The sequence below is a fragment of the Delphinus delphis genome, chromosome 1 (assembly GCF_949987515.2).
Source record: "Delphinus delphis chromosome 1, mDelDel1.2, whole genome shotgun sequence".
NCBI lineage: Eukaryota > Metazoa > Chordata > Mammalia > Artiodactyla > Delphinidae > Delphinus > Delphinus delphis.
Window position 1 is genome coordinate 84,156,195 of NC_082683.1, and position 144,179 is coordinate 84,300,373.

General features: G+C 36.9%; 1 pseudogene; it reads left to right on the forward strand.

The window, feature by feature from the left end:
* Positions 1-141,506: 141,506 nt before the first annotated feature.
* LOC132421410 (bifunctional 3'-phosphoadenosine 5'-phosphosulfate synthase 1-like) lies at positions 141,507-142,104 on the forward strand (annotated as a pseudogene).
* The last annotated feature ends 2,075 nt before the right edge of the window (positions 142,105-144,179 follow it).

A 144,179-nucleotide genomic window follows, 5' to 3' on the forward strand; every position in this document is an offset into this window, starting at 1 on the left:
TGGAGCCTCAATTGAACTGTAGCACAAAAATGTGTATTTTAATGCTTCAGTCTGGCCAAGACCATTTGAAGAGCTTGGAGAAATAATGAGGAACACATCACATACTTGTAAAAGGGTAAATCCACGTAGCTCACTGGAGTCATTAAAGTAAAAGTCAGATAATAATTGTTTTTACTCATTTTCATTTCTTTTCTTTTGTTTTGTATAGTCTTTTTTTTTCAAGGTAACAGTAGTGGTTTCTTTTAATCACACACGTCTATAAACCTAATAAATAGGTTTTCTCTATTTTTTTTTATATACAGCAGGTTCTTATTAGTCTCTGTTGGAAGATTTTTAATCACAGCTTCAATTTCATTACTTGTGATTAGTCTTTTCGTATTTTCTATTTCTTCCTGGTTCAGTCTTGTAAGGCTATACCTTTCTAAGAGTTTGTCCATTTCTTCCAGGTTGTCCATTTTATTGGCATAAAGTTGCTTGTAGTAGCCTCTTAGGATACTTTTTATTTCTGCAGTGTCCATTGTAACTTCTCCTTTTTCATTTCTAATTTTATTGATTTGAGTCCTCTGCCTCTTTTTCTTGATGAGTCTGGCTAACGATTTATCAATATTGTTTATCTTCCCAAAGAAACAGCTTTTAGTTTTATTGTCCTTTGTTATTGTTTTCTTTGTTTCTATCTCATTTATTTCTGCTCTGAGCTTTATGATTTATTTCCTTCTGCTAACTTTGGGTTTTGTTTGTTCTTCTTTCTCTAGTTCCTTTAGGTGTAAGGTTAGATAATTTATTTGAGATTTTTCTTCTTTCTTGAGATAGGCTTGTATAGCTATAAACTTCCCTCTTAGAACTGCTTTTGCTGCATCCCATGGGTTTTGAATCATCGTGTTTTCATTGTCATTTGTATCTAGGTATTTTTTTATTTCCTCTTTGATTTCTTCAGTGATCTCTTGGTTATTTAGTAACATAGTGTTTAGCCTCCATGGGTTTGTGTTTTTTACATTTTTTCCCCTGTAATTCATTTCTAATCTCATAGTGTTTTGGTTAGAAAAGATGCTTGATATGATATCAATTTTCTTAAATTTACTGAGGCTTGATTTGTGACCCAAGACATGATCTATCCTGGAGAATGTTCCATGCACACTTTAGAAGAAAGTGTAATCTCTGGTTTTGGATGGAATGTCCTATAAATATCAATTAAATCTATGTAGTCTATTGTGTTATTTAAAGCTTCTCATTCCTTATTTATTTTCATTTTCGATGATCTGTCCATTGGTGTAAGTGAGGTGTTAATGTCCCCCACTATTATTTTGTTACTGTCAATTTCCTCTTTTACAGCTGCTAGCAGTTGCCTTATATATTGAAGTGCTCCTATGTTGGGTTCATATATAATTATAATTGTTATATCTTCTTCTTGGATTGATCCCTTGATCTTTATGTAGTGTCCTTCCTTGTCTCTTTTAATATTCTTTATTTTAAAGTCTATTTTATCTGATATGAGTATTGCTCCTCCAGCTTTCTTTTGATTTCCATTTGCATGGAATATCTTTTTTCATCCCCTCACTTTCAGTCTGTATGTGTCCCTAGGTTGGAAGTGGGTTTCCTGTAGAGAGCACATATATGGGTCTTGTTTGTGTATCCATTCAGCAAGCCTGTGCCTTTTGGTTGGAGCATTTAATCCATCCATGTTTAAAGTAATTATCGATATGTATGTTCCTATGACCATTTTCTTAATTGTTTTGGGTTTGTTTTGTGAGTCTTTTTCTTCTCTTGTGTTTCCCACTTAGACAAATTCCTTAGCATTTGTTGTAGAGCTGGCTTGGTGGTGCTGAAATCTCTTAGCTTTTGTTTGTCTGTAAAGCTTTTGATTTCTCCATCGAATCTGAATGAGATTATTGCTGGGTAGAGTAATCTTAGTTGTAGGTTCTTCCCTTTCAGCACTTTAAGTATGTCATTCCACTCCCTTCTGGCATGTAGAGTTTCTGCCGAGAAATCAGCTGTTAACCTTATGGGAGTTACCTTGTATGTTATTTGTCATTTTTCCCTTGCTGCTTTCAATAATTTTTCTTTGTCTTTAATTTTTGCCAGTTTGATTACTATGTGTCTCAGCATCTTTCTCCTTTTTATCCTGTATGGAACTCGCTGTGCTTCCTGGACTTGGGTGGCTATTTCCTTTCCATGTTAGGGAAGTTTTCAACTATAATGTCTTCAAATATTTTTTTCAGGTGCTTTCTCTCTCTCTTCTCCTTCTGGGACCCCTATAATGTGAATGTTGTTGCGTTTAGTGTTGTCCCAGAGGTCTCTTAGGCTGTCTTCATTTCTTTTCATTCTTTTTTCTTTATTCTGTTCCACAGCAGTGAATTCCACCTTTCTGACTTCCAGGTCACTTATCCGTTCTTCTGCCTCAGTTATTCTGCTATTGATTCCTTCTAGTGTAGTTTTCATTTCAGTTATTGCATTGTTCATCTCTGTTTGTTTGTTCTTTAATTCTTCTAGATCTTTGTTAAACATTTATTGCATCTTCTCAATCTTTGCCTCCATTCTTTTTCCAACGTCCTGGACCATCTTCACTATCATTATTCTGAATTCTTTTTCAGGAAGGTTGCCTATCTCCACTTCATTTAGTTGTTTTTCTGGGGTCTTACTTTGTTCCTTCATCTGGTACATAGCCCTCTGCCTTTTCATCTTGTCTATCTTTCTGTGAATGTGCTTTTTGTTCCATAGGCTGCAGGATTGTAGTTCTTCTTGTTTCTGCTGTCTGCCCTCTGGTGGATGAGGCTATCTAAGAGACTTGTCTCATTTTCTTTTTGATAGACAGCATTAAACATTTTAGGGATAGATATTTGTGTCCAATTATATAGGACCTATATTACAATGCTATTGAGATTAAATATAACTGAACTACGTTAGTTTTGCATGAATAACTTTTCCACTACAACAATCCAAGGATTCCTTCTTTCTCTTTAAACCCTGAACCTCTCCTGTCAGTGACTGATACGGTAATATACTAGGTATGTAGAAGCATTCTGACTTTTGGAATAAAACTAACATTTAAAGGGTCCTCAGGTAAACTGTGGTTTCCTGAGAAAGATAATCCAGGCCTTGATTAGGCTTTTCTGAGAGAAGGTGGAGAGAGAGAAAGAGAGGGAGAAAAGGAGGGATGAAAAAGAGAGAGAGCAAAAGGGATGCAGGAAGAGAGAGATAGAAAAAGAGGGAAGGATAGAGAAAGGGGAAAAAAAGTAGAAATAATTAAAAAGATAATAGAATGGTAATAAAATCTAAAAGAAATAACTTACCAGGATATAATATTATAAAGGACTACATAAATAACTTTTAACTTTCTGTTTTTTTCCAAGAAAATTCTAATGCTCTTTTTTACAAAATTCTGTGATTTACAATGCCCTGAGTTTAGGCACATGCCTCTTTGACATTAGCTGTTACAAAATTTTATCTAGAGATTTGTTTGCTTCCAGAATTATCTTTTAAATTTACTCTAGTGTCTATTGCCTAATATGTTTTTTATTTCTCAGGCTTTTTACTCTTTCCTTATATTAAATAAATATGGCATCACTGAACATCATGCTAAAAGTTTTGATGTTTTACGAGCTTCTAGAGCTCTCCACTGAATTAGGTTTAAAACATTTACAACAGTTTGTCCACACTACTCAACAGAGCCATAATATTCACATTTCATTGATTTAGGGACTGATTATATGTGTGGTGCAACCTTTATCTCCCAGTCGGTCTTGAGACCAGTGAGCTGACCAATAATAAATGGGTCATTTTGACATGAATAACCCATATTTAGCTTGTTTGATCCAGTTCCCACCTGATATTAGAAGGCCCTCAAGCATCATAAACATTTTCCCCACCACTTAAGAATTTCTGGAATTCCCCCAGAGCTTCTAACATGTGTCCAGAAATAAGATTGTCAAGCACAACATGACTTCTGACAGACACAGCTGACATTCCCTGAGTTCCACTTTCAGGAATACTATCCCATCCTCTACTGTCCAAGCCAGTACAGCATGGATGATTAACCAGGCTTTCTTACTTCATCTTCTGGTACCATTGCCACCTCTTTTGCTGAGGCTGCATATGCATCGGAATGTTTATGGAGCTGAAGCACCAATGAGTCTGTGGCAAAATAGAGAGGAATGCTTCTTCCTTCCCTCCCTCCTTCCTCCTCCCTTTGTCTCTTTTTCCTTCCTTCTTCCTTCGTTCCTTCATTCCTTCATTCCTTCCTTCCTCCCTCCCTCCCTCTCTCTCTCTTTCTTTCTTTCTTTCTTTCTTTCTTTCTTTCTTTCTTTCTTCTTTCTTTCTTTCTTTCTTTCTTTCTTTCTTTCTTTCTTTCTTCTTTCTTTCTTTCTTAACTAAATCACTAGTTTATTATAAAATAATATAACTCAGGAACAGCGAAATGGATGAGAGGCAGAGGGCAAGGGATGGGGAAGGGATACAGAACTTCCAAGCCCTTTTCCAGTGTCCTGCTCTCCCAGCACTTCTACATGTTCACCAACTCAGAAGCCTTCCAAATCCCATCCTTTTGGGGTTTTATGGAGGCTTTGTTTATACAAGCATGATTGATTAACTCATTGACCATTGGTGACTGATTCAACCTCTAGCCCTTCTCCCCTTCCTGGAAATCGGTGGGTAGGATTGATAATTCCAACCCTCTAATCAGGGTTGGTTCCCCTGATGACCAGCCTCCATCCTTACGTGCTTTCCAAAAGTCACCTCATTAACATAAACCCAGTTGTGGTGAACAGGGGCTTGTTATGAACAACAGGACATCCATTTCATCTTTAGGGCTCTGAAGGGGCTTCAGGAACTGAGGACAGGAGAACAAATATTATAACAAAAGATACTCGCATTGTTCTTTTCACTCAGGAAATTCCAAGAGTTTAAGAGATATGTGCCAGAAAACATGGAGGAAGACCATATCTTTATAAGTAAATTTTAGTCATCTGAATGACCAAATATATATATATATATATATATATATATATATATATATATTTAATTTTTTTTATCGAAGTACAGTTGATTCTCCCTTTCTTCTCTTTCTCTTTCTTCCTTTCTTTCTTTTTGAAATAGGCACCCAAGTTGTCATGTTTTCTCCTTAATTTATAACACAGTTTCTAGTGAACATAGATCTTTCACTTTTCATTCAGAACCTTTCTTCCCTCTAGGCCACAGGTATGAAACTAAATGAATGATGGATACTCTGTTATAGTTAGAATCCCCCCAACAACTTATATGATGGTAATTGGGGAAATCTAGCCTACCTGACTCCCTCTTCCATAAGGAGGTATTGGTTCCTATCAGTCTCCTTAGCCCCTGAAATCAAAAGACTCTTGGTTTGTCTGACCTAGAAAGGTCAGGAGACATACCCACACAACCTTTCTACCAGTGGCAGGCATTATTTGGGCAGAAACTAGCAGCATCACCCCACAAGATAATCCAGGTTTTCATCCTCTTGCTTCCTGTCTTTTGACCACTTCACTATTTTATGTTTCTACTACTTCACAATTTTAGTTTTTCTACTTCCTGCTAATCATACAGATGATAATTCTCCAATGCAGTAATTTCACCACTTAGTTAATTCTAAGAAAGATTATGTTGAAAGAGAGAAAAGTTATTTGAAGAATATCTATACATATCAATAACCCATGCTACTCATTTCTTCCATTTCAAAGTTAATGGATAATTGACTTATTTGGCAATTAAATCTGAATTATACGACTTGTTTACTATTGAACAATACTTTGTTTTGACTAGTCAATGTGTTTCCACAATGAAACTGCATCCTATTATACCCAATCAGCTTTATTATTTTCATACTTAAAAATAAATCATGACCAGGAGAAACTCAGCTAAAAATGTGTTCATTTGCCAATCTTTTCCTCTGATGAATCCCCACAGTCTACCAGGGTGCCTAGAACATGTGCTAAACAAGTTGGATGACTGAGTGAATAAATGAATGCTTCAGTCAATCGTTCAATCAAGGTTTCCCAGAATACAGTATGGTCTTGTCAATTCAGTCTCCATCCGTCCCCATGATTTATTCAGATCTCTGCTCAGTTAACTACATTCTACAAAAGGACTTCCCCAGTGTCTCTATCCATTATTTTAATTTAGTATGTAGAGACTGGCCTCCCCTCTCAGGTGCTCCATTCTGTGTGCCTGGAGCTGTTCATAAGGAAGAGTTAGTTCCCTGACACCTTTCAGCCGTGTTTCATTCCACCTTCCCCTTTGCTCACTTTTAATACTGAAAACTCAGTCTCTGTACCCCAGTGCTGGATCGAATTGCAGAGACAGAGCTTTGGATGAAGTAGAAAAGAATAGCTTTATTGCTTTGCCAGGCAAAGGTGGACACAACGGGCTCATGTCCACAAAAACTGTGTGTCCCCATGTAGGGGGTATTTGGTGAGGAGTTTTATAGCAATGGTTCAAGGGCAGAGTTGCTGATAAGGATCAGGGTGTGTGCAGGACTGGCATTCCTTTAGTCTGACCTCAGGTGGTCCCCTGATGAGCCTTTATGGTTCTCGAGGTTATCAAACTATGACCTTCTCTCTGGAATGAAGAATGCTTCATCAAGCAGTTCATCTTCCATTTGTTGTGGGTTTTAGTTCTGCAGAAGAACTCAAAGATATTGTTATGTGTATCGCTTGAGGTGGAACCAAGATTCTGCCCCAAGGCTGCACTATTGTTTCTTGGCTGCCTCTCCCTTGTCTCTGTGTCCTCTCCCTTCCCTGATAAGCAACTATTTGAATCTGCCCTTTGGAACTCAGGGAAGGTCATGGAAGCTGGAGCCTATTCCTTACAAATAAGAAATGGGGAACACAGAAAGCTTCCCTGCCCAGGATCCCCACAGTGTCCTACTGGATTTCACTTTCTCTTCAACAGCCATCACTCTCCACTTCCTTCTTTGCCTCATATATACAGTACTCATGGCCATTTATGACTCTGGGCACTAAGCCCTAACTCCGTTCTTTTGAATTTTCAGTATAAATTCTCTCTTTCTGATGGAATTCTTCCTCAGACACATCTATACAAACCAGGTAAGTCTGAGCTTGCCTTTCCTTATCCACTACCCTGACTGGCCAGCCTTAGTCTCAGAGGCAGAGACAGATGCTATGGAGCACTGTTTCTCATCAGGAGACCCATGAAACTCCTGACTCAGAATCACCCACAGTGATTTAAAAATGAAGATTCCCACTCCCGTGTTCCCAAGAAACATGTAACTGGTAAAATTGAAGATGACATCTAAATGCATGAGAACACAGCCTTGTTGTTTATTTAAACTATGTTTTGGTCTGATTGATATGAATATAAAAAATACCCCTAAATTCCTTCAGATCCAGTACTAATAGGGTTAATTTCAATTTAATAATTTCAACTTGCATGTAAGAAAGCACTCAAGCTGAAATAATTGGCTTATTTTGTAAAGCCCATCTCCACATTTGTGAACAAAATGTGAGAATTCTCTGCATGTGTATCTTTTGGTTATGGGTTACAGTTATGTGTATAAACCATTCTTAAGCTATGAAAGTGCTCTGTGGGTCAGAATTTGCTGTTAGGTTTATAAAAGATTCTCCCCTAAATAATTTGAGGCAGCTTTTTGCTCACACATTCTGGATTCACAGATTTAAATCCTGATGTCATTGTATGTCTTAAATCAAGTTTTCCTAGATATCCCTGAGAATGGCATTTTCCAGCCCCAAACCCCATAGCATTGCATTTATCTGTCTCTTATGACACTTATCATGTTTTATCTTGAATTACATTTGTTTTCATTTATTTTATCTTGATGGCATTTCAGGGCAAACCAGTACCACCTGTCAGCAAACTGTGAGGGTAATGAAGCTGAAATCAGGGGAGAGTCAGGAATTGGATACTGAAGAGTTATTATCAAAATGCAAAACTACACCCATGTTCCTTTCATGGAAGCAGAGTTGAAGGTGTGGCTAATGGAACAAGACACATTAAATCCATATAGGCCATATGTGAAAATCAAAGTCCAGGGGGAAACATAAGGTCACAATGGGAGGAAGCTAATAAAAAGGCACACATGGGAAGTAATGGTGGTATTCACTTATTCTATGCAGATTTATTGTCGTGGATGGAACCCCATTACCATTTTCAGTTCTCTTTCTGATATCCAGGGCCTCTCATACTTTTGTCAGTTTTAATGAAGTAGTCTGCTCTATATGACGAGTAAAGAAAGCTATTTCTCATGCTGCTCTAACATCACTGGTTGTTCCTATTTTTTCTCTCTGTAGTCTTTAACACTTACACATAGGAAGTAATAAAATTTGAATGAATAAACAAATAAATGAATAAATGAAGTGTACATGCTTTTTTCACTTTGAAGCATTAACTGTTTAAAAGTTTTTGAACAGACACTGGTATTTGGTTGTGCATACTCATATAATTTTCTGTCATTGAGGTAGCAAGTTCTCCAATTTTACTTTCTGTTGCCTCATTAGTCCCCACCTATTAGCAAGTAAGTTTTCCTTAATTGGGTATTTAGAATCATTTTAGTGATGGTCATTTATTTAAAAAGGCAAGACTACAGTAAACTTCTACACTGAGCTCTAATGTGTTGTTTAATTTTACTTCATCTGCAAATGTTTCTTTATTTTCTTTTATTAACTGTATTAGAAGAGGCTAATTTGTACAGTGTTTACATGATATTTTCCCCAGTGAGGTGTCTGCTGTCATGCTTCTATGGCTCTATTATACCAGAAAATGATGCTGCATTGCTTTCAATTGCTTTAACATAAAAATCAATAAAAAGAATTGTACAGGGGGAAATCCCTTACAACTGAAAATATGTGATAAACAGGAATGAAGGGAAATTTTTTAAAAATCTTGAATATATTTGGTCAAACTCTTTTTTCTTTTACTTTTCTTCTTAAAAATAAAAGCAGTCATTTCCATATGTCTCAGAGGCACAGCTGAGTTACTCACGTGTCACTGCTGAGTCATCTGTGGCAGTCACTATGTGCCAGTTAATTTTGCACAGTGTAGGGTAGGAAAAGGACCCATCAGAGAGTCTACAGCATAATTAAGAAACACTCTTCTCATTTCTCTGCTCTCCCTTATCTTTTCTTCTCACCTTGTCATGCATTTTTCTTCTTTATGAAATGACAGTAGTTTTCCAGTCTTGGTGAGAAAATAACAATTCAGCTAACCTCAAACGATAGGAAAACTTGTCCACTGAGTCATAGGTAAGTGGTCCAAGTGAGCAATCTAAGCTAGTCATTTTCAGGCCAAATATGAGGTAGATAAAACAAAACTAGAAAAATGACAGAAGTAAGAAATTGTTAAAGAAAGGCTGAATTTGTTAAAGGAATTGGATGCTGTTGATTAACTGGAGGGTTTTTATTCTGAGTTTTTTTTTTTTTTTCACTGTCATTGGAGATTTTGTCTTCATAAACCAAGCATTTTTGGTAAAGCATTTCTGGTAGAGCTTTTTTTCTTTTTTTTTTTTTCGGTAATATCCACACCAAACACTCATGACCTGATTGATGTGAAATGAGGATAGACACCACTTTGCTTCAAAGTTCCTAGACTGGCAATCAGTCACATTACCAACATTGAACAAATATTTCGTCTCTCTCTAGATAGATAGATTGATATATGGTACATATGTATATACCATATATATACACACACACAGAGTACAACATGTTTGAAAATCTGCTTCATGGATATGGCTTCACATTGCAGAGATATCTTATATTGGACTCCCTAAACATGCACACACCACCAAAACATTTTTCTGTCTGTATTCTCATTTCAGTATGTAAAATGAATCTGGCAATATAATCCCCAAAGTGTTATAGTATATGCTTATTTTGTGTATGTATATATGGACGTATAATCAGAAAGATTTTCAAGGCTGATGTGACTTGACTAATAAAGCAAGGATCATTAAAGAACATCAAGTATAAAAAAAACTATAATGTATATAAAATATAGAGCATTGATAACATTTTTTGCTTGCAACAGAGCATATGCTTGTGGTGTTTTCTTCCCTTACTTTCTGTGTGTCAACTTGGACTCTTTTTTTGGTCTTCATGACCCATAATGCATAAAATCATTTTAAAAATAGATCTGAGAGAAGACAGCAGAAAGATTTTGTCATACTCTAAATAAATAGAAAATTTACATTTATCTAAAAAAAATCAGGACGACTCAAAAATGTGGGGGGCGGGAGCTTACGTTAAGGTCACTTGGGAGCCATTCATGTGGTGGTGGCCACTTACTTTTCAATAAAACATGACTACTTTCCATAGCAACCACAATAGAGGACAGTACATGTGCTGTCTCCGAGATACAGCGTTTTAATAAAGAAATAATTGCAGTGAAGAATGAACAAACACAAAAGCACACTTTTATAATCTCATAGTAGAGAACAATATCTTTTGCAAAAACATTTATATTTTCCCAATTTTTAATACCCAGCTGCTGTGGAATAATCAATACAATCTGCTCTAAGCCATTTGTCTTTCTTTGTGACTGGCTTGCCTTTGAAAGTGATGATTTTTATTTGAGTGCTTGTTTCAACAGGATGAATGTTGCATTTCAGAAGACACCAAGCTGCAGTGGGAAGGTGGCCTTTTCTTTTCTAGAGAGGGGTGTACAGAGTGACTGAAGTCTCTGCTAGGGGACACACATGTTCGTGTTATTCTCTAAGATCTGGTAGAGATATGACTCACATAGTATTTCCTAATTTCCTTCAAGTTTCATGCAGGAAGGAGGGGCATGAGAGGTTTTAATGAACAATGAGCTAGGTTGCAGTGCTGAGGAGGCTGCTCATTTCTTTCAGCTACAAATTAGATCCCCATGTTTTTTTCTAAGCTCATTTATATCCTTTGGCTGCAAGTTTAGAGTTTACTGCACCTTAAGCTTTACATCTGAAAGAGTCTTGAATTATCTTGTTATGATACTAGTCCCTGTGAGTTGTTTCAAATTTTTACAATAATGTTTATTTTGCATGTGTGGGGTTATTCATGTATAATGACTACTGGCAGGCATAGTCCATATGTTATAAAAGTTAAATTTTTACTTGGAAATCATAGCCAAGGAGCACTTTTTTTTTTCCAATGAAAGTAATTTAAATTGAAGTAAGACCCTCTAATACCACCATCTGTACAAGTAAATTACTTTCAGAGTAATTAAATATGCATATCTGATCCATGTACTGTACAGATGAACCAAGTTTTATTGAAGCAATATGCTTATAAATCCCCTAGGTATTAAAGATGAAGAACCAATAGCATTTTATATTCATGCAGATACAAATAAACACAAAGAAAGATATTTGAGCAGTTTCATCTTTTCTAGAAATACATTTTATCAATTTTTCTTAGTTAAAATATTTTTCACCAAATAGTGTGACCAACATTTTTATTGGTCTAACATCTGCATTGATTTAAAGCTTCACTGGCTATTTTCATGTTGCATGTATGTCTGGATTTATGATAGGTGTCCACTCACTTATCTTCTGCAGGTTCCCAGGGAGCAGAGCAATGCAGTGAAACCAAGATCATTTTGTTGTCTGAATTCATTACAGCTGGACTTGCCCCTCCATGAAATAACAATGCACAACCAATTGGAATTCACGGCCCCAGCGCTTTATTGCAACATCATGGTTTATAGTCCATAACAAATACAAATACAAAAAGAAACCGTAACAATAGGATACATCAGACCTGCAAGCCTACCTTCTAGTGCTTTGCCTGATGAACTTGCACTTTCACTGCATGGGGCAGAAGCATAGGTAACAACATGCTGTGTTGTTACCTTTTCTAAGGTCGGACCTTGGGTCCCTAGTCCACACCTTTACCATGTCATTACCACCAACTATCATCACAGCCAATCTAAGTTGGGAAAAGCAGTCATTCATGTAAGGTCTTCCAGAAACAAGGCTTGGTGAGAGTTTATGGATGAGACTTTAAAGGTGGCTTCTCACTGTGGTGAGACACCCCAGTTGCTTGTATATTGCATTGCTGTCTCCCTTACAGGAGCTGACAAGTGAGCTGGGCCCAAAACATAGATAAATTGAGGGCTATCAAAGGAAGGCTCTGTCAGGGACTTTTTCATCCCAGATCCATAGAAAAGGAATGTCTTTTTCTCATATTGTTCTTAATCCTTGGGAATTTGGTAATCAATTTTTATTTCCTTCACATCAATAATTCCCATTAAAGTAAAATTAAATGTTTATTGGAAAGCATTGGAGCTTTTTCTTCTCTTTAGCATCCTCTCATCTCTGTAACTGTACTCAAAGTGGGTAAAATCTGCAAGCGATATGGAACATTTCCTTTTATTATTCATACTTAGCTGTCCTTTAACAAACAACCCAAGTAAATGAACAAATCAAATACTTTCTTTTTTTTTTTAAACATCTTTATTGGAGTATAATTGTTTTACAATGTTGTGTTAGTTTCTGCTGTATAACAAAGTGAATCAGTTATATGTATGCATATATCCCCATATCCCCTCCCTCTTGCATCTCCCTCCCACCCGCCCTATCACATCCCTCTAAGTGGTCACAAAGCACCGAATACTTTCTTAAACAAAGGAAATTCCAAATTGCTTTTGGAATAGAAGCTCCACGAAACGCTCTACATATCTTTTTATTTTTTTGCTTTGGGGCATTTTATTTTTTTTTGTTTGTTCATAATAAGTTGAAAGAGCATAAAATGTAATACCTAAAGAGTCAGATTAATGTCCATATATTATTACTGAAAACACATTTAATCTATGGTATTAGAAACATGGAATTGTCCTCTAAATGCAGTCTAGACTCTTCCTCTGTCTTTGGGCTGAAACTCATGTTAAACCAGCTGATTCAGTGCATCTTAATTTGGAAAGCCACCTTTGAAGACTGGCTTTCCTTTACTGGTTCACGAGTAGCCCTGGTCTCAAGTTTTTACCATTCTGCTACTAAAAGGAAAAAGATAGAAACAATGTAGTAAGATTTGCATAAAGATGAATTTATGAAAATTATGAAAAGTGTCCTTCATTCAGACTGTATCATTGTCAAGCTATAAATTAAGGGCAAGTTAAGTAATCTCTCTGTGTCTCAATGTCCACATCCTTAAAATGGGGATATAAAATTACCCACCTCATAGAATTGCTGTGGGGATCAGATGACATTATACATGCACATGCTCTGAACAGTGAGTGCCTCACCTCAACCAAACTATAAGATCATGAGGAAGGAGACTCACCATTATATCCCCAGATTTTAGCTTAGTGCTTGATCATGAACAGACTTTCAGTAAGTATTTTCTGAATAACTAGATTTTGCTTTTATTTAACATACTTATTTAGAAAAAAACAAAGAATTGGAGACTCTATATTAGTCCCCATATTTTCAAAATATTTATTAGTGTATGAAGTCTTAATTGTTTTGGACCCATCATCTTGTCAGAAGCTTCCACCATACTCTTAAAAAGCTCAATTTACTCTTCAGTCACAAAGGTTTTCCTTCTAATTTAAATCCCTCTGCTGTAGAAGAAGTCCACTGCTGTTAATGTAAAGAGGAGGGAAGCTGCCCACCATACTCTATAGCAATTTTCTATCAGAGGCTTAAATAGGGTCATTATTTTCTCTTTGCTAATGAATGTGTTATTCGTAACTGACTACTGATTCCAAAGTCAATGGTAATAATGAAAGAGAGTCCAATATAACTTAGAGAATTTTTTAAAAAATATTTATTTATTTTTGGCCGTGTTGGGTCTTTGTCTCTGTGTGAGGGCCTTCTCTAGCTGCGGCAAGCGGGGGCCACTCTTCATCGCGGTGCGCGAGTCTCTCACTATCGCGGCCTCTCCTGCTGCAGAGCACAGGCTCCAGACACACAGGCTTAGTAGTTGTGGCTCACGGGCCTAGTTGCTCCACAGCATGTGAGATCTTCCCAGACCAGGGCTCGAACCCGTGTTCCTGCATTGACAGGCGGACTCTCAACCACTGCGCCACCAGGGAAGCCCCTAGCTTAGAGAATTTTAACCATGGAATCTTATAAAATTTATATTCTATGGTTTGTCTACCCTCATCTAGTCTGGATAAATATGCTTTTCTCTCAATATGCATTTAAGGCTCCAGAAACTGTTTGCAGGGGTACAGTTCTGGTTTTAATTGGGGAATGTTGATGAGGTTCCAGATTCAACTCCTCTGAAGTTTGTCACATCTGCTACACGATACTACATGCAGAGATTTCCTAAAACCTAAAAAAGTCAATTATAAAGATAAATGGAGAGTCTGTATACCATCATGCTTTAATTGGAGAAAGTTAGGTTAGATGAGACAGCAAGAGTTAACTCTGAATTTCCATATTCTCTTCATTTTTCTTTCAATGATTATATATTACCTTTCTCAGGTGAAATAATGCATAATTTTGACCTTGGCTTTAGGCTGAATCTCTGTGTTACAAACTCAAAGGTACACTGTAATACAGGTGACTAACCCATCCTGATCCTCCAATGAGTGTAATATAATTGCAGTGGCAATCATTTTAATTACACAGTGAAAGGGGGCTCACACAGAGTTGGGTTTTTTTGAGCTGCCTACTGGTCTGCGACTGGGAGGCATAGGGACTGGTAAGAGTATGGGAATGGAGTATCTGTTGGAAGAAATTAAAAGCCAAACTACTGTAGGAGGGTCAAGCTAGTTGAAATAAGCAGCAGATAAGCAGCTCTCTTAAAAAATGTTTGCCTTCTCAAGGCATTTCAACCAAATATGAAAGCAGCTCATACTACCTTTAGTCTCTGAATATAGAGGAGCGAGAGAATGAACATATCTCTAGTTTGCACATTTTCTGCCATCAAATTTCAAAATACCTCTCAGTGAAAATCTCAGTAGTAGAAACTTTACCTGAAAACTTTGTCCCTTCGGAAAGTACGTACTTTCTTATCACGGATTTCAAATACATGGTTTTAAATGCCCTTTGAAGTAATCTTCAAATTCTTTATGTTACTTTAAATTAAGGACTATCCATCACAATGCACTTTTCTATATTCACATGTATAAACCTATGCTGCTTCTGAGCACTCCTCTCACTCCCATCATCACCCAAAATCATAGACCAAGCCAAAAACTCATTAGTAATCAACATTATTATGGAACTAAAAAAAATTACTATAGGGGTCAAAAGAATTTTACAATTTAGTGTAGAAAATTATTTCAGATGTCTTGGCTGCTTACTTAGTGTTATTTTTTTTTGGTTTTTCTTGTGTGTATGTTTTAGTTATTATTTGTGTTTGTGGGGTTATTGTTCCTTCTTTTTCCCTTTTCCTTCCCCCCTTCCCTCCCCTTTCTCTTCTCCCTCTTCTTTTTCTTCTTCTTTTACTGAGATCTTACTAGACTATGGCTTTTGTTCCCTAAGGGATTTGAGAGAGTGGATCCAAATGATCCCTCTTAAGAAAAATGGTCTTTTGCTACTAAGTGCAAAATCATCTGCCCCATCCTTCAACACAAATAAGGTTTCACCTCTTCATTTTTGAACACAATTAATTTAACTTGAATATTTTCTATTTTGTTCTACTTCAGGAAATGAGAGCTACTTGAAATTTTTAGATGTACATTAGTTTTCTACCTTAGAGGAGGATTGTGTCATATGGAGAAGATTGTAACTAAACATGACTGAAAGCTTTTCTTTTACTAAAATGGGTATATTTATACTTGCACAGTACAAAAAAGGAGGGATATATAAAGAGCTTCAGAAATCTGCTCAGAGTTGTCTTGAGTATTTAATGAATGCTAATTTTCACATACCTACGTAGAAAGTCTATGAAGTCAAGCAAGAAAAAAACTTTTAGAAAAATAATAATTACAAATATACAAAACAAATAATTCCTAGAGCTCACACAAAGCAAGAAATCATTCAAATCTCCAAAAACCAGACTGGGGAGACCTCATTGACTATATGGGCAATTCATTTGAGAGCTCAGAGGGTAACAACTTATTAGTAGGGCTAAACTTGGCCAAGAATAAATCCTATTCTAGGCCTACCCTAAAATAAAAACAGGACTCAAAAGGATCAAACTAATCTCAGGTAACTTGCCTGTTCTTAAAAGAAATACAATATCCAGCACTCAAACATGTGAGAGTCACAATGTTTGACTTGCAACCAAACATTACTAGACATAAGGAGTAACAGGAAAAATGGACTCATAACCAGGAAAGACATCAATTGATAAAAGCATAATCAGAAATGACAAGAGATAATGGAAGTAGCCCAAAAGATATTGATCAATATGCTCAAAGAATTAAAGAAAAGCATAATCATAATGTGGAAAAAAATAGATTTTACAAAGACTCAAATGAAGCTACTAGAGATGGAATATAAAATAGCTAAAATTAGAATTTCACTAAATAGAGTTAATAGCACAATAGATACTTCAGAAGAAAAATATCAGGGAACTTGAAAAAATAGCAATAGAAACTTTTCAAATGAAACTCAAAATTAAAAAATATTTGAACAACAATGACAAACTCAGAACCTCAACAACTTATGAGACAATATGCTCTAATATATGTATAATTTAAGTTGTCACAAAAAGGAGAATGTGATGACAGAAAAATATTTGAAGTAGTGGCTAAAATTTTTTCAAGTTTAATAACAAGGTAAACTTACAGATTCATTGGACTTGGAGGGTTTTATGCTAAGTGAAATATGTCAGACAGAGAAAGGCAAATACTGTATGATATCATTTATATGTAGCATCTAAAAAATAAAACACACTAATGAATATAACAAAAAAGAAACAGACTCACACATATAGAGAACAAACTAGTGGTTACCAGTAGGGAGAGGGAAGGAGAGAGGAGCATTATAGGAGTAGGGGATTAAGAGGTACAAACTAATATGTATAAAATAAATAAGCTACAAAGACATATTGTATAATATGAAATATAGATAATATTTTATAATAACTATAAAAGGACTATAACCTTTAAAAATTATGAATCACTAATTGTACACCTGAAACATATATTATTGTACATCAACTATACCTCAATAAAAAAAAAACCTTACAGATGCAAGAAGCGTATTGAGCTCTAAGAAGGATGAACACAAACAAAAACACGCTAAGCCACACATAATCAAATTCCTGAAAACCATTGATAAGGAGAAACTCTTAAAATCACCAATAAAGGGGCTTCCCTGGTGGCACAGTGGTTGAGAGTCCACCTGCTGATTCAGGGAACATGGGTTCGTGCCCCAGTCCAGGAAGATCCCACATGCCATGGAGCAGCTGGGCCCGTGAGCCATGGCTGCTCAGCCTGCGCATCTGGAGCCTGTGCTCCGCAACGGGAGAGGCCACAACAGTGGGAGGCCCATGTACTGCAAAAAAAAAAAAAAAAAAAAAACACCAATTAAAAAAGATACATTATACACAGAGGAAAAAAATAAAAATGATAAAATATTTCTTAGCATCTCAGCAATCCAGAAAACAATGGAATGGCATCTTTAAATTGCTAAATAAAAAAAATAATGTATGAATATAATATTGAATAACAATTTTTAAATATTTGAAAAGTAAAAATGAAATAAATAATTTTTGAGATAAACAAAAGCTAACAGAATTTATTGTCAGCAGGTCTTCATTTCAAAAAAAATATTACAGAAGTTTCTTGAAACAGAAAGCAAATATTACCGGATGGAAAATTGGAGCTGCACAGTGGAATAAAGAGAGCCAGAAATAGTAAATATGTGGGCAAACATAGAAGACTCTTATTTCCTCATTTAAAAAATTTCTCCAAAAGATAATTGATTGATTAAAGCAAAATATAATACCAATGTTTTGTAACATTTAAAAAAATAAGACAAATTTGCAACATTTAAAAAACAAGACAACAGTAGCATAAAGGGATACGAGGGGGAAATAATAGTAAACTGTTGTAAGATTTCTACGTTCCATGTAATGAGGTATCATATTTGAAGGTAGACTGTAACAAATTAAACATACACCTTTTAAATCCTAGAGTAACCACTGAAAGTATAAAACAAAGAGCTATAGCTGATGAGTCAATAGTGGAAATAAGAGATTTATAAAAATACTCAAACTAAAACAAAAGATAGAAAAAAAATGTAAATAGAGCAAATGGAAAAGAAATAACAAGATTGCAGATTTAAATCTAGCCATGCCAGTCATATTTTCACTAAATAGAAAAGGAAAAAAACATTGCAATTGAAAGGAAGAGGTTGTTAGGTTAAAAAGAAAGCACAACCCATCTATATGCTGAGTATAGAACCTGATTTTAGGTATAGATACACATATAGATAGATACAGATATAGATATAGATATAGCTGTGAATAGACATATTGAATACTATGCAAACACTCATCATAAGAATGCTAGAGTGGCTTTATTAAATCACTCAATGTATACTTCAGAATGAAAAATGTTATCACAGTTGAATATTGTACTGAAAATCCTAGTTAATGCAACAAAATAAAAATAAATACTACATGTGCATTAGTCTTCTAATTGTCATTATTTAGAAATCATTTGATTGCAAGTAGATAATCTTAGATAAATTAAATTAACCATTAGACTAATATGAAAATTCATCAAGATTCCTGTTTATAGTGTCAACATACAAAATTCAAAAGCATTTCTATGCATAGTCATGACCAATGATAATATTTAATGGAAATAAAGAATTTTATTCCAAAAGCAAAAAGAAGAAATCCATTTTTTTCAAGTCAACTTCCTAAAAAGAAGTCATATAGAATTTGACAATCTGATGTTAAAATTTATGTGTGTGAGAAAAGGACCAAGAACAGCTAAGATAATTCTGAAGAACAAAGTTTTGGTACTTGCTCACTATAAACAAACTTATTACACTTCATTAATAATTAAGACAATATACTATTGATGCAGTGATGAAAAACAAACAACCTGAATAGGAAAGAAAGCCCAGAAACAGACCCATGTATATACAAAAATTGATATATATCTGTGATGACATTACAAGTAAGTAACAAAAGGGTAGCCTGTTAAATATATAATACAGGGAAAATTTGTCAAATATGCAAAAAGTAATAAGTTGGATCACTGTCCAACATTATACACAAAAATTCAAGCAAGCTGAAATTAATAATTTCCTTATTTGTGTTTGAATTTACAAAATATTACATATTTAGAAGAAGACAAGACTGGGTAGAATTTCTTAAACATGACATAAGATAATACAAACCATGAAAGAAAATATTAACAAATATGATCACATTAATATTTTTCAAATATTTACAATAAAAATCCTCAAGTAAAGTAAAAAAGAGAGTCAGCAAAAGTTGCAACAATTTGAGCAATAAAATAAAGTAGCATTGAATTACAATCTAAAGTATAAAATTAACACCCATAAGTCCATTTGATATAAAAATAACTGAATAAATAAATACATGGGGAAGAATAGACAAATCTCTCACACAAAAGAATTTCAAATAATTTATGTATAAATTCTGTCCTTAAGGAGGTGGAATATAACTTCCCACCATTTAAGTGTGGACTGCCTATAGTGACTTCCTTCCAAAGAGTAGAGAACATGGAAAGGGAGAAAAAATGAGTTACTTGACAATGGAGAACCCTGACAAACACTACCTTAGTCATGTGATTTGGGTTGATATTAAGAATAATAGGTTCTATTGACAGCATATAACTTTATTTTTTTTAGCATCCTTATTGGAGTATAATTGCTTTACAATATTGTGTTAATTTCTGCTGTATAACAAAGTGAATCAGCGACACATATACATATATCCCCTTATCTCCTCCCTCTTGTGTCTCCCTTCCACCTTCCTGATCCCACACTTCTAGGTGGTCACAAAGCACCGAGCTGATCTCCCTGTGCTGTGTGGCTGCTTCCAACTAGCAATCTATTTTACATTTGGTAGTATATATAAGTCCATGCCACTGTCTCACTTCATCCCAGCTTACCCTTCCCCCTCCCCATGTCCTCAAGTCCATTCCATTCTCTGTGTCTGTGCCTTTATACTTGTCCTGCTCCTAGGTTCTTCAGAACCAGTTTTTTTTTTTTTTTTTTTTTTTTAGGTTCCATATATACGTGTTAGCATACAGTATTTATTCTTCTCTTTCTCACTTCACTCTTTATGACAGTCTCTAGGTTCACCCACCTCACTACAAAAAATTCAATTTCGTTTCTTTTTATGGCTGAGTAATATTCCATTGTATATATGTGCCACATCTTCTTTATCCATTCATCTGTCGAAGGACACTTAGGTTACTTCCATGTCCTGGCTATTGTAAATAAAGCTGCAATGAACATTGTGGTATATGACTCTTTTTGAATTATGGTTTTCTCAGGGTATATGCCCAGTAGTGGGATTACTGGGTCGTATGGTATTTCTATTTTTAGTTTTTTAAGGAACCTCCATACTGTTCTCCATAGTGGCTATATCAATTTACATTCCCACCAGCAGTGCAAGAGTGTTCCCTTTTCTCCACACCCTCTCCAGCATTTATTGTTTATAGAGTTTTTGATGACGTCCATTCTGACTGGTGTGAGGTGAAACCTCATTGTAGTTTTGATTTGCATTTCTCTAATGATTAGTGATGTTGAGCATCCTTTCATGTGTTTGTTAGCAATCTGTATATCTTCTTTGGAGAAATGTCTATGTAGGACTTCTGCCCATTTTTGGATTGGGTTGTTTGTTTTTTTGATATTGAGCTGTATGAGCTGCTTGTAAATTTTAGAGATTAATTCTTGGTCAGTAACTGCATTTTGCAACTATTTTCTCCCATTCTGAGGGTTGTAGTTTCATCTTGTTTATGGTTTCCTTTGTGTGCAAAAGCTTTTAAGTTTCATTAGGTCCCATTTGTTTATTTTTGTTTTTATTTCCATTTCTCTAGGAAGTGGTCAAAAAGGATGTTGCTGTGATTTATGTCATAGAGTACTGTGCCTGTGTTTTCCTCTAAGAGTTTTATAGTAATTGGCCTTACATTTAGGTCTTTAATCCATTTTGAGTTTATTTTTGTTTATGGTGTTAGGGAGTGTTCTAATTTCATTTTTTTTACATGTAGCTGTCCAGTTTTCCCAGCACCACTTATTGAAGAGGCTGTCTTTTCTCCATTGTATATTCTTGCTTCCTTTATCAAAAATAAGGTGACCATATGTGCATAGGTTTATCTCTGGGCTTTCTATCTTGTTCCATTTATCTATATTTCTGTTTCTGTGCAAGTACCGTACTGTCTTGATTACTGTAGCATTGTAGTATAGTCTGAAGTCTGGGAGCCTGATTCCTCCAACTCCCATTTTTCTTTCTCAAGATTGCATTGGATATTCGCGGTCTTTTTTGTTTCCATACAAAGTGTGAAATGTTTTGTTCTAGTTCTCTGAAAAACGCCATGGGGATTTTGATAGGGATTGCATTGAATCTGTAGATTGCTTTGGGGAGTATAGTCATTTTCACAATGTTGATTCTCCCAGTCCAAGCACATGGTATACCTCTCCATCTGTTTGTATCATCTTTAATTTCTTTCATCAGTGTCTTATACTTTTCTACATACAGGTCTTTTGTCTCCTTAAGTAGGTTTATTCCTAGATATTTTATTCTTTTTCTTTGCAATGTTAAATGGGAGTGTTTCCTTAATTTCTCTTTCAGTGTTTTCCTCATTTGTGTAGAGGAATGCAAGAGATCACTGCGCATTAATTTTGTATCCTGCAACTTTACCAAATTCATTGATTAGCTCTAGTAGTTTTCTGGTAGCACCTTTAGGATTCTCTATGCATAGTATCATGTCATCTGCAAACAATGACAGCTTTACTTCTGCTTTTCTGATTTGGATTCCATTTATTTCTTTTTCTTCTTTGATTGCTGTGGCTAAAACTTCCAAAACTATGTTTAATAATATTGGTAGGAGTGGGCAACCTTGTCTTGTTCCTGATCTTAGAGGAAATGTTTTCAATTTTTCACCATTGAGAATGATGTTGGCTGTGGGTTTGTCATATATGGCCTTTATTATGTTGAGGTAAGTTTCCTCTATGCCTACTTTCTGGAGTGTTTTTATCATAAATGGGTGTTGAATTTTGTTGAAAGCTTTTTCTGCATCTATTGAGATGATCATATGTTTTTTGTCCTGTAATTTGTTAATATGGTGTATCACATTGATTGATTTGCATATATTGAAGAATACTTGCATCCCTGAGATAAACCCCACTTGATCATGGTGATTGATCCTTTTAATATGCTGTTGGATTCAGTTTGCTTGTATTTTGTTGAGGATTTTTGCATCTATGTTCATCAGTGATATTGGCCTGTAGCTTTCTTTCTTTGTGACCTCTTTGCCTGGTTTTGGTATCAGGGTGATGGTGGCCTCGTAGAATGAGTTTGGGAGTGTTCTTCCCTCTGCTGTGTTTTGGAAGAGTTTGAGAAGGATATGTGTTAGCTCTTCTTAAAGTGTTTGATAGAATTCGCCTGTGAAGCATCTGCTCCTGGGCTTTTGTTTGTTGAAAGATTTTTAACCACAGTCTCAATTTCAGTGCTTGTGGTTTGTCGGTTTATATTTTCTATTTCTTCCTGGTTCAGTCTCAGAAGGTTGTGCCTTTCTAAGAATTTGTCCATATCTTCTAGGTTGTCTATTTTATTTGCATATAGTTGCTTTTAGTAATCTCTCATGACCCTTTGTATTTCTGCAGTGTCAGTTATTACTTCTCCTTTTTCATTTCTAATTGTATTGATTTGAGTCTTCTCCCTTTTTTTCTGATGGGTCTGGTTAATGGTTTATCAATTTTGCTTATCTTCTCAAAGAACCAGCTTTTAGTTTTATTGATCTTTGTATTGTTTCCACATTTCTTTTTCATTTATTTCTGATTGATCTTTATGATTCCTTTCCTTCTGCTAACTTTGTGATTTTCTTGTTCTTATTTCTCTAATTACTTTCGGTGCGAGTTTAGGTTTTTTATTTGAGATTTTTCTTGTTTCTTGAGGTAGGATTGTATTGCTATAAACTTCTCTCTTAGAACTGCTTTTTCTGCATCCCATATATTTTGGGTCATCATGTTTTCATTGTCATTTGTTTCTAGGTATTTTTTGATTTCTTCTTTGATTTCTTCAGTGTTCTCTTGGTTATTAAGTAGTGTATTGTTTAGCCTCCATATGTTTGTATTTTTTACAGATTTTTTCCTGTAATTGCTATCTAGTCTCATAGCATTGTGGTTGAAAAGATTCTTGATACAATTTCAATTTTCTTAAATTTACCGAGGATTGATTTGTGACCCAAGATATGATCTACCCTGGAGAATGTTCCATGAACACTTGAGAAGAAAGTGTATTTTGTTTTTTTGGATAGAATATCCTATAAATATCAATTAAGTTCTTCTTGTTTAATGTATCATTTAAAGCTTGTGTTTCTTTATTTATTTTCACTTTGGGTGATCTGTCCATTGGTGAAAGCTGGGTGTTAGAGCCCCCTAATATGATTGTGTTACTGTCGTTTTCCACTTTTATGGCTGTTAGCATTTGCCTTCTGTATTGAGGTGCTCCTATGTAGGGTGCATAAATGTTTACAATTGTTATATCTTCTTCTTGGATTGATCCCTTGATCTTTATGTAGTGTCCTTCTTTGTCTCTTCTAATTGTCTTTATTTTAAAGTCTATTTTGTCTGATATGAGAATTGCTACTCCAGCTTTCTTTTGATTTCCATTTGCATGGAATATCTTTTGCCATCCCCTCACTTTCAGTCTGTATGTGTCCCTAGGTCTGAAGTGGGTCTCTTGTAGACAGCACATATATGGGCCTTGTGTTTGTATCCATTCAGACAGTCTATGTCTTTTGGTGGAAGCATTTAATCCATTTACATTTAAGGTAGTTATTGATATATATGCTCCTATTACCATTTTCTTAATTGTTTTGGGTTTGTTATTGTAGGTCTTTTCCTTCTCTTGTGTTTCCTGCCTAGAGAAGTTCCTTTACCATTTGCTGTGAAGCTCGTTTTGTGGCGCTGAATTCTAACTTTTGCTTGTCTGTAAAGGTTTTAATTTCTCCAGTGACTCTGAATGAGATCCTTGCTGGGTAGAGTAATCTTGGTTGTAGGTTTTTCCCTTTCATCACTTTAAATATGTCCTGCCACTCCCTTCTGGTTTGTAGAGTTTCTGCTGAAAGATCAGCTGTTAACCTTATGGGGATTCCCTTGTATGTTATTTGTTGTTTTTCCCTTCCTGTTTTTAATATTTTTTCTTTGTATTTAATTTTTGATAGTTTGATTAATATATGCCTTTGTGTGTTTCTCCTTGGATTCATCCTGTATGGGACTCTCTGTGCTCCCTGGAGTTGCTTGACTATTTCGTTTCCCATATTAGGGATGTTTGCAACTATAATCTTTTCAAATATTTTCTCAGTCCCTTTCTTTTCCTCTTCTTTTTCTGTGACCCTTATAATTTGAATCTTGGTGCATTTAATGTTTTCCCAGTGGTCTCTAAGACTGTCCTCACTTCTTTTCATTCTTTATTCTGCTCTGCAGTAGTTATTTCCACTATTTTATCTTCCCAGTCACTTATCTGTTCTTCTGCCTCAGTTATTCTGCTATTGATTCCTTCTAGAGATGTTTAATTTCATTTATTGTGCTGTTCATCATTGATTGTTTGTTCTTTAGTTCTTCTAGGTCCTTGTTAAACGTTTTTTGTATTTTCTCCATTCTTATTTCCAAGATTTTGGATCACCTTTACTATCATTTCTCTGAATTCTTTTTCAGGTAGACTGCCTAGTTCCTCTTCATTTGTTTGATCTGGTGGGTTTTTACCTTGTTCCTTCATCTGCTGTGTGTTTCTCTGTCTCCTCATTTTGCTTAACTTACACTGTTTGGGGTTTCTGTTTTGCTGGCTGCAGGTTCATAGTTCCCATTGCTTTCAGTGTCTGCCCCCAGTGACTAAGGTTGGTTCAGTGGGTTGTGTAGGCTTCCTGGTGGAGGGGACTGGTGTCTGTGTTCTAGTTAATGAGGCTCGATCTTGTCCTTCTGGTGTGCAGGACTGCATCCGTTGGTGTGTTTTGGGGTGTCTGTGACCTTATTATGATTTTAGGCAGCCTCTCTGCTAATGGGTGGGGTTGTGTTCCCGTCTTGCTAGTTGTTTGGCATAGGGTGTCCAGCACTGTAGCTTGCTGGTTGTTGAGTGGAGCTGGGTCTTAGCTTTGAGATGGAGATGTCTGGGAGAGCTCTGGCCATTTGATATTACATGGATCAGGGAGGTCTCTGGTGGACAAATGTCCTGAACTTCGCTCTCCCACCTCAGACGCACAGGTCTGACACCCGGCCAGAGGAACAAGACAGTGTCAGCCATACTGCTCAGAAGAAAGGGGTGAAAGAAAGAAAGAAAGAAAGAAAGAAAGAAAGAAAGAAAGAAAGAAAGAAAGAAAGAAAGTTATAAACATACAAAATTTTTTTAATTAAAAATAATAAAAATTAAAAAGTGATAAAAAAAGAAAAAGACAGAAAGAAAGAAGAGAGCAACCAAACCAAAAAAACAAATCCACAAATGATAACAGATGCTAAGAACTATAGTTAAAAAAGAAAAAAAAACAGAAAGAAAAAAGAAAACAGACAGAACCCTAGGACAAATGGTAAAAGCAGAGCTATACAGAAAAAACCACACAAAGAAGCATACACGTACACACTCACAAAAAGAGAAAAAAGAAAAAAATATATCTATATATAAAAAAAAGGAAGAGAGCAACAAAATCAATGAACAAATCTACCAATGATAATAAACTCTAAATACAAAACAAATATAAACATAAAACCAGAAACCAGTCAGTCGCATACAGCAAACCCCAAGTCTACAGTTGCTCCCAATGTCCACTGCCTCAATTTGGGATGATTTGTTATCTATTCAGGTATTCCACAGATGCAGTGTGCATCAAGTTGATTGTGGAGATTTAATCCGCTACTCCTGAGGCAGCTGGGAGAGATTTCCCTTTCTCTTCTTTGTTCGCACAGCTCCTGGGGTTCAGCTTTGGATTTGGCCTCACCTCTGTGTGTAGGTCACCTGAGGGCGTCTGTTACTGCCCAAACAGTATGGGGTTAAAGGAGCAGCTGATTTGGGGACTCTGGCTCACTCAGGCCAATGGGAGGGAGGGGGACGGAATGTGAGCCAGTGGCAGCAGAGGCTGGCATGACATTACACCGGCCTGAGGCATGCTGTGTGTTCTCCCAGGGAAGTTGTCCCTGGATCACGGGACCCTGGCAGTGGAGGGCTACACAGCCTCCTAGGAGTGGAGGTGTGTATAGTGACTTGTGCTTGAACACAGGCTTCGTGGTGGCTGCAGCAGCATCCTTAGTGTCTCATGCCCATCTCTGGTGTCTGTGCTGATAGCTGTGGCTCCCACCTGTGTCTGGAGGTTGTTTAGGCGGTGCTCTGAATCCCCTCTCCTCTCACACCCCGAAACAATGGTCTCTTGCCTCTTAGGCAGTTCCAGACTTTTTCCTGGACTCCCTTCCGACTAGCTGTGGTGCACTAGCCTCCTTCAGGCTGTATTCTCGCAGCCAACCCCAGTCCTCTCCCTGGGATCTGACCTCCAAAGCCCGAGCCTCAGCTCCCAGCCCTGCCCACCCTGGCGGGTGAGCAGACAAGCCTCTCGGGCTGGTGAGTGCTGGCTGGCACCAATCCTCTGTGTGGGAATCTCTCCATTTTGCCCTCTGCACCCCTGTTGCTGCTCTCTCCTCCATGGCTCTGAAGGTTCCCCCTTGCCAACCCCCGTCTCCGCCATTGAATGGACTTCCTAGTGTGTGGAAACTTTTCCTCCTTCACAGCTCCCTTCCGGAGGTGCAGGTCTCATCCCTATTCTTTTGTCTCTCTTTTTTTTTTTGCCCTACCCAGATACGTGGGGAGTTTCTTGCCTTTTGGGAAGTCTGAGGTTTTCTGCCAGTGTTCAGTAAGAGTTCTGTAGGATTTTTTCCACATGTAGATGTATTTCTGATGTATTTGTGGGGAGGAAGGTGATCTCCACGTCTTACTCCTTCACTATCTAGAAGATCTCCTCGACAGTATGTACCTTTCATATGATGTGATGAGAATGGCTCTTTTCACCTGTGATTTTCCTCCCTAAAACCCTTATCCCCCTTATAACCACTTTGAAAACATCATGTGAATTCCAACTGAGGAATTCTTGATTAGTACTCCTCAAAATTATTAAGGTCATCAGAAACAAGAAAAAACTGAGGAACAGTCACAGCCAAGAGGATCCTGAAAAGACACAATGGCTAAGTTAATATACTGTATGGGATCCTGGAACAGAAAAAAAAGACATTAGTAAGAAAATTTGAATAAAGTATAAAATTTACTTAATAATAACATAGTATTAGTTCATTAATTGTGACAAGTGTACCGCACTAATATAAGTAATAAGAGATACTGGGTGTGGGTTATACAGGAATTTTCTGTACAATTATTGAAACTTTTCTGTGAGCCTAAAACTGTTCAAACATAGAAGTTTTCCTTAAAAAAATAGCTATTGTCTGGGAGAAAATTCTTGCAACATGTGTAATAGGTAAAGATTAATATTGAAACTTTGTAAAACATGCAATAAATCAATAAGTAAAAAACATATAATCCAAAAACAAACTTGGCAAAGAATATAAACCATCAATTCACAGAACAGGTAAAACTAATGGCCATAAACTTGAAAAAAACACCCTCAACCTCGTAATTCACAAGGGAAATACAAATTTAAACTACAATGTGATAAAATTGTACATGCACCATATAATTTAAAATATGAAAATCTGACGGTGTAGAAAAGGAGGTGGAATGATGGTGATTCTCATGTTCTAATTATAGAGTGAAAATTGTGTCAGACATTCCGGAAACCTACTTAAAAATATTTAATAGTGTTGAAGATACATCATACTTTCAACCCAAATATTTACCTTAAAGTATATATGGTAGAGCAGTTTTCTTCTCAGTGATGTATTCATATGGCTAGGGGTATATAATGACATTCTAAGGAATATGCAGGTATAGATAGTTTTATGGGATCCATCATTAAGATCCTCAATTTCCATGATACCTTTTTTAGAAATGGGAGTCCTTAGAAGAGAGATCTGCCTATTCTCTTTAATTATGCCTAGGCTCCTTCATAATCATCCTTTTCAAAAAGAAAGAATATCTTTCTCCTTTTTGAACCTTACAATGGTGGACTGCCCAAAGAGACCTTTCAAGAATGCATGGCTCATAAAGGAGAGTCCTGGGACCTGAAGTAGTTAGCTTGGTTAAAAAACTCTGAAGGGGGCAATGCCTTATTTTATCCTAGTGACAACACAAGGCAAAGCCCTGTGTCTTTATCTTATTGTCTATTCTTTTTTCTTTCCATCTATCTTAGAAATAGAATTCAAAAGTGAACTGGTTGTCATGGAGATGAGTATAAATCACTTTTATTTGAATTGAAAAATCTAATAACATATTGAAAAGTCATATATTTCTGACAGAAAATAAGTCTGATAACTGTTTGTTTTGACAACAAAGACTGGTTTGCCTTTTTAGTTAAATGATAAACAATTCCCATAAATCAGATTAGCCAAATCTGCTCCAAAGTTTTGACCAAAATATTTTTAAAGCACAAATAAAACATAGAACATGCTGAAATATGTATCCTTTGCAATTCTTAACTTTAAATTTAAAAAAAATAGATGTTAAAAATGTGCTGAGGGCTTCCCTGGTGGTGCAGTGGTTGAGAGTCCATCTGCCGATGCAGGGGACACGGGTTCATGCCCCAGTCCAGGAAGATCCCACATGCTGCGGAGCGGCTGGGCCTGTGAGCCATGGCCGCTGAGCCTGCGTGTCCGGAGCCTGTGCTCCGCAACAGGAGAGGCCACAACAGTTAGGGGCCTGCGTACCGCAAAAAAAAAAAAAAAAAAAAAAAAAAAATGTGCTGACTAATATATAGTTTTCAAACAAACTAAATGTCTATCAAAAGGAAACCAGATCAATGAATTCTGGTATATTCATACACTGTAATAATAAACATCATCAGGTAAAATGAATGAATAGATTTACACGTATCTTCAGCTACTTCAAAAATGTGACATTGAAAAAGTAAATCAAGCTACAGAATACATTCTTTGAATATCCTGTCAATTAGTATTTATTGAGAAGTTATTGTACTGCAGGTATCATTTTGAGTACTTGGGATATAGTATCAATAAAACAAAAACTTCTGCTCTTAATAAGACTCACATTCTCTTGGAGGAGGAAGACAAATAACCAATTAGCAAACAAACAAAATATCAACAAATACACATGATTCTAGAACTGTCAAAAGATGGGAAGGATGGGAAGTAGGATAGGGAGTGCTAGCATAGACACAGTGGGGTGAGGCACCAGGGAAGTAAATAAGCTGGCCAAAAACAGCCTCACTTCTCAGTCAAGACCTGGAATACCTGAGCGAGTGAGTCATGTGGTCATCTGAGGGACACTAGTTATAGGCAAAAGGAATAGGAACTAGAAAAGTCCAATATGGAGGGTTTGAGGAATATTAAAGGGGCCATGTGACTCATGCAGAGTGATCAAAGAGGAGGGTAATCAAGGGGGTGGTAGAGTAAGAGGCTGTAAATGAGATTGGAAGGAGTGTCTGGAGGGTTGGGAAATTATCAAATTCCAATTATAAATGCATCACAAAGCTTCTAAATTAAAAAAAAAAATGCTGTAGAGGTAGGGGCAAAACTAGAAGGGTGACCAGTTAAGACACTGTTGCAATACTGCAGATGAAATATGATTGCAGTCTGGACCAGTGTGGTGGCAGTGGAAAGTGGAAGTGGTCCTATGTTATCAGATAAAGGTTATGCTTTATAATAAAATTGGGAGGAAAAATAAAGTCGTCTTAATAGAATAATATGCATAGCATAATACCATTTATATAAAGTTTGAAATTATGAAAACCAACACTCTATATTGTCTTTTTATACATGCAAATATAATTAACATATGAAAATATGCATGTGAAAGATGAAGACCAAATTCATAATTGTAGTAATCAATGAGTAGACAGATAGGTGTCTTCGACTGTATGTATATTTTAATTTAAACAAAAGATGTAATATTGCTTCTACTCTCAAGAAACTTTCAATCCAGTCATGAAAAAGATTGGTATACATTAGAAAGTAAAGATTAACTTAAGACAGAGAATGTACTGAATTATGTGGTATTAATTAAAAATACCAAGGAATCCAAAGAGTGCAGTTCTATGTCTTGACTATGTCTAGCGTGCAAAGTTGGACAAATTCCTTCTTATGCCCAAGACTTATGTGCATTCATTGATTTACACTAGGCTACAGAAACAAACGTAGGGTGATATCGAGGAGATGGAAGTAACATGTCAACCATAACAACATTGAAGTTCATAATCATACCAGATTGACTATGTGTGTGTGTTTGTGTGTACTCAGGGCTGGGGGCAAGAGAATCAGATTTAAAAATAAAAAAATAATTAAAAAATACACAGTCTTATACAAACTCTTTCAGAAAACAGAAAATACTTCACAGATTATTTTATGAAACCAGATAACATTGATAGTAAAATCTGACAATGACAGTACAAGAAAGAAAAATTCAGACCAATCTCTCTAATAACATACTTTCAAAAGATTCTTAAGCAAATTATCAGCTAATTGAATCTAGCAATATATAAAAAAGATCATTTACTCAGAGATATGAGTGTGATTTATTATTAAAACCTCGTAAATATAACTCACCTTATTAAGAGAAAAAAAGAACAATCATGAACATCTTAATAGATGTAGAAAATGCATTTGATAGAAGCAAATATCTATTTATGGTTTAGAAAAGTTATAAACTGATGGCCAAGAGGCACATGAAAAGATACTCAGCATCACTGATCATCAGAGAAATGCAAATCAAAACTACCATGAGGTATCATCTCACACTGGTCAGAATGGCCATCATCAAAAAATCTACAAACAATAAATATTGAAGAGGGTATGGGGAAAAGGGAACCCTCCTACACTGTTGGTGGGAATGTAAATGGATACAGCTGCTCTGGAGAACAGTATGGAGCTTCCTTAAAAAACTAAAAGTAGAGCTACCATATAATCCAGCAATCTCACCCCTGGGCACGTATCCAGAGAAAACCATAGTTTGAAAAGATACAATTACCCCGAAGTTCATTGCAGCACTATTTACAATAGTCAGGACATGGAAGCAACCTAAATGTCCATCAACAGAGGAATGGATAAAGAAGATGTGGTAATATACATACAATGGAATATTACTCTGGCATAAAAGAGAACAAACTAATGCCATTTGCAGCAACATGGGTGGACCTAGAGATTGTCAAACTGAGTGAAGTAAGTCAGACAGAGAAAGACAAATATATGATATCGCTTATATGTGGAATCTAAAAAAATGGTACAAATGAACCTATTTACAAAATAGAAGTAGAGTGACAGATGTAGAAAACAAAATTATGGTTACCAAGGGGGAAAAAGGGGGCAGGAGGGATAAAATGGGAGATTGGAATTGACATATACACATTACTATATATAAAATAGATAACTAATAAGAACCCACTATATAGCACAGGGAACTCTACTCGATACTCTGTAATGACCTATATAGGAATAGAATCTAAAAAAGAGTGGATATATGTAGATGTATAACTGATTCACTCTACTGTACAGCAGAAACTAACACAACACTGTAAATCAATAATACTCTAGTAAAAATTAATAAAAAAGCAAGTTAAAAAAAAGGTACAAATTAGATGTAGAATGGTCCTTTCTGAATCTAATACGTACTATCTACCAAAAAACCTACAGGCAACATCATACTTAATGATGAATTATTGAAAAACTTTCCCCTGAGAACACTCATAAGACAAGGATGCTGAATATCACCTTATCAATTCAATATCACACTGGAGGCCCTAGTCAGTGAAATAAGTCAAGAAAATAAAATAAAAGATACTAGATTTGGAAAAGAAGAAATAAAATTTCATTACTCCCAGAGAACAAGACTATGTATGAATAAGATCCAAAAGAATATACAAACTATAAAAAGTGAATTTATCGGGCTTCCCTGGTGGCGCAGTGGTTGAGAGTCCGCCTGCTGATGCAGGGGACGCGGGTTCGTGCCCCGGTCCGGGAAGATCCCACATGCCGCGGAGCGGCTAGGCCCGTGAGCCATGGCCGCTGAGCCTGAGCGTCCGGAGCCTGTGCTCCGCAACAGGAGAGGCCACAACAGTGAGAGGCCCGCGTACCGCAAAAAAAAAAAAAAAAAAAAAGTGAATTTATCAAGGGTACTGTATACCAACTTATAAACAAAAATTGTGTATATATACACTAGCAACAAACTATCAGAAAATAAAATTTTTAAATGCAATTTTTAGAAGCATAGGAAGTCAGAAGTGTATGAATCAATCTAGTAATTGATGTGCCACACCACTATATAGAAAACCATAAAATACTACAGAGAAAGAGTAAAGAAGCTAAATTGATGAAAGATAAATCATATTCATGAGTCAGATAGCTAAATATTTTAAAGACAGCAATTCTCTATTTGATTGATAGATTCTCTGCAAACCAAAATAAAATTCCAGGATGTTATATTGTAGAAGTTGACAAGATAATTCTAATATTTTTATGGACATACAAAGGTGTAAAAATTGCCAAAGCATCTTGAAGAAAAGGAATGAAAATGTAGAACTTACACTAGCGGATGTCAAAACTATGAAGTTTTGACATTGAAAAGGAAAACAAACAAAAAGAATGGAATAAAGGGTCCAGAAAAATCTCTACATTCAATTATAACAAAGGTGAAAAAAAAATAATGCTGCAGTGAGGCAGGGATAGGATTTATCTTTTCAATATATGATCCTGGGTCAAGTGGAGCTCCATTTGGAATAAAATGAAAATGGACCTGTTTCGCACATCATACACAAAATAAAATCCACAATGATTATGGATTTCAATATGAAAGTAAAATGAAGTCAAAATGAATAAATAAACAAGTAATAAATTTTAGAAGAAAAACTAGAAGAGTATCTTAATGAGTTGGAGTGAGAAAAGTTTTCTTATGCAGGATACAAACAGAAAGAAGAATGGGTAAAATGGACAACATTAGGATTGAGAACTTCAAATTACCAGAAGACACCATTAAAGAAGATAAAGACAGCCCACAAAGCATCAGTAGTTATTTTCAATACAGATATCCAACAATAGACTCCTATTCACAATATATAAACATCTCCTGCAAATCAATAAAATAAAGGTAGACAATTTTTAAAATGGGGAAAAACTTGAACAGGTATGTCCTGAAATAAAATGACAAGCATACAAAAATGTACTCAACTTGATTAGTTATCAGGGAAATGCAAATTAAAACCACAAGTAACACTGTACAACACCAAAATGGCTAAAAAAAAAAAAGTGTCAAAACCAAGTTTGGGCAGGATTTGGATCAATTTAGAACTCACATGCAATGCTAGTGTAAATATGAAACACTTTAGAAAACTTTTTAGCAGTATCAACTAAAACAGAATATATACCTAATGACCCAGAAATTTTCATAGCAGCACTCACTATTCATAATAGCCATAAACTGAAAACCATCCCAAAGTTTATCAGCAGTAGAATGGATGAATTAATTATATTTATAAAATGGAATACTATACTCTAATGAGATAAATAAATTGCAGCCAAATGTAGTATCATGCAAATTTCACCAGCATAATCTTGATTCAAGAAATCTGCACATTGGAGTACATATTCTGTAATTCCATTTATATTAAGTACAAAACTAGACAAATCTAATCTATGGTATTACAAATCAGATAATGGTTACTCTTGGGAAAAGAGATAATGACTGGAAGAGGTCTCAAACACACTTCTGAGGTCCTGATTGTGTTCTGTTTCTGAATGTGGATACCTGTTATTTAGGTGTGTAAACTTCGTTAAAATTTACAAGCTATACACTTGTGATCTCTGCATTTTTCTGTAGGTGTGTAACCAAAACAAACACACAAAAAAAACACGTACTTGAGGAAACTGGGGGAAAAGGCTTAAAGATGAAACTTTAATAATGAAAACAAAAATTTAACAAATTAAAAAAAAAATAACAACAGATTCCCCAAGCATAAAATTCACTAGGAAGAAAGAATTCTGGTGAGAAAAGCCAGAGCAGATATAAATCCTGACTGTAAGCAAAGAGTAATGCCCAGTGTGATGAGTATAAAGCAGCATGTTCTAAAGTAACTCCCTGGGTGTGATATAACCCCTGTGTTAATTTGGTAGGGCTGTCATAACAAAGTACCACAGACTAGGTGGCTTAAACAACAGAAAGTTATTTTCTCACCATTCAGGAGGCTAGAAGTTCAAGATCAAGGTGTTAGCACCTTTCATTTCTTTGAGCCCTCTCTCCTTGGTTTGCAGAGGACCCCCTTCTCCCTGTATTCTCACATGATTTTTTTCTGTGTGTGCCTGCCCCTGGTGTCTCTCTCCCTTTTTTAGCTTTTTTAAACTAAATTTTATTTTTAGAACAGTTTCATATATACCAAAAAAATTAGCAGACCCCCACACATGCGTAATTTCTTCCATTATCAACATCCCCTACTAAAGTGGTACATTTGTTACAATTGATGATAATTGTACTGACATATAATTATCACCCAGAATTCATAATTTACCTTAGGATTCACTCTTGTGGTTGTACATTACATGGGTTTGGAAAAATGTGTAAGGACATGTGTCCATTATTATGGATACACAGTATTTTTACTACCTAAATATCATCTGTGCTCTACCAATTCATACCTCCTCACCTCTAACCCCTGGCATCCACTGATCTTTTTAATATCTATAATTTGGCCTTTTCTAGAATGTCAAATAACTGGAATAATATAGTATGTAGCCTTTTCAAATTGACTTTTTTCACTTAGTAACATCCGTTTAAGACCACCCCATGTCTTTTCATGGCTTGATAACTCATTTCTTTTTAGTGCTGAATAATATTCCACTGTCTGGATATGCCACAGTTTATTTATCCATTCACCTACTGAAAGACATCTGTTTGCTTCCAAGTTTTGGAAATTATGAATAAAGCTATTATAGACATCCATGAGTAGGTTTATCTGTGGACATAAATATTCAGCTCCTTAGGGTAAATATCAAAGAGCATGATGGCTGGATCACCTGGTAAGAGTGTATTCAGTTTTGCAAGAAATGTCAAACTGTCTTCCAAAATAGCTGTACCATTTTGCATTCCCACCAGAAATAACTGAGAGTTCATACTGTTTCACATCTTTACCAGCATTTGGTGTTGTCAGTGTTCTGGATTTTGGTCATTCTAATAGGTAATATCACATTGTTGCTTTAATTTGCATTTCCTTGATGATATATGATGTGGGATATCTTTTCATATGCAAACTTGCCTTATGCATATTTTGGGGGAGAGGCGTCTGTAAGGTCTTTGACCTATTTTTTATTTTTATTTATTTTTATTTTTTTTGCGGTACGCAGGCTTCTCACTGTTGTGGCCTCTCCCGTTGCAGAGCACAGGCTCCGGACGCACAGGCTCAGCGGCCATGGATCACGGGCCCAGCTGCTCCGCGGCACGTGGGATCTTCCTGGACCGGGGCACGAACCCGTGTCTCCTGAATCGGCAGGCGGACTCTCAACCACTGCGCCACCAGGGAAGCCCTGACCTATTTTTTAATTGGGTTGTTTGTGTTCTCATTCTTGAGTGTTAAGAGTTCTTTGTACATTTTGGATAACATTCTTTTATCAGATATGTCTTTTGCAAATATTTTCTCCAAATCTGTGGGTTGTCTTTTCATTCTCTTTACAGTGTCTTTGGCAAAGCAGAAATTTTTAATTTTAATTAAATCTAGCCTATCAATTCTTTCTTTCATGGATCATGCCTTTAGTGATACATCTAAAAAGTCATCATCAAATTCAAGGTCATAAAGCTTTCCTCTCACATTACCTTCTTAGATTTTTATAGTTTGTGTTTTACATTTTGTGATCCATTTTGAGTTGATTCCAGTGAGAGTGTAAGGTCTGCCTTTATGTTTATTTCTTTGCATGACCAGTTGTTCCAGCACCATTTTTTGAAAAGACTGTCTTTTCTCCACTGTGTTATCTTTGCTTCTTTGTCAAAGATCAGTTGACTATATTTATGAGGGTCTATTTGTGGGCTTTTTATTCTGTATCACTGATCTATTGACCTATTCTTTCACCAATACCACTCTGTATTGATCACTTGATTACATCTTGATATAGACTAACTACAACTGTAACTACATCTTGATGTAGACTAACTACACCTGTAACTACATCTTGATGTAAGATAATGTCAGTTCTCTAACTTTGTTTTTCTCCTTCAGTATTGAATGGGCATTGGATTTCGTCAAATGCTTTTTCTGCATCTATTGATAAAATCGTGAGTTTTTTCTTCTTTAGCCTATTGACTTGATGAATTACATTAATTGATTTTTGAATATTGAACCAGCATTGCGTACCTTGGATAAATCTCACTTATTTACGGTATATAATTGTTTTTATATATATGGTTGGATTCAATTTGCTAATATTTTGTTGAGAACTTTTGTTTAAGAAAGATACTGGTTTGTAGTTTGCTTTTCTTGTAATGTCTCTCTGGTTTTGATATTAGTGTAATGCTGCCCTCATAGAATCAGTCTGAAAGATTTCCCTCTGTTTCTATCTTCTGAAAGAAATTGTAAAATTTGGTACAATTTCTTCGTTAAATGTTTGGTAGAATTCACCAGTGAACATACTGGGGCCTGTTGCTTTCTGTTTTGGAAGGTTATTAATTATTGATCCAATCTCTTTAATGGATATGGACCTATTCAGATTATTTTTTCTTATGTGAGGTTTGACAGGTTATATCTTTCAAGAAATTGGTCATTTCATATAGTTATCAAATTTGTGGCATACAGTTCTTCATAGTATTCCTTTATTATTCTTTTAGTGTCCATGGGATATGTAGTAATGTTCTCGCTTTCATTTCTGATATTAATAAACGTTGTCCTCTCTATTTTTGTCATACTTAGGCAGACTAGAGGTTTCTTGATTTTACTGATCTTTTCAAGGAATCAGCTTTTGGTTTTGTTGACTTTTTTTCTATTGATTTCCTATTTTCAGTTTCATTGATTTCTGCTCTAATTTTCCTTATTTCTTTCTTCTACTTACTTTGGATTTAATTATATTCTATATTAATTTGGGCTCCATGTATATCATGCTGTGGGACTCCCCTCTGAGCATAATACAGAGAGTGGGAGCATTCCCCTTTCCCTCTTTAAAGTGACTTTGGCACTATAGTGTTGCTGTGATAATTGAAAGTATCAAAGATCAGCAGTGATAATTGTAACATGACTTCATTCAAAATGACATCCTGGTCTGAGAGGTTCTGATCACAAGTTTTGAAGGAAAAAAAAAGTTCTAATGGAAAAATTTCCCTGGAGAACACGAATCTCGAATGGTGGATGGAAAGATAGGAGGAAGTCGGATCAGTCAAAGACAGAAGGAAGAATAATAAAGGATACAGGTGAAACTAGAGTGGTGAGGAGAGGAGGAGAAGGAGAAAAAGTAGTGGGTGTCTTTAATGTGATATTCTGGATAATTATATTAAAAATACTAATGGAGGGCTTCCCTGGTGGCGCAGTGGTTGAGAGTCCGCCTGCTGATGCAGCGGACACGGGTTCGTGCCCTGGTCCGGGATGATCCCACATGCCGCGGAGCGGCTGGGCCCATGAGCCATGGCTGCTGAGCCTGCGCGTCCGGAACCTGTGCTCCGCAACGGGAGAGACTGCAACAGTGAGAGGCCCACGTACTGCAGAAAAAAAAAAAAAAATGCTAATGGAGCTTATTGATTATCCTACAAATATCTTATATAATATTTTTAACTAGTACTCACTCACCATATATTTGCTAAATAAGTTAACTGACCAATGAACATGCTGGTAATTATAATCTCTTACAGTTATCAAAAATATATCTTATAATTTTTACTGTTATTTTACTTTCTTGGAAATAATTTAAGAAGAGCATATTTGGCTATCCCAATTGAAGAGCTATAAATAGGGCTTGACCAGCTCTTTAGCACCTAAGAACAAGTTAATAAACAGTTGTGACTACTACCAGAAAATACAATGTAAGAGATGAGAAGGATTTGACCGGATCAGTTCACTTCAGACTAGAAATTGCCCTAAGAGCTACAATACATTTTTCACTGTTCCACTCCCTTTTTCCATGTCCAAATCTTTTCCCTTCTATTTCTTCTTCTTTCCTATCTGTACCTACCAATTACTTCTTCTTCTTCTTATGTCTTTTGATGAGTATTCCCATTACTCCGGGTATATTTCTTCCCTTACTGTTTTTCCTCCTTCCCTTTCTGTCTCTCTTGCTTTCTTTTCTGTTTCTCTGCTGTCCCTTTCTACTTTATCTTTTTTCACAATCTACACCTTTCCCCATTTAAATCAGTCATTATGTAGAAATCAAGTGGATGTTTTTAAATGATGCTATATTTGTTAAGTAGAGTTTATGTTACTTCTGGATTTTAAGAGCAGTCCAAATATTTTATACGACTTTAAGGGAAACTGTAAATTAGTTGTATTCTAAGAGCCAGAGGAATGGCCTCCTCAAAATCAGGGTCAACTCAACTTCTTCAGGAAACTCCTTGACCTCTAGATGGATTTAACATCCTATTCTTACCTAGCATATACTATGAAACAATAAAATTCAGTTATTATTTTCATTATTATTTTCTTTGCATTTAATGACTTTTTTTCTGCTAGAGTGTAAATTCTGTGATATAAGTGATTATATTGTTTTTTATACCCTATGAGCCCTAGTACCTAGCAGAGTGCCTGGAGAATAGAAGGCAGTTAAACAATGCTTGTTAAATGAATGAATAAAGTAATGAATAAAAGATTTCAGCCCACCCCCATTTTCATCTCTTCAAAAATAGCTTTCCTTTCTCAATCTTCGTAACTCACTTAAAACTTTTCTACTCATTCCATGGCTCCCTAAATATGTGAAGACCAGAAGTGAACTGTGGCAAGTGTGATAATGAAGCCATTCTTATGGGCAGTGAGTTCTGAAATAAATTCTATAAATTTTAAAAGTTTCTTGCTGTGATCTCATTTTTAACCTATAATTTGCTACACATTTCTCTATTTTTCCCTCACCACTTTTTTTTTTTTTTTGCGGTACGCGGTCCTCTCACTGTTGTGGCCTCTTCCGTTGTGGAGCACAGGCTCTGGACGCGCAGGCTCAGCGGCCATGGCTCACGGGCTCAGCCGCTCTGCGGCACGTGGGATCTTCCCGAACCGGGGCACGAACCTGTGTCCCCTGCATCGGCAGGCGGACTCTCAACCACTACGCCACCAGGGAAGCCCTTCCCTCACCTCTTGATGCTCCAGAAATACCTTCTCTATCATTGCTTTACACACCACAGTCCCCTAGACTTTCTACCTATTAACCACAATGGGCCTCTGTGACTTACAGTTTAGTGCCTAGTGTTTCTCATTCACATCCTGCGATGTGTATTTTCTTTTTTTTTTCTGAAAGGGTAAAACACTGATAAATGAAGATAAGCTGTTGGCTTTGTTCCAAAAACAAGCTTGTTGTTTTAGGACCCCAAACGGTCTGAAACCTCATTAAGAAGCTGCAGGCCACCCAAGGTTGTGCATCAATTAGCAATTAGGTCACACGTTGGGTGGTTGAAGGCACTCAGCCTTTGGCCTTGTTCCTCACAGCATACCCAAGCAGGGCACCGCTATCCAAACAATGCCCACCCTGCTGTCTCTTGTTCCTTAATTGGGATGACTTAGAGATGCTAATGTGCACAGGCAGACCCTGTTGCCCCAATTAGGCCTCATTAGTGGCTCTGCCAGTGGTGACCACTGCAAAGTGATATTTGCTCTTGGGAAGGCTTTGTGAGGTGCTCCCAGTTGCTGCAGAGAAGGAGCAAGGACATGCTGCTTTACATTCTTTCCAGCAGCAAACTCCTTCCCTCGATTTTCTACAGCCACTATCAGTTTGGCTAGTGTTAACTCTCTGAGATGCAGCTGTTACACCGTGACTACAGAGCCTAGGGTGGTAGGTGGAAATTCTTACAGACACTCATTGGGTTATGAGAGGACTGGTTTATGTCTCCTCCTTTTCCCCCACCCCTGCCCCACAGATGTTTCCATGAAATACAGAAAATGTGTTCAGAGACAGGCTTCTGGAACCCAAAGACGCTGACTAAAATGTGAAAAATAGAAAACAACAATCTTGAAAAATGCATAGGGAATGAAGAATGCAATTGTTTTTTATTTTTGAAGTCAGGCATATTTCAAAAGGACAAGGTCTGAGAATGCTGCCATTAACTCTTCACAATGGAAAACTGCTTGCTGGTCTAACCAAACTGTGGAGAGAGGCACACACCCACACTAACAGAGGACTTTCTGTAGGGTTTTTTTTTTTTTTTTTTTTAAGAGGTAATGAGACACAAGCTTTTTTAAAAAAAATATTTATTTATTTATTTGGCTTCATCAGGTCTTAGTTGCGGCAGGCAGGCTCCCTAGTAGTGGCAGGCAGACTCTGAGTTGCGGCATGCATGTGGGATCCAGTTTCCGGACCAGGGATCGAGCCCGGGTCCTCTGCATTGGGAGCATGGAGTCTTAACTACTGCAGCACCAGGAAAGTCCCTCTATAGGTATTTTAGTCCTTACACATTTAGTTTTAAAAGAGGCACAAAGGGATGATTCTTTAGGGTTGCTGGCACAAATCCATTTGGGTTATACCATGGCTAGAGTTTACCCCACAATCCGTGTAGACAAGAACTCTGTAAAGGCAAGGTGAGCAAGGCAATAACCCCCTCCATTGGGATGGGGTAGGATTGAGTGGGAGTATGATTAGAGCCTCTTGCTGCCATCCCCTCAGTTCACCCAAAGGTCATTAGAGTGATTGTTTTAGTATTTTCATTTTTTTTTTCCTTAAGAATTGGAGGGAGTGGGCTTCCCTGGTGGCGCAGTGGTTGAGAGTCCGCCTGCCGATGCAGGGAAAACGGGTTCGTGCCCCGGTCCGGGAAGATCCCACGTGCCGCGGAGCGGCTGGGCCCGTGAGCCATGGCCGCTGAGCCTGCGCGTCCGGAGCCTGTGCTCCGCAACGGGAGAAGCCACAACAGTGATAGGCCCGCGTACCGCAAAAACAAAAACAAACAAACAAAAATAATAGGGGACATTAAAAATTTTTAGATCTGAATGTCACTTGCTTGCAATTAGTTCTTTAAAAAAAATCATTTTTCTATTTTTTGTTTTTGACCATTCCAACAGCTGCCTAAACTCCTGGCATTGCTATATGTAACAAGACATTTGCCATCTAAAGAGCCTTTAGGAGAATAATAAGAGTAGAGCTTTCCTAGTGCCCATTTCCATCATGTGATTTTTCCCCCTGGTTCCTTGCATCCTTCTTCCTGCCCCTTGACTTGTGTGAGCAGTTGCTGCAGAGATGGCAGGATGTCAATGCCCCCAAAATTGAACCTGTGATTTGTTTTCCTTTGATTTATGTTCTTGTAGTCAATAAACTTTATAAAGGAAAGTATCAGACTGAACAATCAATCAAATATAAACAGATTCCTGTCCTTTAAAAGCATTTTAGCCCAGTAGGTGCATGCCTCATTCATCTTTTGCAGGCATGCTTTCGGCCTTTCCACTGAGACCCAGCTGACTGCTCACTACAGGCAGTTTTCCACCAAATGGCTGTGGCAGTGGAGCTGAGATTTATCAATTTCATGGCACCAGTGGTCCTGATATGGTATCATTTTCAGGATCTAAGTGGTTAAGCATGCTGTTTGCATGCCGAGACCTGGGCTTTCCAATCTACCAGAAAGGGGAGAAGGACGAGGAGTTTTAAACACTTTGGGTTCACACTGGATAGTTCTATAAAAATTCATATGGTGCACTTTTTTTTTATTCTAGAAAAGCCAAATCCTTTCCTTGCAAAAGAGAATTCCCTCTTCGTTCTATTAGTGGTTTCTGAATCTTCCTTCGAATAAAGCAAATGTCATCCTGCATTTTTTTGCTTCTCTGCAGCACAGATGGTGTGCATATGCAGATTGGTGATTTTCTAATCAATATAGTGGCACTTGGGAATATCTGTAAGTATTGTAATAATGCATTAGTCAGGAGCGATGTTGTAACACACTGAGATCATACACATAAATCTAAGACACCATGTCTAGACACTCCAGGGAAGATGGCATGGCATGGATTAGAGCAGGCATTAAGGGAGGGCAGTATTTCAAATATGATGGGAAAATAATGCAATTTGCAGACTTTAATAAAACCATTGGGGAATTAATTTCAGTAGGGGTACATTCTCTCCCCAAACATTCGCGTTCTTATGTTTGCTTCCTGGACACTTGTAATGAGATACTTTTCACCTGTTATCTCAGGCATAGACAGAATGGGATCTGTGAATTGAACTAGATTTTTAATGTGCTGCATATGAAAATAATCCCTTTACAGGTAGTGCTTTAGCTGTACAAAAGTGCATTATGCAAACAACACAGAGACAGAACAAACCTTGGAGATTCAGAGTTAGAACAGCTTATGAATTAATCTCCTAAGCACACGTTGAGCCTGCTCAGAGAGTCCACTCACACACAAAACTTGACCAACCGAACCTGCAAAGTTTTAATAGGGACGGGCTCGATGATGAAACATGAAAACGATATTAAATGCATGCCCATTTTAACACCACCCAAAAGTTACAGGCTGGTTTTACTCTCTGCTGCCGCCAATGCCATCTGCTTTTGAACCCTTTATTTTAATAAATCAGACTCTGTTGAAATTGTGCAGGCTGATGATAGCGGTCCTGTCTTCAGGTATTCACCCTGACGGAAAAGCTGTGATAAAAATCTTAAATTGAAAGTAGCCAGAAATGAAACCTGTAAGTATTCTCAAACAAAAAAAAAAACGAGGTACAGAACACACAAACCCACTCCTGCCCCCACCCTCATGCTGGTCAGTTTCTAGCAGCCACGCCACAGGCTCCTGGTCCCACACACACTGCTCAGCCTGCCTTTCGGTTGTCATTTTGGTCCATTGCTGCCTAAGTGAAGTCTCCTCAAGTCTCAGGCCAGCTCTGTGCTTCTAACACTCTGGAGGATTTTCAATTAAAATGCGAGAGAAGCAGAGGGCTAGATGGAATCAACCCAATTATCTCTGTAGCCATAGAAATGCACACGATAAGTGAACTCCAACCTTTTCCTTTCTGATGACAACTTGGGCTCTGAATAGAGGTGTGATTTTTTTTTTTTTTTTTTTTTTGTGAGTGTGAGGAAGAATGTGCCTTTCTTTAATATAGAATGAAACGCCACTTCCTTGGCAAAATATCTCAAGGCATAATGCGTCCAGCACCTATACAGTTTGGTTCCGTGAAGGCTTAGGCTTAGAGAAAAAATTTTTTTCTCAGACTGCTGTCCAGAGGAAAACTACACTGCAGCATCTCATTCCAGAAGTCTTTTCTTGTAACTTTAGTGATTCCTTTCCTTATTATGTTAATTTTTAAATTTGTGTTCTAAATAGTTTTCTCTCTTTCTTTCAAATATTGCTTTTGAAGGAGGAATAAGTATACACACAGAATGCATTAAATCTCTTTCATTTCCTAAACCCCTGACCTACTTTCCTCTCGGTGAAAGGCCATTTTACCAACGTTACTAATACTGGACACACATGTTGTAAGAAAGGCTGGAAAGAGCTAACAAAAGCAGAGGGCACTCCACAGTTTTTCACATTTCTCCAGCAAGAGCACCTTAGTAAGTAGTGCCCACGCAAAACACAGGAGATAGTTGCCCTTTCTTTCAACTTGTGGAAATACGGAAAATTCTGGCTTATATTTCTTCTATCGCTCTTCTTCTAACTCCACTGTTTTCTTTTTAACTTTAGCAATCTTTCTGCCAAATGCAAAGTACGTGAGTCCGTGTGTCCTTTTTATTTTGTTAGTCTGCCCACAGTTTACAATATTGCTGGAGTATATCCTGTTTGAATTCTCAGTCTTACAATAATCAAAACGTAAACCATCCTTTTGCTATTTGGTCTTATTCTTAGGGCCATTTGAAATCCCTAATTAGAAATTTAAACATTTTATGACAGTGATCACCAAAATATGTGTTTAAAGATATGTCCCCTGCAAACACTAACAAGGTGACTCACTTTTTATAATCCACTCTACCATAATCTGATTACCTAAGGTCAGTTTCTCCTGGCTCCAGAAAAAGTTGAGATGATAATAAGATGATGGAGATAATGTGTATTCACTTTTGTTTAACACTTTGTAGTTTACAAAGTGCATTTGGGAACACGACAAATAGAGCCTCCTTGGGAACAAAGGGGAGAAAAAGGAATAATTATTAAACAGCATTTAAGAGTGATCCTTTTGATGAGTCAATGCTCTGAGATTCAGCCTGAAGATGGAGGATGAAATGTCTTTGTGGGGAGTTGAGCATCATGTTATCAGAAGGATGAGATCTCATAAAAGAGACCTTATCCCTCAGGGTAGGGGCACTCAGGGGATAGCAACCATTTCAAAGAGAAAACAAAGTTATAGAGTTCCTCATGTCAAAATCTACTATAAATAAAATTATTTTTCAGGAGACAAAGTTCACTTCTACATATATAATGGAATGTCTCATTTGACCATTTCCTCCCCAAGCCCTCAAAGCTGTTTGATTTACATGGCAACATTCAAGCTTACATTTTGCTGTCTTGCCCGCTAGGAAGATTGGATCCTACATGTGATAGAAGTTCAGAGAGAAGTCCTCACTAAGACCTCCGTGTCACCAAACCAAACCCCAAATCCCTGATTCCTTTGGCTTAAGGCTTCGTGCTTATTAAAATGCAAATATCCCAGTGGAAGATGACATTTATTAGTCACTTATATTTTAGCATTATATTTTAGTACTGTCAGATCTTTACCTGATAACGAATTTTAATACACAAGGTCTCAGAGGCCCATGGCAGAGAATATCTCAGAAGAATGAAGAGGGTGTCACCAAATTGAGGGTGGGGGGAGCGAAGGGAGTGGAAGGGGAGGGGGAGAGGGGGAAGCAGAAGATGGGGAGGAAGTTATCACAATAGAAAGTGATGATGCTGAAAACTCACTGCTTTGCTTACCAGTGATGCCCTGGATGGTCCCTACCTGAAGCTGAAACTATGAAATGGGTATTTCTAAGACAAGAAACAAGTATTGCTAAAATAAACCGTCCTTTGTGTACATTCTCCACTTGACTCAAAACTGAAAACGGGACTAAGGGCTGTTTCCACGATGCCAGACAACATGCCCAGAGGTACAGAGCACAGAGGGAAAGTGCAGATTTCCCTGCCTGTGATGTTTCACAGGAATGTGAGTGCCCTCTGTCCCCTAGTTCTTAGACTCATATTTTCTATAGTAGATCAATTTATCATCAGTTGGCAGATTACCAATTAAACCAGTCTTAAACTTGGGAATATCCACACTGAGTCCTCTAGAGACAGAATCTTCCATCTCACAGGCTATGGGTCTTAAATTCTCTCTCACCTTTCCCCCAACCATTTTAAATAATTGAGAATACAAAGTGCTTAGAACAATGCTGATATTAATTTGAATTATTCACAAAGTAGTATTTCCTTATGCTATTTATGCTTTTTTGCAACTCCTTTTTCACTAATTCTGTATGATGCAAAAGAGGACTGTTTTATTCCTTGTTTCTCTTCTGACAATATTGGGAGAGATAATGATCATGTAACCTTTTATATCAATAATGCTATGCAAAAATAAAATGCCATTTTAAAGAATCTGCATTGAAGTAAATTGCCTAAACAGTCTGGTAAAGTGGATGAGCACTGGATTTATAAGTCAAAACAGACCCACTCCTGGCTCTGCCTTATGGTGCCAAGCCCCACAGCCTACCTAGTGCCCAGTATTCTCTTCTTTGAGATAAAGAGGCGGGACTTTCAGCAACAGCTATCTTCTCTGCCAGCTCAGACCAGTTGCTGGTGACTATCTGAACTGCTGTGTTAAGGGCCGTCACTCCCAGCCCTGGCTCTTCCGAAAAGACTTCTGTTGATCAGCAACATCTGCCAGAGGCAAAGAAGTAGGGATTGGAAGGACCCGAACCAGATCCTACCACCCTGGAACTAGATGATGTTAAAATGCTCCTCCTAGCTCTGGAATCTTCAATCTCAACTACAGAAACATTTACATTCGTTATTAAAAAAAAAAAAGAAAGAAAGAAACAGAAACAAAAAAACTATAAATGGGTATAAAAGTGAAAATTATCAATTACTTTATATTTTAAAGAAAGCTGAAGATTATCAATACAGCAAATCCCCCACATATGAACCTTCAAGTTGCGAACTTTCAAAGATGTGAACGAATTGAATCCAGCAAGGAACCAGAACCTGTGCCGTCAATGTCAGGCGTGAGTGAAACTGCAGCTTGCCCTCCGTCTCCTATTGCTGACGGTCCTTCAGCTCTACCATCTCCCACCTTCTCTGCCTCCTCCAGTCAGTAACTCTTCTTGCCTGTTCACTCGATGCCAGCCCCTGTATGCCAGCTGTTGTACTGTACCACTGTACTTCTTGAGGTACTGTACTGTAAGATTAAAAATGTTTTATTTTTTGTGTTTTTTTTTATGTATTATTTGTATGAGAAGTATTATCAATCTAATACAGTATAGTGCTATACAGCTGGTTGTGTTAGTTAGGTACCTAAGCTAACTTCGTTGGACTTATGAACAAATTGGGCTTACGAACACGCTCTTGGAATGGAACTCGTTCATATGTAGGGAACCTACTGTATATATTTAAAATTAAAACATGTTGTTAATAGGGTCAGATAAGCTTTATTGTAGCCTGAAGCACATAGTTTATTTAAATATATATTTTGTATCTGCAAATTTTTGTTTTACACCATTTTGTCAATCTCCAGTGATTATAGTTTAAAAAATCATGTAGTTCATTTCTATTTCTTAGTGTTGATGGCACTGTGATGAAGTAATTCCATCTGAGAAAAACATATTTTGGGGATTTTAGACAGTCATGTGTTTTCAGATGAGCTATACTTTTCACCTACAAGCTCGTGTTAATTGTCAGGAATTGTGACAGGCAGTATGTAAATTTCATTTTATACCAGCATATTCAATATGAAAGGACTATCATTGTGTGGCTGGTATTAAATTAGGAAATCCCAAAAGATCACACCATATCACAAGTTGGGAATCTTTGTGTTTAAGGAACTTAATTATCATCTTGTCTCTTTTTAAAAGAAAAAAAAAATTTTTTCTTCTCCTTAATCGGCAATATACCCTGTAAATAATGTTGTTCCCTTCACACTGAAAACCATTTAATTCCCCATTATCTCACTTCATTAGCCAAATGTCCTATTTAGGAAAACTCCGAATATGAAGCATATTATAATGTGGTAGGAAAATAATATTTAGAAACAGCCTTGAACTGGAAAGAAAAACCCAGCAAAAAGAAGTCAGTGCAGATGATCAGTGTTCATCATATTCCAGGCTATTTCAGGATCTAGTTCTATTATGATTGACCTTGGAAATCAACTAGGAGCAGTTTTCACATGCTGTACTAAGTAAACAATGACTTCTGAGACATACAGAAGAATAAGAAAAGTTAGAAATTGATTTTTCAACAAGGATTCTGAATATATGTAAAATCTTGGGCCAAACTACAAGGGCTTTAGGGACCGGGAAAATCCTGTGTATAACCAGCCCATATCTCCATCCACCTTTGCCCTCTCCCCTAGCAAAATATCCCTTGAAATGTAGTGGAATATGAACAAAGAGTGTCTTTAATAGGAAAGATGGTTACAAAGAAGAGCCTGCAATGGTAAAGGAAGGCTTTCCCCAAGGAAAAGATGTGAAAGAGGCCATGGGCCACAGGCAAACATCAACACTACAGGAGTGGGAGTTCCCTGGTCGTCCAGTGTTTAAGACTCGGTGCTTTCACTGCCTTGGGCCGGGGTTTGATCCCTGGTCAGGGAACTAAGATCCCACAAGCTGCACGGCAAGGCCCAAAAAAACCAAACCAACAAACAAACACCCCCACCCGAAAACAACACTTCAGAAGTGTGTTAGCCTCTGCTGGCACAAGCACTTCCTTTTCCCTCGCCGATTTCCATTCTCTGTTCACTGCTCACTCACCAGTATCAGGAGCCTTGCCCCAAAAGAATGGGGCCTAAGACAGTCACTCTAAGAGAAACGACCCCTCATTGTCAAACTCAAGTGGTTCCTTCAACTAGGAGCAGAGCGGCAAGAACGGCTGTTCCTTTAGAATCTCAGAGAAGGAGAGATTGCAAATGGCAGGGAGGTCTTCCTGCTCCAGGTACTTTTCCTTAACGCAAATGAAGGAGTTGTTTTAGCTTCTTTTCAGATATGAAAAGAAGATCATCGAGGGCTTCCCTGGTGGCGCAGTGGTTGAGAGTCTGCCTGCCGATGCAGGGGACACGGGTTCGTGCCCCGGTCCGGGATGATCCCACATGCCGCGGAGCGGCTGGGCCCGTGAGCCATGGCCGCTGAGCCTGCGCGTCCGGAACCTGTGCTCCGCAACAGGAGAGGCCGCGGCAGCGAGAGGCCCGCGTACGGCAAAAAAAAAAAAAAAAAAAAAGAAGATATTGAAAAGCACCCCTGCTCCACACACACACACACACACACACACACTCTTAGATGAACTTTGCATTTTTTACTCAGTACTGCAGTAGGTAGTATTACCATCATAATCCTGCGGTCCCTTCCTAGGCCTATCTCTAAGAGAGGATTGTATCTGTTATCCCACCGATGGCAGACATAGTCATGTGTCTTTTTGGTCAATGAGTGAAGAGTAGAAATGTCAAATGCCGCTTCTGAGCAGAAGATTTAAAAGCCTTCGTGAGGTCACGTCACTTCTCTTTTTCTTCATTCATGAATCCGGCAAAGAGTTGCCAGAAAACATATAGGACTTGCAATGAAATCTGAATCAGATAAACCACAAATACATTTTTGGTGTAAGTATGTCCCAAATATTGCATGGGACATACTTACACTAAAGAAAATAAATAAATAACAATAATAATAATATGTTGCTTATCTGAAGTTCAAATCTAACAGGGTGTTTTGTATTTTTATTTGCTATGTTTGTCAGTGCTAGTTTTGCAGGATCCCATATAACAGTTGTTCTTTTGGTTTATGTTCCAGAATAAAAAGCAGGTCCTCAGTGGACTTGCAGCCAACTTGAAATGTGATCAAGCTTTGTGGTCTCAAGCGACTTAGACTTGGAGGTCATTTGTTTCTGAACTATGACCTAGAGAAAGATGACTGATAAAATCAGCATCCATTCCTCCCTGAGATACTCATGAAGAATTTATCTAGAAGAAACTAGGGAACATCCTTCTGGTTTTAGTTGAATCCTTTCTATGCCACTCATCACATCGGCTTCTATGTCCTCTGCTTTCTGCATTGGTTCAATCTCACGCTGTCCTTGTTGGTTGGATCACTCCTTTTTATCAAAGCCCATTGTTAATGGCAGCTGTCAGTCTTCCTGTCTTCAACTAATATGAATTTAGTCTCTACGTCACAGAGGTTTTACTCCCCTGACCATACACTTTTCATCAATGATATTTCTAATACTTTACTTATGTCAGTTAGTCCTTGGTTGTCACTGCAGAATTTGGGTACATATTCTGGAAATTCTAGAAAGTACATGTGACCTCTATAGAAATACTTACTACAAAATATATTCTGACTATGCAATGGTTCACTTATTCCAGAAATGTTCATTGAATCTCACTAGACTGAGGTCCAGGGACTGGCTGTACTGTGATGAACAGAACAGATGTAATAATTGGCCTGGTGGAGTTTACAGTCTACAGGGTGAGGAGGATGCATGGATGTCCCTTGATTTAGGAAAAGAAGAAAATATTATGTAGGGTTTGACTGTTTTCTCCTTTTCTTTAGCCATCATGTCTTCTGACTTATTCATATGCTTGTTTCTTTCCTTTAAGATTTATATCTATCATTCATTCTCAAATGTCCCTTTATCTGTAGCAGTTGTTAAACTTTTTTTATCTTCTGCCAATATGAGCTTTTTCATTTAACTTTTTAATGCCCCTTTATAAAATATTTATAATTGGTTCGCTTAGGGAATATACCATATTTTACTCTTGTATGTGTTATTCAAATAAAACACTACCAAATGCTCCCTCTCAGTGGATTCAGGACAGGGGGAGTGTATAGTAAAAATGAATAAAAGTCATGGTCTTTACCCTCAAAGAGTTTTTAATAATCTCCCAGGAGGAATTAAAACCAGCAACTCTGAAATAGTTAACTATATATGGCATAAATAGTAAGTGAGGTTAGCAAGATGTAAGCTAATATATATAGAATGGATATACAAGGTCCTACTGTATAGCACAGAGAACTATATTCAATATCCTATAATAAACCATAATGAAAAAGAATATAAAATAGAATGTATGGGCTTCCCTGGTGGCACAGTGGTTGAGAATCTGCCCGCCAATGCAGGGGACACGGGTTCGAGCCCTGGTCCAGGAGGATCCCACATGCCGCGGAGCAACTAGGCCCGTGAGCCACAACTACTGAGCCTGCGCGTCTGGAGCCTGTGCTCTGCAACAAGAGAGGCCGCGATAGTGAGAGGCCCGCGCACCGCGATGAAGAGTGGCCCCCGCTTGCCGCAACTAGAGAAAGCCCTCGCACAGAAATGAAGACCCAACACAACAAAAATAAATATATAAAAAAAATAGAATGTACATATATATGTGTGTGCGTGTAACTGAATCACTTTCCTGTACAGCAGAAATTAACACAACATTGTAAATCAACTATACTCCAATAAAAATATAGTAAATGGTGAGCAAATGATTGAAATAATAAGAGCTATGGGATTTCAGAGAATGAGGAGCCCTCTGTGGGATCAAGAACTCGGGAGGTGGGAACTAAATGTGGTCTTGAAGGATAAGGGTTTCATTGGGCATAGAGGAAGAGGAAGGGCCTCTTAGGCAGGAAACATCGCAAAGGAACTTAGGTGAAAATAATAAGGGAGGAATTTTGTAGAAATGATGGAACCCTGCCACAGGGAGCTTAGGGGCTGCTTGTAAGAGGCCTAGAACACCAGGCCCGTGAGTTTATATCCCAATAATAATGGGATACAAGTAAAAGTTTTAAACCAGATAATGAATGATAAACTCTAATTTGCCTCTTCTTAATAATTTTATATTTGTGGCCTTTTTTATAAGATAGAGTCTAGACTTTACATATGTTAGCACCTATGTGGGGATGTACATATGTGACTAAAGGACAGTGGCACATGGGTATCAGGCTGTGTGCCTGTTTAGATGTTCATGGCTCTTAGACTGCTCTTTATTTCAAGCTACCACATCTTGCTCTCAGGGGTTTGCAAAGGCAGAATGTATTCATGATATATATCTTAACTGCAGGTGACAAAATGCAACTTGAAAAGCTTACAGAAATAGGAGAATATTGGGAGAATAATGGGATAGCCCATAGAATCCAAGGAAAATCTAAGCCATGGAAACATCAGCGTTGCTGTTGGGCTCAGGAACTACCAGAACTACCAGGGAATAGGAGAGTATCAGGATTCTCTTTATCTCTAGCCAAGGTACCTTTTAGTCATCTGTTCCATTGTTCTTTCTCTTTGTATAAACCAGTTGGTTCCATTTCATGGCCTAAAATTGACCACTGAGAAGCTCCCTGGTTAATTGACATTTGAAATCTTCGGTTGCAAGAGTGCCAAAACTCTCCTTCTAAAATTCAAAATCTCAAGGAAGGAATTCAGTGGCCCAGTTTGGATCAGATTCTAACTACTGAACCCATCAACTGCAACCTAGGGGCAAATTTATATCATATAAAATAGGTGCTCCCATGATACCAACATAGATATGAAGAATGGATGTCCCTAGAAAAGTTAGGGAAAGGCCACACAAGAAAAATGTATCTTATACACAGAGTGACAATTCCAATCATATTTTAAATAGAGAGACTGTGTAACTTTAACTAAAAGGATACCTATTACACATGAACGCTAAATCACTATCCAAATATTACACCAAACTGAGGCAGTTCTGATAAACCACCAAAGTCTCATAGTCTCCCATCATTTAGTCCTGCTACCCTACATTTAAGGGCCTGAGTTTCATTTCTAACATGAGCACAAAAAAGGAAACCAAGAACACAGGACACTGGTGGAGATGTGACTTATGAATAACTAGTCCTGAATAAATATTGGTCTGGGCCAATAGTTTCTGAAGAACTAGAAGGGTCCTTTAAAAATGGCTCTAGCCATGTGTTCATTGGTCAGTTTGAGCATGTGATATAATTAAATTTCCAATTTGCAAAGAGCAGATGGTCACATCAGGTACTACTGCACATTGGTTGATGCCATTGCAAAACTGTTTGCTGTAACCAGCACACATGGGAAAGAACAGTGTTGAAATGATCACAAATGGGATTTTAAGGTCTTTATAAGTTATCATTAAGATTTATCTTTAAACTGAAATTTTGCTAGGATAAATCACCTCAGGAATTTGAAATGGAAAACGTCAAGTTTCTGTATGTACCTATTTGTGCTCTTGCACTAAGCCTTTGAGTTTACTGCAATGTGCATTTTGACTGAAACGTAAATTCTGAAAGTAAGAACCCTATCTAAAACTTCTTTGGCTACAAATTCCTCCCTCCCCATGACACACCTCAATACTTCCACCTAGCAATTATACCTAGAACATTGCCTTAACTCAAGAATTGTTCCATGAATACTTATTGATAGATTCATGATATAAAACATTGCAGAAAGAACCCTCAGGTGGTTGCCTGCAAGATGGGTTGGGTAGTAGATGTAAAAAGGGTAAATATGGCAAAATAAATTTGGCATTGCTTATTAGTCTACATACATATTGATAGAGACCACTACAGTGTGCTAGCAATGGATATGAACAGAAAGAATTGTTTTTCAAATATATTATGAAGAAAAGGAATAAACAGGATTTCAAAAATGTTTGGAAAACAAAAAATAAGTAATAAAAAGAAATAAGAAAAGGCAATGTGAGTTTTTAAACTAGAAGCATCATAGAGTTAGGAAAATCTGGAGGGAGATTTGGGGAAGAGAGAAGTTTCAGGAGATAAAGAAATATTTAAGTGAAAATATCTAATAATATTTTATTAGTTATGTCAAGACATCTTTCAAAAGGAAGCAACAAAGTACTTTAAAGTAGATTTCAAGTTGAATATGCCTAATACTAAATATAAGATCAAGTCTAGGCGAATTATCATCTGAGATGATAATCAAAGCTATAAGGTCTTGTGCTTAAAAATTTGAAGCAAAGTTTATACTGTCACCATCTTTTATTTTTTATTTATTTTTATTTTTTTAAATAGATCTTTACTGGAGTCTAATTGCTTCACAATACTGTGTTAGTTTCTGTTGTACACCAAAGTGAATCAGCCATATGCATACATATATCCCCATATCCCCTCCCTCTTGAGCCTCCCCCCAGTCCTCCCTATCCCACCCCTCTAGGTCATCGCAAAGCACCGAGCTGATCTCCCTGTGCTATGCTGCCACTAGCTAACTTCTTTACATTCAGTAATGTATATATGTCGATGCTACTCTCACTTCTCTCCAGATTCCCCCTCCCATGCTGTGCCCTCAGTTCTATTCTCTATGCCTATGTCTTTATTCCTGACCTGAAACTAAGTTCATCAGTACCATTTTTTTTTTTTTAGATTCCATATATATGCATTAGCATATGGTATTTGTTTTTCTCTTTCTGACTTACTTCACTCTGTATGACAGACTCTAGGTCCATCCACCTCACTACAAATAACTCAACTTCATTTCCTTTTATGGCACAGTAATATTCCATTGTATATATGTGCCATATCTTCTTTATCCATTCATCTGTCTATGGACATTTAGGTTGGATCCATGTCCTGGCTATTGTAAATAGTGCTGCAATGAACATTGTGGTACATGTCTCTTTTTGAATTGTGGTTTTCTCACGGTATATGCCCAGTAGTGAGATTGCTGGGTCATATGGTATTTCTATTTTTAGTTTTTTAATGAACATCCGTATTGTTCTCCATAGTGGTGGAATCAATTTACATACCCACCAACAGTGCAGGAAGGTTCCCTTTTCACCACACCCTTTCCAGCATTTATTGTTTTTAGATTTTTTGATAATGGCCATTTTGACTGTCATGAGGTCTCACTATGGTTTTGACTTGCATTTCTCTAATAATTAGTGATGTTGAGCAGCTTTTCATGTGCCTCTTGCCCATCTGTATGTCTTCCTTGGTGAAATGTCTATTTAGGTCTTCCGTCCAATTTTTAATTGTATTGTTTGTTCTTTTGATATTGAGCTGCATGAACTGTTTGTATATTTTGGAGATTAATCCTTTGTCTGTTGTTTCGTTTGCAAATATTTTCTCCCATTCTGAGCATTGTCTTTTCATCTGGTTTATGGTTTCTTTTGCTGTGCAAAAGCTCTTAAGTTTAATTAAGTCCCATTTGTTTATTTTTGTTTTTATTTCCATTACTCTAGAAGGTGGATCAAAGATCTTGCTGTGGTTTATGTCAAAGAGTGTTTTTCCTATGTTTTCCTCTAAGAGTTTTATAGTGTCTGGTCTTACATTTGGGTCTTTAATCCATTTTGAATTTATTTTTGTGTATGGTGTTAGGGATTGTTCTAATTTCATTCTTTTACATGTAGCTGTCCAGTTTTCCCAGCACCACTTACTGAAGAGGCTGTCTTTTCTCCATTGTATATTCTTGCCTCCTTTGTCATAAATTAGGTGACCATATGTGCATGGGTTTATCTCTGGGCATTCTATCCTGTACCATTGATCTATATATCTGTTTTTGTACCAGTACCATACTGTCTTGATTACTGTAGCTTTGTGGTATAGTTTGAAGTTGGGGAGCCTAATTCCTCCAGCTCCCGTTTTTCTTTCTCGAGATTGCTTTAGCTATTCAGGGGCTTTTGTTTTTCCATAAATTGTAAAATTTTTTGTTCTAATTCTGTGAAGAATGCCATTGGTAGTTTGATAGGGATTGCATTGAATCTGTAGATTGTTTTGGGTAGTATAGTCATTTTCACAATAATGATTCTTCCAATCCAAGAACATGGTATATTTCTCCATGTCATCTTTGATTTCTTTCATCAGTGTTTTATAGTTTTCTGAGTACAAGTCTTTCGCCTCCTTAAGCAGGTTTATTCCTAGGTATTTTATTCTTTTTGTTGTGATGGATTGTTTCCTTAATTTCTCTTTCTGATTTTTCATTATTGGTGTATAGGAATGCCAGAGATTTCTGTGCATTAATTTTGTATCCTGCTACTTTACCAAATTCATTGATTAGTTCTAGTAGTTTTCTGGTGGCATCTTTAGGATTTTCTATATGTAGTATCTGTCATCTACAAACAGTGACCATTTTACTCCTTTTCCAATTTGGATTCCTTTTATCTCTTTTTCTTCTCTGACTGCCATGGCTAGGACTTGCAAAACTATGTTGAATAAGAGTGGTGAGAGTGGACATCCTTGTCTTCTTCCTGATCTTACTGGAAATGCTTTCAGTTTTTCACTGTTGAGTGTGATGCTTGTTGTGGGTTTGTCATATATGGCCTTTATTATGTTGATGTAGTTTCCCTCTATGCCCATTTTCTGGAGAATTTTTATCATAAATGGGCGTTGAATTTTTTTTGCAGTACACGGGCCTCTCACTGTTGTGGCCTCTCCCATTGCGGAGCACAGGCTCAGGACGCGCAGGCTCAGCGGCAATGGCTCACGGGACCAGCCGCTCCGCGGCATGTGGGATCCTCCCAGACGGGGCACGAACACGCATCCTCTGCATTGGCAGGCAGACTCTCAACCACTGCGCCACCAGGGAAGCCCGGGTGTTGAATTTTGTCAAAAGTTTTTTTGCATCTATTGAGTTGATCATATGGTTTTTATTCCTTAATTTATTAATGTGGTGGATCACATCGATTGATTTGCGTATATTGAAGAATCCTTTAATCCCTGGGATAAATCTCACTTGATCATAGTGTATGATCCTTTTAATGTGTTGTTGGATTCTGTTTTCTAGTATTTCGTTGAGGATTTTTGCGTCTATGCTCATCAGTGATATTAGTCTATAATTTTATTTTTTTGTGATGTCTTTTTCTGGTTTTGGTATCAGGGTGAAGGTGGCTTTGTAGAATGAATTTGGGAGTGTTTCTCCCTCTGCAATATTTTGGAAGAGTTTGAGAAGGATCGGTGTTAGCGCTTCTCTAAATGTTTGATAGAATACGCCTGTGAAGCCATCTGGTCCTGGACCTTTGTTTGTTGGAAGATTTTTAATTACAGTTTCAATTTCGTTACTTGGGATAGGTCTGTTTATATTTTCTAATTCTTCCTGGTTCAGTCTAGGAAGATTGTACCTTTCCAATAATTTATCCATTTCTTTGTGGTTGTTCAGTTTATTGGCATATAGTTGTTTGTAGTAGTCTCTTATAATCCTTTGTATTTCTATGGTGTCAGTTGTGATTTCTCCTTTTTATTTCTAATATTATTGATTTGTATCCTCTCCCTTTTTTTCTTGATGAGCCTGGCTAATGGTTTATCAATTTTGTTTATCTTCTCAAAGAACCAGCTTTTAGTTTTATTTATCCTTGCTATTGTTTTCTTCATCTATTTCATTTATTTCTGCTCTGATCTTTATGATTTCTTTCCTTGTACTGACTTCAGGTTTTCTTTGTTCTTCTTTCTCTAGTTGTTTTAAGTGTAGGGTTAGATTGTTTATTGAGATTTTTCTTGTTTCTTGAGGTGAGATTGAATTGCTATAAACTTCCCTCTTATAACTGCTTTTGCTGCGTCCCATAGGTTTTGGGTCATCGTGTTTTCGTTGTCATTTGTTTCTATGTATTTTTTAATTTCTTCTTTGATTCTTCAGTGATCTCTTTGTTATTTAGTAGTGCAGTGTTCAGCCTCCATGTATTTGTGTTTTTTACGTTTTTTTTTCCTGTAATTGATTTCCAATCTCATAGTGTTGTGGTCAGAAAAGATACTTGATACAATTTCAGTTTTCTTAAATTTTCTGAGGTTGATTTGTGACCTAAGATGTGCTCTATCTTTGAGAATATTCTGTGTGCACTTGAGCAGAAAGTGTATTCTGCCACTTTCGGGTGAATTGTTCTATAAATATGAAATAAATCTATCTGGTCTATTGTGTCATTTAAAAGCTTGTGTTTCCTTACTTATTTTCTATTTGGATGATCTCTCCATTGGTGTAAGTGGGGTGTTAAATTCCCCTAATATTACTGTGTTACTGTCGATTTCTCCTTTCATGGTTGTTAGCATTTGCCTTATGTATTGAGGTGTTCCTATGTTTGGTGCATAAACCTTTATAATTGTTACATCTTTTTCTTGGATTGATCCCTTGATCATTATGTAGTGTCCCTCCTTACCTCTTGTATCAGTCTTTATTTTAAAGTTTATTTTATCTGATATGAGTATTGCTACTCCAGCTTTCTTTTGATTTCCATTTGCATGGAATATGTTTTTCCATCCCCTCACTTTCAGTCTGTATGTGCCCCTAGGTCTGAAATGGTCTCTTGTAGACAGCATATACATGGGTCTTGTTTTTGTATCCATCCATTCAATCAGTCTGTGACTTTTGGTTGGGGCATTTAATCCATTTACATTCAAGGCTATTATCAATATGTAAGTTCCTATTACCATTTTCTTAATTGTTTTGGGTTTGTTTTGTTGGATCTTTTTCTTCTCTTGTGTTTCCCACCTAGAGAAGTTTCTTTAGCATTTGTTGTAAAGCTGGTCTGGTGGTGTTGAATTCTCTTAGCTTTTGTTTGTCTGAAAAACTTTTGATTTCTCCATCAAATCTGAATGAGATCCTTGCTGGGTAGAAAAATCTTGGTTGTAGGTTTTTCTCTTTCATCACTTTAAGTATATCCTGCCACTCCCTTCTGTCCTGCAGAGTTTCTGATGAAAAATCAGCTGATAACCTTATGGGGATTCCTTTGTATGTTATTTTTTGTTTTTTCCTTGTTGCTTTTAATATTTTTTCTTTGAATTTAATTTTTGTTAGTTTGATTAATATGTGTCTTGGGGTGTTTTTCCTAGGACTTATCCTGTATGGGACTCTCTCTGTGTTTACTGGATTTGGGTGACTATTTCTTTTCCCATGTTATGGAAGTTTTCGACTATAATCTCTTCAAATATTTTCTCAGACCCTTTCTTTTTCCCTTCTTCTTCTGGGACCCCTATAATTCGAATGTTGGTGCATTTAATGTTGTCCCAGAGGTCTCTGAGATTGTCTTTCATTCTTTTCATTCTTTTTCCTTTATTCTGCTCCTTGGCAGTTATTTCCACCATTTTGTCTTCCAGCTCACTTATTTGTTTTTCTGCCTCAGTTATCCTGTTATTGATTCCTTCTAGTGTATTTTTCATTTCAGTTACTGTGTTGTTCATATCTGTTTGTTGTTTAGTTCTTCTAGATCTTTGTCAAACATTTCTTGCTTTTTCTCAATCTGTGCCTCTATCTTATTTCTGAGATTCTGGATCATCTTTGCTATCATTACTCTGAATTCTTTTTCAGGTAGATTGTCTATTTCTTCTTCATTTATTTGGTCTTGTAGGTTTTACCTTGCTCCTTCATCTGTGACATATTTTTTTGCCATCTCATTATTATTATATTTTTTCATGTGGGATTGTGTTCCAGTCTTATTGGTTGTTTGGCCTGAGGTTTCCAACACTGAAGTTTGTAGGCTGTTGGGTAAAGTGAGTCTTGATGCTGGGATGAGGACCTCCATGAGACCTCATTCTGATGAATATTCCCTGGTGTCTGAGGTTCTCTGTTAGTCCAGTGGTTCAGACTTGGAGCTCCCACTGCAGGAGCTTTGACCAGACCCCCAGCTTGTGAACCAAGATCCTGCAAGCCATGTGGGGTGGCAAAAAAAAAAAAAAAAGAACCGTAACAAAGTAAAAACTAAAATTAGACTAGAAAGAACATAAAAATATAGGTGAAACAACAACTGGAAGGTACAACAGTACCACAGTAGTAAAAAAGAGGAGGGTAAAGAAAAGAAAAAAAAAAACGAGGGGAAAATATGTTGGCTGTGGAAGGCGGGACCTAAGCAAGGGCGAGGTTTGGGCAGTGGGAAGGGCCTATGCTTAGGACCCGCAGGGCTGGAAAAGGCTCTGGGGGCTGTGGGGGGTGGGCCTTAAGGTCAGCTGAACAGAAGGGGCCCAGGCATGCCCCTCACCCCTGGTCTCAGAAGGCAGGGGACCTCACCTGGAAGCCCAGCAGGCTCCTGGGCTCAAGTGGGTGAGACAAATGCCCTCCACTCCTCTCCCGCTCCTCCCAGAGGACCCCTCCCTCCAGCCTCTCCTGATCCCCTCCGACCTCAGGGGTGTCGATCCTATCTGGCCTCCACTTCCCCTCCGCCTTCAGCCCCCCCATATCCTACCGGTTCACTTGGAGGTTCCTCCCATCTCCTTGGGCATCAGAGTCCCCCACTAGTGGCCAGCAGGCACCCTAGTTATGGGGAGACGCTAACTCAGCGTCTTCCCATGCCACCATCTTGACTCCGCCCCTACCATCTTTTAAATTTACATATATGAATGGGGCTGAAACAAATTCCATGTGTAACTTGTAATCTACCATAGTAAATAGATTTGCATTTTGGTATAGACAGCAGAATCTGGAATCAGAGTTCAAAGATATGGATTCTTATCTCTGCCACTAAATAGCTATGTGATGTTAGGCTTGCTAGATTCATTGTCCAGCTGTAAAAAGAGGAAGTTTGCATAGATGCTTTCCAAGTTTCCTTCCAGTTGTAAAATTCTAAGATTCTACTCTTTTCCAGATTGGCCTACTTGACTTTTAAGGGCTGCCATTTTGTGTTTTCACTTAGAAATATGAGGATATCAGAACTAGGACTCAATTCATAAGCAGAATGAACAACTTTGCAAGGGTGGTTAAGTGATCGTCTTTTTGCCTACAGTAATCCAAAATGGCCATCGATTTGGCCAGTCTGTCACTAATATAGTGGTAGATGATTTTGCAATATTTCTTGATGTTTTACCTACAATAGTCTATTTTGGTATGACAATTCTGTCCCTCATGAGACATTTGGCAATCTCTGGAGACATTTTTGTTGTCACAACTGGGAAGGGGGTACTACTAGCATCTTGGGGGTCAGAGGTCCGGGAATCTGCTAAATACCTTACCATGAACAGGAGTACCCCTCCCCCTCCAACAAACAACTATCCTCCCAAAATGTCAGTAGGGTTGAGCTTGAGAAGTAATTTCTCTTATTTCATGTTTCCCAAATCCATCACAAATTAGCCTTAAAAACATTGTACAATATAGCCATTTCACAGATGTCTTGTTCATAGTCTCTCTCATGTTCAGCCTTGTAAAGTTGAATAGCAGGGCACAGGACCCCGTTTTTCTGATTTTTGGGGAAGCAAGAGGGGAAAAATTTGAGAAATTGACCTGCAAGATGAATTTACAGATGTGTCTAAACTCACAAACTAAGTGCTTAAATTACATTTTCAAAAGGAGTTTGAAGTCAATAAAACAGCAGGCTTTTTTTTCTTTTCCCCTAGTGCATTTTTCACTTTTGAGCAGGTTATTTTGGCACATAGAAACTAAGACTTGTAGGGGAAGCTAATAACTTTATTCAGGAAACACAATGTTAAATTAGTGGCACAGTTTTAAAAAATTAACTCTCTTAGATAAAGCTTATAAAAATTGATTAACAAGCTAGTAGTGGCTATTGAAAGAACATGCATGCTTTCACATCTTTTAGAAAACCACTCTAAATTATTATGAAAGCTTATACGTATTCTGAATTAACACACGTTTAAATACTTAAGTGTTCTTTTTTTCTCCTAATATTCCATTTTCGGTTTCTTCACATTTGATTCACAATTATATAATGTGGAAAATAGAAGGAACGGTGCCGCAGCAAACTTTGGTTGGTGATAAAGCAATCTGCGTTACCTGCTCCATTTGTCTTTTTCTTTCTTCCCTTTTTGTTGTTATTATTTATTGGCATTTTGCCTGCAGCAAGACATAGGTTTTAAATGTGGCCCTTATGATGTCTGTGAGTCAATCTAGAGAAGGCAGAGTATTTCAAGGGCAGCACAAAAGATAAGTATTGTTGAATTTTAATTTGAAGCATTTTAGCATACATGTGCAATGGAGGTTTATTTGCTGAATTTAAAAAATTAATTCCTTACAGCCCTGAGTGTATTTTGTTTTGTCTGCCCCTGGGTTTGTACATATTGGTGGTTTTTTTTTTTTTCTTTTTAATATTTCAACAGGTGAGGTTAGCAAGACAGCTGATGATGCTGTTTTACACCTAGAGGTCTTATGGAACCAGGGCTGCATTTGCATGCGGAACAAACAACTTTGGGGGATGGTTTAATAATTGCCTTTGGTAGAACTTGTGTCACTTTCATTAAAAAAAGTCCAGGCAAGGCTGCTTCCTTGATCTTCATTTCTTTTCAGTTGCCAGGCAAACACACAAGCAAAAATCCCTTCCTGAAAGCTGCTTAGTTATCTAACCTAGAATATCTTTGACTAGGATGGAAGTTACACATCTCAAATATCTCAACATTTAGATGCTAGAGCTTGGCAGACATTTGGATAATTTCTGGAATGTGTGACTTGTCTGCTTTTCTTGCTTTTGAAAGCATTTAAAATAGTCTAGAATTTTAACCTTTATATACTATCAGATTAAGATTTTCACTCTTAAAAATATTTTTTTCCGAATGAAAAATATCACATTGTCTAATCAACTCTGATGTAGGAAATGACTAGAGAATAATTAATATAAAAGATCATGATTTTATCTTTTGTGAAATTATAAGGGAATACTAAACCTCTGTCTAGTTTATAATTACAGATTATTGAAACCCATCTATCTTTTTCCCTCATTTAGTTTTATAACTACAACTGAACTTAGGCTTGTAAAAGTGACATTATATATAAACCCCACAGAAATTTACCTTGTATAGAAAGGAGGTAGCAAGTATTCACTTTTGCCTGTCAAGGAATGCCCATAAGAATTGTTGGTAGGCGTCTAAATGTGGAGGTAAATAATAAGCAGGTATTGACTTCTGTTGAGATCAATATCAAGATTTGTTGACCCAAAGAGGTTAAAATTGACTGAAGAGTGGGACAATAAATCTTGTTATTGACTAGAAAGCAGAAGTCAATATATGTATTATTATAAACATTTTTCTTTTAGTGTAGATGATAGGGGTGGAGTCATTTTTAAGACCTTAATTTCATATAGCCACACATTCTTTATATCATGGTGGTAGCAATATAGGCTCCTTGACTTACTAAAAGTGTGTTTATTCACGTGACATCAATAATGCTCCTAGATCATTGTTTGTGATGTCAACCATGCTTCTCCCTGTGCTTAGGTCTTTTACCCTGATTAATTTCACATTGAAATGTGGAATGCCCAAACTTATATAATGAAATTTTGTTTGAAAGGAAAAAAGCAGAAAAGGTACTTAGAATTTTTTTTCCCTAGAGTGTTATTCAGCTGTTTTACAGATCTCTGAATACTGCTCCAGTTGTGTGTGTGTGTGTGTGTGTGTGTGTGTGTATGTGCACATGTATTTTTGTGTACACATGCCTATGTTCTGTGTGCCGGCTCAACATGCTTTCATTTTTCGGTCAAACAAGAGACTTCCTTCCAGGTTTCCAACTGCTATGACTCTGCTCTTCACTTGAGATGTTATATTTACTATATAGTCTTAAAAACATGTCAAGATTAAGACACTTTTAAAATGTATATTTCAAATTGTTTTTTCCAAACTACAAAATGTATACAAGCTGGGTGTTACTAGGTCACTTCTGAGATTTTCTTTTCACCACCAACCACCCAATCATGCATAAGCCAAATAGAGATTTTATCTTACTATAGTTGAGAGAAGTGGAAATGGAAAATGATTTTCCATTGTTCCAAATAGCTCTCATGTTGATAAGAAATCAAGCTCTGTACATCCAAGCTGAACAGAGCTTGCTGGGTTACACTAAGTCTCTGTTTGTCCAGTAGCTTTGCCCAAACTGTGGTCTGTACACATGGATCAGGAATGCATGAAATCCTGAAGGAATAGTCAGCCAGGACATTGATGTTTCAGATTACTCACCCAAAATTCTTTCATGTGATATGAATTCACCTTCGTACCTTCATCCCCAGCCTCATTGCAATAAGGAAGGAAAAACACAGAAGTTTCTTTTCTTTGTAACCATCTCCCGAAAGATGGTACTTTACAAGGAATATTCAAATCCATAAATGCTCTGAAATCTGCAAGCTAGGGATGAAACATGAAAGATGTCTTCAATGCCTCACACTACGGGGCGTCTCCAATTCCTCAATACACCCCATTGTGCCTCACGGCTGGAGAACGTGCTGCACAACCCATTTCCTCCTTTAACTGTGAATTTCCTCGCTTCTATGGGTTTAGATTTTAATGGTTGAATTACATTTACATCTACTTGTGCATTTGCCATCAGCAGCCAAGTTCCTGCCTAAAGTCTTTACTAACTTTGAGAAAAAGTTTCTCATAAAAAGCCTCATTTGGTTTCTCTATATAAATTCATAAAACAGCTCTTAAATCCTAGGAAGCTTCAGAGATAACTCTCAGTACTGAACGGCAGGTCATCCTGCCTATCTATTGTTGTTATTGTTGTTGTTTTGGGGGAGTGGTTCTTTTCTTTTTTTTGAATAACAACTAAATTCTTTTTTTTTAAATTGAAGTATAGTTGATATCCAATATTATATAAATTGCAGGTGTACAATATACTAATTCACAACTTTTAAAGGTTATACTCCATCTATAGTTATTATAAAATATTGGCTATATTACCTGTGTTGTACAATATATCCTTGTAGCTTATTTTATACATAAGAGTTTGTACCTTTTAATCTCCTATGCCTATGTTGCCCCTCCCACCTTCCCTCTCCCTACTGGTAGCCACTAGTTTGTTCTCTGTATCTATGAGTTTGCTTCTTTTTCATTGTATTCACTAGTTTGTTGTATTTTTTAGACTCCACATATAAGTGATATTATACAGGATTTGTCTTTCTCTATCTGACTTATTTCACTTAACATAATGCCCTCCAATTTCATCCATGTTGATGCAAATGGCATTATTTCATTCTTTTTTATGGCTGAGTAGTATTCCATTGTATACATATACCACATCTTCTTTATCCATTTATCTATTGATATGCATGCACCCCAATGTTCATAGCTGCCTATTATTTATAATTTCCAAGATATGTCTATTGGTTTTAAGAGCTTTATAGTGAACCATAGCTCAAGATAAATAGGTAATTAAGCTGCAATAATTCCAAAACCATGGAAATGTTGCAAAATTTTTGTTAGTCGGAGATGTTGATCAACTAAGTTTTAGAATTGTGATCTTTAGTGAGAAGAAAATAGTTCTATGATGAGAATATACCCAAAGGGTACTGAAGAGCCATCTAATCATGTAATAGTATATTGGATAATATTTTAGAAATGCAGGTTCCTACACCAAAATGTCTGCATTTTCACCATAAACATAGGAAAGTACAACACAAGGCAAGGATGTAGTTAGGGCATGGTTCCAGGCTACCGACTCCACAAAAAATTTATGTTTTTAATCTAACCCACCCTGTTATACAAATTTTATCCATCTCCATATATGTATATGAATTTTCTACAAAAATTAAGAAATTTCAGCTTGAATCCTTACTACTTGTGATTATTGCTAAAATATACACTCTTACCTTTTGCCTCGTTCATATTCTGTATGTAAAGATGAAAAAAAGGAAAAAAATGTATGCTCTTTGTCTTCTAATAGTGATAGGCTTACAGGAGACACCCAAACTTTCTCATTCATTCTACTGTTTATCTCAGTGGTCCCCAAACTTTTTGGCACCAGGGACCAGTTTTGTGGAAGACAATTTTTCCACAGACCGGGGTGGGTGGTGTGGGGGGATGGTTCAGGTGGTAATGCGAGCAATGGGGAGCAATGAGGAGTGACAGATGAACCTCCCATTCTGCGACCAGGAGGTTGGGGACCCCTGGTCTAGCTGGTCAAAGTCTGCCATGGATGTCTGCTGGTAGGCCTTCCATCACTGGAAGAATCACAGGAGGTGGACAGGATTATGCCCACAGCTGTGAAAAAGGCATTGCCTCAAAAAATTTTTTGACAAATCACAGAGCTGATTTCACTCCCTTCTGAAACCTTACCTAATCATCAGAAAAGGCATTTCTTAAGGCATAAACCCAAGTGTGGAGTTATTTGGAGAGGAGACAGCAGAAAAAACATTTTGCAAGTTGAAAACAAATGAATAAATTGTAAAGGAGTTTGAAGATCTGGAAAAACAAAAAAACTGGATCATAAATTGGCAGCAAAGAAATCTGAAGTCCAGCACAGTGCATCCTATAGAATCCCCTAAAGGCTCAGCCCTTCTGAAAATAAGGAAGGAGGGAGCAGAGACCCTGAAAAGGAAGAGTGATTTAAAGTCTAATAGTCAGATCCCCTTCCCAACCCCATGCAGCTGAGCATCTTCTCCTCTCTCACTGCAGTGAGACTGAAGTTTTATTCCATGAAGACAGTAAAACAGAGGGTATCTGTACAGGGGGAGAGTCTTGAGGGTCTATCCTGAAAATAGAAAGCATATGTGAATGTCTACATAGGATCCCTGAAATCCCTGACCCAGTTCCCCTTTGTGGCTCCCAAAACACAGGCAGCCAGATCTTCACTAGAGGGAGAAAACTGGGGCACCTTCCCTACAGGTTCTGACTGCCCCAAAAGAAAGACAAAGGATAGTTTTGATGTTCCTCAACTGAATGGCTATGGCAGATCTCTGCAGCAAATACCGCAGTTAGCTGATCTCATACCCTGAACTTCTAATCAGCCTGTTTTTAACAGCCATTCTTAAAGGTGAGTCATTGAGGATTATCAGACAATGGAAAATTGTAGGGAAATGTGGAGTCCAAAACAAACAATAAAACTGGAAACTACTTAGAGGTAACGTAGACATTGGAAAGATAGAAGAACTTGAAGAGAAAAAAATCCCAATAATTAATCATTAGCAATATAAGTAAACTATTACTATCATGGAACAAGAACAGAGAACTGTTTTTAAAAAGAGACATTCAAAAAAGAAAAATGAGCTCATGGAAAGTAAAATTATTTTAGATGAAATAAAAAACCCAATAGAAGAATTAAAAGATAAAGATGAGGGAATTTCCTGGAAGGTAGCCAAAAGGAAAACAAGATAGAAAATAAAGAGATAAATATAAAAACCCAATCCAGGAGGCCCAATACTCAAATAAGTGGTACTGCAGGAACTGCTTGCATACATGATTTTGACAAAAGGAGAGGGGGGAGGGAAGGAAGGAAGGAAGGAAGGAAGGAAGGAAGGAAGGAAGGGAGAGAGAAAGAAAAAGAAAGAAAGAAAGAAAGAGAGAGAGAAAGAGAAAGAAAGAAAGAAAGGGAAAGAAAGGGAGAAAGAAAGGATATTTCTATAATTTTCCTTTATATACTATACCCTGTCCAGTTCCCGTGACACTATAAGGACTAGCCTGGAGCTAAAGATTCATAGGCTCTTACTGAGAATTCTTCAACAAGGAAACAGACTTCATCCACTCAAATCCATGTGTGAACTGAGTTTTATGACAACCACAAAATAATACCTTGACTTATAAAATGCTTTAATTTAAAAATTTTTAAAAATTCATTTTTAGATTTATCTTTATTTTATTTCTTTCTTTTTTTTTTAATTGGGGTATAGTTGTATGGATTTATTCTTTAAAAAAACAGCTTTGTTGAGGTATAACATACATATAATCAACTGTTTCTGCATATAGTTATTTTAATATATACACTTTAGTGTATTTAAAGTGTACAATTTGATCAGTTTTGACATGTATATGGACCAATGAAACCATTGCAATAAGATAGTGAGCATACCTAATCACTCCCAAGGTTTCCTTTTGCCCTTTGTAATCCCCTGCCTACCCCTTCCTCATTCCTCTCCCCCAGACTTACTTTCTGTCACTATAGATTAGTTTGCGTTTATCTTCTAGAGTTTTATATTAAATAGATTTACATAGTGTTCCTTTTTGTGAGGCTTCTTTCATTTAGCATAACTGAGATTCATCTGTGTTGTGTGTATCAATACCTCATTCTTTTTAATGCTGAGTTGTATTTCATTGTATGTGTATACCATAATCTGTTTATCCATTCACCTGTTGAGTGGTATTTAGGTTGTTACCAGTTAGAGGCTACTACAAATAAGGCTGCTATGAACATCTCATATAAGTTTGTACTAACATGCTTTCATTTCTGTTGGGTAATATCTACAAATGGAATGACTAGATTGTATGGTAGGAGTATAGTTAGCTTTCTAAGAAACACCATATTATTTTCTAGAGTGGTTATATCATTTTACATTCCCACCAGAAATATATGAGAGTTCTACCTGTACCACACCCTTGTGACACTTTTTGCTATTAGCCTTTTACTATTAACCATTTATTAGATCTTTTAAAATTTCCAAAGAAATACAATTTTCTTATAACATGCACATGGCTGATTGCCCACCAAGGGTGATTTCCTGCTTGTCTCCCCACCCCACTTGTCATACTAATTTTCCCATTCGCTCTTGCAGTTAGAACATGCCAGAAAATGAGATCTATGGGAAAATCTTCTGTTAAGCTTCTGAGAAAGTTTCTTTCTCTCTAAAATAATAATAATAGTAGAGAAACATCAAGAGAGGCATTCTTTCTCATCACTACAAATGGTTATGTGAGAATATGATGCTTAAAGCAAAACAGCTGTGCTGGTTATCATCTGTTTAACCTTCTAGATAAACTCTTTTCCCTTCCCCATTCTTCTCTCTGGGAGACTTACCTATTAGGACAAGGTAAAGTGTTCCCTTGCTCTCTGACTTCCTGTTGGGTTTAACCAACGAGGAGCTCTGGCAGGCGACTAGAGGAAGAGAGGACAGTAAAGGAAGTAGTGATCTCTCTACCTCCCTCCTGCAGGGTCCCCTCAGGTGGCTGTGTCTTCATGCCAAAGGTCACAGCTTGTTTCAGGTTAACTTCTCTACACATCTCTTCTTTCCTGGTTCTAGTAGCTGCTCCCTCCTCCTGCCCCTTTGTGCCTAGGGATGGTGGCCATCCTGCTGTTATCAGCCAGACCCTTGGCAAACAGTACCATCCCTTGTGGTTGCCTACAATCTTCCCACATTTTTGTAAATAAAGTCGAGTTATGCTAATTTATCGGTCATCTATTTTCCCTCAGACCCTTTGAGGGACAAGTCTGAATTTAAAGGCCAATAATGATAAGAAAAAGTTGGAAAACACCTGAGCTATATTCTTGCATCTCTGAATTAACCAATTTTGGAATTTCTTACAACCAAACACCAAACTACTTGTTGGTTATACGGGACATAATTATAAATATTACAAATCCTTTCTTATTCTTATCACTTTTCCTAATTGGAAGATTGAGCTTACATTTTGTGACTTGGACATCTCACTCACCTCTCTCTAGTCCCAGCCAATCTGCAGTTGTAGGTCTCACATGCCTGCCTTTCTCATCTTCCTTTGTTCTCATCTCCCTTCCATTCCCCTAGAACTGGAATCCTAGATTCTGACCACTTGACTGTGGGTTGTTCTAAAAGATCAGTGCTATTAGACTCCTCATTAGTGAAAAGGAACTCCTTGGGCAACACAGAATCTCTAGCTTCATACCTTTCCTTCCTAGGGAATCTCTAGCTAGCAAGCTTACAGTTATTTTCCTTCTCCATATAAGCATCCTTTGCTATTATCCCCTGGCCACCAACACAATTAATTTAAGAGTTAAATTAAATACCTCTGCTTTGAGGAATGTAACTATGAGTGCATACACACACACGCATCAAGGCCATTCAAATGAGGTAGCAACTTAGGTTGGGTTCCTACCTTGAGTAGACTTCCCTGAGTAGATGAAGGTCAAGGATACTTAGGTTATGAGACCAACATTTTTTGGTGTCGTTTCTTAATGTTTTAATGCCCATGACATAATGACTATGAATAGGTCTCTACATATCCCACTAGAAATAATTCATTCAGCATGTTAGTCCATATCTCCTGATACTCACTCTTGACTAAGAAATTATTCCCCACAACTGCTTAGGATGATATAACTGTTTCATTGGTGGTATTTTTTTTAATTGGAAGTTTAGAATTAATTACAGATATATTTAAGATAATCAAACACATAGTGTAAATATTTATGAGTTAAGGAAATATACTTAGCTTTTGAGTATTTATACTGTTTAAAATATTTTAGTCTATTAGATAACAGGTAAAATTTGTGATCCAACTTAAAATGTATAATTAGCAATTGATTTAGGCCTGTGCATTTAAGTAGAAATTTTATTTAGTTTATATAGCAATTACAGTAAGTGTATAAAGTATTAAAACACTTAAGAAAACTTAAGGTTCATATTATTTCTAGGTCAATTTATCAGCGCCATTAGAGGTATTTTAAGTATTCTGGAAATTTTGTTTTTAGATCACACATTTGAAATATCTAAATAATAAGTCAAATATATTTAACTTATAAATTTAGTTTAAAATGTTCAAAGGAGTTTAATTAACTTAGTTTGTAAATGGGACTAAACATTAATCAAAGGCCTCATAAAAGTGATTGCTAAATTTGTTAAACTTATAAATATAAGATTATAGAAGAGCTAAGTTTTCAAATTTTATATCTAATAATTCAAATATACTTTTAACAACACAACCTCTGAATAATCGTTTCTGTATACAAAATCTGCCCTTGAAAATATTGACATTGACAAAGCAAAACAGGCCCGTAAGAAGCAAAAAATTGACATTGACAAAGCTGGCATGTAGGAAGATAAAGAAGCATTAAATTACTGTGATGGTAAAAACCTTCTAAGAATACTGCATACCACAAATGTCTTCAAATACTCTCAACTTCAGGCAAGTTTTGTAGTATTAGTACTGAGAAGCAGAAGAAGGTAGTGGTCACAAACTGAGGCTTTGGAGTCGGATCCGTGTGGTTTGTGCTCCATATATAGCTGCAAGATTCTGGATGAGCACTAAACTTTCTAAAATGCATTTTCTTTATTTGAAAACTGGAGATATCAATAGTTCACAGACATAAGTTGTTGAGAGACTTGAATGAGATAATGCTTACAAAGTGCTCAGGAGAGTACCTGGCATCAAAGTAGAGGCTAAATAAACGTTAACTAGTACTAGAAGGAAGAGAAATCTTCTACAGGAACTCCTCTCACCCTGGTTTTCAAATAGATGCCCTTAGAAACAATATATGATCATTGCAAACTCAGTGAAATCCTGTCTAGAAAATTATGCACCTGGTAGCGGGTAGAGAGGGGAAAGAACAGCTTTGTTTTCTGTTGAATAGAAACCACGATAATCAAAGGTAAAAAAGGATATTGTTTATCAAAAATAGCAACTCTTATTTGTCTTCTGATAACAGCTCTTATGTATTCATTCTCAAAGGAATTATAGTTTTATAAGTGCACTTAACAAGTTTATAACCAATTTAGCTTAGCCCTTGCCCAAGTATATTATTATAAAATGAAGTGAGAAAAGAATCATCATATCAATTCTCAAAACTACAATTAAAATATTTAATGCTGTATCTTTATAATAACAGAAAAAAATAGAAGCCAACTTATAACAGTAGCTGATTTATTAAATAAATAATGATACATTTATAAATGAATATGCTATTCAGCTATTAAGATGAATTATGGAAATTTATATATGTTACCAGGAAAATATATTTACAACATACTGATGAATAAATTTTAAAACCAAGTTGCAAAGGTTGTATATAAAAAAGTTTATTTGTTGTTTAAAAAAAAGGGAGAATATATCCCCATTTTACCAGATATATCTATAGAGTATATAAATATATAGAAATAATCTAGATAATTAGATGTTGTTACATGTACTACTGGCAAAAATTTTAACATCCATGTCTGTGAGGTTGTAAAGAAAGGTCTCCCCTACATTATTTGCTAATAAAGGAATTGCTAGACCAACCAGAAAAGTAACACAACAGTTTCTATTGAAATGTTAAATGAGAAACCCTACTTTTGAGAATTAAATAAATAAAAATGCCAGCATACACAATGGTAATTTTTTAGCACCTTTTTGTGTTAGCTAAAAGAACAACTTAGATGCTCTTTAGTTGCGCCGTGGAAATGATATTGTGGAACTTCCATGGGTAGGCCATAAAAGACATTGAATCATCCACCTTGTTCTCTATTGGATCAATTACCTGGGGGAAAGCCAGTCACCATGTCATAAGGACACTTAAACAGGCCTATGCAGAGGTCAACATGTAAAGAAATGGATGCAACCTTCCAAAAGCCAGCAAGGAACTGAGGACTCCAGACAACAGACATGTGAATAAGTTGCTTTGGGAACAAATCTTCCCACCCCAGTCAAGCCTTCAGATGACTGCAGACTCAGCCAACACCTTGACTGCAGCCTCATGAGAAACCCTAACCCAGAACAACTGAACTCATTTTCTCCCAGGTTCCTGGCACTCAGAAGTCAGGAGACAAATACTCGCTGTTTTAAACCACTACAAAAATTGTGCGCACTTATACAACCAAACGATATACTACTAATCGAAAAAGAATGATTTAAATACATATATATGTATGTACATATGTAAATTTAACTGTAACAGTATCAAAAATATAAGATTATAGAATAATGCATATAGTATGATTCAATTTTTGCTTAAAAAATCGAAAATTATCTGTTTTTTATATATGTTTGTTTGAATATAGAGGAAAGTGCCAAATGATTCACACCAAACTCCTAATATTGGTTACCTCAGTAATGCGGAAAAGGGAGCATTATAAGCTTTTTCTTAATATACTTTAGTACTGCTTGTATCATATGAAGAGGATATGCTACTCTTACAATTTTTAAAAATTTATTGAAATAAAGAAAAGTGGGAAAATCATTAGCTTTATCTTGGTACTAGGATTTTTAAATCTAAAAATTTACTTTTTCTTTCTTTTGTGTCTAATGTTTCCAGTGACTATAAATAACAGACAAATTTAGTTTTAAAATGTTTTCAATAAATTTTAAAAATTGAAAGTAAATTATAAAAGACCCTTTGGAATGTAAACAAAGAACCATTGTTCTCAAAGGAGCTTCACTCACCAACCTGACTGTAAAATTTGCTCAGAGTGCTGTTTAAAATGTGAAACTCATCCAGATACTTTTCAGCAGAGGAGTGCAGAATATTTTTAGTCTATGAAATTATTAATATTTAAAGCATTCTTGGGCTTCCCTGGTGGTGCAGTGGTTAAGAATCCACCTGCCAATGCAGGGAACATGCGTTCGAGCCCGGGTCCAGGAAGATCCCACATGCGTGGAGCAACTAAGCCCATGCACCACAACTACTGAGCCTGTGCTCTAGAGCCCAAGAGCCACAACTGCTGAGCCCATGCACTTAGAGCCCATGCTCTGCAACAAAAGAAGCCACTGCAATGAGAAGCCCACGCACCACAACAAAGAGTAGCCCCTGCTCACCACAACTAGAGAAAGACCACACGCAGCAACGAAGACCCAACATAGCCAAAATAAATTAATTAATTTAAAAAAACCCAAAGCATTCTTTATATTTTGATGGGGAAGATGACAGTCAAGTACTATCCCTGGGAAATGCAGTCGCAGAAAAGTGAAAAAGACCAACAGTAAACTGGGATTAGGACCCATCTCTCCAGTTCTGTGCCAGTCAGTTGACTTCTTAGTCCCACCAACAAACTGGCAGATTTGAAAGACATATTTGTACATTTAAACATATCTGGGGCAAAAACAACACAAAACCTCTTTGGTCACATTATGTCAGTAATTTTTTTGTCATCGTGGTGGACAACGTGCACAAGATCCAAAGGCCATCCCTTTGACACCAGGCTGATGAGCCAGCATTCCACTTAACTTCCATGGCCAACTACAGCTTTTACCCAGCAAATCACATGATGGGACTTAATTGTCTCATGTTTCTATTTCCTCTCTGCCTTCACAAAATTAGAGTCTTCAAGTCAACATAATGCACCAAACTGAACTTTAAAGATATAAGTAGACTTGCATTTCTTAAATGAAAAATTTGTTTTGAAGAAGGCAGGAGGAAAAATTTGTCAACCTTGATCATCTCTTCCAAGCCAAGATGTTTGGTTCAGAGCAGCAGCCATTAAAGTGAGGGGAGAGTGTTGCATAAGAAGAAATGCATACATCCTAACATCACTATAAAAATATTCTTGAAGTATCATGTCCCTAACAGATAAATACACCTTTATAAATATCAAAAGAAATTTGCTTTATTTTTTCTTCTTAATGGGTTCACTGTTGGGACTGATTCTACTCATATTTTTCTTAGGCTTCAAATGGCAATGCCTTATCTGCTTTAGATGACAAATCACTTCCATATTTGGGATTTATTTAATGCTCACAACAACCTTTTGAGGCCAGTTATCGGTTTTATTTAACAGAGTCAACAGTTCAAGTGCAAAGAAACTGAATGATTGACTCATAGCCATTAGTTGGCATAAACAGGACTCCAAGTTAGGTCTGTTTTCACTCTCTAAATGCCATATACTTTCTTCTCCACTGCATCTTCCTCCCATGTTACTGCCTGTTTTGCAGCCTTTGAATGCTTCATGGGAATACCTCAGCACCACTTTACCTCTGAACACCACCCCCAAAGCCTACAATAGAAAAGCCAACACATCAGAACTAGTGATTCAAATGAACATTGAGCTAGAGCCCCGATTATTGGCAACTTGCCCACACCTTTGATATGTGAGCAATTATTCAGTCTACACCCATGACCATGAGAAAGGGGCTCCTGGGAAAAGGGTGACTCATTCCATGATGAGCTTGGGGAAATAGAAAGGCCGAGGAGGCACCTGCATATAATAATCAGGAGGTATTGACTTCTGCTGAGGTCAGGAGCAAGATTTATTAACCAAAGAGATAAATATTGACTGAATATTTGGACAGCTCCTCTATTTCTTCCCAGAGACCTGGTAAATTACTCAGACTGCCACTCAGACACTAGAAACTCAGAATTTCCCTCCAGTTTTATGTCCATCTTTAGTTATAGACGTCCTGAGGGAGGAAATCTTGGTACCATATTTTAGAGAGATATTTAAAATCCTGTTAATTATTGCTTCATTTTTATCTATTCTAAGACTCACTGGCCAGAAGCCTTTTACTATACAGTAATAGGTTTTCACATCCTCAGGGCTTTTTTTTTCTGTGGTCTGCAGTGTCTGGCTATGAGTTCAAAATTCATCTCATGTGATAGCTTCTATTCTTCCCCCCTAGTTTTCTCTCATCCTTAAGAAGTGGCTTGCCTCCTTTGGAAACCCCTCCTAGGCTTGCAAATTGCATAGGTGATGCCTTTGGAAAGTTGAGTTCTGAAAGCCCCTAGTAGTGACGTGCTTGTCACTCAGTCATAGTAAACTCTGTTCTCTCATAAGTTATTCACAGATTTCCCAATCCAGAGGCCTGGTTTGGATTATCAAACATCCAGGTCTCTGTCCTCCTGCCTCAAGGTTTGAAGGGGTTTGCATGTGTCTTCAGATGTTAGTCAGGTTTCTTCTCTTCCTGCCCTTGCTGACACATATCAATCACCTCAGATAACCTGCTTTCCTTTTCAGACCTCTCTCCTCAGCACTCCTCTTCTTGGAGTTCATCTCCTTTCTGTAAAGTTAGAGGTACATCCCCATATTATATTAAAAGCTTTGCAATTGTAAATCTGTGAGGCTTCGAAAATGTACTCTCCTCATTTAAATATACTTCTCCCTGATCAGAATAATCAACACCTTCCACAGCCTGTTCCTGCTAATAATGAGTATGTTTAAGGCTCTTATCTCTTTGACTCCAATAAATTACTCAAAGTATTCATTCTAGCTATTTTGAAATATCTTAGAAACATTTGTGGCATTAATACAGTGTATTGCAGCTTTTGAAGTTTTATTACTTTTCAGTTCTTTTTTATTATATATTTAAACCCTAATCCCCTTTCTTTTCTTGGGATGATTGTATTTGCCAGAGACCTGCATGGAAGAAGTCTACCTATCTTTATATGCATTTTCCTCCCCCAGTCTCATTGCTTCAGAGCCTGTTAGGGATTTATAAATGCAGACGTTACTACTATATTTTCTCATTCTTTCTGAGAGTTACTGCTTTGACATGATGGCAGGAATGGCAAGGCACCCAAGTTCAGCATGTTTCCTAGGGAGCAGGTGGGACGTCTTGATAGAAATGCTTAATTGTGACTTGAGCAAGCAATACCCACTTCCTAGTAATAACACATTTTCTTAGCAAGTAATATCTGAGTATGAGACAACTGCGCAGTGTCCTAAAACAGCTTCTAGTTTGTGCTGAGCTGAAGTTTGTACAGCATTCCATCTGCTTCAATACTTTCCATTTCCCTGGTGGCCACTAAGGTTGGGAGACCGGAGCTTAAGAATGGGGTAAGCCTGACCACGAGGAATGACATGCTGAACAGGCCATGCAAAACTTGTGAATGAAGAACATCCCTAGACCACACACACACACAGACACACACACACACACACACACACACAGGCTGATTCTCAGGGCTAAGTTCATGTCGGAGTCTTGGTCTCGGGAAAGAGCTGGATATATTATCAACACCCAGGAAGCCCTTGAAATTCTCCATGAACAGAGATCCAAAGAGGCTGAAAATCAATCATCTGCCACAAGGTGGCATAATCACATTGATGTCCTTACTGCTCGATTTCTTTCAATGTCAACTATTTGAGGACAAAGGTATCATTTTTACATTTAGATAAAAACCACTTATCACCAAGATTTACAAAGCATTTTGGTGCATCCAGACAGCCATCTGCATATACGGGATAGCACATAAAGAAGAAAGGTTACTGCTGCTGAATAAAAAAAGCAAAAAGTACGTTTTGGTTACTCATAGCTTCCTGTGGGAACCTGTGCGCTCCCCACATTTGATGACCATTTTCTTTCTGGACGTAGTCGTGATATGGCATCCCTTGAAAAATATAATTTAAAGATTAAGAATAGAAAGCATTTAGAATATATTTTACAGCATATCATACAACTTTTATGATGTAGGGGGAGTGTGAACAAAGATCCAGATGCTATAGAAAATGTCTTAAGAGTCATCACAGGAGCAGAAAGGGAAGCCTCTGGATGCAGTCATGGTACAGATCCAGCTGCTACTGCTCATTGGGGCTTGGGCTCTGCTCTGACTGAGGTTTCCAAATCCTGGCACACTCACTTGTATTCTGGGGGATTTCATTAAACTCTCCGTGCATAAATTGCCTCAAATTTAAAGTATTTGAAAACAACACTCCAAAGCACTGTTGTGGGGATGAAACAGATGAGTTCATATAAACATAGCTGCTAGTAGCCTGCAGCACATTGTGGAAATTAGGCACAGGGGACCTTCAGGGTGGTCACACATCCCCTCTCTGGTGTACACTCCTGGCAAAAAAAGCTCCCACTAGATCTCAGCCCACTCACCCCTTTACCTGGTCACCCTTGCCCAGGGAACACCCTACAGAATCGTATATCTAGGTTCTACACAGAAGGCACTTAAAACCAGAGCTGACACAAGTCAGATGAGTCTTCTCAAAATGTTTGCTGTCCTCCTCCTCCTCATCATCTCTGCGGTGGTCTTCTCGTTGTAGCCTTACCGTGTCTAGTTTATTCTGCAGAGATGTCAGAAATTGTACTTATAGGTGGGGTAAGGTGGAGAAGCAATATTTATTTAAACACTTTATAAACTAACATGTAGACTGGATGGTAAAAAACTATGATGAAAAATTGTTACTGGAAGGAGTGTGGAGAAAGACCATGAAAGAAACAGAGAAGTCCTAAAAAACGAGGCCGCGTTCCCCAGCCTGCCCACAGTGCAGATTGCTCTTCCAGCCTGAACTCCCCACCTAGCTCAGGGCTCCCTCCAACCGGGATTGGGACTTGGCTATACTTTTAAAATAAGCTTTTTGCTTTATTTAGTGCTTTGGAGGACACCAGGTTTCTGGGACCTCACACCAACATATGACTTCCTAGGTGATGACCATTCTGCAGGGTCCTAAGGTGTCAGCCTGCCCAAATCAACTCAGAATGACCACTGTACTGTAGCTGGCTGAGGGCTCCATGGCATCCCTGCCTGTCATTAGGTAGTGTGCAGAGGACACCAGGCAAGGAACCAGTTGGCACAATCAAGCTCTGACAAGCCACAGGGTTTCAAGGTGCTCTTTTATTAAAAGAGCATCGCTATTTGCTTTAACTCTGGCAGTAGGAGCAATGTGAATACTTTGCATTCGAGAGAGTACATAATATAGGCGAGGTGCCTGACCAGGGATCTTTCAGTCTAAATAAAACAAATATTAACACAGGAAAGGTGAAGAATGAGACAGTTTTGTTCTTACAGTTTGTATCTAGTTCAGAGGACCCTGAGTCCCTTTCAGAAGAGGAATAAAGAGTATTCATGCCACATCAGGCCACCGGACACAAATCCTGTTTTACCAGGATTTAGTCTCAGAATGCAGTTGGTGACAAATACGTATGTTTATTTTGCAAAATGAAGATTTCTAAAATATTGGTAGAACTTGAGGAGGGGCTAACTTAGAACTTAAACATGAATAATATATTTTAATGATATAGCAATTAAGTCAGTTTTGTTGTATTGGAACTGCTAATTTTCTACTCATTCAAGGGAGAAGGGGGCCTTTCTTTTCTAAGATAAAAATGCTCAAACTGAGCTTCCCTGGTGGCGCAGTGGTTGAGAGTCCGCCTGCCCATGCGGGGCACACGGGTTCGTGCCCCGGTCCGGGAAGATCCCACGTGCCGCGGAGCGGCTGGGCCCGTGAGCCATGGCCGCTGAGCCTGCGTGTCCGGAGCCTGTACTCCGCAACGGGAAAGGCCACAACACTGAGAGGCCCGCGTACCGAAAAAAAAAAAAAAAAATGCTCAAACTGTTAGTTTTTAATACTCCAGGTCACCAGCCCTTTGACATTATCTTTTTGTGAGGCTCCTTTGAAGTAAACGTGTTATTAGTACAAGAAAATTATGACTCTTGTAAATAGACAAAGACTACTAGTTTTGGTTGCGTTGTTTGACACATGGTTATGGAGCCGGTGCAGTGCTAAGCCACCTGAAAAGTCATTGATCCAAAGCACGGTATTTCCCGGGCAGCTATTGTAAATTCTTCCACAACCGAGTCATATTGGGTAGTTTATGACAAGCTCTGAAGCAGTCACTGGTAATGACCTGGAAACATTCACAGGTCAAAAGAAGGAACATTACTATGGGCCCCAGCAGAAGTGGGAGGCCCATCCACAGGGACAGCTTGGGACTAATGTGAAGCTGGATTGGGAGATCTCCCGTAGGAGTGCTGGGACCCCCCATTTCAGCCTGAAGAGCTGTCAGCATGGTGCCTTCACGACGTAGTGTTCACTCTACCCTGCCTTCATCGAACGGCAGCTTGGAGAGGAGATGGAATTGTAAAATTAGTTTGGCGGGGGGCGGGTTTGGGGGGGTAAAGTTCCAGTATCTCTATCCAACTTCAGAACAGAGCTGAACATCTGTTTTACACACCAGGCTTCTGAGCAAGGCTCTGTTTAAAAGGCTACTATTTAAAAACAAAAAAAAATTTAACTAATGTTATAGAAAGAGTTAGTGGTGGGGAAGTAGAAAAAGGAAGATCAAGGGAGAATGAAACTAAGTCAGAACAAGAGGCCTGATTAACACCGTCCTGGGAGCATTGTTCCTGAGAAGTGGTTGAGGGTGGGATGTGGAAGCCGGGTTAGAATGTCCTGACAGCTTTGTTGGGCTTGAGGATGGATTCATTTGAATGAGGAGCAGGAATAGAAACAAAAACCAAAAAAAAACAAAAACAACTCTCTCCCGAATGGAACTTTTAATCCTAGATATACCAAGCTAAGAATTTAGATTGCTATTTTACTTATTTTATTTTTAACTTTTCTTAAGAGTACTTATTTTGGTTGTCATGGTTAATTTTATGTGTCACCTTGGCTAGGCTATGATGCCCAGGCGTTTGGTCAAATGCTAGTCTAGCTGTTACTGTGAAGTCATTTTGTAGATGGGATTGACATTTATAGCCAGTTGACTTTAAGTAAAGCAGATCAGCCTCCATAATGTAGATGGGTCTCATCCAATTAGTTAAAGGCCTTAAGATAAGCAAAAAACTGTGATTTTCAGAAAAAGAAGAAGAAATTCTGCCTTAGTAACATGGAAATCCTGCCTGAGTTTCAAGTCTGTAGGCCTGCCCTATACATTTCAGAGTTGCCGGTCCCCATTACAAATAGATAGATAGATAGATAGATAGATAGATAGATAGGTATCCTGTTGATTCTGTTTCACTGGAAACCCTAACTGTCATCCAAGAGAGGCTCTGGTCACACTCTAGCCTTACACTAAAAGAAAGAACATGAGTTCAGGGGCCACACAGCCCAGATTCAAACCCCAGATCTGCCACTTACTGGCAAGGCCCTATGTAAGTTATTCAATCTCTTTGATTTCCAACTTCCTCAACTACAAAATGGGAGTCATGTTATTTATCTTCCTAGTATTGCTCTCATGAGAATTAATTGGAAAAATATGTATGAAAATAGACGATACAAGATTTGGCATTTAGTAGGTGATTACAAATGACAAAAAGTGTGAATTATCTATTTTATCTATTATACTGAAAAATATTCAGACGGCTTTACCAGCTATTCAGGTCTATGAACATCAGTACTATCTCAGTTCCTATTTCTAGACATAGTCAATTAAAAATAGCCTTTAGAGTGTATAAAAATTTCCTAATTTGGATTCCACGAAACAATATTGCCATGAAATTATTGAAGGAAAAAATAGTCCCAGATTCAAATAGGAACGACAGTCTACATAACTACAACATCCTCTGAGAGATTTGTATTTTACATTAATACATCAAGGTTAAAGACCGAGAAATTCTGCAGTCTCATTTCACTTTGTGTAATCTAAGTATGGTAGTTGTTAGGCCTGTTTACAAATATCCAAATTTTCCTCCCCGTCCCCAGGCACATGGTAAGCTTTCCTTCCTCACTCTTTGAAATTACATGTGGTCCTATGACTTGCTGTGGACAGAAAAGTGTGAATGAAGTGACATGTACCATTTCCTGGTGGGACCATGAAAGCCAGCCCTCTGCTGGCGCTCTGTACATGGTGCACATGACTGAGAAATCAATTTTTTCTTGTTCTAAGCCAGATTTTTAGGCTGTTGCTGCAGCGTGACTTGGCCTAGTTCATGTCATACAAGATTTTGAGGAAAAAAAAAAGAAAAGCAATGCTGTAAGAAAATCCTAAAATATATATGACATGTGTTAGTAGTGAGGTTGCAAATATTAAGGAAGCTATTAGCAGAATCTGAAAGGATAGCAAAATGTTTTGCGATATCAGTACCTACATGACTACTGAATCATTTTTCTGGAATCCCTATCAGCTAACATATTTTGGAAAGTGCTGATCCAGAAGGGTTCACTGCAATCCTTTCCTTCTTCTGCATGTGAATTACTGCCAAAAATAACTAACTAACTAACTAATTAAGTAGCTAACTAACTAACTAAATAAATAAATATGCAAGAAAATATTATACGAATGGAAAAATAATTATCCGATATTTCTTTCCTAAGTTATTCATTTTTATGCCTCCTGCTATTTATTCAAGCTGCAATGCTTTTCCTCCCTTATAGTCTCCTTCACCCTGTCTTATTCTTCACAGTTGAGTTCAAATAGCACCTTCTCAATAAAGCCTCACCAGATTCAACCATTCATGATTAATTCTTCCCATTAATTTTGGACTGTACTTCATGTCTAGCATTTACCATCCTCTGCCTAATAACATGATTAGTTGGTATAAGTATCTCATCACCAACAGATTCTAATCTCCTTTAAACTTGGTACCGTATCTTAATTCATCTTAATATCTCTTGTAGGACTTAGTATGAGAGTTTATACTTGAACTCAGTGAATGCTCACTGAATGAGATTATGCTAAAGACAAAGTAATGATACAGTTATTCATAATAACAATAACTACAACAATAATCATTTTTAAGTAAAACTTATTCATTTTTATTAAATAAAATAAACTTTTTTAACATTTACAATGTGACAGAAACTATAATAAGATGCTTATACAATTATTGATTTAATTTTCATATTGTACCTACATGGTAGCTACTGTTATTCTCATTTTATAGACAAGAAAATTGATGCTGAGAGAGATTAAGCAACGTGACCGAGTTCACACAGCCCATAAGCCACTGCCATATTTGGCAAATGTAGCCTAGCTATTGGCCTCAGGTGCAGAATGGTAGATATTTACAATTACACATGCTGTATCAGCACATGCTGGCATTTCTCTTTTCCAATTTAGGGTAGTCAACCCCATAGTTTGGCAGATGTAGCTTAGAGCAACACAAAAATGGAATTTGGGCTGCAGAAAAAGAAAGGAATAGAGAAATTGTAAAAGACAAAGGGGCCTACTCTGTAGAAACAGATAATAAGGCCATGACAGCCACCGCTCACACTTCCCCTCTCATAAATATGGAGGAGTGGCAAAGAGCAGCAGAAGAGGGAATAGAGCAGAAGGGAGGAGGGGAGGGTGTTGTGTGTGCTGCATGCTTTGCTGGGCCAGAGATGAGGGTGAAGCTCAGTGAGCTCCTGGCTTCAAAACCTTAGAGATACTGGTGGGGAAACATATTCAAATAGCATCATTGGATATTCGATGTCAAAAGAGCTAAGATAAGCTGCAGATTACTTTTTAATAAAAGTAGCTTTGGAAGTTGTCTTTGTCTCTTATCCTTCTTATTTGCTGTATTCTTTGGAAACCCTGCCATTAGCATTAATTGAAAGAAAGCACCCAGTGTGCTTAAATCTTTGTCAGGGGAAAAAAGACTCCTCTGATCAAAGAACCAACATTATGCTCTGATGAAAAGATAATCCTATTTCTGTGACTCGCCACAATTGATTTCTTTGTGGACCAGATCCACAATCCCATTCACGCATGACAGTTGGTGTTCAATAGGATTGCGTTTCAACAAATGTTTGATGAATGCCTACTATGTGCTAGCCCAGGTCAAGTGTTGCAGAGAATATGAGAACCAAAGAAAAAGTATCCCTTCCCTCTGAGAGTGTGGGAAGATAAAATGCAGGCATGTGACACTTTTGAGACAGTGGAGTAGCACAGGATATATATGGAATCTCAAAAGAGAGCAGAGTAAGGTGGTCTAGAGTAATGTTGGAATGCTTAATAGAAGAGCCACAGGAGCAAATAAAAAACTATAAATGAAAGATTGTCAACATAGGCAGAGAAACATCAATTTATTTAAAAAAAAATTAAACTACAAGTCATACATGCTAGGGTGTGGAATATTGACCCTTCATTCACATCCAGGGTTTTCTCCTGTTTCCCACAGAGAGTGCTTAGATCTAGGAGGAATACAGAAAGGGAATTTTAGCAGATAAGCAAGGTAAGCCTGGGTGTGCCTTTGAAAGAAGTTCATGAATCTCATTTTTAGGTAAAACTGGGTTTCAAGAATATTAACAAATTTGTCAGTTGTTACACAGATGAACAAGCTGAAATTCAAGCAGAGACCATCAAGACCCTAAAACCGTTTTCTTCTTTTTTTTCTTCTTCTTTTTTTGTGGTACGCGGGCCTCTCACTGTTGTGGCCTCTTCCGTTGCGGAGCACAGGCTCCGGACGCGGAGGCTCAGCGGCCATGGCTCACGGGCGCAGCAGCTCCGCGGCATGTGGGATCTTCCTGGACCAGGGCACGAACCCATGTCCCCTGCATCGGCAGGCGGACTCTCAACCACTGCGCCACCAGGGAAGCCCTAAAACTGTTTTGTTCAGTTTTCTCTGCATTACTCAGCTTTTCCTGACATAGTCAGGAAAATTGCGAAGACTGTATCCAGGAAACACAGCATAGTAGATAGGCACCAAGTTAGCTCACCTGAACCCTCACATTCTCTAAGAATAGTCCAAAGGGCTCCCACATCTACATGGTAACATCAATTTGCCCCTGCTGCCATTCTATCCCTGGTGACCTTCTCCTTCTGGCCAAGACTGACTGGGCCAGAAATGGCACAGGATGTAATTGGGACAATCAGTGACCTTTCTCCCTGTCTCATCCTTTGACCCTACTTGATTTCTTCAGAGATGATTGGTCCCTGAACCAAACTGAGTAAGAAGAAGAAAGTCAGTCAAAGTGGCAAGTCTTTATTATGTAACTGGGAATGGTCAGCTCTATGTCTTCTGTGATGTGCATCAATTAATCAAAGCCTGTCTGTAGAGAGAAAATACAGACTAGAAAGAAACATATTCAGTCCCCCCTGGAGGCCCAGCTGTGTCCCTGCCCTGGACACCACGAGACACTCCATGAGTATGATTGTGAATTCCCCCTTTCTGCTTAAGGGAACCTGGTGGATTTCAGTCAAATAAAAATAATTTGACCCAAGATCTTAGTGGATCTTATTGGTGAAGTGAGGATGAAATACTGAGACAAGAAAATCAGCTGATAACCAGAGAGATTTAGAGAAATAGGTCAAATGGTGAGATAACTCGAAGAGTAACATGGCTCAGGAAGTTATGGCCCAAACACAGGATAAGTGTCCTTTTATACTGCACCTGTCACATGGTGAAGAGCAGGTAGAGTTGTTAGAAAACATGGTTCTGAACTGATCAGTAGCAAATTATTTGTTATTGTGCTCACAGGGGATCTCCCCTGGCTTGAAAAGCAGTTGGAATGGGTAAGATGCTTACCACAGCAGCCAAAGACAACATAATTGGTGAAGGGTAGCAGACTATGCAGTCCCAAAATAACGCGACTTTGGCATAAGGATTATTTTGAGCTGAAGGTAATTTCGAAGAAGCAGATACAAGAAAGCTCTCTTCCCTCCCCCTACTTGCCTAAATGCAGGACGTAATTTTGTAAAGGTTTCCCTCCTCCCCTTTCTACCAGGAAGAACAAAAGATAATCACCAGAGAAAATTCTAGAACCTTATCAGCCCAGCGATAGCACCAAAGGAATCTATATGTCAAACTTCATTGACTAGCCCTTGTCTTCTGTTAGTTCCTCCATATTTACCCTCCCATTATAGGCCATCCTAGAAATTCAAAGCTCTCTTCCTTTGTTTTGTCACATCTGTAAAAATATATTATTCCTTTGTTAAATGCTATATAAGCCCAAATCCAAACCACCCCTTTGAGATACACTAAATGCTCCCGTGTGTATGAGCAATGCACATGTTAATAAACTTCTGTTTTTCTCTTGCTAATCTGTCCTTTGTCAGTCTGATTCAGAAGGCCCCAGTCAGAGAACCTTAAATGGGTAGAGGAAAAGGATTTTAGACAGACTTTGAACCATGGTTGAGAAAAGTATTCAGTTAAGTGGAATGAAAATGAGGTGAGGCAATAAACGAAAAGACAGATCACAGATTTAAATCTGAAAGTGGGAAGAGATGGGAACTCCTTGTTCCAGTTTGTTACTATAAACAGTTCAGGACTGATGGGATGGAAGGATGATGGCAAATTGTTGGCTGTTCATCTTTACAACGTTATGTGCTTCACACTTGCCAAGTTTACGGCACGATGGTATAAGAGCATGCAGGCTAGAGGCACAATGCCTAGGTTCAAATCCCAGGTCTGATACTTTTATCTTTGGAACCATGAGCCAGTTATGACACTACTCAATACTCAGTCCCTCATTTATAAAAGTGAGTGAATAACTTAGCTCCCACTATGTCATATAACAAACCCTAAACTCATCAGCTTAAAACAAAGAGCATTTATTCTTGCTTCAGTTATATGGTTCCATTGTATGGGTTTTTATGGTCTCAAACTCAGTGCTTCCTCTGATTTCAACTGCGTTTGTTTGTGACTGCAGCATCTGTGCTCTTGAACCAGTGTGCTATGTGGCTTCACAACTGTAAACCATAATAACCCGCGATCTTGCCTTGGTTCTCTCACATGTTTTGCACGAAAGCTAATTAATCTAGGATGGCTTTGGCTGGGGCAGATCTCCTCTGTGTGGTCTTTCCCCTTAAGCAGGCTCTCAGGCTTGTACATATAGTGGTGGCGGGTTTCTAAGAGTGAGAGCACAGAAAAGTGCAAGACCTTTGTGTCCTGGGCTCAGAACTGCCTCAACATCACTCCCACTGCATCCTATTAGCCAAAGCAAATCACAAGGTCAACTCAAACAGACTTCACTGCTTAATGGAAGAATCTGCAACGTCATGTTACAAGGGGTGTGCTTACAGAGAAGGACTATTTAATGGGAAGGTAGTTAGCATTTAATCTCTCACAATGGGGATAACAGCAGTGTTATTGTGAAGATTAAATGAGTTCAGCACAGTGCTGGGCAGGTGATCAGAGCTACATAAGTGTTCATTTTTATTATTATCCTAGTACCTGAAAGGAAGCAAACAGAACAGTACATCATCCACCTTCTTAGCATGGGGCAGCAATGTTACAATCATGGGTTCTTTTTTTTTAAATCAGATTTTAAAATTCAAGCCAAAGAGTGCACCGGCTTATGAACAGAGTGATTTTCATCTGGTATTTAAAACCGTAGGAGAAGCAAGGGGTCTAATTTCCAGTTCCTTTCTATATAGACTCTGTTTTAAAGTCTATTTTGTCAGATATGAGTATTGCGACCCTCACTTTCTTGTCATTTCTGTTTGCATGAAATATCTTTTTCCATCACATGGGTCAAAAAGGCCATCATTAAAAAGTCTACAAATAACAAATGCTGGAGAGGGTGTGGAGAAAAGGGAACTGTCCTACACTGTTGATGGGAATGTAAATTGGTGCAGCCACTATGGAAAACAGCATAGAGGTTCCTCAAAAAACTAGAAACAAAAGACAAAGAGAGGCTTCTGATACCTTTTCTGTTCTTGGTTCTCATTATCTACTGAGATCCACCTGCATTTCTGTTCTTGGGTTATTCGAATCACCTCTGTATCCTTATACAGTAAATTTTCCTTTTTTGTTTAAGATGGCTCAGGCTACTTTCTATTATTTACAACTGAAGGGTTTTGACTAGTATATGGGTAGGAGAATTAAATAAAGACAAGTTCAAGTCATAACAAATATCCCTTTTATTCTGTAAATAAGATAGGAGAAAATTTCAGTTTTGACAAAGGAAATAAAAACTCCAAATATCAGTATGAGTCAAAACACCTGTGAACTTCCAGCCCTTTAGTAAACAACTGAGAAAAGGAGGAAAAGTTTCAAGATGAAACCTAGGATGGAAGGTCAATGAAATTTTAGATTTGATTATTAGTTTTTGTTGTGTTTTTATTTTAATTTTTTGTTGTCCCACTGCAAAGCCAGAACTGTCCAACATGGATGGAATTCTCTGTGAACAGTTTGTCTTTCATGAGCTTCACAGATAAATGAACCATCAAGGGAAAAATAGATGATGCTATCACCTTTACAAGTTCAAAATAGTTCTCCCAAATATTCATTCATTGTATGCCTCAATTTTTTCAGTCTCTTAGCTTCATCGATTTTAAAATTACTGCTCTAAAAGTTAATACATATTGCTAGTGTCCATGGTATCCAAACAGAAGAGCTGCTCTCATCTCACATCTCACAGAAACAGCTGAAACAAAAACAAACAAATCCCAACATAGTCTCTCCCTTATTACTGCCTTGTCGTTTTCATAACTGCATTAGCTTGGAAATTTCATCACACCTGAAAAATGCTGCGTGATCTTCTCTTCCAAAAAGTAGCAGTAAATTTCCCTCTTCAAAAGAAAATTAATTGCTATATTTATTTGGCACAGTCTTCTATCCATTTTCTCCAAAGTAATTTCAGTATTGACCTTGATTCCCAGCCCTCACAACATTCTTTGTGTTTCTGTCTCTTTCTTTCCCATCACTCTTCTCACTAATTTTCTCAGATGGCCTGCTTCTTTTTCTCATCATACTTTGACCTTGTATTTTCTTTAGCTTTTCTTCTATTTTTTTTTTAAACACTGCCTGGATAGTTTCCTTTTAAAGACTTGATTTCTAAGAGATGGTGCTAACGAAGGTATATATGACAAAGAAAGAGGGGAAAGAGACACATTTTTAATGTTTCTAAGTGCTCACACTGGTATTCTCCCTCTGTGCTGAGACACAGCAGCCTGAATTTACGGCATGTCTAGAGTTTTGTATTGAGAGAGTATAGACCTATAGAAAATTTCCCTAAAAGCCTCCTGAAGAAATCTATAGATGTCGGCATAGTTGAGTGGTATGAGCAGCCAATTCACACATTAGAAGAGCTATTAGCATTTAAGTAATTTAAACGTTTAGGAGGAATAGACCCTTGTAAATTTTCTTCAAGTTGGAACGTTTTTCCAACTAAATTTCTTATATTAAATCAATGTTAGAAAATACAACATGGCATCCAAAACTTCTGTTAAGTGACTTTTCCCCAAAACACCTACTGAGGAATTATTAAAGTTAAATCTACTTTTGGCTTTATACTTTATTCAACAATAAAAAGTCCTAGTTAGTTATTTTTTATATATATTCATGCTCTCTGAAGACCAGAAAGAAAAAAAAACAAAATTCTTGTGTAGATTTAAAAAACAGCAGCCTAAACAAAAGCAAAAATAAACAAATGGGACTACATCAAACGAAAAAGCTTCAGCTCAGCAAAGGAAGCCATCAACAAAATGAAAAGTCAACCTGTCCAATAGGGGAAAAAAATTTGCAAACCGCATATCCAATAAGGTGTTAACATTGAAAATATACAAGAAACTCATACAACTCAATAGCACAAAAACAAACAACCCATTTAAAAATGGGCAAAGGACCAAGATAGACGTTTTTCCAAAGAAGATGTAACAAATGGACAAGTACATGAAAAGGTGTTCAACATCAGTAATCATCAAGGAAGCAAAAATCAAAACCACAATGAGATATCACTTCACACCTGTTAGGAAGTGTATTATGAAAAAGACAAAAGATAACATATACTGTCAAGGATGTGGAGAAAGGGAACACTTGTACACTATTGGTGGAGTGCAAATTGGTACAGCCATTATGGAAAATAATGAGGTTAAATGATGTGGTTCCTCAAGAAGTTAAAAATAAAACTGCCATATGATCCAGCAGTCCCACATTTGGGTGTATATCCAAAGGAAACAAAACCATTATCTCAAAGAGATAGCTGTACTCCCATGTTCATTGCAGCATTTTCACAATAACGAAGATATGGAAACAACCTAAGTGTCCATCAACAGACAAATGGATAAAGAAAATATATATATCAAAACTCCAAACACACACCCAATGGAATACTAGTCAGCCTTAAAAAAAAAAAAAAAAGGAAATCTTGTCATCTGTGACAGCATGGATGAACCTGGAGGACATTATGCTAAGTGAAATAAGCCAGATAAAGAAAGACAAATATTGCATGGTTTCACTTATATGTGGAATCTAAAAAATGTCAAACTCATAGAAACAGAGAGTAGAAAAGTGGTTGCCAGGGGTTGGGGTTGGGGTGAGGGATGGGGAGAAGTTGGTAAAAAGGTACAAACTTTCAGTTATAAGATGAATAAGGTCTAATAGGATCTAATGTATAACATGGTGACTATAGTTGATAATACTGTATTATATAATTGAAATTTGCTGAGAGTAAAACTTAAATGTTCTCACCAAAAAGAAATAGATATCTGCCTAACAAAAGCAATCTCAATGACTTCCAACAAATATTCCAGTTACTTCTATGTTCACAGGCAGTTTCCAAGCTCAGAGATCATTTAATGACAAAAGCATTTATAAAAAAATTAAAATAAAATAAGGCAAATATCTCTGTAATATATCTGTGGTTATTTTTTTCAAGATAATATACATACATTGAGTATATTTCCTTGAGAAAAAGTATATACCCACATGCATATTACATATATGAAAAATTAAATACAAATAAAGATCACATTGCTAGTGTTTTATTTCATTTTAAACAAAAGAATGAGATTTGTGAGTAGTACTGTACAGTGTAAAAATCAAGAAGCAAAATTTAATCAGTAAGAGAGTTGAAAAATATTTCTTGTGCATCTTCAATAGTGATTAGGTGTAAGACTGCCCTTACAGAACATAAAGAACGATATTTCCTCTGCCTGATGTACTTTATTCTCATAGAGATCTTCTCAGATTGGATTATGTGTATACCTAAGGGTACCTGGTCATGTGCTGAGTGCATGATGCCACTTATATGCAATACATCTTCTTGGAGTGACAATTTTATCTGATACTTTGGAGGTAGAGTAAGCTAAATAATTTAATAGTAAGTAATTGAAGATTTTATATTAAAGCACATACAGAAAAATTATAGTGCAGAATACAAAATGCTCCCAAAATTTCATGAAATAGTATGAGGCATCAAATAAATTTCCTCCATGGTTGATGGCATAATCTATTTCCCTAAAGGGCAGAAGGAGCAAGGAAGCTTCTTAGATGGGTTTAGATCAGGTTTACTCTTCTTAGAGGTACTGGGAGAAATGTTTCCAGTATCATTGCTCTAGTAGATTATTTTCTTCTCCCATATCTATGTATACTGCTTTTTACTTAATCTTATTATTGGAAAAGTAGAAAGATGATGGCCAAGTAAGTTTGTTTTCCAGGATTTAAGAACAAGTGCGTAGCCCATTCTAACTTTTAGCAAGGCCCATTAGTTCTTTCTGGATGATCTCTAGGGCTGGAGGCTGGTGACAATACCTCCAACGCCATCTCCATCCTGTTGAGTAGGTCCTGAGTCCCAAACATTGTTCCCTAGTGCTGTGGGTAATGCCAGACAATCAGTTCAGTCTGCACCATTAACCTCCAGGGATTAATAGCTCTCTGTGCAATTGAATGTCCCCAGATTAGTCCCTGTGGTGAGCCACCTGCCAGGACTCAGCACATGACAGGCAAGTTAAGAAGCTAGTAAAAGATTTAAAGCTCAAACTTGGACTGAGCAATCAGGATATTTTTCTTCCACAATTTATAGCTACTGCGGCAATGACCTAATTTTTCATTCCTGTTTTTCTTCCCTTAAATTTTGTGTCCTGATTTACCTGATAGAATTCTTTTCACAAAAATTAATAGAAGTGATTTCAATTTCACCATCATAAAATTGGAAAACATACTGCAATCCAACATATCCTTTAAAACTTCATTAAGTTCCCACTGTGAACAAGTTCCCACTTGATATATATTGAAATAGGAGTTATTGGCCTCAAGCATGTAAGGATTAGACATTTTTGTGCATGATAGAGACACTCAACCAGTAATAGGAAAGCATGTAGGGAGCTCCAGCTCTTTACAGAGTTTACCCAAAGTGTACAAATCATAAAACCCAAGCTTTACTTGCCATAGTTGGTGTATTGATGTATAGAGTGGCATGAGGTTATCAATTTGCATGCTTTAAAAAGGATATGTGTTGGGCTTCCCTGGTGGTGCAGTGGTTAAGAGTCCGCCTGCTGACGCAGGGGACACTGGTTTGTGCCCCGGTCTGGGAAGATCCCACATGCCACGGAGCGGCTGGGCCCGTAAGCCATGGCCACTGAGCCTGCGCGTCCGGAGCCTGTGCTCCGCAATGGGAGAGGCCCCCGTACTGAAAAAAAAAAAAAAAAGGGATATGTGTTTTGTTATCAAACAAGGTAGACTAAGGAACAGATGTATTCTGCTTCTGCCTGAAACAACAAAAATTAAAAGACAAAACAGATGATAAAACAGTTTTCAGGACACTGGATACCACCCAATAAAGGGCAGTAAATCCTGAGATGGGAAGCAAGCAAGGTGTGTTATGATTTCCCCAGCTTACTGCTTGAAGCATCCTGAGACTGCAGTGCACAGAAAGAAACCTCGGGCAAAGCTTATTAACTCTCCAAGTTGGGTAGGCAGAGCTGAAAATCTGGGGAGAACAACATGGCTAGATTTTGCCAGATAGAATCCTGGAGGAGAGAGAGCTACACAGAGAGATAATTCCAGAGACTTCAGAGGTCCTTCTCAGATACTGAGCAGAGTACTTACTGATCATATGTGAGAGAAATCTTCCCAAGGCTGGATAGAATTATCTCAGAGGAATGGAGGGAACCATGCTCAGTGTTCACACTGCAATAGGAATAGTGCCTGTTTCCATCACCTAGAGAAGAAAACCTCACAATTCATGGCACACTGGCAGAGTGTTCAGAAGGATCTTGCCTCAGCAGTGGGAAATAATTAGCCCTAGACTAAAAGTTGCCCTATTCCTACAACCAGTGGGATATAAATCTTTTTAAAAAACCTCAAAAAAAAAAAAAACCTAATGGATCAAACTATCTCTTAGTAACCAAACTGTATTTAGGAATAAAGATACAGATGTAGAGAATGGTCTTGACACAGCAGGGGAAGGGGAAGCTGAGATGAAGTGAGAGAGTGGCATGGACATATATACACTACCAAATGTAAAATAGATAGCTAGTGGGAAGCTGCCGCATAGCACAGGGAGATCAGCTTGTGCTCTGTGATGCTCTAGAGGGGTGGGATAGGGAGGGTGAGAGGGAGGCTCAAGAGGGAGGGGATATGGGGATATACGTATACTTATAGCTGACTCACTTTGTTGTACAACAGAAACTAACACAAAATTGTAAAGCAATCATACTCCAATAATGATAAAAAAAAAGCAAACATTTATTGCACTGTAGATCTGCTGATTGTTAATTCCCTCTGGTTTGTTTGTCTGAGAAAGTCTATTTTTCCTTCACTTTTGAAAGATTTCACTAAATACAAATTTCATTGAATATAAAATTCTAGATTGATGTTGTTTTTCTTCCCACACTTTGTTTCATTCTTTTTTTTTTTTTTTTTTTTTTGCGGTACGCGGGGCCTCTCACTATTGTGGCCTCTCCCGTTGCCGAGCACAGGCTCCGGATGCGCAGGCTCAGTGGCTCACGGGCCTAGCCACTCTGCGGCATGTGGGATCCTCCCAGACCGGGGCACGATCCCGTGTCCCCTGAATCGGCAGGTGGACTCTCAACCATTGCACCCCAGGGAAGCCCCACTTTGTTTCATTCTACTCTTTTCTTGCTTGCATGGCTTCTGAATAGAACTCTGCTCCAATTATTCCTTATTTCTTTATAAGTAAGATTTTTTTTCTGACTTCTTTCAAGGTTTTTTCTGTCTTTGTTTTTCTGCAGATTGAACATGATATGGCTAGGTGTAGATTTCTTGGTATTTATGAAGCTCTTTGTGTTATCCAGACTTCCTGGATTTGTAATCTGGTGTCTGTTATTAATTTTGGAAAATTATATGCCTTTCTACTTTAATCTTTTTCCTGCTTCATTCCCTCCTTATTCTCCCTCTGATATTCCATTTTCATGTGTGTTATACCTTTGAAAGTGATCCCTCAGCTCTTAAATTTCTGTTTTTTTTAATTGTTTTGGTTTTTTTTCCCCTTTATATTCAGTTTGACATTGCTTCAAGTCATGTCCAGTCAACTGATTTGCACATCAAAGGGCTTCATTTCTGTTACAGAGTTTTAGATTATCCTTTCTTGGAGTTCCTGTTTCTCTGCTTACATTCTCATTTGTTTTTGCTTGTTGTCTACTTCCCATTATGTCTTTTAAAATATTAATCAGTTACATTAAATTTCTTGGTTGATAATTTCAACATCCACATCATACTTGAGCCTAGTTCTGGTACTTACTTTGTCTCTTTACACTTTTTTCTTGCCTTTTAGCATGTCTTTTATTTTTGTTGAAAACCAGACACAATGCATTGAGTAGTAGGAACTGAGGTAAATAGGCCTTTGGTGTGAGAGTTAATGTTTATCTGACTGTAGCTGTTGGTTCCAGCTGCTTTAAATTCCTCTAGTGTCCTTGTTTTTCTCTCCTCTGTTGACCTTGGAATTCACCAAGCACTTCTCAGAAAGAGTCTGCGTTCTGTAGCTCTGTCATCTCTAACCCACTGTTACAGTGGAGCGTTATTGGAATGGTGGGAATGTGTGGGGGAGGGGAAGCATTCTATAATTTTGCGATTAAATCTCAGTTAGCCTGTGTCCTCAGATTGTGACACTCAAAATTGTTTCTTAGGCATTTTTCCCTTCTTAGATGAGACAAGAGGGCTACAACGGGCTGAAATGAAAAAAAAAGTCCTTCCTTCTAGTGGGATGAGGCTCTGGTAAAGTCTCCCTTGGAGAATAGTTCTTTGTCATGGGGAACACTCTGGGTATGTTAGGTAACAGTTACTCAAACCTTTCCAGTGGCACAAGGCGGAGATCTTTTTCAGATCTTCAATGTGAGAACTTGGGGGGGGTTTCAGGAAGTAAAACCCATGGAAATGTGGGTCTCCCTAAAGACTGTGCTCCCAGGAATTTCTCACTCTCATACCTGTCCACACTTAGCCTCTAACAATTTGTCAAAATATCGCTCCAGTGGCTTCTGCTCCCAGTAAGGAAATCTCAGCTCTAATTCTCTAATTTTACCTATCTCACCAGGTTTCAGGGTGGCAGTTTGCCCTGTGACCTCATAACTCTGGTGGATCAATAGAAGTCATTAATTTTTAGTTTGTTCAACTTCTTCTTGTTTTAAGAATGCGAGTTACTACTCCTAACCTCTTTATTGTTTGAGTAGATTCTAGAAGTTTATAGAGGGTAACATTTTAAAAAGCAGTGTTCTAGAAGAAATAAGGCAATAAATCCTTACACTTACTGAGCACTGTGTCATGTCCATTATATACAGTCTATTATTTAAAGGATACAACAATTCTATAAGATAGTTGTCTGGAGACCTAGTTTCCATTACTGTATGCTTTTCATTAATTCATGTTGCCTTGTGCTTCAGAAACCTCAGTCTTTCACATTTAAATGGAAAAAATTAAAGGAAAATATTTCATTCAGCAGAAAATATTTTGTTCAGCAGGATTAAACTGTATTAATTACTAAAACACTGTTTGACAAGCAGATTCCATGTTGAGAAAAGGACTTGAGGCTTCAATCAAACTCCCTTTTTTCTTCTGTTCTGTCTTTAAATGAATTACGTCTTATGCCTACACCTTTAGAATAAGAATAGGATATTTTCTTAAAAAGTGAAATGGCAATTTATTTTTCAAAAAGGTCAATTCTGAGCAACTGGAAAAACTTGTTATTTTAGAAATATATTTTAAATAAAAGGACATTTGATAGGACAATTTCTAGGACAGAGGAAACCTTAATGACATATGAGAACTGTACAAAAAAATATTGTAACATATGGCACTGTATTTTCTTCAGGAAATCAAGCCTCCTGGGACCCAGTTCTTTGACACTAATCACAGCAGTAGAGATGATGTTGGTTCTTGTTCATGATTGCTCTCCATGTTGAGGGCAAATACACAGAGTAGCTGCCTTCTCCAACCCAGCTGGGAACCTGACAAGTTCATCTCTAAGACTGGTTTCACTATTGCTGATTCCGGAGGCTTTTCACACACATTTCTAAAGATTAAATCAGAGAACCATTTATTTGAAGGCAAGTGAAAGCTTCTCTTTAATTGTTGTTGTTTAGCCTCTAAATAATAGTTCTGAGGTTTGAGGGAAAGTCAAGTAAATAGGAGATGGTCCCAAAGCAAATTTGAGAATGTACAATTAGGTGTACCAAGTCAGTATCTAAATAAGACAATGAACGTAGAGCCCCATCGAATTTTTTTATCATCATATTTACAAAAACTGCATCACAAATTTAAGAGACAATGTGGAATAGACCCACATTGTGACCAGACTGTTTTCAAGTGCCACTGAAAGATTTCAATCAAGAGAACGTGGGCAGTATGGATGGCAGAATTTTGTGTTGTAAATACTTGGGCTGGTCTAAGGAGGCTAATAGCAGAAAATGTGGAGATCAATCAGGAGTAAGGAAAGAATGAGGGCCAATTTCTCCACTATTTCTAAAGGAGGATGGGAGCAGGGAGGGAAAGTGGCATTAGATGACAAAGTATTTTATTTTTAATTATGAAGTTTATTTGTAGTAATCTCTTTTGAAAGGCCTGTATTCTTCTTAGCCCTGTCATTATTGGCCTGGGAGAAGGTTAATGTCGCTCTGAGTTTTACATGGAAAGCTGGTGCCTCAGAAAGTCTCCGTGCTTAATGCAACTCCGCCTAGCAAGTCACAGGGAAGCTCACCAGCAGAGCTGCAGAGCAAACTCAGCGGGGCCACTCTGACCAATGGGTTGAGCAGTCTCCTAGGAATAGGACCAAGAACATGAGAGAAACAGTGCCCTGTTGGATTGCCTGATGGGGCAAAGCTGCAAGGTGGGCGGACTGAATGCTACAAACAAGGACAAAGGAAGCATTATGGAAAAGATGTACATCAAGACTTCTAAAGGTTGCCTGTAATTTCTTTTCATCTGGAGAAGTCATGCTTCTAACATTTACAGAGGTTGAAATTTTAACCTGGTTAAACACACTTTGGCTCTTTCCTTTATCTGTCACAAGGCATTTATAACTAACATCAAAACAAAATAAGTTCATGACAGATTTTCTGAAATAACCCTTATTATGGATGTTCTTCAGAAGGCAGATTATTGTGAAGCCAAACATGTACTCAAGTTGATTCTTGGTTATACTCACTAACAGAGAGGAGAAAGGGGCAAACAATCCAAACCATAGAAATGCCTTATATGATATTTTTTCAGAATATGTACTTTCATAGTTTTGCAGAGTTTCTCTCCTTAAAAGCCCTTTAATTGTTCCCATCACCTGTAGGACAAAGTCCAAAATCCCTAGCATGCCCTTTGTGATGTTACCTATGTTCCCATAGGTCTCAGTTCTCCAGTCATACTAAATTATCAGCAGTTCCTTTTATCTCCGCAGCTTTCTTGTCTATGGGCTAAAGTGTGGCTGAAATTCCCTACTCCTCTGTTTCCACTTGACAAATGTTTACTCTGTCATCCATTATAAACTCAGCTTCTCCACTGTAAATATTTTTCCTCCCTCTGGTTGAATTCACCAGAGATACTAATAAGCTCTACTCCGCATTCTCTCAGAATCTGGTCCCCATCTCTGTCTCAGGACTCATGGCACCACAGAATGATTGTCTACTTATACAGACAAAAGTGTGAGCTACTTGAGGCAAGGGACCAGTTGAAATTCCCAGGGATCCCAAACAGCAGCATAATGAATGGTAAATGGCCAAAGGACTGAGTTATGAAGAGAGAGGTGGATCAGAAGGCTGCAGGAAGAGAGGTACTCTGGGATGTGTCTTTTACAAGAGATAATCCACTCAATGTAAATCTCCCCAGAATGAATTCATAATTCACATTTAATATTTGCATCTTCTACACCCCCACCTCCAGATTCATAGAGATTAGAGAGGACATTTTTTTGAGAGTTATCCTCCTCAGAGTTCAGTTTTCCAACATATTTGACAAGTGACTTCCAGGGAGGGAGAATTCACTGTCTCACAGGGAAGACTATTCCATTGTTGAATGCTTCTATTCCTTAGAAAGTTTTTGTTTGTTTATTTATTCTAAATATCAAACCAAAATTTTCTTCTATATGAATCCAGCTCTCCTCCCCCAATCTGGTAATTAGAACTTGCTTTTACAGGCATAAATTTAAAAAGTGAACATAATTTCACATAAAAAATCATCAAATATCTGAAATATCAAAATATTTGAGATCTGAGGGAAGTTATCTACATTCTCTGGGACTCAGTTTTTTTGTTTCTTTTTACAAATCTTTCAGTGAAACCATTATAACATCAATCTCACAGGGTTATAGTGAGGATCAAATGAAATGAAGCACTGAAACATAATGCAGCTAAAAAGAGCTATTATGCTATTTTGACTTTGTTGTTGTTGTTATTGTTTGAATATTCCTCTTACACCTCCTACTCTTTCTCCAGGTTCATTCAACCATTAATCATATAAAATTTTCTCCGACATCCTGACTGCCGTCTTGCTGAGGCCCTCCAGTTTGTCAAAGTTCCTCTAGTGTCCAGAACAGCACCCACTGTAACAAATGTGGATGTACCAGCACAGATTTCAATAGGATTATTTCATTCCTTAATGAGATACTAGTCTTCCATTAGAGCAACAGCATTTACATTAGTTTTTTCTTGGCAGCTCCATAACACTTTTGATTTGTATTGAGTTTACAATTAACTATATCTCCATGGTCACTTGTGAATGAAACGCTTTAATCCAGGTCTCTAGTACTCTAATCTTGTACCATCATTCATTTTGAACAAATGTGTCAAATTAAAATTTTAATCCAATTACATTTCTTCTTCTTGGGCTTAGCTCTTTGTTAACCTCCTCAAAGTATAAGTTCAACAGAATATTAGCAATCATTTGTGCTTTGAGTGAGAACATAAAATATAAAATAAAGAAAATAAAATTTTGACCTGGATTGTGGAAAGAATTCAATGACAGAACATATATAAAATTCCAAACATATTGCTTAGAACATAGTAAGCACTTAATAAAAATACACTTTTCACTTTATGTGATATTAAAATTTGATAATCAACATCTTATGTTTTCTAGGATAGGACCCAGATAGAATACTTCTCAGTAATAAAAATGAAACAGAAATCAGTCAACTATTAATATTGTTCAGGAATGGCTTTATAATTAGCTATGAATCCATTTAATTATACTATTATATATACTTTCTGATTACCTTATATTGATATTATAACTACCTTTGGTTATGCTGTCCTTTACGAAATGGACCACCAACATTTGGATATACTTTATGAGCTCTTCTACCTTGTTTGATGGTGGTGTCTGTGTGTGCATATGTGTGTGTATGCGTGCTCGCACGCACATGTTTCCCAGATGATTGTCCATGGCTACAAGCATAGGAGGAGTGCATTCCTGGAAAGAATTCATTTTCTGCAGCCCCTCTCCTCTGCAGGGCCCTGTTTTCTCCTAGGTACTTAACCTGTGCCACTTTTCTGTAAGGCACTGCCTTGAGCTACAGGTACTGAATCTGCTAAAATGTTAGTGACAGATTCATGTTTTAATTCTCCTGTAAATGTTTTCACTTTAATAAAAGTCCGTTAAGCCTTTCGTGATTCAAAAGAATAATCATATCTGATAGGATTCCATGTGGCTTAATTTTGGCGAATTCTTCCTAGTCATATCCAAAATATCTCCATGGATTTAGCAGTCCATTGATAAAGTGGATAAAGTAGACTATCTATCACATTGATTCATGCATTCGACAAATGTTTACTTATAACACACGCCATGTGTAAAGCACTAAAGACAAATGATGAACAAGACAGATATGGCTCCTTCCTTCATTATGCTCCCAGCCTATTGAGGAAGTTAGGCAATAAACAAATGAGCCCAACATTGGTGGTGACCATACTTTGTAAAATATTTTAAGATATTAGTTTACTCCTTTTTAACCTTATATTTCCCCCTTTTTTTTTCCTTATCAGTGTTCAGGGAAAGTTTGTGGCAGGGAAAAAAGCTAAAACTAGGCTAATAGGCAGTTCCCTTCCTAGCTTTTGTTTTCAAATGCCAAAAGCAATTGAGGAAATTATACAATGTATTCCAGCAGGAAAGTGGAAAGGACATATCTCTGGAAAAACAAGAAGGGAAAGGCTTTCTTTGAGAATAAAAGCAATAGCAGAGGTTGGAAAGAGAGAAGACTATTAGGGTCCAGGAAGAGTAGAGACAGGAACCTGCTCCTGACAGCATCCTGGGAAGAAAGCTGGTCCTCAAAGAGGAGAGACCACTGAGTCATTGCACCTGTGGAATGGATCTGGAGCAGTCGTGAGCCATGATGACAGTGTCTCCAGAGTACCCTTGATCTTTCCATTAACCTGAGGCGAGAAGGTCCCAAGATTAACTGAGTTTAAAATCCCCTTTATCCTAGGAAGATGGAAAATTGAATTTAAAATGCATATCCCAGGCATGCTTGAGTTCCTTTAACAAAATTTAGAATTCTTTAAATACTATGAATAAAATAAATAGGGTATTATGATGGAAAGTAAGTGATCAGGACAGTGATCTGGAGGCAGAGAAACAGCACCAGACCATTAGATTAAAAAAAAATAAATAAAACACTCTAAATAGGACTTTTAATTGCTAGATGCAATGCTAAGACTTTTGAGAAGCAAATGCTACAGGCTTGCAATGGAAATACTAAGAAAATGAACTGTAGATGTTTCCAGAATTACACTGGAGGGCATATTATCATGTTGGCTACACCAAGCACTCCAAGAGCTCTACACTCAACAGTTAAATAGCTGTTCATTCAACAAATATTTGAGGGTCCACTGAATACATTCCAGGTAAGAGTATCTGGTGACATTCACATGGATTTGAATCTTAATTCCACTATTTACCAGGTGTGTGACTTTACTTCTCTGTGATTCAGCTCATTGACTTATTTAAGAAAAAAATCGCTTATGGAACGGATGTGAAGGCTAAATGACCTAATGTAATATAAAGTATCTAAAATTATACCTGGTACATGATAAACTCTCAATAAATGCACTAATTAATATTTAAAAATGGGACAAGGAGAAATTAGTTAAATCTTAGACAATATTACGGGTATATTAGTGATGAATATCAGAATTTTGAAGAGCCTTAAATGCAAAAACACTTTTAGGCCAAAAAATTTTCTCCCTCCATACCCCCTTCATAAATGTTTACAGAGAAAACATCAGTGGATAAGGGGCTACAAATGTAGTCCTGCACATTTACATGATAATTATATTCCAGGGTTCTGATGGAATTGAATGCAAAGGTGAACCAAAAATATTGGAAATAGCAGCCCAACTCTCCAGTTCAAATATTGATATAATTTTTTAAAGGTACAGGAAATTAGGAGCTGGGCTATTAATATGAGAACTCAATTTAATTAAAGCAGCTGAGACATAGCTCAATTCAACTCTATAAGGAATCTGAATGATCAACCCCTCATTATAACCATAAAACTCTGAAAGTGCTTGTATACCTGGAAACAGAACAATGAAAAGGCAATAATTTTATACACAATGAATTCAGACTCCACTTTTATATACAATGAATGAATGAATACAAAATTATGATTCATGAAAATGAGTGGAAAAATATGATTTGTAGTCAAGAGTGCACAGTCTACAGAAACAGCCTCAGACATGACCCAGTTGTGGGAATTGTTAGTCAAGAATTTTAACCATTTTAAACATACTAAATAATTTGCAAGAAAAGATTGATATAATGGATGAGAGGAGGAGGTCATTAAGGAGAGAAATATAAACTGAAAAAAGAAACAAATGTACATGTTAGAATTGAAAATTATAATATCAGAAATAAAATATTCATTGGATGGGGTTGACAGCAGTTCAGACACTGTAGAAAAAAGAATTAATGAACTTGAATACTTTTACAATGTTCCTGTCAAAAATTCATAACTTGAATCTAATCATTAGAAAATATCAGACAATTTCAAATTAAGCAACATTCTACCAAAGGAAAAAATAAAAAGCCCAGTCTGTCCTCTTCAAAAACATAATGTTATGAAAGACAAAGAAAGATCGAGTACTATTCCAGATTTTAAAACAAAACATCAAAAATACATGGAAAAGATTCTGGATCAGAAAAATGTTTTGTTTTTTTTTTTTCCTTTGCTCTAAAAGGTGAGAGTAGAACAATTTGCAATATTTGAATAATAATATTGTACCTACTGTTGTTAACTTCTTGATTATGATAGTTGTACTACAGTTATATAAGACAATGCCCTTGTTTGTAGGAAATGCACACTGAATTATTTGTGTATCAATTTCCTCTCAAATGGTAAATTTTTAAAAAAAAAATAAATTTATTTACTTATTTATTCTTGGCTGCGTTGGGTCTTCGTTGCTGCTCGCGGGCCCTATCTAGCTGCAGTGAGCGGGGGCCACTCCTCGTCGCGGTGCGCGGACCCCTCACCACGGTAGTCCCTCTTGTTGTGGAGCACGGGCTCCAGGTGCATGGGCCTCAGTAGTTGTGCCTTGCAGGCCCTAGAGTGCAGGCACAGTAGTTGTGGGGCACAGGATCAGCTGCTCCACAGCATGTGGGATCTTCCCAGGACTCAAACCCGTGTCACCTGCATTGGCAGGCAGACTCCCAACCACTGCGCCACCAGGAAAGCCCGAAATGGTAAACTATTAATATGCATACTACACTAAATCTAGAGTTAACAATACTACATTTTTCAATAATACACCTATTTCAGAATTCTTTAACTCCACTAATTCCAATTCCATCTTGTCTTTGTTAGTCATTATCATTTTTAGCCCACAAAGTAGAGGTTAACATTGTTGTTTACACAGCCACTATTTTTTTAGAATGACCTGCTTGTTTATTTTAGTCTCTTTACTTACCATTATTTCTTACATTTTACATCATGTTTCCTGGATTTTTTTTTTTCTTAACTACCACCTTGAGACTTTCCTTTAATCAATATTTGGCAAATTCTTGTCTGAAAATATCTTCACTTCAACCGTATTCTGGAATAATAATTTTGCAGGGTGCAGAATTCTACATTGACAGTAATTGTCTCTCCAGTATTATTTCCCTTTCTTTTGGCTTTTATGATAACTGTAAGAAAGTCAGCTCGTAGTATAATTGTTCTCCCTTGTTGGATTATTTCTCTTTTTTTCCTATGGCTAATTTTAAGATTTTCTAATTGTCTTTGATCTCTATAGTTTTATTCTAATGGATCTAAATGTGAATCTCTTTATTTATCTTCCTGGATTTCATTTTTGCTTCTTGTATCTGATCATTCTTATATTTAATCAGTCTGGAATCAGCCCTTATATCTTTGATTATTATCTTGTCTCCATTCTCTCTATTCTTTTCTTTTAGAAATCTGAATAGATGTATCTCAGAATAACTATTCTCATCTCCATGACTCTTACATCCTTTTTCTATTTTCCACCTCTATTTCTATACTTTGACATTTTTTTTTTGGATCAATCTGCCATTTAACTAATTTGTTCTTCAACTATTTCTAATTGCTGTCAAAACTACTGATTTCATGGGCAGTTTCAATTATTTATTTATATATATATATATAATATGCATATATTATTTCTAGGAGTTCCATTTGGTACTTTTTTCTGAAAGTACTGTCTAGTCATTTTTATGGTCTTCTAATCTTTACCAATATTTTGGGCACATATTTTATCTCTTTAATAATTTTTAATGTAATCACTTTGTATTCTTTAATTATTCCAAAATCTGAACTTTGGGGTAGGGGTTAATTCTCTTTTACATGATTTTCTTGAACTCTTTTTCTTACCTGATTTCCCCATGTGATTTTAATGTTAGTTGGTGTAAGTAATCTGTGAGTATACAGAGGAGTGTGAATTGAGGTATAACCCTTCAGAAAGGATGTGTGCTTATTCCTGCCAGGCACTCTGGTTGGGCATGACAAACCTAAGACCATTTTTAAATTATTTTTCCACTTAAGATTTCTTGTATCAACTGGAAGTGTAAATTCAAATGCCACACATGCATAAGGATAGGACTATGGCTACAAATTCTCCATTTGCTGGTGAATAAATTTTTTGTAGCTCTCATTTTCACCAAATTTGTTGGCTTTCAAGGGTTCTGATTGCAAGAGTTCCAAGAATGTATCTAAGTGAGTACAAGGCCTTGCCTCCTTCCCAAATTGCCCTTATATATTTTTAAACCTCAGAATGCTTCTCAAAGTAGGCCTACAATCAGTTTATGCTCATCACACGGGTAGTCATTTCCCTCTTCAGAATCTGCCTGCTCTCCTTGTTTTGAAAACTCAGCTACAGTATTTGAATTTTCAGTCTAGTATTTTTAGCTATTCAGGAGTAAAACTTTTTCAAACTATCTAGACCACTGTATTGTTAGAAGCATGGCTCAGAATTGTTTTAATTTCAGTTATATTCATAGTAGGTGTAGAGAATTTATTCTCTTTAACTAATCCATGATTGTCTTGATCAGTGTGGGATGCTATAACAAATTACCACAGACTAGATGGCTTAAACAACAAACATTTTATTTCTCATGGTTCTGGAGGCTGGACATCTGAGATCAGGGTGCCAGTATGGTTAGGTCCTTGATGAGGGCCCTTTTCCTGGTTATGGTTTCACATGGTGGAGAGAGAGATCATCTCTCTCGTGTCTCTTCTTATAAGGGCACTAACCCCATTCATGAGGGTTCCAACCTCAAAACCTTATTATATTCCAAAGCCTGTACCTCCAAATAACATTACAGTGGAGATTAGAGCTCCAACATATGAATTTGGGGAGAGGACACAGGCATTCAATCCATAGTGATGATCCAATACCATCATTTTCCAACAAAAGACCTTCTTTTGAGTTTCTTTCTTATTTTTCTTTTATTTATATTTGTTTAATTTATTTATCTCCTTTCATTCTCATTTTGCACTTCATTTTTTTTTCTTTCCTAATGGTCATTCATTCTAAAATGTTTTAAGTATGTTCTTTCATCTTTAGGTGCTCTTGTAAAACATGCAGTAATATTTTATACACATATGTTTTTAATTGAGATTCATGCTATTATACTCTAGATCAACTTGATTTTTTACTCTGTCAACTTGAGCTGTTTTTATGGTCTATCATGTTGGTATACTTCTATATGCCCCTTTGTCTCCAACTGCTGAATAGTTTTTATAATGCACACTCACTATTAATAGCAGTTAGCTCTACTGTCTCCAACTTCCTCTTACCACAAGTAATATTGTAGTGAATACTTGTATGGTCAGGCCACCGAAGATGGCTATTCTCTTGCTCTCTGTACATCTCCTGCCCAACCAGTGCCTGCTTCACCTACACCCTACTCACATGACTGACTTTCTCTCTTAATCATAGAGCCTAATCAGTAAATGCCTACATACTTGCCCCTGGCTCCAGCTAGTGATTGTTCTAATTTTTAGATCAGAACTATCTCCACAATGATATTGACAGTTTATCAAAGGGGCAGTGAGGGGGTGTGCTCCTCAGCTGGTTTCTCTGGTAACCAATGATCCCATCCCAGTCAATTCCCTCTATAACTGGTAACCTCCCTCTACCCCTGGTAGAGAAGACTGGCACCTTGTCCCGCCTGCTGTCTGCTGCACATAATGTTGTGTCACTCCAGGACCTTGCCTCAGAAATGTAAGATTCTCCTATCCATTAAATTATTGATATCTCTGTCACTGACTCCAGACTCTTTCTATGATCTTAAGGCTGTGCAAGTACAGAGTTTGCAGGCCTGTGGAGTGCAACCCAACAATACTCTAGTGAGAGTTTTGTTTGTTTGTTTGTTTTTTTGCGGTACGCAGGCCTCTCACCGCCGTGGACTCTCCCGCCGCGGAGCACAGGCCCCGGACGCGCAGGCTCAGCGGACGTGGCCCACGGGCCCAGCTGCTCCGCGGCACGCGGGACCCTCCCGGACTGGGACACGAACCCGCGTCCCCTGCACCGGCAGGCGGACCCCCAACCACTGCGCCACCAGGGAAGCCCTAGTGTTTTTTAATGGACACGTGAGAATTTCCCTGAAACATATACCTAGGAGGAACATTGCTGGGTGACATTGCATTTATATTTCCAATTCAACTAACTACTGACAAATTGCTCTTTGGAATGGTTGCACCAGTCGACACTTCCACAATGTGTATCATTACACCTCCAAAAGATTTGAGGGAAAAATCTTGTCTTACTTATCCTTCTATCTCTTATAATTTGCCCAGCACCTGTCATGTAGTCTGAGCTCAATACATTTATAAACTTCAGCCAGAAACCCTAGTCCATAGAAATATGAAAAAAAGTTGTTTCTAAATATTTGAATGATCTAATACCAAAGTAATACTTTTCATAAAATAAGAATGAGCATTACTAAATTTTATTTTCTTTTTAAGCTTAATAATTTCATTTTAGCTCACATTCTAATTTAAAAAAATTACTATCACTATCACTTTCTTTCCTCTATCGAATTTCTCTGGGTGAATTATTGACACAACAAAAATCTATTTCATATTATATCCTGTTAAAAAATAGTCTAAAGTCAATGACTCAGTTCAGTTTTCAAATTACCCCTTCCTCCTACTTATCTTTATGTTTCATTATGATGACTTCGTTCTTCAAAGAACTTTGTTTTCTTCATTGGAATCAGGTATATTGAAGATGAAATTTGTGTTATTATGTAAAAAGAAATATTTTAAATTCAACCTATTAACAATGTAACCTCTAGTCTTGACAGCAGTTTCTGAAATACTGTACTTTGGAAAACTTGTAGTTTCTACTGGGAAAGCTAATCTTTTTTCTCACTCTCTCTAGATTGGTACATGTCCTAAAATTAAGACAATAAACATAAAAATTACCTTTTCAAAGACCTTGTTGCTATTTGAAATTGACGATTAATAAGATGTTGTGTATTTAAATACCTCATTTTATGAAATTTGAGACCATAATGCTTCTGAACAATAATATGTGACTTTGAGATAGATAGGGATAATTTGTAGAAACAGTAGTTTACAATTCACTTCTATTTCCTTTAAGATATATGCTTTTTCTTTGTTTCTAGATGATTTTTTTTCTGTGTAACTGCTATAGTCATCTTCAATTTTAACAATCTTTGTCACAAAGTAAATGCATTGATACCTTGTGCTTTTATGTTTGTGACACTTTCAGAGCTTTTCATAAACATGAACTAATCTATACCCCTTGTGACACAGAATAACAATATTTGGTTCTCATTTAAACTAGTTAATTTTCTGTTGATAAAATAATATTTTTGTTGATCATGGCTTTATCCCCAGCTTCATAATAATAAATAATTATTTAAATAAAACTAACAGATCAAAAATGTTGCTTGAAATTATTCAAATTATTTGTTTCCAATGTAAGAAGGGATCCATCCCTACTTTGCTGCCACTGCTTTAAGAACGTCAGAATACAAAATATCACTGAAAAAGACTTGATGGACCAGCTAAATTAGAGTATAGATTCGGTTGCTGGACTAAACACAAAATAAAAGTTATTTAAACATGACAGAACATTATTCCTCTCTCATGTAACAAACTAGACTGAAGAATCTCAGGGCTGATATGAAGGCTAGACAGTGTCAGGGACCAGACTTCTTCTATATTGTTGCTCTGTCATCCTAAGTTTTGATCTCATCCATGTGATCCAAACATAATCACCACCATATCCACATTCCAGGTCCAGAAGGGGAAGGGAGTAGAAAGGAGGCAAGAGGCTTGCATCTTCCTTTGAAGGTCATGAATCAGAGGTGGAAAGTATCACTTCTAATAAAATCCTTTTGATCAAAACTTCATGTGGGCATGCATAACTCCAAGAAAGAATTGAAAATATAATCTTTATTCTAGGTGGCTATCTACCCAGCTAAAATTCAGGAGCTCTATTAAAATAGAAAAGAAGAATTGATATTGGGAAATAAGCAGCCATATGCTCCATAGATTGTAATTTAATTTCAATTTATATTCCCCATCCAGAATAAATGAGACTTAAAAATGTGTGAAAACAATCCTAACATTTTATTCACAGATAAGGAGGTGGTAAGCATGAATGAGCTTTCCATTTCTGTGAAGATTCCATTTTGTCAGCCACAAAACTCACAGACTTCCAGAGTAATAGTAAACAGAGGTACAAGTTTCCTATCAGTGGAGGAATAATTCAAATGTATTCAAAACTCTTGATTTTTATCTTCCAAGGTTATTTTTACATGGTATAAAAGAGGGTCTCTACATTTAAAATATAATTGCTGTGCAATTCCTTATTTTGGGGTGGAAGCTCCTATTTTGTGCCTGATGAGCATGATGCAGAACTCTAGGTATTTCTAGACAAGTTTTGAGCAGGAGCAGAGCTCGGAAATGCAATAGGCAGGATGGGAGAGGTGAGCTGAATTCTAACTATCTGGCATAATATAGTCAAGACAACAGATGATTAAAATTCTCCCCACTTTTTTTCTATAGCTGGTGCTGTTAGAGCTTGTCAAGATTCCTTTTAGTGCCCTAACAAGTTCATACACTAACTACTACAGACATTGGGTGCTGAAGCTTACATCTGCACCTTCTCCAGAGGATCGCCCTTAGTTGATAGCAGCTGCCTTACTTGGATATGTCCAGGTTTTACCCTGGCCCAATCCCAATGACTAGCAGCGTATTTAAAAGCCCAGCCCATTGCCTCCAGGTGGATCAAACTCTGTAAAGAGATTTACTCTCCAGCACTTCCAGTAGGACCAGACTGAGTGTAGACTTCCTCCTAGAGCCAGACCCTTGTTTAGCTTCTTCTCTTCCCTTATCTCCTCTCCTTCAATAAATTCCTGAGATCACTCCTCCAATAAATTGCTTGTGTAAGAATTCCCATCTCAGGCTCTGCTTCTAAGGAGACCAAACTAAGACATTTTTCTTCAAGTAGGCTTAGTTTGTGTTAACGTGAGATGTAATCAGACATGCACAGATACCACACTCAATCCATGTCATCATCAACTATTATTTTGATTAGGAACATCCAAATATCTTCACTAATGATTCACTTAATCAGAAAATAATGTATGTGGACTTCATAGCACAGATTAATATTGCCTGTTTAATCTATTCAATAATAAATATTTTTAGCCATAAAAGATGTGGAGTTATAGGCCTAATGCTAGTCAATAAATAACTTTATTGTACAGTAATGTACAAACATGGAGAATAAAATTCTACCACAGTGTTATGAGAAAAAATACTAATTACATAAAATGCAGTCATGTTATTACGAGCTAATGAAATCGCTCAGGTGAGCCTACTGCAAAGAACAGGAACCAATCTCCAATTATGCTAGTATATACCCAAATTTGTGTTATTGCAATGCTATAATTACAGGGTGTCCTTTATATGATTACTTGAACATTCTTAAGATCTGCAAGATATATTTCATCTTGGAACATCTCAGTTCTGACTCTACATTGCATCTAATGCTCAGTGTTAAATTTAATAGTTTATGGAAAAAAAACATATTTTTCAAAAGCCCATGAGATGTAAAAATTTCCCAGAGTTTAACTACATAGCCCAAAGTTTTAGAATATTTCTGAGAAATAATATGAATTTATAAAATATTATTTCACACTTTTTATTGGGCGTTTTTATTTTTAAATAAATCAGTTTCACTTTAAGTCATATTGAATAAGTCATATTGACCGAACAGATACCAGTTAATTCTTAAGATTTGCGGTTCAAAGGCAACCACAGGAATTTAAAATATTATTCTGGTTCCTACTCCTGTTTCCAGGAAAAGGGACTACTTCTAGATTAACATTGATGATATCTTCCCTCATCTTCTTACTCATTCTTTTTCATGGAGGGAAAGTGAAATAACTGATTGATGTGTCCACATTTAATGAATGGGTAGAGACAATCTACTAAAAATGACTAAGGATTCATTCTCTTTTCTTCCATCTCCAACTCTGACCAATGTAACTCAGCAATAAAAGTAAGTGTGTCAGCTCTTCCAATCCAAACTTACTTTTAGACAAGTGTCTAGACTGGCAGTAGGTGACAGTGCCAGTAGGCCCATTTACCTACCATTGTGTCATTACTTTCAACCAAATGTTTACCAGTAATTAAGGTGCAATATTTATCTCATTTTTGGTGTATTTCTCGTTTTTTTTTTTTTAAATCAAAACTAGGATAGAAAAGAGAAGATGGTTATTTATTGACCATGTAAAACCCAAACAGCTCTTATTCATCAAAATCTATTTGTCCCTGCTGATATGGTAACTTACTTCCATGAAAGAGCCTGATAACCCCACAAAATGTATAACTGCACTCAGCTCAGGACACTTCAGCACAAGCAAATGTATTCTCTATATTTGCAATAAGCCAATGGATATACCCATTTGGAGGCTAAGTGAACTTTTACACTTGAAGAAATCAATAATACTCTTTATTCATATTTTTTTACATCTTTATTGGAGTATAATTGCTTTACAATGGTGTGTTAGTTTCTGATTTACAAAAATGTGAATCAGTTATATATATACATATGTTCCCATATCTCTTCCCTCTTGCGTCTCCCTCCTTCCCACCCTCCCTATCCCACCCATCTAGGTGGTCACAAAGCACCAAGCTGATCTCCCTGTGCTATGCGTCTGCTTCCCACTAGCTATCTATTTTACGTTTGGTAGTGTATATATGTCCATGCCACTCTCTCACTTTGTCACAGCTTACCCTTCCCCCTCCCCATATCCTCAAGTCCATTCTCTAGTACGTCTGTGTCTTTATTCCTGTCTTACCCCTATGTTCTTCATGGCATTTTTTTTTCTCTTAAATTCCATATATATGTGGTAGCATATGGTATTTGTCTTTCTCTTTCTGACATACTTCACTCTGTATGACAGACTCTAGGTCTATCCACCTCATTACAAATAACTCAATTTCGTTTCTTTTTATGGTGGAGTAATATTCCATTGTTTATATGTGCCACGTCTTCTTTATCCATTCATCTAATGATGGACACTTAGGTTGTTTCCATCTCCGGGCTATTGTAAATAGAGCTGCAATGAACATTTTGATACATGACTTTTTTTGAATTATGGTTTTCTCAGGGTATATGCCCAGTAGTGGGATTGCTGGGTCATATGGTAGTTCTATTTGTAGTTTTTTAAGGAACCTCCATACTGTTCCCCATAGTGGCTGTACCAATTCACATTCCCACGAGCAGTGCAAGAGTGTTCCCTTTTCTCCACACCCTCTCCAGCATTTATTGTTTCTAGATTTTTTGATGATGGCCATTCTGACTGGTGTGAGATGATATCTCATTGTAGTTTTGATTTGCATTTCTCTAATGATTAATGATGTTGAGCATTCTTTCATGTGTTTGTTGGCAATCTGTATATCTTCTTTGGAGAAATGTCTATTTAGATCTTCTACCCATCTTTGGATTGGGTTGTTTGTTTTTTTGTTATTGAGCTGCATGAGCTGCTTGTAAATTTTGGAGATTAATCCTTTGTCGGTTGCTTCATTTGCAAATATTTTCTCCCATTCTGAGGGCTGTCTTTTGGTCTTGTTTATGGTTTCCTTTGCTATGCAAAAGCTTTGAAGTTTCATTAGGTCCCATTTGTTTATTTTTGTTTTTATTTCCATTTCTCTAAGACGTAGGTCAAAAAGGATCTTGCTGTGGTTTATGTCATAGAGTGTTCTGCCTATGTTTTCCTCTAAGAGTTTGATAGTTTCTGGCCTTACATTTATGTCTTTAATCCATTTTGAGCTTATTGTTGTGTATGGTGTTAGGGAGTGATCTAATCTCATACTTTTACATGTACCTGTCCAGTTTTCCCAGCACCACTTATTGAAGAGGCTGTCCTTTCTCCACTGTACATTCCTGCCTCCTTTATCAAAGATAAGGTGACCATATGTGCGTGGGTTTATCTCTGGGCTTTCTATCCTGTTCCATTGATCTTACTGTATTTGTGCCAGTACCATACTGTCTTGATTACTGTAGCTTTGTAGCATAGCCTGAAGTCAGGGAGCCTGATTCCTCCAGCTCCGATTTTCATTCTCAAGATTGCTTTGGCTATTCAGGGTCTTTTGTGTCCTCATACAAATTTTAAGATATTTTGTTCTGTAAAAAATGCCATTGGTAATTTGATAGGGATTGCACTGAATCTGTAGATTGCTTTGGGTAGTAGAGTCATTTTCACAACGTTGATTCTTCCAATCCAAGAACATGGTATATCTCTCCATCTATTTGTATCATCTTTAATTTCTTTCATCAGTGTCTTATAATTTTCTGCATACAGGTCTTTTGTCTCCTTAGGTAGGTTTATTCCTAGATATGTTATTCTTTTTGTTGCAGTGGTAAATGGGAGTGTTTTCTTGATTTCACTTTCAGATTTTTCATCATTAGTGTATAGGAATGCCAGAGATTTCTGTGCATTAATTTTGTATCCTGCTACTTTACCAAATTCATTGATTAGCTCTAGTAGTTTTCTGGTAGCATCTTTAGGATTCTCTATGTAGAGTATCATGTCATCTGCAAACAGTGACAGCTTTACTTCTTCTTTCCAATTTGGATTCCTTTTATTTCCTTTTCTTCGCTGACTTCTGTGGCTAAAACTTCCAAAACTATGTTGAATAAGAGTGGTGAGAGTGGGCAACCTTGTCTTGTTCCTGATCTTACTGGAAATGCTTTCAGTTTTTCATCACTGAGGACAATGTTGGCTGTGGGTTTGTCGTATATGGCCTTTATTATGTTGAGGAAAGTTCCCTATGCCTACTTTCTGCAGGGTTTTTATCATAAATGGGTGTTGAATTTTGTCGAAAGCTTTCTCTGCATCTGTTGAGAGGATCATATATTTTTGTTCCTTCAGTTTGTTAATATGGTGTATCACGTTGATTGATTTGTGTGTATTGAAGAATCCTTGCATTGCTGGAATAAGCCCCACTTGATCATGGTGTATGATTCTTTTAATGTGCTGTTGGATTCTGTTTGCTAGTATTTTGTTGAGGATTTTTCATCTATGTTCAACAGTGATATTGGCCTATAATTTTCTTTCTTTGTGACATCCTTGTCTGTTTTGGTATCAGGGTGATGATGGCCTCATAGAATGAGTTTGGGAGTGTTCCACCCTCTGCTATATTTTGGAAGAGTTTGAGAAGGATAGGTGTTAGCTCTTCTCTAAATGTATGATACAATTCGCCTGTGAAGCCATCTGGTCCTGGGCTTTTGTTTGTTGGAAGATTTTTAATCACAGTTTCAATTTCAGTGCTTGTGATTGGTATGTTCATATTTTCTATTTCTGCCTGATTCAGTCTTGGCAGGTTGTGCATTTCTAAGAATTTGTCCATTTCTTCCAGGTTGTGCATTTTATTGGCATAGAGTTGTTTGTAGTAATCTCTCATGATCTTTCACATTTCTGCAGTGCCAGTTGTTATTTCTCCTTTTTCATTTCTAATTCTATTGATTTGAGTCTTCTCCCTTTTTTTCTGGATGAGTCTGGCTAACGGTTTATCAATTTTGTTTATCTTCTCAAAGAACCAGCTTTTAGTTTTATTGATCTTTGTTATCATTTCCTTCATTTCTTTTTCATTTATTTCTGATCTGATTTTTATGATTTCTTTCCTTCTGCTAACTTTGGGGTTTTTCTGTTCTTCTTTCTCTAATTGCTTTAGGTGCAAGGTTATGTGTCTATTCGAGATGCTTCCTGTTTCTTAAGGTAGGATTGTATTGCTATAAACTTCCCTCTTAGAACTGCTTTTGATGCATCCCATAGACTTTGGGTCATCGTGTTTCCATTGTCATTTGTTTCTAGGTATTTTTTGATTTCCTCTTTGATTTATTCAGTGATCACTTCATTATTAAGTAGTGTATTGTTTAGCCTCCATGTGTTTGTATTTTTTACAGATCTTTTCCTGTAATTGATATCTAGTCTCATAGCGTTGTGGTCGGAAAAGATACTTGATACAATTTCAATTTTCTTAAACTTACCAAGGCTTGATTTGTGACCCAAGATATGATCTATACTGGAGAACGTTCCATGAGCACATGAGAAAAATGTGTATTCTGTTGTTTTTGGATGGAATTTCCTATAAATGTCAATTAAGTCCACCTTGTTTAATGTATCATTTAAAGTTTGTGTTTCCTTATTTATTTTCATTTTGGATGATCTGTCCATTCGTGAAAGTGGGGTGTTAAAGTTCCCTACTATAAATATGTTACTCTCGATTTCCCCTTTTATGGCTGTTAGTATTTGTCTTATGATTGAGGTGCTCCTATGTTAGGTGCATAAATATTTACAATCGTTATATCTTCTTCTTGGATCGATCCCTTGATCTTTATGTAGTGTCCTTCTTTGTCTCTTCTAATAGTCTTTATTTTAAAGTCTATTTTATCTGATATGAGAATTGCTACTCCAGCTTTCTTTTGGTTTCCATTTGCATGGAATATCTTTTTCCATCCCCTTACTTTCAGTCTGTATGTGTCTCTAGGTCTGAAGTGAGTCTCTTGTAGACAGCATATATATGGGTCTTATTTTTGTATCCATTCAGCCAGTCTGTGTCTTTTGGTGGGAACATTTAGTCCATTTACATTTAAGGTAATTTTCGATATGTATGTTCCTATTCCCATTTTCTAATTGTTTTGGGTTCGTTATTGTAGGTCTTTCCCTTCTCTTGTGCTTCTTGCCTAGAGAAGATTCTTTAGTGTTTGTTGTAAAGCTGGTTTGGTGGTGCTGAACTCTCTCAGCTTTTGCTTGTCTGTAAAGTTTTTAATTTCTCCATCAAATCTGAATGAGATCCTTGCTGGGTAGAATAATCTTGGTTGCCAGTTTTTCTGCTTCATCACTTTAAATACGTCCTGCCAGTCCCTTCTGGCTTGCAGAGTTTCTGCTGAAAGATCAGCTGTTAGCCTTATGGGGATTCCCTTGTGTATAATTTGTTGTTTTTCCCTTGCTGCTTTTAATATGTTTTCTTTGTATCTAATTTATGACAGTTTGATTAATATTTGTCTCAGTGTATTTCTCCTTAGATTTATCCTGTCTGGGACTCTCTGTGCTTCCTGGACTTGATTAACTATTTCCTTTCCCATATTAGGGAAGTTTTCAACTATGATCTCTTCAAATATTTTCTCAGTCCCTTTCTTTTTTTCTTCTACTTCTGGAACCCCTATAATTCGAATGTTGTTGTGTTTAATGTGTCCCAGATGTCTCTGAGACTGTCCTCAGTTCTTTTCATTCTTTTTTCTTTATTCTACTCTGCAGTAGTTATTTCCACTATTTTATCTTCCAGGTCACTTATCCATTCTTCTGCCTCAGTTATTCTGCTATTGATCCCATCTAGAGTATTTTTAATTTCATTTATTGTGTTGTTCATCATTGCTTGTTTCATCTTTAGTTCTTCTAGGTCCTTGTTAAATGTTTGTTGCATTTTCTCTATTCTATTTCCAAGATTTTGGATCATATTTCCTATCATTATTCTGAATTCTTTTTCAGGTAGACTGCCTATTTCCTCTTCATTTGTTAGGTCTGGTGGGTTTTTATCTTGCTCCTTCATCTGCTGTGTGTTTTTCTGTCTTCTCATTTTGCCTATCTTACTGTATTTGGGGTCTCCTTTTTGCAGGCTGCAGGTTCGTAGTTCCTGTTGTTTTTGGTGTCTGTCCCCAGTGGCTAAGGTTGGTTCAGTGGGTTATGTAGGCTTCCTAGTGGAGGGGACTAGTGCCTGTGTTCTGGTGGATGAAGCTGGATCTTGTTTTTTTGGTGGGCAGGTCCACGTCTGGTGGTGTGTTTTGGGGTGTCTGTGGACTTATTATGATTTTGGGCAGCCTCTCTGCTAATGGGTGGGGTTGTGTTCCTGTCTTGCTCGTTGTTTGGCATAGGGTGTCCAGCACTGTAGCTTGCTGGTCGTTGAGTGAAGCTGGGTGTTGGTGTTTAGATGGAGATCTCTGGGAGATTTTCACTGTTTGATATTATGTGGAGCTTGGAGGTCTCTTGTGGACCAGTGTCCTGAAGTTGGCGCTCCCACCTCAGAGGCAGAGCAGTGACTCCTGGCTGCAGCACCCAGAGCCTTTCATCCACACGGCTCAGAATAAAAGGGAGAAAAAGTAGAAAGAAAGAAAGGAAGGAAGGAGGGAAGAAGGAAGTAACGAACGAATGACGAAAGAAAGAAAGAAAGAAAGAAAAAAGAAAGAGAGAAAAAAAGGAACAAAGAAAGAAAGGAGAGAGGGAGGGAAGGAGGGAGTGATGAAGGAAGGAAGGAAGGAAAGAAAGAAAGAGGTTAAACTAAAGTAGTTATTAAAATAAAAAATAATTATTAAGAAAAAAATTAAAAAAAAAAAAACGGATGGATAGAACCCTAGGACAAATGGTGGAAGCAAAGCTATACAGACAAAATCTCACACAGACGCATATACATACACACTCACAAAAAGAGTAAAAGGGGAAAAAATAATAAATCTTGCTCTCAAAGTCCACCTCCTCAGTTTGGGATGATTTGTTGTCTATTCATGTATTCCACAGATGCAGGGTACATCAAGTTGATTGTGGAGCTTTAATCCGCTGCTTCTGAGGCTGCTGGGAGAGATTTCCCTTTCTCTTCTTTGTTTGCACAGCTCCCGGGGCTCAGCTTTGGATTTGGCTCCACCTCTGCGTGTAGGTCTCCGGTGGGCATCTGTTCTTCGCTCAGACAGGACGGGGTTAAAGGAGCAGCTGCTTCAGGGACTGTGGCTCACCCAGGCCAGAGGGAGGGAGGGGTGCGGATGCGGGAAGAGCCTGGGGCAGCCGGGGAAGTTGTCCCTGGATCACGTGACCCTGGTGGTGAAGGGCTGCACAGACTCCCAGGAGGGGCGGTGTGGATAGTGACCCGTGCTCTCACACAGGCTTCTTGGTGGCAGCAGCAGCGGCCTTAGCGTCTCATGTCCGGCTCTGGGGTCCGCACTGATAGCTGTGGCTCGTGCCCATCTCTGGAGCTCCTTTAAGCAGCGGTCTTAGTCCCCTCTCCTCGCGCACCAGGAAACAAAGAGGGAAGAAAACGTTTCTTGCCTCTTTGGCAGGTCCAGACTTTTCCCCGGACTCACCCCCGGCCAGCCGTGGTGCACTAACCCCCTGCAGGCTGTGTTCACGCCACCAACCCCAGTCCTCTCCCTGCGCTCCGACTGAAGCCCAAGCCTCAGCTGCCAGCTGCACCCGCCCCGGCAGGTGAGCAGAGAAGCCTCTCCGGCTGGTGAGTGCCCGTCAGCCCTGATCCTCTGTGCAGGAATCTCTCTGCTTTACCCTTCGCACCCCTGTGGCTGTGCTCTCCTCTGCGGCTCCGAAGCTTCCCCCCTGTGCCACCCAGTCTCTGCCCGTGAAGGCACTCTCCTAGTGTGTGGAAACCTTTCCTCCTTCACAGCTCCTGCAGGTCCCATCCCTATTCTTTTGTCTCTATTCTTTTTTCTTTTGCCCTACCCAGGTACGTGGGGACTTTCTTGCCTTTTGGGAGGTCTGAGGTGTTCTGCCAGCATTCAGTAGGTGTTCTGTAGGAGTTTTCCACGTGTAGATGTATTTCTGGTTTATCTTTGGGGAGGAAGGTGATCTCCGCATCTTATTCTTCCGCCATCTTCCCGATCTCCCCTTTATTCATATTTTTAAACATTAGCTTATTTTTCAGAGTTGGGCTCTCAGAAGTCTATGATTTAAAAAAAAAAAATTCTTTGCCTGAAGAAACTGTTCAATATTTACAAAAAATATTCATAACAAAACCCTGAACTATCATTTTCTTGTTCTTCTATATTTTAAAATATTGCCTGATCATTGCTGAAGTGTTTTTTTTTTTAACATTTTTAAAAAGTTATTTTGTTGTATATAATACAACATTTATTCAACCTTGACAAGAAAAAAAAGAAAGAAAGAAAAAAAAACCCATACTGTGGATTTCTCAAATGCTATCTACTGCTGAAATGGGATAAATTTTCACCTCTCTTAAAAGCCATCTTTTCCTCTTACTATACACTGGGAAACTTCAGCTTCTTCATGACTTTGTATTCCATCTCTATATTTTTGACTCATGATATTTGTACAGTTTCATTTTTTCATTAACATATTTACTCATTTGCTCAGTCTTATAACACATAAAAAATAATTTTGGAATTGCTTCATCCATATCACTACCAAAACAAACCTTGTAAGAAAAGTTCATATTTTTTTTTTCAGTTCTCTTTATCCTTAGAGTGAATACCTCTGAGGATACAGAATACAGTATTTCAAAGTTACATGGATTAATTTTTTTCTTGTTTGTGGTTATCTTTTCAGTGCTATATGAAATTAAATTTATCTGGTTCCGCTTGTCTTCAGTATGAGATTTCTTTTCATCTCCATCTTTGTTGATTCATTTAATTTTATTTATTTATTTTGCAAAATACATGGATCTAAATAAAACCTATAAAATATATACTCAGAGAAACCACAGTCACATCTGTACTCCTTCTACTTAATTCATGTGGTAATCAACTTCATTACTTTCTGGTTCATTATTCCTGTACTTGTTTTAGCTAAATTAAGCAATTATCTATATAGTCTCAATTCTTGTTATGTCTTAGCGGGAAGGTAGCATATTATATGTATGCATTCACGTCTTGCTTTTTCCATGTAATGGCATATCCTAGAAATTTCTCCTTGTTACCTTAAAGAAATCTCTATTGTTATTTCTATTTATTTGGTTTTTAGCAGCTACATAATACTCCAGTGTGTGAATGTACCAGAGCATATTAAACTTTCTGTGTGGTATTTAAGTTGTTTTCCAATTTTTTGTTAATGCCACAATGAGTAATCTTTTGCATATATTTATTTGTATTTTTACGGGTTGGTCTTCAGACTAAATTCCTAGAAATGGGATTGCTGGGTCAAAGAGTAAATGAAACAAAAATATAATTGTATAGCACAGGGAATTATAGCCATTTTTTTTGTAATAACTTTCAATGGAGTATGATCTGCAAAAATACTGAATCACAATTCTGTATGCCTGAAATTAATATAATATTGTAAATCAACTATATTTCAATAAAAATATACATAATTATAAAAATTTTAAAGAGTACATGAACATATAATTTGTATAAATAATACTAAATTCCTCTTCACTGTGGTTGTACCACTTTGTACTCCCATTAGTAATGTGTGAGAGTGTCCTTTTTCTCTACCCCTCTCAAACAGAGGCTATGGTCAATCTTTTGGCAGTAATTTGACAGGTAAAAAATGATACATCAGTGTATTTTATGTGTTTTTTTCTCTTTATGACTGACATTGAACATTTTTAATCATATATTAAGGAGTCATTTGTTTATTATTTTGTATAAATATTTCATGACTTTGTCTATTTTCTTCTGTTTTTTCCTGTTAGTCTCCATCTTTAAGAATTCCCTATGTATTAGGTCAGTTTTTCCTTTATGGTCAGTATGTTATTTTCTTAGCCCTCAGTCATAAATATAGTTTCTTATGTAATCCTCTTCTGACACTGTCCAATAGAATTTTCTGCAGTGATAGACGTATTCTACATCAATGCAGTGACTGCTAGCCACATGTAACTATTAAGCACTTGAAATGTGGCCAGTGCAACTGAGGAACTGGATTTTTATTTTAATTTTAATTAATTTTAATTTAAATGGGCACATATGACTAATGGCTACCTTTTTGAGCAGCACAGCTTTAGATAGATAACTTAATTTTTTACCTTAAGAATTTATATGTTAGGTGTGATATAAGTGTAAGGTAGCAGTCAGTTTTATATTTTTTCCCATGTGGACACTCAAATGGTCTGGTACCATTTATTAAAAAGACCCAGTTCTACAAGGTCACGTTGTAATAAGTCAAGTAACCATAAATATTGTTTTGTTTCTGAATTGTACTGATCCACTAATCTATTTTTCAATCCTTGTACCATTAACACACTAATATAATTAAAATGGCTTTATATTAACCTTAACATATGGTAATATTAATATTTCTATTTTATTATCTATAAAATACTATTTTGGGCCCTTTAAGTTTTTACACAATTTCTGGAATTATATTGTCACTTTACACAATGTGGGAATTTTAATTGATACATCAACGTGCAGAGAATTGACATCTTAAAATATTGGATCTTGCTATCCATGAACATGGTATATCCTTCCATTTATCTAAGTTTTTTTTTTTAATGTGATAATAATATTTTGTAGTTTTTCTATTAGAGATCTTGTGCACCATTTTTAGATGTATTCATAGATATTTAAAACATTTTCATGCTGTGTAAATAGTATGATTTTAAAATATTTCTTTTTTTCTACTTATTTTGTTGCTGGTAGATAGAAATACAGTTGATTGTTGTATATTAACCCTACATTTAGAAGCTTTGCCAAATCACTTACTAAGTTAACTGCTGTATCCATATATCTGTTTGTTTTTGCCTTTTTCAGTAAACACAAACATGTCATATATGAACAATAAAAGTTTATTTTCTCTTTCCAGTCCTTAGTTTTTACCTCTCTTTCTTGATTTATTTCATTGGCTAGGACCCTCTGTATTGTTGATTAGAAGTGGCAATAGCCATTTTAGGGAACTTTTTTCTAAATTTATCATTAAGTACAGTATTTGCTGCAATCATTTGTAGATAGCCTTTATCAAACGTTTAAAAAAAACATCCTTCTATCTCTAGTATATAAAAGCTTTAATTATAAATAAAATTTGAATTTTATCAATAATTTTTCACTACCTATTGAAATGATCTTGACATTTTGCTCCTTTATTCTTTGAATGAGGTGAAGTATATTGACTAATATTTTAATATTTCATTTTATAAAATTTCAAACTTTCTAGAAAGTTATAAGAACAATCCTAGAAAGTCTTTATACCCTTTAACCAGATTCACCAATTGTTTACATTTTTCTGAATTCATTTTATTATTCCTTTTTTCTCACTCTCACTTACTCTAAAATGTATACACTTTTTTTTCTGAACAATTTGAGAGTAAGCTGGAGACATCATAACCCTTTATCTCTAAGATCTTCAGTGTTATTTCCCAAGAATAAAGATGTTCTCATACATAATCAAATAAACTTAACAATGCACATTTCTCCAAATAATGACTTGTTTTATTTATTTATTTATTTATTTATTTATTTAAGAATAAATGCATTGCATTTAGTTCAAGTCTTTTTGGTATATTTTCTTGACCTTGACATGTTTTAAGAATTCCTACTAGTTTAGTTTGTAAAATATTCCACAATTGAGGTTTGTCTAATATTTTCCCATGATTAGATTTGTGCTATGCATTTTTGCTGAGAATACCTCAGAAGTAATATTGTGTCCTCAGTGCACCAGGAGATAGATGATGTTAGTCTGTCCCCATAATGATGATACTAACTTTGATCACTTGGTTAAAGTTGAATCTGTCAGATTTTTCCACTGTAAAGTTAGAAATACATTGATTGATTTTTTACTATTAAGCAAAATATGTATTCCTGTAAAAAGTCTAACATGGTGGTAATATATTATTGTCTTTTGTATACATTGCTGAGTTTGACATACTAATATTATGTTAAGATATTTAATTCATGTCCATAACAAAGCTTGGCTGGTAATTTCTTTTTTTCTCAAGTTTTGCATTAAGATTATGCTGACCTCAAAGATTAGTTGCAATTTGTTCTTTCTTATTTTTGAAAAAAGTTTTATAGACAGGATTCTGACTTCATTTTCTGTAAATTTCCAGTGTTGGGAGCAAGGAAGTGTTCATAATATTTATTGATTATCTTTTAATGTTTTGTAGGATCTATTATAATGTCCCTCCTTTCATTCCTAATATTGGTATTTTGTTCCTTTCACTCTTTTTTTTTTTTTTCGGTTAGTCTTACTAAGTATTTACCAATTTGTGGCTTTAATAATACTAGCTTTGGTTTTGCTGATTTTATCTGTTATGTGTTTTCTATTTCATTAAATTCTGTTCTTTATTATTCCCCTCACTCTACTTTATTTAGGTTTAAATTGCTGCTCTTTTGCTAACTTCTTCAGATGGATACATATACATTATTGATTTTCAGGCTTTTTCTTCACATATGTACTTTAAAGGCTAAATTTTTTTTCTCTGAAGATGTCTTTAGTCCTATACCACAAATTTTATATACTCTTTCTTCATTATATTTTAACTCAAAATGTATTCTAATATATTATTGATAATTCTTATTTTACTTATGTGTTATTTAATTTTCAAACTTTAGGAGATTTTCTAGTTATTTTTCTATTTACTGATTTCAAACTCAAATCTACTGTCATCAGAAAACACACTCTGTATTATTTCAATTATTTGAAATATGTTGAGACTTGCTTTCTGTATATGTAGTCCAGCATATGAAAATTTGGGGAAATACTCCAAGTCCACTCATGTATATTGTTTACTCAGATGAAGTGCTCTATATTGTCAATTAGGACTAAGTCAAGCTTTTTTTCAAGTATTCTGTATTTTTACTGATTTTTTTTCTGCTTTATCTGTAACTTTTGGGAAATTATGCATTAAAAATCTTTCACTATGGTCATGGATTTATGTATCTATTAAATGTTTCAGTGTTTGCTTTGTAAACTATGTAATTAGGTATGTACAAATTTAAAATTATTATATACTCTTGGTGGATTGACCCTTTTATCATTATGAAATGACCCTCTTTACCTCCAGTAATGCTTCCTGTCTTAAAATCTATTATATCTAATATTGACTTAGTAATATAAAGTTTATGTTAGTCGCTGTTTAAATGTTACACTGTTTTTACTTTTACTTAACTTTCCAATATTCTATGTGTCTTTAAGTTTTTATCTCTTGTAAGCAGCATGTAACTGCCAGTAATTGCATATTCTGGTAATTTTTGACTCTTAACTGGAGAGTTTAATAACCTTATTACTAATTTAATTAAATATTGATACATTTAGGTTTAAATATACTATCTTAATATTTTATTTCTCTCACTTCTTTTAGCTTTCCTTTTTCTCTCCCTTTCTAACTTCTTTTGGGTTCATCAAGTAATTTTCATTACATTTCCTACTTTTGTGTTATTCTTGCCATGTATTTTGATTAAATACCACCACAGTATATTATTATTGATCTTTTTTTCTTTTTTCTTTTTTCTGCAGTACGCGGGCCTCTCACTGTTGTGGCCTCTCCCATTGTGGAGCACAGGCTCTGGATGCACAGGCTCAGTGGCCATGGCTCACAGACCCAGCCACTCCATGGCACATAGAATCTTCCCGGACTGGGGCACAAACCCATGTCCTCTGCATCAGCAGGCAGACTCTCAACCACTGTGCCACTAGGGAAGCCTATTATTGATTTTTATAGTCACTATTTATTTGAATGTATTCACACCTTCACCACTTACATTGTTAGTATTCCCCTCTCCACTTCCATTCTTCCCTATGAGGTGGCGTTTCTTCTGTTTAAGCAAATATTTTAGTATTCCTTCTAGGGGGTTTTACTGGCATCAAACATAATATTTTCTGTCTTGCTTTTTGCCCTCTTTTTTTTTTTTTTTTTTTGCGGTATGCGGGCCTCTCACTGTTGTGGCCTCTCCCATTGCGGAGCACAGGCTCTGGACGCACAGGTCAGCAGCCATGGCTCACGGGCACAGCTGCTCCACAGCATGTGGGATCTTCCTGGACTGGGGCACGAATCCATGTCCCCTGCATTGGCAGGCGGACTCTCAACAACTATGCCACCAGGGAAGCCCCTTTGCCCTCATTTTTTATAGGTATTTCCACTAAAAGGAGACTTCTAATATAGCAATCTGTTTTTTAGCATTTAAATTTTTCATACAGGTTTCTTCTGGCTTCTACTTTTTTGCTTAAGAAGTAAGTTAAGAATTGTAGAATTGTTATTTTGAAAGTAATTTGTCTTTTTTTCCCTCTATTTCTAAGATTTTTCCCTTTGCCATTACTTTTTATAAATTTTACTATAATGTGCTTGAGTGTAGTTTTATTTGTCTTCATCCTGTTGTTGTCTTCTAGTGTTTCTTGAATCTGTGGCTTAATATCTTTCATCAGTTTTGGATAATTTGGGGCCTTTATTCTGGTTTTTCTTCAGTCTTAAAAGTCTGTGCATCACATATATAAATTCTCTATGTATTAGATGCCTCATTCTTTTTTCTATGTTCTCAATCCTTTTGAATATTTTTTACTGATTTATCTATCAGAATCACTAATATTCTTTCTTGTGCTTCTTTGGTAGCCAGTTAGTGAGGAAGTTGATCACCTTAATGTAATCAGGGACTAAGCTAATTGTAACTGGTTTTAGGCTTGGTCTTCTAGTTTGCTATTATCCCTAGTATATACTCCTTCAGGAGGCTTAACTAAATACCTAGAAGATTTGATGTAGTCAAATCTTGCTAGATTTTGAACTCCATTTTTAATCTCCAAACAGCACTGTAATTCTCTGCCTTTTTGCACTCTTTGCATCTGTCTGCTTTTAGCTTCTGAGTCTTTCCACCCACACTGCATATGCACTAACAAATGACTCGAAGGGAAAAGCTGCCAAGAATAACACACTTAACTAGTTTTCCTCCTCTCTGGAACCCAGGGTCTCCAAGTTTTTGTTGCCTTGATTGCTTTCTGGTGTGTTCCAACAATTTAAAAATCATATCCAGCTTTTATTTTTGCTCTCAGTGGGAGGGTGGTCTGCTATAAACTAGTTCTTCCTAGCTGGAGTATGAAATTCTAGATATTTTTATAAATCTATGTTAATGATGACTCCTTCATGTAACTTTTTTCTTATCATCTCATCAGAAATAATTTCTTCCTCCACTAAATTCCTGTGAATATAGTGATTAGTAGGATAGAACCTGGAGCCATTTGAATCAACCTTCACCATGACTTTGGACGAGTTATCCAACTTTTTTTCCTCTTAGTTTTCTCATTTATAAGATACAGATAAAATGTGTACTTATATCACAGTGTTGTTACAAAGATTAAATATGATGGTATATGTAAAACACACAGTAAGCATTACATAAGTGTTAGTTATTGTTAGTAATATTATTAGTAATATGATAACACTTTTCATTAAGTACTTTGTTATTTGAGCATATATGTACCTGACTAGACTGTACATTTTCTGATAGGAAATGTCTTCTTCATCTTTGTTTATTTCCCAGCCTTGAGATATGCCCACATAGAATGTCTCTTCATTGCTTTAATGAATGAATATAAAATTAACTGTAGACACCTAGATTGGTTAATTCAATGAAACAAAATGGTAATTTGCTTTGCAAAACCTGTGGTGAGGGGAAGAAGTTTAGTTATTGAAAATGAGAATTGGATTTGTAGATTTCCCATATCCATTTTAATACTATTTATCTTCTTAAAGGCAGAAATTGGGTTTTTGCCATGTCTTTATTCTAGCACTTAGCTCAGTTCTTGGTTAATGACAAACACTCAATTAGTGTTTGCACAGAGACTGAAGAAATGATCATTCTGTCTTATTTATTACTACTGATTATCTAAAGTTGTCTTACTATAAGTACTTGTTTATTTAGATTTCAACTTATCAGATCTTCTCCATCTGTAAAAAAACAAGTGCCAATTTTTCTTTGAAGAGTCAGTTTCATTTCTCCTTTGGTGAGCTGTATTCCACTGACTATTTTAAATGCTATTTGTAAATAATTTACATCAGGCAGGTGTGCTTCTATTATAATGAACTCTTATCATGCAAGTGTGACCCAGATGTCCATAGACCAAATAATTTAAACACCTTCTCACATGCTACAGAATACAATGACAGACTTTTCATATTTTTCTTTTAAGCCAAGATTGTCCTTTTAAACTTTTGATCCTCATCTTTATTTTTCACAACATTAGCCAAAGTCTTATGGATCTTATTTTCTATATGTTGCCTTCCCAGATGTCCTTTGATGACGAAAAGAAAATGTTCAAAGATTTGATCTGGACAACAGAGAACCACATGGCCGTGCAGCTCCTTTTTTCCTCTGCCTTGACCTTACCCTGAAGAAAGCACACCTTTAGGCTCAAACTCTTGAAATTGACTGAAGTGTCTCTTAGGATACACTTCGGTCATAGAAAAAAAATCATTTAAATTCCATTCCAGCTACAACCTCCCTTTACTTTATAGATTAAAGTGGGTAGTACCATTGGGAAGGGAAAGGGGATCATGAGTACTTGAAGTGTATCACAAATGAGAAGTTTGTGAACAAAGCCTGTCCATGAGACTGAGGTTTGTGTTACATCATTTCTTGAAAGCAATCTGCAAAGAGAAGTACACACCATACAATTGCACCAAAGGAGAAAAATCCAGTACATGCCTCATTATCACCTGGGAAACGCCAGCACCAGTGGTCTTTCTTTAACCTCTTGATCACCTTTTGACATTTTTCCTTTAAGTCACATAAGCTTTGTGGCTCACACAACAGAAAAATCATTTTTTTAGTCAATTATAATTGATTTTTGTTTTCTTTCTCACAGGTTTTTGAAAGGAGGAAAATACATGAGAAAAATATTTCTTAGATGAAGACAGAAAGGAAATATCTGCCATAAAACGACTCACTGCCAAGGTTACTATTTTACTAGACAAGAGAATCAGCAATCTTCGAGTACGTTTTTATAATAACAATGTTAAGTATTCATTTGTCTATTTGACCAACATTAATTAAAATATGCTATGTGCCAGATACTGAAAAATGGCAAGTGAATTTATATTTGTCATGATGCCGATTTGATCCAAGTTTGCTATAGTCAGCATACAAAGTGTAAAACAATGCTATGGGATGCGATTATATAAACCCTATACTATAGTTTTATAGGGAACTAAAACAAAACCACTCCCAATTATTTCTCACTGCATCTGCTTTTACCATACTACACACCAAATCATAGAGTCTGCTGGTGAATAAATGACGTGCAATCCACTGTCCTTATTTTCATTGGAAACATAGTATCCATTCAGTGATTTTTTTATTCAACAAACATTCTGATTCTATTGTATGCAAGGACAATCTATATGAATACATCCTCCACTTCAGCATATTCTATTCAATATATTGTTGAGGTTATTGGGTCTAAGACAGGGATCAATACATTTATCTATAAAAGACCAGGCAGTAAATATCTTAGGCACCACAGATCACATAGCTCTCTCTTGCAGATGCTGCTGCTATTGCTTTTTCTTCTTCTTCCCTTCCTCTGCCCCTGCCTCTTCCTTCTCCTCTTCAACCTTTGAAACATTTAAAAATCAGTTTTAGCTCACGGGCTGTACAAAAACAGGCCTTGGGTAGGATTTGGCCAGCAGACCATAGTTTGCCAGGCCTTGGTCTAAGGGAATGTCTTTATCAAGATATAGGTTGTGTTTAAAACTCACTCTCAACCTCTTTAGGGTCCCTCTGTCACCATAAGTGGAACATTGACCTTCATGTTGCTCTTCCCATCAGTCAGTTTCTGCTTCAGTCTCCAGAGGGTAACTGATTAAACTAGGGAACACACATTTATATTTAGGAACCATTTTTGCAGTGAAACAATCTTCATGGTTGTAACTCCACCCAAACTGAAGACCCCTTCAATTTTGTGATGCAGAGTAGTTTTTCTCTCTTGATTTAAAATCTCTTTAATGAAATCTAGAGTTTTGATTTTCTTCTCAGATATAGCAATCCTACTCATGCGATCTTTCATATAAAAGAAACAGTGTGTTTTAAAATATAATTCTTCAGGAACAAAAGCATTGCTATTTTAAAATGTTAATGCCTAACCTCTAGAACCTCTCCTCTAGGATTCCAAAATAGTCTTGAGTCCAGGCTTAGAAAATGTAAATAGTAACACACACACACATGCACATGGATTTAGAAAACACACACTGACACAGAGATCAACACATGTTGTGACAATGAAGAAGTAGATTGAATTTTGTATTACCGTTCTTGGAATCAATAGCACTTGTTTAGTGTTATATCTAATATGTGTGTATATGAGTATGCTGTATTATATTAGAATTAGGAATACTAACTGCCTATATTGGTGAGGACACATAGTTATATAATAGACACCCCAAATAGTGATGGTTTTAACAAGATAGGCATTTATTTCTCTCTCACTTAAATGTCCTATTGTAATTAGTCTATGCCTTGTACGGCACCTCCATAGTCATCTGGGACTCAGGAAATACCTGTTCTTCTGCTTTTTTATCCTCAAGATGCGTCTCTCAACCTCATGGTCCAAGATATGACTTCAGCTCACAAAGGGCAGGGGAAGGGTCATATCCCTTTCATAAAAAGGAAATTCCAGAAGCAGCACATCAACTTAACCAGAACTTAGTCTCAAGGTTACAGAAGGGTTGAGAAATACAGTTTTGTAAGAGACATGAAAACATGTGTTCAGGAGGAGAACAGATATTGAGAAGAAAACAACTGTCTTTCCCTATGGTGATCAGAATGTTTTGAGATCGGTTAGAGACATTTAAAACTAATGGAATTATCTATAAAGGAGAAAACCATAGAGGTACTTCTGACACAATAAGTAGAACAAATAAACAGCCCATTTAAAGCTACTTGCAAATATTCAGTTAAGGCTTAAGAAACTTAATTAGAAGACACTAAATGACAAAATCGATATAATACATTTTTACATTAGCACTAATTGTGATATTTCTAACTAGCATTATCAACGAGAGGGGACATTTGAACTTTGGAGTTCCCCTTATCAAACTTCTTTTTGTCTGGTTAGCTGCATCCCCAGTTTCCTTTGGAAGACTCACCTCTACTCCACTGTGTACAGTCTTGGTGGAACTACCAATAGATGCTCTACTCAATTCATGGGTGTGAGAACTAAGTTAAGCCAATGAAGTTCTCTTCAGATACATTGAAACCAAATCAAAATGACACCAAGTTGGGAGGAAAGATTGCAGTAGTTCATCCTGTGGCCTTCTGATGAGTTGTCAAACACATAACATCCCCCATTCCCATTCTATTTGGATCATACATTTATATACACATTTCTTTATTTCACTGAAACACCCCAAATTATTCCAATGAATTCTCTTTTCATTTGTGTTAGGAAATTTGTGTCAGGAAGGATTATATCTTGCTACTTACAAACAAAACAAAAATCTGGCTATTTCTGAATAATAAATTGTGTATTGGTTGTGAGCATAAAATATATATATATAAACACACACATATACACACTAATAGGACTCTTGAAAAATAGAACAGAATTTATTGTATTGCCTTCTGTTTTATGTGTACTTAGTCTGTTGTGTTTTTCTGCACATATATGCTGAAGGATGAAATATCCTACTCTAATTATATGAGAAACAATTGGAAGAAGTGTTGATAACCGGGAGAGAAAGCACATGATTTGGTAGATGAGGAAAGGTAAGATGAAGCATTTTTAGGCCAGATGGACTATCTATCCAGCAGCCAAATGATCTTAGGAAAGTGATTTTTCTGGGTTATACAGAAGTCTAATATTTTTAAAGCTCTTGTTCCTAAGGATAAAATCATGCAATACAAATGAAAACACAATGTGTGTATTAAATGCCTCTGATTATATGAATACTGAGGGCTTTTTTATGTATGTGTGTGTCTTTATTATTGCTCTTGCATTGTCATTTCAAAAAATGAATTTCTAACAGAGCCCTTCTAAAAGGTACTTTAAGCTTAATGGCTACAGCAATTCTAAAAGTGTTCATAGGGTCAAACTGATTCAATTATTTTCATCTAGATAAAAGGAACAAACATTTTTGAGAGTCTACTATGTTGGTTCTTAACCCCATTTGAATATTAGATTCACCAGGGAGCTCTTTAAAATACAGATTTCCAGAACATTTAAGTCCTCCTCCCCATCCTGTGATTTTGATACATCTAGTAAGTGCTAAGGATTGTGCCGTATACATTATACATAAGATTGTACAGAGTAGTGGAGCAATTAAAAGGCCAGGCTCTGGGCCCAGATTTCATTCAGATCCTACTTGAGCACAAATTAGCTAGATAACTTTGGGTAATTTACTTGACCTCATTGTGTTTTGTGTTCCTCTGCTATAAAATGAGGACAGTGTTAACGTTTGCTCCATTCCATTGTAACTTCTATGTGGTTAGCATTCATTACTGTGGATTACATAATAACTGATTTTAAATCCTTAAAAAAAATTATTGAAATTACTATTATTTTCATTTTGCACATACGGAAACTGAGGCTTAGAGATGAAAAATGACTTTCCTAAAGTTGCCTAGTTGCCACTAAGCTAAGTTACATTAGCAATGATGGAGAATATATGATATAAAATTACTGGGGTGAGCTTTGGTCATGGTGACTTTGGAATGGTTACAGAGTGGCTAGGTAGAGAAGCCTAGTAATAAGTCAATTGTGACATGTGGCTCTGGGTCTCAGCAGAGTGGTCATGGCACAAGAGTATTCATTTGGGGTCTTTGACATGTAAATTGTGATTGAATACATGAGTGGGAGTGAGCTCATTCAGGAATCATATACAGAGGACAGCAGAAGGCTGGGGGCACAGCTCTTGAGAATGCCTACATTTTACAGAACAAGAAGTCAAAGTTGAGATTAAAAGAAGACTAAGAAGCCAGTAACAATAGCAACCTCTGAGAAAGTGTTAACATAGAAATTTAGAGAGAGAGAAGTTTCAGTAGGGAATGTTTCTTAAAAGTGTTAAATAAACCTGAGGGTTCAAGGGAAAAGGTGTCACATGGTTTGGGAAAAGTAAAGGTTATCTAGGACCTTAGGCAGAACAGTTTCATTAGACTAAATAAGTGGGCATAGCAGGTATGTACACCCCTTCAAGAAGTTTGGTGCTAAAGGGAAAGAAAGAAGATTATAGATAGGGGAAAATACAGATAGGGGTTTAAAAAAAAATAATGGGAAATGAAGGTAATGGATTTGTGGCTAAGTGACAATTTTCTCTGACTACTTCTTTTGAACTGAACCACTTCTGAATGAGTATACCATATGTGTGTGTGTGCATGCATGCACGTAAATCAAAATTGTAAATACTTTGAAGACTTTGCTGAATGAGCTTACAAAACGTAATCACCTTGGGTCATAAAATGAAGTTACAAGTCAACACTGAGTAGGAAGATTCTTAAGGTGTGACAAATGTTACCAAGTAAAAAGAAGGAAACTTATAGTTTAGTTTAGTTTAAACTTAATTGTATGTAAGAGAAAATTGAAGTTCTTATTTTTATTTAATTCCCAATAGTCTGGGATCCAACAAATTTTGGCAAGACATTGCTATCATCCTACAATGGTTTCAAGTTCATTTTCTTCATTACTGTGTTATTGGAGATTATTTTAAAATTCAATAATTTTATATAACTATGTCAAACACTCAAATTTCTAGAGAATTAATGACTCTTTTACTAAAATGAGTGTATGGAGGTGAAAGCAAAAGGAATTTGTATTTGAAGAAAAATTGTGAAGTTTTACAGATCATGTACCATACTTCAAAGAGACATGAAGATTCAAGCTTCCTTACTCTTATAGTATCAAAGTATCACATGTAAACAATTTATTTTACATTTTTCCCTTTTTATTTTAAAAGTATATCTCTATGAGATATGCCTTAGCGGAAATACAACTCAATTCTTTTTTATGATGTATTAGAATCATTCTATTTCCTTTCAGTTCTGTGAACAACAATCTTAATCCAAAGGTGGTGATAAGTAATGAAAATAATATGGGTGTCAGTCCTATTACTAAATGCCACGAGACAGTGGAGGGGGGAGATCTCTGGAACTTCACAGAGTAGATACCGATCGCCTCCCCAGATGACACTGACGAAGTTGCAAATAAGAAAAGAAAGCCATCTACCAAAATGGATGCAACTGCACTTTAAAGAATATGTGTGTAAAAGAAAACATTTTATGTAGGAATATTTGAATGATTAGATCAAACAAATATTTGTCAGTGGTCTCCTACTCAAGGACAAAAGTTGTGACTCAGTACTTGGCGAAAGAAATGTAAAACAGAGTGTTTGGCATCTTTCTGTTGAGTTGTGTGATTAGTTTGTATATCCTCTGAGAGCAGGAACTTACACATTCTTGTATTCCCTGCTCAGAAAGTCCCTTGCCAATATTCCGTGCTAAATACATGTTTGCTATTTAGGAAAATGTGGGCATTATAAGCATACAGATGGGAGTGTCTATCCTGACCTCACTAAATACTAGACATATGGGTCTTTGCAAGTTCCTTAAGTGTTCTGAGGTTGATCTGCTTCATTTCTGAATAACAATATATAAGTTGGGGGCTTCCCTGGTGATGCAATTGTTAAGAATCTGCCTGCCAATGCAGGGGACACAGGTTCAAGCCCTGGTCAGGGAAGATCCCACATGCTGTGGAGCAACTAAGCCAGTGTGCCACAATTACTGACCCTGCACTCTAGAGCCCGCAAGCCACAACTACTGAAGCCCATGAGCCTAGAGTCTGTGCTCCGCAACAAGAGAAGCCCCCTCAATGAGAAGTCCGTGAACCGCAAAGAAGAGTAGCCCCCGCTCACCACAACTAGAGAAAGCCCACACGCAGCAACAAAGACCCAATGCAGCCAAAAATTAATTAATTAATTAATTTAAAAAAAAACAGTATATAGGTTGAAGGTTTGTTGTGAGGAGTAAATAATGCAACAATTGTGAAATAATGCTATCTCAATATAATGTTTAAGACTGATGACGTTGAATAAACATTAGTTCTATCCTTTTCTTCCCTTTGTGATTTGTTTTTATACTCAATTTTTGATTTCCTGTGAAAACTCAGTGACTTGCATTAATGTCCCTGATTCTGACCCAGAGCAGTCCCCCATTACTGATTCTTGCTTTCTGAGTCCAGGCCTCACATATGTCACAAACAGCCATGATCCATGCCCCCGGGCCCACCCCAGATCCCTCATTTCCAGGACACTTCACTGCAGGAGCTCTTCCACCACTCCATCTATCCTGACTTGCTCCAAGCTCCTCTCCAGTCTTGACCCAGCCCTCTGCGTACTGACACTAATGTCAGGCCCTGGCCTTAACTTCCCATTTCTCACATTGCTTAGTGCCTTCCTGGCCCGCTCTGCGAATGTCTTCCTTTACCATCAATTCCATTCCACATCCATAACCTTCCTTAAAGTGCAGTTCAAATATTACCTCTTCCAGAAAGGATACTCTGATCTTAGAAACAAAGAACAAATTAACCCTAAACTGTCATCTGGGAGGTGACCCATTCCCCTCAGATTTTGGATGTGTCATTTTTACCAGTCTGGGAAGACCTCTGTGGACTTTGATGCTTGGAAGATTAGGGATTAGATCCAGGGTCAGCAATCCTGTGCAACCCTGGACTAGTTACTTCACTTCCTTGGGGCTTAATTGCCTTATAATGAAAATGGAGAGAACACTTTCCTTACAGGGTCTCTCTGAGGATTAAATGAGATGATACAGATAAAACATTTAGCAGAGTTCCTGAGATAAAATAAGTCCTTAGTCAATGGTTATTGCTGTTAATGGGTTTTTATGTGGATGTGTGTGTGTGTGTGTGTGTTTGTGTTTTATTACTTCTCATATTACCTTGCATTTGTCCATATGTTTAATCAATGTTGAATTGTCATAATTTCTCAAAGAATGAAACTTTATATGTGTCTTTTGTAAATCCAACTCTTGTCTTTCCTGATTAAATACCTAATATGTTGTTGCTATGCATAAGTTAAGGCTGAATAATTTCATAATGGATAGATGAATGATCCAGTTTATATCTACAAATGAAATTACTATTTTTATTGTCACGTCTAAGTACTATCAATCAGAGCTCATAAAATGTACAACCCCTAAAACTGAGCAGCTGAATCTTGAGACAATGTGAAGATGGCCTTTGAAAGTAAGATTTATTTATATCTGAATATTATTTTATTTTGATATTGTCTGTATTTATTTCACTAATACTTTATTTGTTGATATTTTATGACACTAAAATTTTTTAACAACCAAATTTTTTTAAATGTATGAGTAAGATAAGACATATATATGTATATAGTATAATATATGTATACAAACATATACATATATATTTACAACAGTAATATTTAAAATAACTTGTTTGGACTTTTTATTTTTTCATTTGAATCCAGCTTCATCCAAACACCTGCTAAAAATGCAAAAGGACGTTGCCACATACACACATCATGGAGATAAATAGAAAAATGAAAGGAGCAGTAGTTTCCCTCATATACTCCACCAATCCCATCTGTTATACAAGAGACATTCAGAGAAATGGGCCTTAGCATCCAGATACTGATGTTTTAGTAGGAAAAGTCATACAGTTCCTGACACAGAAAGTAGAGCTAGTGAGATTTCTACATAGTATGTATCTATACAGTATATGTATCTTAGCTTTTGTGCATCACCCATTGCTCTTGGGTGAGTTGTTAGTAAATGACTATATGCCTCATCTATTTTTATTAGATCAATATCTCCTATTTCACACTTTGAGCTCCTAGAGGTAACAGCATGGAACCTATATGACAGGTAAAAATGGAATTCCATTTTTATTGTTGTAAAAAGGAAAAGAGGGAGAAGGAAATACTAAAGGGATTAATACATACTGTAATTGTTTATTAAGTGAATCAAAATGGCGAATACTGTGTGCTAAATATTAAGCAGCAAATAATAAGTGACCATGAGCATATTTCTCACTAAACCTTAGATTTACAGGACTTCCAGCTCATATAATTAGGCTCCAGTTGTGGGAAATAGCCTGTCCTTGCAATTCAATGTTTATGATGTTAGATAAATGTTTAGAAGTGTCTTCACCCCCAAAGATGTGATGAAGATGACCTGTTCAAAATGAGAAAACTTATTAGTTCCATGAGCCAAATCCAGCCTATAACCTGTTTTTGTATCATTCATGAGCTAAGAGTGATTTTTACATTTTTAAATGGTTGAAAAACAAAGAGAAGATTTTATGGCACATTAAAAATATATGAAGTTCAGGTTTTGGCTTTCACAGAGTTTTATTGAGATATAGACATATTCACTCCTATACAGATTATCTATGACTGTTTTCATGCTACAGTGACAGAGTTGGCTGGTTGTGACAAAGAAATATGCCTGCCAAGCCCTTTACAGAAAAAAATCTCTGACCTTTCTTTAGAGCAATGCGTTAGTGCTAAAGAACTTCTGTGCTTTGAGCTAAAACTCAACTTTAATGGTCAAAGTTTTGAACCATTAAAATAATATTTAATGTGGCATTTTGCACAAAGCTCTTTTATTGATACATCTTATTCTCTTCGATTATTTTACACTAGATGTTGTCTGCAGGTCCTAAGCACATACATGAAATTGTGACACCATTAAATTACCCAGGTAAAATGACTCAACATTGCCAAAGACTGACCAGCTAGAGCTACCCATAGCTGTATAGCAGGACAGTAACACACTTAATCTTTTTGAAATATATCAGAACCACCAAAGAAAAGCTAAGTTAGTTTTTTTATGAAATTGATGACAGAAGATACTGACATCATTCCATAATAAGCCTCCCACACTGGATAAGTGCCATTACAGAAGCTACATTTAGCATTGGTGTCAACTGACACTGAAGTATTACAATAATAACAATATTTAGTGACCAGGCAACATTTAGATTTCATACCTGCTCAATCACTTGGCTCCCAGTTTGACACCACTAAGTATATTCTCGTGAATCATCTTTCCTAATTAAAGATATATTTTCCAATCCATAAAATGGGAGTATAATTATCTATTTACTGTGTTAACATCCTAAGTTTAACTAAGTAATATATATATAAAGCATCCAGCATTCTGTCTGGCACACACCATAGTGTTTAATTGTTAGTTGTTAGTTTCATTCTTATTCCACATTTTTCTCTGGGTTCCCTGTAATGCATCAATCAACTGTGTAAAATCTTTCAGAATTCCAGAAACATTTTTTCATTTCTCCAGAAATATTAGTTAGTTTCCCAAGACTGAATTGTCATACCAATACTTCAGTGGTAATATTCAATAGTAAGAAAAACACATTACAGTTCTTAGTAGAACTTAGAAACATATGAAGGCACACAAATTGCTATAAAGTAATTTAAGCTACCACAGGAGGTAGGGTATAAACGATGCACACAGATTGGTTATGATTTACAAGTATGCTGTGTTTTACAAATTTTGTGGCAATGTCAATGATTTACATTTGAGAACACATTTTCCAAAAGAGATGATAATATGTGTGGAGGTTTAGGTCATAGGTTACATAGGTCTAATTATTTCATTTATTTTTTTTCAACAAATATTTAATAAGTATCTACTATGTGTAAGATACCAGGTATTCAAATATGAAAGAATAAAATATAAAATAGTGAGCCATTATGTAAATTAACCTATAGACTCAACTAATTCATATATAAATACATATTGTAATGAGGTCTATCAAGAATAACAGCAGTGTGCTAAAAGAGAAGACTGTTGAGCCCTTCTATGATGCTGTGTTTAGGGCTTTAGGAAAACTTCTTTGGGGAAATAGCATGTCAGCTAAGAAACAAAAGATGAGTTAGCCAGTTGAAGAGTTGGGAAGCATGAGATAGCTCTGCCCTGCCAAATCCACCCTTCTCTCTGCTCTGTACAGCAAGAGGACGATCCATAGGGACTGCCTTAATGGGTTCCCTTGTCCTCTGCCTTCTTATTTCCTTTGGCCAGTGGGAGATAGGATAATATAGGGTGGGAAAGAATGAGTTTCGGTATTTGATCCCCTAATATTCTCTCCGTTGTGTTATAGTGGGTGACTGTCCTCCTCTACTAAAAACTATATAGCTCTTGTCCGTTACCCTTCCCTATACCACTATCTTTTCTAGTTCTAGTATTTATTCCTTCCCATTGCCCTTTCAGGCCTAGGAATAGTAACAACCTCCCACTCTTACTAGCCCTCTGGTCCTTCAGTTGGTGGCATGGAAGGAAGTACACCAGGAGAATAGACATTGGCAGAACAAATGGCTATGTCAATTGATTACTTTGACAACAATAATGATTACGAGATCAGCTGGAGACTTCAGATGACCCCATAAAGATTACTCAGGAAAAAAATTTCTAAATCTGAATCAGAGCTGAAAGTCATAAAGCCCTAATAATAGCTCTGAAGGGTCTCTCATCTTCCATAGTCACAGGTAAAGTACTGATGTAAACTAAACCCAAAGCCTGGTTATAAGGGCTGTAGCATGGCAGCACAGACTCAGGGCTTAACTGTCTTGTGCTAAAATCAGAGTACTAGTGGAAAAGGAGTAGAAACTGAGTGAAGTCTATTATGGTAGAAAATGCCAAATGAGTCCCATGGAACTTCCCACCTTCCTCCATATCTGTCAAGAAAAGTAAACCAAAAGAAATTTTGCATTCCCCAAGGCATTATAGAGATTAGCAAAGCCTTCAAAAAGACAAAGTATTCCTATAATATCCCAATCTCTTGTGTCTAAAAAAAAAAAAAGGGTCACGGAAAATAAAAGTCGATTATCACAGACTTAACCAGGTGGAGATACCAATCATAGGTGCATTTCTGGATGTGATATCTTTCATGGAGCAAATCAACCCAGCCCCTGGCAGCTAGCATACAGCAATTGACCTGATTGACCTGGCTTTTTTTCTATATCTTTCAGCAAGGATAATCAGAAGCAGTTTACCTTCACACGTACAACAGTATAAACTTATGGTCTTGTCTCAGGGTTATGTCAACTCTCTTGTGCTGTCATAATATAACCCTGAGTCCCCTTGATATCCCATAGAACATGACACTGGTTCATTCCATTTGTGACTTTATGTTAACTGAATCTAATGAACACAAAGTGGCAGGCACTTTAGATGCCTTAGTAAGACATACGCTTGCCAGAAGGTAGGAAATAGGACTATGAAAATTTAGAAGCATACCATATTCAGAGGGTCCAATAGTCTAAGGACTGTCAGGATATTCTCTCCATAGTGATAAATAAGTTGCTGCAAATTGTATTGACCACCATGAAGAAAGTGGCACACTTCTTGCTGAGTTTCTTTGTGTTTGGGAAGAAACATAAACCTTATTTGGTAATTTGTTAGGCTTCTCAGTTTCTTCTGTGTGCAAGTTGACCTTTTCATTGAATTATGACTTTCTGGACACAGTGGCATTGAAATTATCTGTGGCTGACAGGGATATCATATGAAGCTTTGCACAAGTCCAATAGGTGAATCACAGCTCAGACCACTAAGATTTGGGAAGGAAGCAATGCCCTTATGCTAGCTACAATTCTTCTTTTGTAAAGGAGCTCTTGACTAGCTACTGGGCTCTGGGCCTGCCCAAAATTTTGTCTATGGAACCCTAGTGATTTGTAATCGATAGACTAGATGTTGTCTGATTAATCAAACCATAACTTAGATGTGCATTATAAGCATTGCATTGTAAAAAAGAAATGATATATTCAACTTGGTTGCCCAAACAGATTTGGAAGGCACAAGTTAACTTCATTGGCTGGTGGCTCAGATCCCCAAGGTACTTCTACAGCTTTATCAGCCCTCCAACAACCCACATGTGGAACTGCATAGGGCTTCCCTACCCTATGACCAATAAAGGAGAAGAGAAAACAAAACTATGGCTTATAGGTAGACCTGCTTAATATGCTAATTTAAGCTAGAAGTCGATAGTGACCTTAATATAGTCCAACTCGGGGGTAGCCTTGAAAGACAGCAATGAGGGTAAATATTTCCTATGGCAGAAATTGAGGTAGTATATCTGATTGTCCACTGTGCATGGAAGGAAAGGTAGAATTAAGTGCAGATATATATTGATTCGTGAGCAGTGGCAACAGGTTGTCTAAATGGTCAGGGACATGGAAAGAATTAAGTTGTTAGAGTAGTGATTTATGAGAGAGTTTCATAGAGAACTTCTTTTAGAAAGAATACAAAGTGTGAGATTTTTTCCCAGAGGAACAAATCCACCGTGGAGAATGCTTTCAATAGTCAGATGCACAAGGTGTTGTTCCCTGTGGCTATCGGTAAGTGTCTTTCTCCAGGCACCCCCACGCTTGCTCAAATGACCGATGTACAGAGTATTTCTGAGGAGCAGGGTCGAATGCTAGTCATGGGTTCTGTAACATGAATTTCCCCCCATAAAGCCTGATCTTAGTATCACCATGCCAAGTGGTCCACCTGCCACAAGCAGCTCCATGTGACACCATTCCTCAGCAGACTGGCCTGCTTCCTGGTGGAAGGTGATTAAAATAAACTTTTCTGTCATGAAAGAGAGAGTGACTTGTCCTCACAGACATAGGCTTATATTTCAGATACAGAAATCCCTTTATTATCCACAGCACTTTACCAATACCATCCTTCCAGACACCTTATCTACAGCCATGGCATTCTGTACAATATAAACTTACAAGGAGTGACACCATTTACAATGAAAGATATATGCCAACGGACATAGGCCTACATAATTCACTGGCTTTACCATGTCTCCCCATCAGAAAGCAGATGGATAAACAGAATGGTGAAATAGCCTGCTGAAACCACAATTACGGCATCAGCTAGAAAACATCATCATGGGAGGCTGGAATTCTAGCACAGAGGAGGAAGTATGTTCTTAAACTAGCAGCCAATACTTAGTACCACTCTCCCATGGCTAGAATCAAGTTTTAGAGGTGAAAATGGTTCCTCTAAGTATTATATCAATAAACTACCAAAGAAAGTTTTTCTTCCCTTCATATTTGTTTTGGGGAATGTTAGTGTGCAGTAGAGGAAAGTTGGTGTCCAGTAGTGGAACTTTGTATCCACCAAGACACACAGTTATAGCCTCATTGAGTTAAAAGCTGAGACTGCTTCTAAAATTTCAGACCCTCATGACATGTAACAAACAGACAGAAAGAGTGTCACTGCATAGTCTGTGATGACACATCATGATTAAAAGTTGAAATTGGGTTACCGCTACCTTTTAGGTACAAACTATGAATGGAGCCAGATAATTCACATATTCCTTGTGCTCAATAATTCTGAACTATGGAAAACTAGGACAACCCAGTAAATATGGAATCACCAAGGATTCAGAGCCTACAGATATGGAGGTTGGACAATCCCACCAAATAAATAACACTATTCAGCTGAGATGGATAATAATGGAAACATAAAATGGGCTGTGGAAGAAGGCAGCTACCTTTATCAACTTAAGCCTCATGTCTAACTATAGAAGTAGAGGATATAGTAGTTATGTTTTATGTTAGTTAGTTGCTTCTCTTGCACCCATTTCTTCCCTCCTCACCCCCCCACTCCCTCCTGCTGTTACCTTATATGAAGAACACTGGTGGTGGCTAAACATTACTTTCCAGGTAGGATTTTGATTGCATTGACCTACTCTATGATGAGGCATTAGTTCAGGGGGGACATTTTGGGTGTCTCCTGTAGTGGGGAAACAAATATTTCACCTGGACAAATGAGGAGAGGTTGCTGAGAGGCAAATGTACTTGGCTGTGCTAGGTATCTTCTGTCTGACCTTCTTGTTCTGGCTTCACCTTTCTACCTGGGCTATGTCCCAGGTATGAATTGCATCAACAAGCTCCTTTGCGTTCTGGTTTCCATTTGGGTTCCAACTGAACAGGAGTTTAAGGGGAAACAAGAGGCAAAAAGTGGGATTTTTCTTTTCTCTGCTTATTCCTTATTGTACCACAACTTTCAGGGGCTATGTTCCTCTAAGGTCATAGTTCTTGTCCTGTGGCTTTTCTTATGGCTACAGTTGTCTTTCCATCTCCAGATTCTGTTAATCTCTCAGTCCCCTTGTTCCTTCAAATCTTTGAGTCACATTAAATCATATGCATATGTGGACAATTTATTTAAGACATGTGGAGTATTGCTAAATAGTGTGAGAAAGATGCTCTTTCAGTCAATGATGCTTCATTAATTGAATATCAATATGGAGAAAAATAAAATTTGACCCTTAGCTCAAACCATACATAAAAATTGATTCTAAGTGAGTAGTTGACCTAATTATCTAGAATATAACATTATCATGAACTATAAGTAGGAAGATATATTTTTAACCAAGTAATCAAGAAACACTAACCAAAAAGGAAATATCAAATATTAACTGCATTAAAATTAAGAATTGTATTCATCAAAATACATTATAAATTAAACTATACAGATTGAGAAAACATTTTCAACATATATAACCAATAAAGGACACTTATCTGAATATATTAAAACTCTTGCAGATCCAATAAAAAGACAGCACAATAGAAAAATAAGCAGGGGCCTCAACAGGCACTTTCAAAGGAGGTTATCTAAATGACAATACAATATAAAAAGGAGCTCAACTTTGTTGTGAAAAATGCATATGAAAACCATAATGTGATACCACTGTAACCAAGCTAATATGACTAAAGATATTTTTTAATGACAATACTAAGTTTTGGCAAGGAGATAAGGCAATAGAAATCTTTATATACTACTGATGGGAGTATCAGCTGATATAACTACATTGAAAATTCTTTGGCATTATCAACTAAAATTGAGCAGACATAAATCCTGTGTCTCAGCAGATCACTCCTACGTATAATCCAACATAATTGCATGTTTGTAAGAAACAAAACACATGTTCAAGAACATTAACAGCAGCAATTTTTATAATATTCTAAAAACAAGAAAATAACCAAATGTCACTGAATAAATAAATTGTTGTATACAAACATACCTGGGAGGTACTGTGGGTTTGATTCCAGACCACTGCAACAGAGTGAATATCACAATAAAGCAAGCCACACGAATGTTTTGGTTTTCTAGTACGTATAAAACTTATGTTTACACTATACTATAGTCTATTAAGTGTGCAATAGCATTAGGTCTGAAAAAAACAATGTAAAAATCTTAATTTAGAAATACTTTATTGCTAAAACATGGAAACCATCATCTGAGCCTTCAGCAAGTCATAATCTTTTTGCTGGTGGAGGATTTGAAATATTGTGAGAATTACCAAAATGTGACATAGAGACATGAAGTGAGCAAATGCTTTTGGAAAAATGACACCTGCAGACTTGCTGGACACAGGACCACAAACCATTGATTTCTAAAAACTGCAATATCTGTGAAGCACAATAAAATGAGGTATGCCTGTATTCATTCAATGGAATAGTATACTGCAATGAAATGAACAAACTAAAGGTACAGGGATAAATTTACAAACATAAAATAAAGCAAGAGAAGCCAGACAAGAATATATTGCATATGATTTCATTTGTGTGGAATTCAGAGAACAATTAAAACTATAGTGTTTAGGAATATAGGCTTAAGGAAGTGTTTACCCTAAAAGGCATGATAATGATTACCTTTACAGGATAGTGATTAAAAGGTGGCATCACTACCAAACTTACAGAAATAAAAAGTATTCCATGGAAATACTGTAAACAATTATATGTCAATAAATTAGATAATTTAGAGGAAATGGACAAATTCCTAGAAACACAAATTACCAAAACTGACTGAAGAAGAAATGGAAAATTTGAGTAGACCTCTAACAAAGAGAATGAATTAGTAATTTTAAAACTTCCCACAAAGCAAAACTCAGACCCAGATAGCTTGACTGATGAATTCTATCAAACGTTTAAATGGGAATTAATACCAATCCTTCACAAACTTTTCCAAAACATAAAGGAAGAGGGAACATTTTCAAACCCATTCTATGAGGCCAGTATTACCCTGATACCAAAACCAGACAAAGATATCATAAGAAAAAAAAAATCCCATATACTTCTGCCCTGACCCATATCAGAGGTACAGCCAACGAGCCACACAACAAGAATCTAGAGCATAAAGTGCCTAGGTCAGAGCATACCTTCCTGCTCTGCTCCACCCCCACAGGCCTCCCCTCCTCCTTCTAACCTTTGGGGGTTGAAAACCCCGACACCCTGTGCACTCTCTACAGCCATGAAGGTCCTTGGGAACCAGTACAAGAAAGACATACTGAGCAATAACATGTAGAACTAGGGAAGGCAGAGAGCACCTAATGTCACCTATCAGGCTCACCATGTCAGCAGGAACAAGAGGTCAGGTGGTAGAGACCAGAGGTGGCTTTTTTTTGGTTGCACAGTTTGGCTAACAGGCTTATCTGGAGCAGGAAAAACCACGGTGAGCATGACTTTGGAGGAATACTTGGTTTGCCAGGTTACCCGTGCTGTACTTTGATTGGTGACAACGTTCATCAAGGTCTCAATAAAAACCTTGGCTTTAGTAGTGAAGAGAGATGAGAATGTTCGTTGAGTTGCAGGAGTTGCTAAGCTGTTTACAGGTGCTGGCTTAGTGTGCATTACAAGTTTTATATCACCTTATACTCAAGATCACAATAATACAAGGCAAATTCGGGAGGGTACAAGTTTGCCTTTTTTTGAAGTATTTGTTAAATGCACCTCTGCATGTTTGTGAACAGAGGTTATCAAAGGACTCTAATAAAAAGCATGGGCTAGAGAAATTAAATGTTTCACTGGGCTTGGTTCTGAATATAAAAAACCAAAAGCCCCTGAATTGACGCTGAAAACAGACTCCTGTGACATAAATGGCTGTGTGCAGTAAGAGTTATGGAACTTCTTTGGGAATGGGATATTGTACCTGTGACATCTTGTGTGTGCCAGAAAATAAACTTCATTTGGCAAAAACAGATGGAGAAATATTATCAGCATTAAAAATTAATAAAGTGGTTGTGCAGTGTGTGCAGGTTTTGGCAAAAGATTGGTGCATCTCACTGAACGGCTTTATGAGAAATGGGGAGTACTTGCTCTGCCTTCATTTTGATTATCTTCTGGCTGGGGACATCATTAATTTGTCAGTGCCTATATTTCTGACAGCTACTCAAGAAGATAAATGCTGGACATCTGGACAGCTTTTGCTCTGATGTAGGAGGGTCACTGTGCAGCTCTTCTTCTTCACAATCCAGAGCTTTTTTTTTAACACAGGAAGGAGGAACACTGTGCTAGACAGTGAGGAACAACATTCAGGACCACCCCTAGATCAAGAATTGTTTTGGAACAAGGAGATTGGCTGACTGAAGGAGATCTTCAAGTCTTTGACCAAATTTATTAGAATGATGATCTTGATCACTATTGTTTCACTCCTACTGAGCTAAAGCAGATGTTTAAAGATATGAAGGCTGATGCTGCCTTTGAATTTAATTATGAAACTCAGTCCACAATGGACATGCTCCATTAATACAGGATACTCAAAAGCAACTTCTAGAAAGGGGCTTATAGGTGCCCTGTCTTTCTCCTTCACCCTCTTGGTGGCTGGAGAAAAAATAATAACGTTCCTTTGAAGTGGCACAGGAAGCAACAGGCTGTAGTGCTAGAGGAATCCTGAAACAACAGTGGTGGCCATCTTTCCATATCCCATCATGGACCAACTGAGGTCCAGTAGCATTGCAGAACACTGATGGTCGCAGGAATCAACTTTTATACTGTTGAGTGAGACTCTGCTGGCATGTCTCATCCAGAAAACAGGGAAGGGTCTTTATGAGTCAACTCATAACAGCAAAGAGATAACAATGGTCCTTGGCTTAATCACCTTGGAAATAGTTTCCCTTCAAGTTACAGTTTACAACAAGAAAAAGAAGCGTGTAGACTACCATGACTCTGAACACCATGAAGACTTTGAATTTATTTCAGGAACACAAATGTGCAGACTTGTCCAAGAAGGCCAGAAACATCCTGAAGTGTCAAGACTCCCAAGGCCTGGACCGTGCTGATAATACTGCAGATGCTTGGAGAAACCTTAAGCTGTTAACCCAGTCACTCTATCTTTGACACTTCACTAAGTAACAGAAGGGACCAATAGTTACTGTTGGCATTTCTTTGTAGTGGTGTCTGTCTGGACACCCTTTCTAAAAAACAGACCGTTTTCCTTAATTAGCATCAGTTTGGGTCTGCCCTATGAGTTTTGTTTTGAACTTGTGTGGTACACTGCTAAGTTTAATATATCTTTTCCAGTTACTATGGTTAATATACCTTTAATACAATTTGAAAATCTTGTCTTTTTATTTTATATTTATGCTTCTGTCTCATGACTTTTTCAAGCTGTGATATTAGTTGTAATCAATAATATACATATTGAATCTTACTTTTTATCTCTGGAAAAAAATCCACTAGAAAATAAATTTGGCTAGACCTTATTTGGGAAACTTTACAAGACATCTATAGCAATTAGATTTTTGTTTCGGCATTGAAAATATAAGTTACTTTCTTTATTCCTTCCTCCAATCAGCTGTGGATCTCTCAGGTGTTATAATCTAAGTATTCTTATGATCTGCGTAAACTCTGAGTAAACTTTCTTTATGCAGTAAAATTAAACATTTTGGTTTATTTTTGTTAAAAAGTGAATATCCCCTATGAATATAGATGCAAAAATTCTCAACAAAAGATGAATATCCCCTATGAATATAGATGCAAAAATTCTCAACAAAATGCTAGCAAACTAAATACAGCAATAAACAAAAAAGGTGACAGTGACCAAGTAGAATTTATCCTAGGAATGCAAAGTTAGTTTAACATCAAAATTAATTAATGTAATACATCACATTAATATCATAAAGGAGAAAAATCCTACAACCATCTT